This window comes from Aquarana catesbeiana, linkage group LG09, assembly GCF_042186555.1.
Source record: "Aquarana catesbeiana isolate 2022-GZ linkage group LG09, ASM4218655v1, whole genome shotgun sequence".
Classification (NCBI taxonomy): Eukaryota; Metazoa; Chordata; class Amphibia; order Anura; family Ranidae; genus Aquarana; species Aquarana catesbeiana.
Genome location: NC_133332.1, coordinates 207,029,470 through 207,173,648, shown reverse-complemented (window position 1 = coordinate 207,173,648; position 144,179 = coordinate 207,029,470).

The window sequence follows — 144,179 nt, the reverse complement described above, 5'->3', positions numbered from 1 at the left end:
CACTAAATCTTAAACTTTTTAGGCCCCTTCTCTGCATAAATTTATGGGAAAAGTGAACTTAGCTTTTCAATATAATGTTTTATGCAGCAGAATGTCTTCTGATTATCTTTGCATGCCAAGCCTATAAAAAACACAATAGAAGATTACAGTGATGTATATTTATTTTTAAAGGCGCAATAATTTAAAATAATATAATAATAATAAAATAAAAATATGAATTTGCCTCTATCCCCTCACAAGCCAATCATCCTGGGAGCCCATACTTATCTACTATTTGGGAGATACAAAACAAAATCTCAGCAACTAGAGTAGATGAAAACAGCCAACATGAGAGCTTGGGTGACTATAAACCAGAGCCACATGAAATCACAAAACGAAGAAGAGATCATAGTGAAGAGTTCATCAGTGTGTTGCTTGTCCTTCATTGTCCAATAACAGCCTAGGGATGGGCTTGTGACCAAGTTGTATTTTTTTTATCGCAGTAAAGAAAAGCAAGGTCACTCCCTCAGCTGTGCTATCTAGCAGAGTTGTCAGGATCACAAGACTGGCTTAGCAGAATTACTAATCATGGAAAACATAGAATAGCTCACATACAGTATGTGTACTTTTTGTATGTTTAGCTATTTGCCTGGGGTTCAATTTTAAAGTGGAGCAGGCCAGGGGATGCATCATTACATAATCTACAGAAGGTTTTGGGAGGCATTGTCCTACAATTAGTTGTTCCCAGAGCACTGATTTATAGGTCTGGATGCCCTGGTGTATTTAGCATTGTCATGATGGAAAACCTTACACTTTCCAGGAAAGGTAGGCTAAGAGTACATATGTCCAGGCTATAGTTCCAACAGTGAACTTTGTTAACTTTAAGCTTTTAAGTAACCAGATTCATTGTTTTATTTTATGCACAGTCCTTGGTGCATTTGGAAAAAGAAATATAAAATGACATATTATTTGCTTCTGTTACTGTGGTTTGATCTGCTAAAACAGTTTAAGGTTTAGATTCTTCTTTGTCTTAAATGCTCCCTTTCTTCCTCTTCTGCTCAATTTCCTTTGTTGCTTCTGTGGCTTGTGTTGGCTTAATGTTACACTTGCTGTAAGTAAAAGGCAGCAGCAAATCAGTTTATTGTTCTGTGATCAGCATAAGAATAACAGCAGGGAAGAGAACTTGGAGCCTCATTCAGCTTGTGTCTTATTAAAAGAGACAAAGCCTGCCCTGCTGGCAGATCAGCTCAGAGGAGGCTTTGGTGTGCTACTGATGAAGATGTTCCAAAGGTGACACAGAGAACTACCTTTCCAGTTTGGCTGGTGCATCTTGTGGTATCGATGCGCTTTGCTGCAGTTTCAGAAAATGACGTGAGTAGACTGCAGAGTCCATGGCTACGTTGAAATGTGAAGAGTTTAACAATAACTCAAATCAGTTATCAAAACACCATTTCACTATGCATGTCAACGAAAGTCAATGAAATGACTTTTTGGGCAGCTCAGTATTCTGGGAATACCAACAACAAAGCTGTATGGGTATGTAAACTATGTATCCCTGATGGGGGTATTTTGCAGCCCATGCCAGGGAGGTTGTGTAGTACTCATGGGGCAACTGAAATTCTGCAGAACAATATTCTTGGAAAGCACCAATCTAGACTGCATTATCTGTAAAGGAAACACATTCGGCGTTGCGTACTCTGGTCCTTGATCACAAAAGAAAGAATGAAGAGTATGAACACAGTAATATCTGTAAATGTTTCAGAAATAAACACTTTTGCCCCACTTTTTCTTATTTAGACATTAATCTCTGTAAACTTAAATTATTACTGTAAATTTTGAGAAATTTCACCAATAAAAACAAAAACCCGACCTTCTAAGTCTCGGAGAGTGGAGGGATTCCTTCACTTTTTTTCTGGTTAAAAGGTTTCCAATATATAGAGTAGGCACATCACATCCAAATAATTCTTTTGCAATAAGCTGTAATCAACATATACAGAAGCACAATTATCCAAGTAAGTCATATCATATCAAACATAATACAGCAGTATGTTTATTTTATAGCTAGCATTGTTGTTGAACCATCACCATTGACTTTATCAGAGCTTTGATAGACTAGCTAACTATAGGAATAGACAAGTTAATACATATTTATAATAAATAGGGGGATCCAAAACCACCCCATATTTATTTCAGCTGCTATATGAGTAAGTGGTCTTTACTTTACCTACCGTATGTACATGCATGTATTCCTTTGGATATAGATTGGAATTAAAGGCATAGCAAGTTTGCAATATTATGCTTGAAGTGGTTGTAAAGGTGGAAGATTTTTTTTCCTTAAGCATTCTCTGCATTAAGGTAAAAAATCTTCTGTGCACAGGATCCCCCTCAGCTCCCCCTTAGACGTACCAGAGCCTGATCTTGATCCTACACTGTGCCTCAGACGAGTGTCTCTCTCTGCTTTCTCTCGCCTCACTGGACATAAAGGCAGCAGCTGGAGCCATTGGCCCCTGCTGCTGTCAATCACAGTCTGTGAGGGGACAGCGGGGGGAGGGCCAAACACAGCAGGAGGGAGGAGCCTGGACCACCGGCGAGGGACCCCAGAAGAGGAGGATCAGGGCTGCTTTATGCAAAACCACTACATAGATCAGGTAAGTATGACATGTTTGATATTTTTTTTAATGAGGTTTACCATCACTTTGATATGTTATGATATATTTGGATACTTGAACCTATTGTACTATAGTGATTCTATAAGGTCCCTTTCACACTGACAGACCAATCGGGTCTGCCTGTCAGTTTTTCACACCATCCATAGCTAACTATGGATTGGTGGATGTCAGCAGACATGTCCACTGAAAACAGTCAGGCAGATCAGATCAGATGACAGTCAGATAGAAAAAGACAGGCAGTCTGTTTCAATCTGACCGCCCCATAGAGGACAGGCTGTTCTGTGTCCCTTCTGCATAGCGGAGCGGACACGGACCTCTCATCTTCCTGCTCAGCGAGGATCAGTGGAGAGATCCCCCGCTGAGCAGACAGATTCTTTTGATGGAGTCGGCCCCATTCCACTCAGAATGGGCCTTGCCATAGTCAACCACAGAAGTTGAGTGCACGTGCTCAGCGTCATATCCAGAGGTTGTTTTTGAAATTGCTGTATAAGTTCTTCCAGCATTGCTGCAGTGGTTAAAGGGATGGGGGGGGGGTCAGCCTGTCAGTGCTCAGACGATGGTCTGCATGGCTGTCGTCCCAGAAGGAAGCCTCTTCTAAAGATGATGCACAAGAAAGCCTGCAAACAGTTTGCTAAAGACAAGCAGACTAAGGACATGGATTACTGGAACCATGTCCTGTGGTCTGATGAGACCAAGATAAACGTATTTGGTTCAGATGGTGTCAAGCGTCTGTGGTAACCAGGTAAGGAGTACAATCAAGCATAGTGGTGGTAGTGTCATGGTCTGCGGCTGCAAGAGTGCTGCTGGCACTGGGAAGCTACACTTCATTGAGGGAACCATGAATGCCAACATGTACTGTGACATACTGAAGCAGAGCATGATCCCCTCCCTTCTGAGACTGGGTCACAGTGCAGTATTCCAACATGATAATGACCCCAACCACACCTCCAAGATGACCACTGCCTTGCTAAATGAGCTGAGGGTGAAGGTGATGGACTGGCCAAGCATGTCTCCAGACTTAAACCCTATTGAGCATCCGTGGGGCATCCTCAAACGGAAGGTGGAGGAGCGCAAGGTCTCTAAAATCCACCAGCTGCGTGATGTCATCATGGAGGATTGGAAGAGGACTCTAGTGGCAACCTGTGAAGCTCTGGTGAACTCCATGCCCAAGAGGGTTAAGGTAGTGCTGGAAAATAATGGTGGCCACACAAAATATTGACACTGTGGGCCCAATTTAGACATTTTCACTTAGGGGGTGTACTCATTTCTGTTGCCAACGGTTTAGACATTAATGGTTGTGTGTTGAGGTATTTTAAGGGTACAGAAAATTTACACTGTTATACAAGTTGTACACTCACTACTTTACATTGTAGCAAAGTGTCATTTCTTCAGTGTTGTCACATTAAAAGCTATAATAAATGTAGCAATAACCCTCGGTGAAGCTGCTGGTTTAAGCGGGCTGTTACCTTCACTCTCGATACCTCTGTTTCACCGGCACCGGGTCTAGGGTTCCGTTGAGTTTACCTCTGGATGATACAAGCACCAACACTTGAGTGCGTTTTCAATGCTTTATTTGAACAATTAACAAAGGAAGTAGCAGGAAAGAGGCAGAAGGGAAACTGCAGGGAAGCTCAAATACCTCTCTGTAGGATTCTTGACAAATGTCTTTTAGAGTTGAATATTACAGTAGAATGCACTCCCCTTGTGGGACACACTCCTTGCTCGCCTGGATAGGCCTCTCTTACTTGCCTAGCAGCCAGTACGTAGCACGAACAAAAGTCTCTGCCACAGACTTGCTTGGGATAAACCCGTACAATCCTCTGGCACAGGATGTGTTGTTTTTTTGCGGTGAATGTCAGTCACAGTGCTTGAACCTTTAAGCCAACCCGGCAACACTATGCTGTAAAGTTACTTTAGGATACGTCCTCCAACCGAGTCACCAGGCCCCTCTCCAGACCAGCACTCTGCATGATCCTTCCATGACGGGTCCTCCACTGGGATCTCCTCGGTTGTCCAGCTTCTTCACTCTGGATAGACAGCTCAGGACCATTCCTCGGCTGCTGTGGTAGGCCCCAGACATGCTTCTGGGCCCACCCATGCGCCACAGCAACGTGGGCCTCCGGAATGGAGGACCACGAGGTAGCACTCTAACGCATACTTGTCAGCCAGGAGGGCCAGCAGGTGGCTGTGAAAAGCCCTACAACATGGCGTCTGTCCCATAAATACCCTCTCCCAGAATGCAACTCGGAGGACCACCTCCACCGAGTTGTCTCCGGGACAGAAGAGCTTTGACACGTTGCCTTTCCAATACTAGCCGATAGTAACAACGACACCCACCGGCTCAGTATGGAAACACATGCAACGTCAGCCAAGCTGGAACAGAGGCAAATCTAACTTCCCCTAACGAGCAATTTACTAAATTTACCTATCAGATGGTAGATCGCAAATCTACCAGCGCTACATAAAATATTTACAAAAATGGGGGGGTGTACTCATTCTGTGAGATACTGTACAAGGTTTGTTACAAAATTCTCCCCACTGTACCCTGCATGCTGTGCCATACATTTCATACTCTTGGTCACTGCACTCTGTATACTTTACTGGCCCCTAGCTAATTTCCCTGGTCTTCCCCAAGCAACCCCCCCCACCTTCCCTCAAGTATCCCCCCTCAAAGTAACCATCAAATTCTCACCTCTGCACACCTCTTTGCTTACCTCTGTGTCCTCCATCCACAGCTTGCCTCTGCAACCCTTATTCACAGCTCACATTTTTTCCCCTGTCCACAACTCACCTTTGCCCCCTTGTTAAAATCTCACCTCTGCACAATCTGTTCCACCCTCCACAGCTCTCAGTTTTCACAACCTGCCTTCTGCAGCTCTCTCCTCTGCACAAATCTCCCCCTTTCCTCTCTGCTAAAATCCCCCCACCTCTCCTCTCTGCTAAAATTCCCCCCACCTCTCCTCTCTGCTAAAATCCCACCCTGCTCTCTTCTCTGCTAAAGTCCCCCCACCTCTCCTCTCTGCTAAAACCCCCCTCCTCTCTGCTAAAATCCCCCCCAGCTCTCCTCTCTGCTAAATCCCACCCCCCCACGTCTCTCTGCTAAAATCCCCCCACCTCTCCTCTCTGCTAAAATTCCCCCCACCTCTCCTCTCTGCTAAAATCCCACTCTGCTCTCTTCTCTGCTAAAGTCCCCCCACCTCTCCTCTCTGCTAAAACCCCCCTCCTTTCTGCTAAAATACCCCCCAGCTCTCCTCTCTGCTAAATCCCACCCCCCCCACGTCTCTCTGCTAAAATCCCCCCTCCTTACTGCTAAAATCCCACCAAGCTCTCCTCTCTGCTAAAGTCCCCCCCCACCTCTCTGCTAAAATCCCCCCAAATCTCTTCTTTGATAACTTTGCCCCCCCCCGCTAAAATTTTCACCCATGTCTCCTCTTTGCACAAAAATTCTCCCCAAGTTCTCTTTTTTGCACAGATCTCCCCCGCCCCCTTTCCCAGTTCTCCTCTGTACAAATCCCCCCCCCCAGCTCTCTTCATTGCACAGTTCTCTATGCCCAAATAAATTTTTCCAAAAGCTCCTCCCCCCCCCCCTTTCACAGCTCCCTTACCTCTTCTGGAAAGCCGCTACCGATGTACAGTATATGTATGCGTGGCTCTTTTCTTTTAAACTCAGTACAGTACAGTGATGATCGCAGAGCTCCGCCCATCAGAACTGTCGATGTAGCGGCATCAGACGGGGATGCAGGTTGCCTCTCGAGTCACCACAAGCAGCTGCAGTACTAGGACCCGACTCACCCGGGCTCGCTAGTACAGAGAAGCAGGTAGAGGAAGTGGGCTGTGCAGAAGACTTCCTTTACCGGCTAATGTGTTACATCATGACAGGTTGGAGAAGAGAGGGCTGCCGGCATTCCGCCTCGTTCTCGCAGAAAAAAAAGCCCTGCCTTTATTGCTAAATATATGGTAAGAAGGTTGTCCCCAGGACAGGAATTGTAGGGAAATCTCTCAAACAGCCACTCAGACTGAAGTAAAAATATTAATGTAAGTAGAGGATGTAAGAACCTCAGTCAATTTTTATTGTTTTCTGTTTGCCTGTTTCAAATTTTGCCATACTTCCTGTCTGGTAAAAGGTTGTCTCCACAACAAAAAAGTGAGGGGAAAATCCCTCTAACCAAGCCCTGGATAGCAGTAAAACCTGTAAAATAAAGTAAAAATGTAAGCAATTATACTGCAAAGAATTTGCAGCAGATGCTTTGATCTAGGTAAATACAGTATATGCTATAGACAGATATACTCAATAACAGAAGCCAAAGGTAAAGCTCTCTTCCAGGCCTGTAAGTTATTACTCAGACACTGGAAAGTTGCAGAACCACCCTCGCTAAAGGAATGGGTTGCCCAAATGGGAGATATGCTGTGACTGGAGAAATATATTTTCCAGCGCAGAGGATGCCCGGGCAAATTTTATAAATTGTTTGTCCCTGTGGCTTGATACCCCAGGACTCTCTCCTGTAGATTTAATTCTGGACAGCCTACTAATTTGATGTACCATTGGTTGTTGATAGTGCTGGTGTCATGTCTGAATATATGTTCTTAGAATGGAATTAGATAGTGTTGTAGATATTATGGCCTACTGAGTGAGAGACGTAGTATATGTGAAGGTATCTGGAACCATTGTACTCTTTCTATATATTTTTGTTGTATTTTTGTAGGCAACCCCCAGCACTGGTGCTGCAATCGGCACACAAAGTTTCCTTTGCCGGCACTCGACTCCCACCCCATCAGCAGAGCAGTGCAGGGAAATGTCAGTGAGACAAATAATGCATTCCAATTTCAGAATTCCCCACACTGCACCTGCACTGAGGGGGAGGCACTGCGCACCCACACATTGTAAAAGATGGGAAACATTGTTTGGTTCTCTAACTTTGCTATAGCTGCGATGGTCAGCTTTTGTGATGGGGAAGAGATTGGGTACAGTTCTGCTGGGAGGGGTCCCTGTTTCCAGGAGGAGGAGGACTTTCATTGGCCACTGCTAAAGCCAATCACAGTCCTGCTAGCCCCGCCCACCAGCTGGAGGAAGACGACTCGCTTGGTTTCCACTACCGATCTCAGAAAGAAGGAATTTCACTGTGATTGAGAAAACCACAATCAGGTGATAGTTTGTGGAATTACTGTTGAGCTTCTGGGAACTTTGTTGAAATTATTCCTGAACCTTTGCATCACTTGCCACAGCCAGTAATCAGCGCAATGAAAATTACACCCAACCACTTTTTCTCAGCTGCGGGGGCCCAACTTATGATCCTGCACACAGGCCCACTGCTTTCAGAAAATGCTGCTGACCTGAGCTCATCATTGCCCATCCATTCCAGATGCTTGTATGTGACATCACATACTGTACATTACATACATCACATACAAGCATGTGAGCTGGATGCGAGAGGTGGATCAGCAGGGTGATTTTGCCAGGACAGGTAGATGTGTATCATCTCTGCTTCCTTTCACCACTCTGCATATCGTACATATCATAGATGAGAAGAGGGTACATCGGTGGGGAAAATGAGCAGGAGGGGTTCAGAGGTGGGACAGATGAGCAGGAGGGTACAGCGGCGGGGCAGATGTGCAGGGAGGTACAGTGGTGGAAGAGATGAGAAAGTGGTTCAGCAGTGGGACAGAAGAGCAGGGAGATACAGTGTTGGGGCAGATGAGCAGGGGGGTTCAGTGTTGTGCCAGGTGAGCGGGGGGGTTCAGTGTTGGGCCAGGTGAGCGGGGGGGGTTCAGTGTTGGGCCAGGTGAGCGGGGGGGTTCAGTGTTGGGCCAGATGAGCAGGGGGGTTCAGTGGTGGGACAGAAAAGAAGGGGGTAGAGTAGTGGGGCAGATGTGAAAGGAGGTGTATTGGTGGGACAGATGAGCAGGGGGTTACAGTGGTGGGACAGGAGAGCAGGGGGAACAGTGGTGGGGCAGAAGAGCAGGGGGGTAAGGAGGTGAGACAGATGTGCAAGAGGTACATTGGTGGGGCAGATGAGAAAGTGGGTTACAGTGATGGCTGGGGCAGATGAGCAGATGGGTTCAGTGTTAGGACAGATGAGAAGGTGATTCAGTAATGAGAAGAGCATGGAGATACGGCGGTGGAGCAGATGTGCAGGGAGGTACAGTGGTGGGGCAGATGAGAAAAGGGGATACATTGATGGGGTAGGTGAGCAGGGGGGTTACAGTGGTGTGACAGAAGAGCAAAGGGGTACAGTGGTGGGGCAGATGTGAAGGAAGTACAGTGGTGTTAGGGATGAGAATGGGGTTCAGCAATGGGACAGAAACGCAGGGGGATACAGTGATGGGACAGATGTGCAGGGGGTTACGGTGGTGGGACAGATGTATAGGGGGTTCAGTGTTGGGCCACATGAGAAGGGGGTTACAGTGGTGGAAAAGATGAGCGGGGGGTTCAGTGTTGGGGCAGAGGAGAAAGGAGGTATATTGGTGGGCCAGATGAGCAGGGGGTTACAGCGGTGAGGCAGAGGAGCAGGGGGGTGCAGAGGAGAAAGGAGGTACACATGAGCAGGGGGTTACAGTGGTGGGGCAGAAGAGCATGGGGGTACGGCAGTGGAGCAGATGTGCAGGGAAGTACAGTGGTGGGACAGAAGATCAGGGTGATACAGTGGTGGGACAGAAGAGCAGGGGGCACAGAGGTGGGGCAGATGTGGGGGGGGGGGTACAAAGGTGGGGCAGATGTGTAGGGTAGTACAGTGGTGGGGCAGATGAGCAGGGTAGTACAGTGGTGGGTCAGATGTGCAGGAGGTTACAGTGGTGGAACAGATGAGCAGGGGGTACAGTGATGGGACAGAAGAGCAGGGGGTACAATGGTGGGACAGAAGAACAGGGGGTACAGTGGTGGGGCAGATGTGCAGATTAGTACAGTGGTGGGGCAGATGTGCAGGAGGTTACAGTGGTGGGGCAGATGAGCAGGGGGGTACAGTGGTGAAGCAGATTTGCAGGGGGGGGCAGTGATCTGAGGTGTGAAGGTGCAGGAATTGGGGCTGATCTGAGGCGTGAGAATGCGGGATGTTAATTTTTCACTACTAAAGTAGTTTACAGCATTTACTTTATATAAAATCCTTTTCGTGACTGAGAGTGTGAAGTTTACATTTTTTTGTCATAAAATTGGCACGCTCAGTTTCTTTCAAAACATTTTTCGGCACACTGAGCTCAAAAGGTTGCCTACCCCTGGTCTGGAACATTTACTGTTCTGTGATGTTTTGTTTTGTTTTTCCTTAATAAAACGTTATTGGAGATAAAAAAAAAAAAAAATACTCTGATTCCTCCTGTATTAAATTGTATTGTAACCGTACTATCTCCCTTCATATTGTAAAGCACTGTTGGCCCACTGATAGAAAATGGATGGATCTCAAAGGAGTACAAAGTGTCACGGTGGCAACAAGTGTTTGGCACTGGTACACATGCACTTCTTCTAACAAGACCACCTGTCATCTTCACCATCTCCCCACCATGCCTTCTCTGCTCTGCTCTTTCAGGTAACTACCCTGATCTTCCCTGCAACACAAAAAGTTGCTCTACCTGTCTGCGATTTCCCACCTGACTTTTCATACCCTCTGGTAACTGTAAAGACTCCACTCTTCTCTTAAACACTGGACTACATTGCCTAACTGAACTTTAATTCTGCCTTACTAAGAATTTGAAACTACTGTCTATACTTGTTTGTTTTTGAAAGTGTCACTTATTTTGTATTATGCTGCCCTGAACAAGATCAAACAGTTAACCTTATTCTGTTGCCCCCTCTTGCACTGTGTCCAGACCAGTTGAAAAACCCCACCCCCCCACAAGCCTGGTTTTATCAGCTTCTAATTGACTAATTTTGAATCTCCCCCCACCATCCCAGTATAAATGTAGTTCATTTCATGTGACGGCTGGCGATGGTTTAGGCTGGTCACTCCTTGCGCAAAGTGTCACGCTGCCAACAAGTGTTTGGCACTGGTACACGGGCACTTTGACTAAGGCACTGCTATAAAAAAGTAAGTACAAACATTATTGTTCAACAGCTATTTTGCAGGAAGTTCCTCTTCATTCTCTAACTTTCCTCAGCCTTCCTTCTATTCCCCTCTTCCCACCCTCCAACATGATCACACTAATCTTTGTTATAACGTCCTCTCTCCTCAAAATCTCATTTCTTTATCCCCCCCTCTCCAGCCCCCACCCTGTACATATGTCCCTCTCTTCTTCCCACTCAATATTACGCCACTTACCACCTCCTGCTCTTTCTAAGCCCTCACAGTATCACCTCTTCCATTCCACCACAGCATCTGCCCTCTCATAAATCCCACTCCCGCCTTATCACCCTTACCCTCCTACTACTCCTAATGTCTGGGGACATCACACCAAACCCCGGCCATCCCACACCCAATTCCCAACGCCAAAATTGGCCATCTACCTCCTCCAGCAGTAGTCCTAACTTCAACCTTCTCATCCCAATTCCCCTGATTCCACAAGTCGGCCCCCCTCTTTCATGTGCCCTTTGGAATGCCCGCTCGGTCTTCAACAAACTATCTTCTGTTAATGACCTTTTCTTCTCCAAATCCCTTAATCTATTTGCTATAACCGAAACCTGGCTCCAGGAATTTGACACTACCTCTCCAGCTGCCCTGTCCCACAGTGGCCTCCTCTGAACTCACTCCACCAGACCCAGTGGACGAAAAGGAGGTGGTGTTGCACTTCTCCTCTCCCACAATGCACCTTCCAGGTACTTCCCACACCTCCCTCTCTTTCCCCCTGTTCTTTTGAAATTCACTGCATTCGTCTTTTCTCTCCAGCTTGTCTGAGGGTCGCAGTCATTTATCGGCCTCCTGGACCAGTGTCACGCTTTCTGGATGACTTCTCTGCATGGCTACCCTATTTTCTCTCATCTGAACTGCCTGCCATCATCCTAGGTGACTTTAACATTCCAATCAATGTTAATACTGCTACCACTTCTAAACTACTCAACCTAGCCACCTCTTTTAACCTAACACAATGGATACAAACCACCACTCACTCCAATGGCAACACTCTTGACCTTGTATTCTTCCATCACTGCACTCCCTGCAATTTCTCTTAACACCCCCTTTCCTCTCTCCAATCACAACCTTATCCATTTCACACGCTCCTTGTCTCCTACATCCCATGCTGCCAACCCACAAACCACTACCCGCAGACACCTTCGCAACCTCAACCCTTCCCTTCTTCACTCTGCTACTGATGGCCTTTATGACAAAATTGCACCCCTGTCCTGCCCAGACCTAACCACTTCCATCTACAACACCACATTGTCATCTTCCCTAGACATACTTGCTCCTCTTTCTACACTCAGAACCAGGCCCCATCTGCAACAACCCTGGCAAACAGACGACACCAGAAGTCTTAAGAGACACAGTCGTGCCCTTGAGCGAGCATGACGTAAAACTAAATCCCTGCAAGACTTTACCCTCTACAAATCTGCCCTTCTCAAATACAACTCCTGCCTCCACACTGCTAAACAAACCTATTACGATACTCTCATCAAAACCCTCTCATCCAAACCTCGTCAACTCTTTTGTACCCTTAATTCCTTACTTCACCCCCCCACTGCCCCCACCCACCAATTTGCTTACCACTCAACAGATTGCCACCCATTTTAAATGCAAAATCAACACAATTCGCAAGGAGATATCCAGCATTCAAACTCCTCCCCTACCCAACACATTGGGTCCAACACCACACTCAATACTCTCCTCCTTTTGCCCAGTTACCACAGATGAAGTTGATAAACTCCTCTCCATGGCCCACCTCACTACCTGTCCCCTGGACCCTGTCCCCTCTCAATTACTGCGACCACCTTCCCACTCTATCCTCAACTCCCTAACCCACATCTTCAACCTCTCCCTCTGCTCCGGCACCTTTCCTTCCCCGCTCAAACATGCACTGGTTATCCCCATACTCAAAAAACCCTCACTAGACCCCACCTGTTAACTGAATAACTTAAGACCCATCTCCCTGCTCCCGTTTGCCTCCAAGCTCATCGAATGCCTTGTCCATGACCGAATGAGCCGCTACCTCACGGATAACAACCTTCTCGACCCCCTACAGTCTGGCTTCCGCCCACAACATTCTACTGAAACTGTCCTACTAAAACTAACCAATGACCTACTAACTGATAAAATCAATGGGCACTACTCCATACTCATACTTTTAGACCTCTCTGCTGCCTTTGACACAGTTGACCACCTGCTCCTCCTCAGCAAATTACACTCCCTTGGCCTCCGTGATTCTGCTTTATCCTGGTTCGCCTCCTACCTATCTCAGCGCACTTTCAGTGTCACTTACAACTCCATCTCCTCCGCTCCCCTTCTTCTTTCTGTTGGGGTACCCCAAGGCTCCGTCCTTGGGCCTCTCCTATTCTCACTCTATACCTCTTCCCTGGGCCAGTTGATAACCTCCCATGGCTTCCAATACCACCTCTATGCTGACGACACCCAGATCTATCTCTCCACTCCTCAACTCACCCCCTCAATCTCCTCATGGATCTCAAACTTACTAAGTGACATATTGACATGGATGTCACACCACTTCCTCAAATTCAATCTTTCTAAAACTGAGCTTGTTATATTTCCTCCTTCACGGCCCCCCCCCCCCCCCCCGTGACTTCACGATTAATATCAACAACACAACCATTGGTCCCTCCACACATGCCAGGGTGCTGGGTGTAATCCTTGACTCTGACCTCTCATTCAGCCCCCACATCCAATCACTGGCTAAATCCTGCCGCCTTAACTTCCGCAACATCTCCAGAATTCGACCCTTCCTGACTAATGATACCACAAAGCAACTTATGCACTCCTTGATTATTTCCCGCCTTGACTACTGCAACTCTCTCCTTAATGGCCTACCCTTAAGCAGGCTATCCCCCCTTCAGTCTATTATGAATTCTGCTGCTAGACTAATACACCTCACTAACCAATCCATGACTGCTGCTCCTCTCTGCCAATCCCTTCACTGGCTTCCCCTACCCCACCGCGTAAAATTCAAAATGCTAACCATAACCTACAAGGCCATTCACAACATCGCCCCCACCTACATCACCAACCTTATCTGCAGATATCGTCCAAATCCTCCCCTCCACTCCTTCCAGGACCTCCTGCTCTCTAGTTCCCTTGTTACCACCTCCCATGCTCGCCTTAGAAAAATGAGCGTGGTTTACGCAAAATACTGCCCTGTATGTCCGATCAGCCCCTACCCTGTCCACCTTTAGGAGATCCCTGAAAACTCATTTATTCAGGGAAGCCTATCCCACACCCACCTAACAACTATCCCCGAGCCACCCCCATCAAATCATTCTCTGCAGCTATTACCTTTTGTACCATCACCCCCTCCCTTAGAATGTAAGCTCTATGAGCAGGGCCCTCCTGTACCTTTTGTATTGAACTGTACTGTAATTGTGTTGTCCCCCCTATACATTGTAAAGCGCTGTGTAAATTGTTGGCGCTATATAAATCGTGAATAATAATAATAATAATATTGTAAAGCGCTGCGCAAACTGTTGGCCCACTCATAGGAAATGGATGGATCTCAAAAGGAGCGGTGGTGGGTCTATTAACTTAAACTATTTATAAATTGTCCTCTGAATTTTTATCAGAAATAATAAAAAGAATGTGCTAACAGGGTGAGCCATGATATCTATCTAAGTATTATACCTCCAAATAAGATAAGATTTATTTGGCTCCATTCATTAAAGCAGATCAAATACGGTATTTAGGTGATCTGACACATTTTTCCCAAATATCACACGCAATGCTGAGAATGTCAATTCACTTTTCCTTTATGCCATATTTACCTCAAAAGCAAGAATGCTTGGTAAATACTGCATAACACAACGTTAAAGTTAATTATTTAAAATAAATAAATAAATGAATGCATTAAATAGTGGTCCAAACATGCTATGGTTAAGGAATGTGTTTAATTTTAGCTGGTTGCTAAGGAGCCGGCGGCCACTGGCGTTGTTAACAACCAGTAATTAGCTGGTTGGTAAGGAGTGGATGGCCACCACGTCCTTAACCATGACCTGTCTACTGTCAGCGGGGTTCCCTGCTGACAGCAGAATGTAAACAAAAGAAGTGCTGGCATTATATTTCTTTAAAAAAACAGCATGGGGGTATTACAAAATCGTTAGCTATCAATACTAAACCACATCCCTTCATAAGATAGCTCATATGTATTTTAATAGCATTTTTAGTGAAATGCAAAAACATTTTTTTTAAAAAGCTAAGAGGTATTTTACTGCGGATCTTAAAGTGGTAGATACCCCTTTGTGAATGGAGCCCTTTGTCATCAGTCACAGTCATCACTGCAGGTTATTTACCATACTAACATAATGATAAGAAAGGACTAATTCCCTCCACCATGCATAATTAAAACCAACTCTGTCTGCTGTGGACAACACTATCCTGTTATTTTAAGAAAAAACAGTTGCTGCTCATCGGAGGATATGATAGCAAATTCTGCTACAGGCTTTTGTCTAATAATTACCTACATTTTCCTATTCCCTGGAGCCTGAGCGGGATTTATCCATCGCCAGCATCAATGAATATTTAACAAGTCCAGAAAAACTAGTCTGAATTGATGATGGAGAAATATGAGGCAGCCTGGATGCTATTAATATGGCTCGTTAGATGTGGCGGCTTTGATTCGCTCCTATTGTAGAGTTATGTACTGGAAACAGATGTGGGATATCATATCACACAGCTGTCCTGTGCACTTCAAGTTGTTCCTCTTATCACTTTTGTGCTAGCCTCAGACGTATAAACATTTTTATTCAGATTTCTTAGTATGGCTTCAGCCACACGTATGTTTCTGTATTCTTTCATTTTGATCAAAATTCTGATAGAAAAATCAAGACGAAAAATATATTAATACACTTTAATCAAGATTATATAGATTTTTTACTGTATTGGAAATGTTAAGTGAACCTTCAAAGTTGGGACACAGACTCAAGTAATGGCGTCCAGTCTAAAGAGAAAGCTAGTGACTGAGGTGGGAGACAATGGCCCTGCTCAGTGAAAATACGGGTGCACTTTTTGCGCCTTACCTCACTGTGGGGTACTCATATTGGGACCCGCTGTGGCGCAGGGTCAGCTTACGGACCTGGCCTGGGCATTCACGAGAGCAAGGCCTTGCATTAGAGCAAGGCTTTGCATTAATCATAAAGTGGTAGCTTCCTGTGGTGTGAGCTTTTATGGTGAAGAGAATCTATACTGTAGATTAACAATATGGGTCAAGTGTTTGAGTCCTGGGTGGGACACGTGATTGGCGATGTATGGGGCATGTTCTGCAGCCCCATTTTGCAACGGTTATTCATCTTGAGAAGGAGAGAGGAAAATATTGGTGTTTATTGGCTCCAGGTGTGGAGAGGTTAAATGCTTAGGAACCAAAGTGTGGAAAACTACTTTAATGGCTTGCAGTTTCTAACCTGTGCTCTAAGGGGCAAACTCCCTGTTTTGGTGGCCCAGCCCCCAGGTAAGTCTGTGTAAATATCAGGATTGGATGAACTGAAATACAATCCTTTGGTAGATAAAACAGCTCTTATATACTGTACAGTATATGTATTTCATTTGTGCATTTAGCCATTTGCCCAGAGTACAGCTGTTATATGGTGTTTAGCCTGGAGTTTTGCTTTAACAGATTATCATTTCTGACTGAAAATGTGCACTCTTTGCTTTTTCATACATTCTTGATTCGCGTTACTGGAATGTCTGTGCTTATTTTTGAGCTTGGATACTTTTATCCTGTTTACAATTGAATATCTCATTAATACATTCAGAGACAGATCAGAGGCAGAACGATGCTGAGTCGGGACACATCGCTGATGTCAGATGAAACAGCTGTGATGATCTCTTCCTTCTTAACAAATGCATCAGAAATGTGTGTCATCTAACAGATCGGAGTTTACACAAAAGCTTTTTGTGATAGAAAACACCAGAGAAACTTTTCTGTCCTGCTGCTAAATTATAATACATGGGCTCTGGATTTTCACTTGACATCATTATACTGCTAACTTTCTTTACCATTGCTCTGAATAATCATATGACATTACCATATTGCCAGTGTTAATTATGTTGATTTGGGGTAGTTATCACATGACATCACACAGACAGCTTTCACTATAGTGGCCTACATATAACTTCATCTCACTGATGGCTTACACTGCAAATACCCATTGTGGCCCCTACTTCCCAAAACACCAGCCTCACACTGAAGACCATCCGGCTCTCTGACACTTTTAGTGGCTCAAGACAATGGTATCTGTGCTGGGGTCTGAACAGTCTCAAGCCTTTATGCTGCCAGCATCACACTGGCTGTTATTGATCATGTGACATTATACTGCCAGCCTTTACTACATTGGCTCTAGTGGATCTTTTGGCATCATCACCATGTATGCTTTTGTTACCTGGATTCTAGCTGATAACTGCTGTGGAACTTTTTTGTTTGTTGCTGCTGTATTATCCTTCTTCAGTGTGGACAGGGTTTAACTGAATATTTATTAATGCAAAAGTGAAGCAGCCATTTGCTAGTCTATGGATTGTCTCCAGTGATGCAGGGGGCAGCCATCTTGGTTGAGTCTGATTCAGTACTGGAGCTGACTGGTTGATGTGACAAAGCAAGAAGAAATGGGTCAGCAGCCTGTTGTGGAAAAGGCAGAGAACTGTCTTGAAACAAGCAGATGTGTTGGAAAAAGACGGGGCTGCTGCTGCTGGCTGAACAGAACTCTGCCATAGCTGACCACAGTTGAGAGAAACAAAGAATCTATTCACCTTGCCTCAGAGATTGGGAACCTTCTCCCTGAGAGGATGTGAGAGGGTGTGATATGTGATTTGGACACCTTTTGAGATTGCACTGGAGAGCACCTCTACTGCTTGTGAGGAAGGAAAGGAAGGACTGTCTCAGCAAGACTGAAAGAGAGATATGACAGCAATCCCTATTCCTGTATGATGACTTGAACTTAACCGGAACATGTGTCTAGAGACCCAGAGGAAGGCACAATGGGTCTGGTAAGAGACTGACATTGCACACGTTAATCTGTTGTTTGCTGCAAACTGTTGTGCTTTCTTAAAGGGCCCAAACTTTGCCGGACAACAGCGTTTTTTTTGCACCAATCACTGGCCAGTGGGATAAAACTGGGACTGATATAGCAAGCTGGTTCTGTCTTTATATGCTGTTGCTAGGTAAATGCAGTTCAGTTCTGACATACCTGTGTTGGTAAGTGCTGGGTGAGCAAGGTGTGTCCCGTTCAGGTGTACAGAGCAATCACTAAACAATTCAGCAGCTCCTCTGGGAGTAGTGCTACACTTTCATTACATTAACTTTTGTGAAAGAGACCATGGACTAGGATACAGTACCTAGGATGTTACCTTACACTTACTGTTGTTTTTTTATCCTTAGTTGTAGCTTGTGTTTGTGTTTTATACAGTTTTGCTGGTAATCTTTGGTCTCATAAAAGCAGCAACAGTTCAGGTCTATGACTCGAACAGTCAGTCTTTTTTCTTAAACTCCCATGAATATTTCTCTTTCTCAACAGTGTAGAGCATTCACATGTTCCTTAATCTGTAAGTATTGAATCGTTCTTGCCATTCTCGCGGCCTCTTCTACCCAGCTCTCCGTGGGCATTTCCCAGCACAGGAGATTCCTTTCAGGATGGTTCCTCCAGTCAGACATCTTCATGCAAAGTTCCCTCTGGATAACAGGGTAACTGTAATCCAACAGAACTTTTACTCTCTGTTCAGAGGAGAAAAAACACTCTGGAAGGTTTCTCCAAACATGTATCATCTTCCATTAGCTCACAACAGTGAACAAACTCCTCAGTGATTGGCTGAAGGGGATACATTTTCATAACTAAGGTATTGGTTCTTCCCACTCTAACTAGAACCTTCTTAACAATAGCAGGCAGACGCAATCAATAACCTGAGCTTGGGGAAACCCGCAGAGCATAGAAAAGGTAAATAAATCCCAGGCTGGCTACAGCCTAGCTGCTAAATCAAACAGTAAACTGCACCAACTGTACATTAGGAAGGATAATGGCACCATTTAACCAACTTTTCAGATAATTCCTCCTGTATTTCTAATCACAGTATGCATAAAGAATACAGACCTGGCATGCAGCCTGTATATGACATTGGCTGCCCATGCCCTGCCTTGTCTGTTGAGTTCAATAATTACATGTCTCCCTGGTCCCCACTGCCTGAAAGGAGGATGCACATACAGTAGATGAGGTAAAATGTCTGAACTTGGCTTTTGCACTTGGTACAGCCGCCATACATCATAGAGACGCAGTGCTTGGCATGTTTTCTCAGGGTGTAAAAATGGGGCACAGGAATTGGGTTTCTCAGAGTAAATGATGCTTTGGATAATCTCTTTGACTGCTGAGCTTTCTTTCCCAAGAGACTGTATAAAAACAGGATATACTGTAGCTTACTGAACTTTATTACCTATCCTTACTATCCGCTCTGTGATTTCAATTTTGATATCTCAACACTTTCCCCATCGTGGAGCTGAGAACTATAGAAAACAGCAATTCACAGCCTGGCTGTAAATCCCTTTCAGTAAACAGTAGTTAAGAATATGGTAATAATGGCGGGTGCAATCTGAGGAGGGTGTATGTTTCCTGACAAACAGGCATTGACTGGAATATCCATACATATCCATATTTTTTATATTGTAAAGCGCTGCGTAAACTGTTGGCGCTATATAAATCTTGTATAATAATAATAATATTGCACAGCACTGTCCTACAGGATAGAGAATATGCCTTGTCCAATCAAAGATGATCTCAAACTGGGAATGAGGGATCAGAAGCTGGTGGTCTGTGGTATGGCACACTTATGCCCAGTACACACGATCGGATTTTCCGACAATAAAACCATGGATTTTTTTCCGAAGGATGTTGGCTCAAACTTGTCTTGCATACACACGGTCACACAAATGTTGGCCAAAAATTCTGAACGCGAGAGCGCGGTGACGTACAACACGTACGATGAGCCGAGTAAAAGGAAGTTCAAGTTTTGTTGTCGGAAAATTTGAGAACCCGCTCTCAAACATTTGTGTGCAGTAATTCCGACAGCAAATGTTCGATGGAGCACTTTCCGACAACAAGCTCCGTCGGAAAATCCGACCGTGTGTACGCAACTTAAGAAGAAAGGTTATAAGAAAAGCAGGATTACAATGGTTCATTAGTAAATAAAATTGTTGGGACTTTGTATGAGACAACTGCTACACAGTTTGTATGTCTCCATCCCTGAATCATAGAAAAAAGGGAAAAGGGGAATGGTGGGACTTTATATGAAGCACAACACCAAAACCAGATGAATCAATCGGTAGATATTATTAAATATTTAATGGTGCACATGGATGCATGTGGGACCGTAAGTAACATGTAGCAAATAACGTAATACTATAGTAATATAATATATACATAGAAATGTACACACACATATAAGTGTTGGAAATGCATACATATATATATAAACGTTCCTACATAGTAAATAGTAAATATTTTTAAATGTACTAAATGTAGCCCAAACTTGCATATAAACATGATTGATTGCACATATGATAATACAGAATTTATTCAAGGTTCTTCAAGGCAGTCGCATGGTAAACGCATGGTAGCTGTGACGATACATCAGTATATAGCTCTACGCACATTTCATGGATACATTCCACTCATCAGGAGCAAATGTAATCTAGGGATGTCTGTAACAAAATATAAATACCAAATATTATAGTAAACTAAAGTAACAGGAAGAGGGGGAACCACAACTTAATCCCAGCACACAGCGCATAAGTAGGCTACAATATTAAAACATGGGTAGTGTTCGCAGCTGGAGGCACTATAGGAAACATCATCCCTGAAAACTGAGGTGGCAGTGCCTGCGGCAGCGGTGAATGGAAGACAAGCAAAAAAATGCATCAATAGAGATGTCGTCCCCAATAAATGGCCGTGGTTGTAATACAAGTGCTGAATAGGGGCCCATAGGGCTTCTGTGGAAAAATTGTAAATAAAGTGTATCAGCAAGGTAACTACACAATAAATGGTTGGGGAAGATAAAACAACCAACACCAAAGGAAAGAGAAACAGAGACCAGATCGTAAGTGTAAGGTAGAAACAGGTGAGTAGGGATGAGCTTCCAGTTCGAGTCGAACTCGTGTTCGACTCAGACATCGGCTGTTCGCCAGTTCGCTGAACAGCGAACAATTTGAGGTGTTCGCGCCAAATTCGAAAGCCGTGGAACACCCTTTAAAAGTCTATGGGAGAAATCAAAAGTGCCAATTTTAAAGGCTTATATACTAGTTATTGTCATAAAAAGTGTATGGGGACCCGGCTCCTGCCCCAGGGGACATGGATCAATGCAAAAAAAAGTTTTAAAAACTGCCTTTTTTTCAGGAGTAGTGATTTTATTAATGCTTAAAGTGAAACAATAAAAGTGTAATATTCCTTTAAATTTCATACCTGGGGGGTGTCTATAGTATGCCCGTAAAGGGGCACATGTTTCCCATGTTTAGAACAGTCTGACAGCAAAATGACATTTCAAAGGAAAACAAGTCATTTAAAACTACTCACGGCTATTAATGAATTGCCGGTCCGACAATACACATGAAAGTTCATTGATAAAAACGGCATGGGAATTCCCCACAGGGGAACCCCGAACCAAAATTAAAAAAAAAAAAAAAAAAAAAGACGTGGGGGGTCCCCCTAAATTCCATACCAGGACCTTCAGGTCTGGTATGGATATTAAGGGGAACCCTGGCCAAAATGTAAAAAAAGAAAAAAAAAAATGGCGTGGGGTCCCCCTCAAAATCTATACCAGACCCTTCAGGTCTGGTATGGATTTTAAGGGGAACCCCGCGCCAAAATTTTTAAAAAAAATGGCGTGGGGTCTCCCAAAAAATCCATACCAGACCCTTATCTGAGCACGCAACCTGGCAGGCCGCAGGAAAAGAGGGGGGGGCGAGAGAGTGCCCCCCCTGAACCGTACCAGGCCACATGCCCTCAACATTGGGAAGGGTAGCCCCCCAAAACACCTTGTCCCCATGTTGATGGGGACAAGGGCCTCATCCCCACAAGTCTGCAGGCAGGGGGCTTATCAGAATCTGGAAGCCCCCTTTAACAAGGGGACCCCCAGATCCCGGCCCTCCCCCCTGTGTGAAATGGTAAGGGGGTACGAAAGTAGCCCTACCATTTCACAAAAAAAGTGTCAAAAATGTTAAAAATGACAAGAGACAGTTTTTGACAATTCCTTTATTTAAATGCTTGTTCTTCTGGTTCTTCCTCCGGTGTTCTCGTCCGGCATCTTCATCCGCGGCGCCGGCATCTTCTTCCCTTCTTCTCAGGCCGCTCCGCATCCACCATGATGGGAGGCTCCCACTGTGTGACGCTTCTCCTCTTCTGGCGGTTCTTAAATAACGGAGGGCGAGGCCACCCGGTGACCCCGCCCCCTCTGACGTACGGGGACTTGACGGGGACTTCCCTGTGGCATTCCCCGTGACGCCAGAGGGGGGCAGACAGGCAAGCCACTGTGTTCAGAGGGGGGCGGGGTCACCGGGTGGCCCCGCCCTCCGTTATTTAAGAACCGTCAGAAGAGGAGAAGCGTCACACAGCGGGAGCCTTCCATCATGGTGGATGCGGAGCGGCCCGAGAAGAAGGGAAGAAGACGCTGGCACCGCGGAGGAAGATGCCGGACGAGAACACCGGAGGAGGAACCAGAAGAAGAAGAAGATGGAGGAAGAAACCGAAGGAAGATAGAAGATAGAAGATAGAAGAAGTATTTAAATAAAGGAATTGTCAAAAACTGTCTCTTGTCGTTTTTAACATTTTTGACACTTTTTTTGTGAAATGGTAGAGGTACTTTTGTACCCCCTTACCATTTCACACAGGGGGGAGGGCCAGGATCTGGGGGTCCCCTTGTTAAAGGGGGCTTCCAGATTCCGATAAGCCCCCCGCCCGCAGACCCCCACAACCACCAGGCAAGGGTTGTGGGGGATGAGGCCCTTGTCCCCATCAACATGGGGACAAGGTGTTTTGGGGGGATACCCCAAAGCACCCTCCCAATCTTGAGGGCATGTGGCCTGGTACGGTTCGGGGGGGGGGCGCTCTCTCGTCCCCCCCTCTTTTCCTGCGGCCTGCCAGGTTGCGTGCTTGGATAAGCCCATGCCATTTTTTTTTAAATTTTGGCGCGGGGTTTCCCTTAAAATCCATACCAGACCTGAAGGGTCTGGTATAGATTTTGAGGGGACCCCACGCCATTTTTTTTTTTTTTGCTATTTTGGCCGGGGTTCCCCTTAATATCCATACCAGACCTGAAGGGCCTGGTATGGAATTTAGGTGGACCCCCACGTCTTTTTTTTTTTTTAATTTTGGTTCGGGGGTTCCCCTGTGGGGAATTCCCATGCTGTTTTTATTAATGAACTTTTATGTGTATTGTCGGACCGGCAATTCATTAATAGCCGCGAGTAGTTTTAAATGACTTTTTTTCCTTTGAAATGTCATTTTGCTGTCAGACTGTTCTAAACACGGGAAACATGCGCCCCTTTACAGGCATACTATAGACACCCCCCAGGTACGAAATTTAAAGGAATGTTACACTTTTATTGTTTCACTTTAAGCATTATTAAAATCACTGCTTTAAAACTTTTTTTACATTGATCCATGTCCCCTGGGGCAGGACCCAGGTCCCCAAACACTTTTTATGACAATAACTTGCATATAAGCCTTTAAAATTAGCACTTTTGATTATTCATGTTCGTGTCCTATAGACTTTAACGGTGTTCGTGTGTTCGAACAAATTTTTTGCCTGTTCGCATGTTCTGGTGCGAACCGAACAGGGGGGGGTGTTCAGCTCATCCCTACAGGTTAGTAGCTCACTATAGAATGAATGATGGTAAGAAGGATAACACAAAAGACCATAGATAGAAGACCAAATATTACCCTTGGTATGACATATAAAGCATAGTCCAGAGATGTCATCAAGGTGCAAGGAGCAGACTGAGTGTGTACCCACCACATAGCCACAGGACCCCACCCACGTCACGCTGCATACTGATGGGAAGGTGGAGTCAGTATTCGAGCGAACATTATTACAGACATCCCTAGATTGCATATGCTCCCGATGAGTGGAATGTATCCACGAAACGTGCATAGAGCTATATACCGATGTATTGTCACAGCTACCATGCATTTACCATGCTACCAATCATGTTTATATGCAAGTTTGGGCTACATTTAATACATTTAAAAATATTTACTATTTACTATGTAGGAACTTTTATGTATGCATTTCCAACACTTATATGTGTGTGTACATTTCTATGTATATATTATATTACTATATTATGTTATTTGCTACATGTTACTTACGGTCCCATATGCATCCATATGCATCATTAAATATTTAATAATACCTACCGATTAATTTATCTGGTTTTGGTGTTGTGCTTCATATAAAGTCCCACCATTCCCCTTTCCCCTCCTTTTTTTCTTGGATTACAATAATATTGTAAATGTTAGTATCCTGAACCCTGCAGATTAAGGAAAGCCAAGAAAAAAGATGTAAAATTTGGTCAATTTATTATTGCTGTCTACACTATGTTCCTGTAGAGGAGATTTCTTGTCACTTTCTATGTGGTCACAAGGACAGCAAGTGAGCATGACCAGTGTAGTCCAGATTTTCCCCCATTTTAACGTATTAAAAGCCACCTAATACTCCGCCCCTTTCCTTCCTCAATAATGAGACCACACCATATTTCTGGAGTATAAAATGGCCACGACAGCCTCTTTATTAAAACAACCGTATAAAATTACTCCAATATCAAAATTTAAATATATAAATAACATATATATATATATAACCTTAGATAAAGTTCAACATATTTTAAACCAATCTGTTGGTCAGTGACGGAGCTACACCCCTTTTTACCACCCATCAACAAACAGTATACTGCGAGCACCATGATTTAAACTGATAAGGCCTCCAGCTGTACCGTTCGGAGACAACCCCTGCCCGCAGTGCAACATACCGGTATTCCGTTTCTGAATACACAGGAGGGGCCATACTATTGATGACCCCCACCCCTTTTTAACCTTTTATTCACCGCTACCGTCACCGACCAACCTCAAAAACCAGCCATCCAGCTGTCATGACGACGCTCGTCCTCTGATCCTGAAACGAAAAACACACACATTAACCAGAACAAACCAAACGTCACCTAGGGAGGGAGGGTGGGAGATTCTGCCTCCTCTTGTCTATTTTCCTTACACACTGCCCGTTCTGTCACCGCCCCCTCCTTTTATCTGTCCACTCCCCCCAAACTTCCTTCTCTCTCCTCCCCCTCTAACTTTCAAAAACTTTAACCCTATGTGTCCCCTAGACACCCTGTCATGCCCGGCCCTCCACTCATTGCTTTTCTTTTATTGTTCCGGGCCTCACTTGACCAGTGTAGTCCAGATTTTCCCCCATTTTAACTTATTAAAAGCCACCTAATACTCCGCCCCTTTCCTTCCTCAATAATGAGACCACACCATATTTCTGGAGTATAAAATGGCCACGACAGCCTCTTTATTAAAACAACCGTATAAAATTACTCCAATATCAAAATTTAAATATATAAATAACATATATATATATATATATATATATAACCTTAAAGTTCAACATATTTTAAACCAATCTGTTGGTCAGTGACGGAGCTACACCCCTTTTTACCACCCATCAACAAACAGTACACTGCGAGCACCATGATTTAAACTGATAAGGCCTCCAGCTGTACCGCTCGGAGACAACCCCTGCCCGCAGTGCAACATACCGGTATTCCGTTTCTGAATACACAGGAGGGGCCATACTATTGATGACCCCCCACCCCTTTTTAACCTTTTATTCACCGCTACCGTCACCGACCAACCTCAAAAACCAGCCACAGCCCGAAAGGATGAAACCTTATCCTTAAGGGCCCCTCCACACCCGCAAAGCCCTTTGAATTCCTTCCTGTAATCCCATGGTCCACAGATCAGTCCCCACATCCGTGAGGTGAACCCCATCTTTTTTCAAATAGAGGCCTACGTTAATCTCCAACTCTCTATGACGAATCACAATGCCCCCTTGTTGCACTAAAAATCTTCCAACCACCTTATTCACTCTTATACGTGCCTTGTTTATTCGCTCAACCGACCTGGCATTGCGCCACACCGTACGCGCCACAATGTCCGACCACAACAGCAATGTATGCGGAAACCTAGAACGGATGCGTAACAGATCTGCCTTCACATCCGCTATCAGTTCCCTGACTGTACTTACTCCAAAATCGTTACCCCCGGCGTGAATAACCAACACATCCGGAGGCCTATCGAGCAATGCATGTCGCTCCATCTCTGGCACTACACTACCCCACCTCATACCTGGTTTTCCTAGCCACCTGATCAAAGCCACCTTCCTGGATATGCCCAACTGCCTCCCATCGGGTCTCACATCCCCTCTCCTTGCCCCCCAGCAGACATACGAGTGTCCTAGTATCCAGACGAGGCGTGGAGACACTCCATCTGAAACGAAAAATTAACAAGGAAAATTGACGCCCATACCCTAATAATACCACGCCTTCTGCGTGCAACATCAGAACTTTTTTTTTTTTTTTTTTTTTTTTATTCTACCGCCAGTTGAGGACGAATGTAAGAACGGAATCTCTTCGATTCCCATCTCCCTATTCTTTTAACCGCCGCCTCATCCAACCCGCATCTGGCAGCTTCTGTAGCCGCCCCAATGCGGAAGTAGTGTGAGGCATAAGCTTTTTCTTCCAAACCTACCTCATACAAGCATTTTCTAAAAACGGCCACAAATTGAAATCTTGATAAATGCGACCCGTCTTCATGACATAACAATGGCCCCGCACCCAACGGTCTAACTTTTTGAAAAGCACTAACAGTTTTTACAGGGCATACTGCTGAGCCCGGCAGGGCGAACAACCACACATCTATGCCCCTTCCCGATTGATCGGTTTTAGATCTCCTCAGCCGTAAGCCCACCCTATCAGCGAAAATGCTCACATCCTGAACCAACATGCCTCCAGCTTCCCGTCTGGACGGACTAACCAACTCCCCCACCCGAAAAGCCCCAAAAAAGGCTAACGAAAAAGCCGCCGTAAACAGCAAACATTCATAATGTGATTCACACACCAACCTTAGTTGCCCACAGATTGATACCAAGTTTTGATAAGTAACAGGCCTACGGTTATCCCTGCTATTGCGACCCTTTCTGTATCCTTTTAAGGCCTGCCTCACCCAAAAATCTTTTGACCAATCCTCCTGTCCTTGTAGTTTAAATAGAAATGACAGTGCGGCCAACTTTTTTCCAATGGACGATACACCCACCCTATTCTCCATATTCCTTGCAACAAAATATAATACCATGAATCTCACCTCCCCGCCATTCTCACCAACCTCAGTAACCCTGATAAGTTCAGACCATTCTTTCCATACTTTTACATATGCCACCCAAGTGGACTCACTCACAGACCTCTGTATCCATCCCGCGACGACTCCAATGCCAGCTCCCAGATCCATTCCGGGCAAGGAATTCCTTCGAACTCTGCAGTCGGAGCTAAAGCCCTGAACTTGTCCCACTGAAACCGAGACAGTGAATCAGCTAGTGTGTTATCAATCCCCGGTATGTGGACAGCATATATGAAAATATTCAATTGCAAGCATTGCAACACCAACTGCCGTAAAAGCCTTATGACCGGTTGGGAAGACGCTGACATGCGATTGACTACCTGCACCACTCCCATATTATCGCAATTCAATCGCAACTTTCTGACAGTTCTGACAAGACTGTCCCCACAACTCTATGGCCAATACTACCGGAAACAATTCTAGTAATACCAGGTTGCGAATGAATCCTGCTTCCACCCAGGATTTTGGCCAAGGCTCCGCACTCCATTGCCCCTGAAAATATGCCCCATAGCCCGTTGAGCCCGCCGCGTCCGTAACCAACTCCACGTCGAAATTACTTACCGGGCCCTCCATCCACACCGACTTCCCATTGTACTCCATCAGAAAATGGTACCACACCTTTAGGTCCTCACGATGTTCTTTATTAAGCCTGACGAAATAGGTCGGTGCTTTTACCCCCGCCGTGGCAGCTGACAGCCGGCGGCAAAAAACTCTACCCATTGGTATTATCCTACAAGCAAAATTCAATTTTCCTAGCAATGATTGCAGTACCCTGAGCCAAACTTTCCTCATCCCATGTATCTCTCTGATTACTTTTTGCAGATCCTCCAATTTATCCTGCGGTAGCCTGCATTCCATTGCCTCGGAATCAATCACAATCCCCAAGAAGCTAATCTCTGACTTGGGGCCTTCCGTTTTTTCTGCAGACAGGGGCACCCCAAATCGTTCCGCAATGTGTTGCAACGTTGCCAGTAATATCGCACACACATTGGAGGAAGGGGGGCCTATGCATAGGAAGTCATCCAAATAATGGATCACAGATTCCAGCCCCGACACGTCCCTTACCACCCACTCTAAGAAGGAACTGAAAACCTCAAACATGGCGCAGGAAATCGAACAACCCATGGGTAAACACTTGTCCACGTAAAATTGCTCTTGCCAGTGGCAACCCAGCAGCCAAAAACTATCCGGGTGAACCGGAAGTAGCCTAAAAGCCGCCTCTATATCCGATTTTGCCATCAATGCACCTTTTCCATATCGCCGGACCCATCGGACTGCTGCGTCGAACAAAGCGTACGACACCGTACAGGCCTCAGGGTCAATGAAATCGTTAACCGAACCTCCTTTTGGGAATAAGTGGTGAATCAACCGAAACTTATTCGGTTCCTTCTTTGGTACCACGCCCAATGGCGACACCACAAATGCCTTGAATGGCTGTTCCCCAAATGGCCCCCCCATTCGTCCCAAATTTACCTCTTTTTCCAATTTTTTCCCTACCACACCCGGGTGTTGCAATGCGGATCTCAGATTCCGAGCCACCGGAGGCACCACCTCCAATGAACACGGTATCTTAAACCCCTCAGTAAACCCCCTAAACAACAACCGCGCTGCCTCCCCATCTGGATACTTACTTAGGAAAGGCCGCATCCTTTCCACCATCACCGGCGTCGTCCCTCTTGTTAACAACGTCCCAGGTACGCTTTCCTTTTTTGAAACACCGAGCCAAGGTATGGGTTCCCCCACACCCTGAACACTCGTGCTTAAACTTGCAAGATCCTCCGAACCTACATGATCCCTCGTTGTACTGCCAGCACACTCCCCATTTTCTGCCGGCCGGTAGTACTGAGGATTGGTTACCCCCGGCCCCCCCCTGAAATAACTGAGGCGGGGCCCTAGCTGACGCCATCTCATCCATAAGCTGATGTCCTTATGGTCCCAACGCAGCTCAGGGCGCATCGCTCTGCGTTGAGGAAACTGTTCGTCGTACCTCAACCAAGCCGTACCACCATAAACCCTGTGCGCTTCCCCTATAGCATCCATATAACAAAACAACCCGGAACAATGTTCCGGATTCCTTTCGCCAATGACGCTGGCCATGATAGCAAACGCCTGTAACCAATTTACAAACGTCCGCGGTATCAATCTATATCTCCTCTTCTCCTCATCCTCCTTCTTGGAATCGTTGGGCTTAACCCTATCCAGGTTAAACTTTTCCAATGGCAACAGGGAGAATATTTCGACGTATTCCCCTTTATATATTTTTTCCTTCACGTCCCGTTTCAAATGAGCTCCCAGCGGGCCCTCGAAACAGACATATATCTCGCATCTTGCTGCATCGGCTAACCTAACCACATCGGTCCTACCACTGGTTTCTGTGTTCCCCTTCGCACTCGTCGTGTCTTTACCTGTCTCCAACTCCAGCGTCTGTTCTCCGTGGCCCACTGCGGCTATCCGTTCCACAGGTCCAGGCCCACCCCCTGAAATCACATCACCCTCTGCCGGTACCACACCCTGGGCACCCCCTTGCATGGCTCCTTGTGCAGTGCCAAAACGACCCACCAACACCCGCAAACCTTCCAATAACTCTTGTAGCTGTCCTGTGGACCCCGAATTGGCGGATACAGTACCCGCCAGTTGGTGGTCCGGAGCCTGCCTAATCGCCCGTGGCGCCAGTGCCGCTACTCCCGCTGTACCTGTTTCCACCACCCCCAACAAACCCTGCAATGCATTTGTGAATGATAAGTTGTCACTGGACTTACCGGGCTGACCAGGAGACCTCCCAACAGCCGCTGTACCGCCTTCCTTCAACGGTGCTTCCTGCCTTGGCTCCTCAGCGACATCCGACATTTCCTCCTCAGATTGTGCTCTGTGCATTGGAAAGGACGCCACAGACGAGTCCCGTCTTGAGCCCCTGCTGTCTTCCCGCTGTGGAGTTTTTCCCCTGTTGCGATCTGATTGGGAACACTGCCCTGACGTCCCTGCCACCGGGCCAGCCTGTGCACGAATCCATCCACCATCTTGTGACACCTCTGCGCTGCCGAGGGAGCTCCGCCCCCTCGCAGTGTATTTCGACCCTCTGCTCACCGCTCCACCATCTCCATCCGCCGCTATGCTCCCTCCATCATTCCCCCCACTCTCATTCAGAGCTGCTGGGGTGACAGTCTGTCTTCTCCCTCTGATAGCCGAGCGCAGGGAAGCGGCGCCATTGCGGCCCGTGGCCCCGCCCGATGGGCTCCTCACACGCTGTGTACCGCGCCCAGACCTCGCCGCTGCCTCCTGGTATCCCCGTTTTGCCGGCGGGAGCGATCTCTCTTCCCCCGGACTCCTCACGACTCTTTCCATCCTACTAGTAGGCCCTGGTGAGTACCGCGCCGGAGGCCTCGATCTCCGCGCACGCGCCGCCGGCTCCTCCGCTCTCACCGCTCCACCAGGCTCCCCGCCGAGCATCTCCGCCACCTGTCGCTGGAGCCACTCCGACCCCCTATCTTCCGCCGCCTGTTTTAAACGGGCTAACAGGTTCTCTATAGCTGCCATCGCTGAGGAGCAGAGAGATTCTGCCTCCTCTTGTCTATTTTCCTTACACACTGCCCGTTCTGTCACCGCCCCCTCCTTTTATCTGTCCACTCCCCCCAAACTTCCTTCTCTCTCCTCCCCCTCTAACTTTCAAAAACGTTAACCCTATGTGTCCCCTAGACACCCTGTCATGCCCGGCCCTCCACTCATTGCTTTTCTTTTATTGTTCCGGGCCTCACTGTATCTCTCCTGCAGGTTACTTCTACTGCTGTTTATAAAGAAAGCACTGACATTTGGACACGTAGTCAGTGATTAAGGGGATTGGCCACTCTGAACTTTAATCTTTTGCATCACCAGAGATTACATGACTAAATGTTTAGGCTCTGTGTTAAAGTGTACCTATAACTAAAACATTTTTTTTTTAGTTTTGGATGGAGAACTGAAGGATTACAGCCTCTTTCAGGTTTTTATTGCCATCCATTTGTCCTGGTGACCGTTTGTCACTAACACAGAAAGTGATGGCATATCCAAAGTTTTAGTGTCCTGCGAAGGGAGCAGTGCTGGTGCATTGTAATGACCAGGGCAGCTGATAGGGCAGTACAGCCAGCCCTCCTGTACCATAGTTGCCAACATTGCAAAAAAAACATGTGGGACACTTTTTTGGCTGTAGGCGGAGCTGTATAATAATTAGGGGGTGGGACATGCGTTTGTGGGCGTGGCTTAGCAATAGGAAACAAAACGGTGAAAGATAGGCGTGGTTTACGTGAAATAGTGGGCGTGGCTTAAATGGGCGTGTCTCAAAGGGGGTGTGGTTAGAGTCTGAGATGAATAAGGGATGGAGAGGGAAAGGGGGAGAGAGGAATGAAGGAACAGCAGCCCCAGATCCTACACAACAATAGAAATATGTATATTCTAGAAAGTTTAACAATCAGCAGATAAAGATACTCCAAACACCTGGTGTTAGCTCTTCAATCATCCCGGCACCATGACTGTTATGGTGTCAGGATGATTGAAGCGCATTATTTCTATTATTACATTGTAATATAAAAATAAATCATTCAACTCACCATAATGCAGAATCAGTGGGATTCCTGTGCGTGTCACCTGCCACGTCGCCTGCCACCAGCAGAGTCAATCCTTGCATCAGGTGCCACCAGCAGAGTCCGTCCTTGCATTAGGTGTCCCCAGCAGAGTCTGTCCATGTATCAGGTGCCCCGGCAGAGTCCCTCCTTGCATCAGGATTATTAGAAAGTGGTTGGGACTATATATCCCGTGGGACTTTAAATGAAACCATGACCTGATGTGGTCATGCGTTTCCATCCCTGTACTAGTCTAAGAGAAAAGGGTGGGACTTTAAATGAATTAGGTGAATGCTCAGAAACAAAATCGATGAACAACTAGGAAAATTTTATTCAATTCATAAAAATATAACATGCATAAAATATATTATATCAATCATAAATAGAAAGAAATATTGGCAATAATAGCAGCAATTATACATGATTATGTGAATACAGAAATTCTCCATGGTACACCAATTGGAATATTATAACACAACCATATATTAAAGAGTATATACCCAAAGCCTCCAAAGGTTCCAAATAAAAATTAGAAATGCATGACGCTGGTAAAAATTGCGACAATGGTAGCTCTACGCGTTTCGTGGCTGTTGTGCCACTCGTCAGGAGCAAGCGCGTATCTTATCTAGGATAGAAAATATAAAAAATTGGTCTGGTAAGTATATACATGAAACAAAGGTGGGGTGATAAAAAAGCCCCACACAAAGTACATGCTTACGCATTCTGGTTTGTAGGGTGGTGGCAGAGAGCCGTACACCGCCCGACCATCGGAGACACCACCCCCCAGGAGCTGAGGTGGATGGATCGAGACGGGGGCAGCCCACAGGACGCCATCCAGGGCAGGCATGGTCCCCCGAGGCAAAACCTGAAGTGAAAAGTGGAGGTTAAAGAAGAAATTGCAAAACTGCCAAGAAATAGAGAGCAGTGTGAAAGTAAGAATGCAAAAGTGATACAGCTCAAAAAAAAAAAAAAAAAAAAAAAAAAAAAAGTTGAGCCCGTGAGGGGGTTAAAAGGAAATCTAGATTGAAACACCTGAGAAAATGCTGAGACTGGAAAAGGGGAAAAGACCAAGTACCCTGAGGTGAAGATATAGAGAAAGGAGGAATGGACAAAGCATGAGAGGACATGACAGGTTCCCCCAGCAGAGTCAGTATAGACCCCCTCAGTGCAGACCCCCCTCCTTCAGTGCAGACCCCCCTCCTTCAGTGCAGACCCCCCTCATCAGTGCAGACCCCCCTCCATCAGTGCAGACCCCCTCAGAGCAGACCCCCCTCCATCATTGCAGACCCCCTCAGAGCAGACCCCCGTCCATCAGTGCAGACCCCCTCAGCAGACCCCCCCTCCATCAGTGCAGACCCCCCTACATCAGTGCAGACCCCCTCAGAGCAGACCCCCCTCCATCAGTGCAGACCCCCTCAGAGCAGACCCCCCTCCATCAGTGCAGACCCCCTCAGAGCAGACCCCCCTCCATCAGTGCAGACCCCCTCAGCAGACCCCCCTCCATCAGTGCAGATCCCCATCAGTGCAGACCCCCCCTCCATCAGTGCAGAACCCCCTCAGTGCTGACCCCCTCAGCAGACCCCCCTCTATCAGTGCAGACACCCTCAGCAGACCCCCACCATCAGTGCAGACGCCCTCAGAGCAGAACCCCATCAGTGCAGACCCCCTCAGCAGAACCCCATCAGTGCAGACCCTCTCAACAGACCCCCCTCCATCAGTGCAGATGCCCTCAGCAGACCCTCCCCTCCCATAACGCCCCCCAGGCCCCAGCAGTGAGCACATAGATAGAGGTGTAGCGTTCGGCGCCGTGTGTTCAGTGGAGAGGGGAGGGGCCGATCCGTGCGAGAGGAGAAGCCGATTCATTGGCTGCATGGATAAAGCCCCCTTCCCCTCTCTATTGAACACAAGGGGGAGCAATCAAGCAGCGGCGGCGGGACCGGCCGCCATTTTACTGAAGCCCGCTTCCCAAAAATGCAAATTTCAAACATTCCCGATTTTCCCTGGGCAAATCCCGATTCGGGACAGCCTCCGATCGGGACGAGGGTCCCAAAATCGGGATTGTCCCGGGAAATTCAGGACTGTTGGCAACTATGCTGTGCTGGGCCCAGGCCTCATCAGTTCAAAAGGGGGTCCCGGGCAGCTGCCAAGCAGGAGGTCCAGCAGTACTGCCTTATTGCTGACATGTGTGACTCTTGTGCAGTGCTGCTGGCTTCTACTTTTCTTTTCTTCCTCTGGCTGAACTGCTGGAGGATCGGTTCTAGTATCTGTGCCCTCTGCTGTCTGGGACCACTGTGTACCTCTTTCCCCCCGCAGTGCTGCAGTTTCCCCTCCTCTCCCCTCCTGCCAGAAGCTGCTGAGGGCACACAGGTGGGTAAATTCAGGATGGTGAGCGTGGGAGAACACACCACCCAGAATGAACACCGTGGGCGATCAGGTGCAGATATTGCCTTTGTGCCAGTATTCACTTGAATGGGTCTTGTTCAACAGCGGTATAATTTCTACCATGGCTGCAAAGAATAGCATCACGGGCCTTGCATTTTAGCAAAAATATCATTTGATATTTTCGGAGGAGGGGGGCCCAGTCAGGTAGGCTGTACGTGGCCCCCTGATTTCTATCAGCAGCGCTGGTAATGACACATCACATGGTTTACTTTTTTATTTTCAGCTTTATTGAAAAGTCACAAAATAACATTTCATTCATCTTTATGCACCACAGTGTGTTGCAATGCATTGTATATTTGATGTGCATTTTTTAAATACGCGGACATTCTTTAATGCACTGTGAAGCATTTTTGATGTGATGCTATGTGCTGCCTTGTCACCTTTGGGTTCATTGTTTGTTAAGTAAACAGTAAAGGACAGTTTTGGACCTTATATCAAGATCTAAGATGGCACATGGATTTGTTTTTTCACTTGTCTTTTGAAAGATGTTTGTTTTAATGTGTTTACTTGGGTCTATCACCTCACATGTTGCAGACTTGGTACTGTCATACACCATAGGACTTGAACATACAGTAGATGGCTACATTCACTTGTTGTCTCTGCTTCATCAGGGTGTACATGTGCTGTGCCATGCTTAGGTTTGTTAAAGTTGCTATTAGTTCTAGAAAATAACTGTATTTTCTAACGAAAACATCAAAAAGTCTTATGGAGCAGTCAATGCAAATACAATCAACTTACAGGCACTCCAAATAAGGTCTTAAGCCTCGTACACACATGAATGGACTTTCCGCAGACAAAACCTCAGACTTTTGTCCAAAGGCATGTGCCTGGATTTTGTCTTGCATACAAAATGGCAAGGAATTGTCGGCCAACAAACACGAACGTAGTGACGTGGTTTGTCAGATCTTTAGCGCCACCCTTTGGGCTCCTTCTGCTAATTTCATGTTTGGAAGTGTTTGGTGAGTGTTGATTCGCGCTTTTCATTTCACGCTTTTCATTTCATGCTTTTCAGTTCGTTTCTGAATGGCCGTTCGTCAACCAGACATGTTGCGAAATCGGAGGAGATAACGTGTTATTTTTTATTGGCCTTGGAGTTATTGCTTTGACCCAAGTCCAGTTCAGGAACAGGAGGAGGAGGAGTTCTTGGACCAAAAATTGGTTGCTTTATTAATCGTGAGCAATTATGTCATATGCCTTTGCTTTTGTAAAGATTTTATTATATCTTGGGCATGGAGTTCACCAGAGCTTCACGGAGGTGGTGGATGTTAGAGACCTTGCGATCCTCCATCTTCCATTTGAGGATGCCCCACAGATGTTCAATAGGGTTTAGGTCTGGAGTCATGCTTAGCCAGTCCATCACCTTTACCCTCAGCTTCTTTAGCAAGGCAGTGGTCGTCTTGGATGTGTGTTTGGGGTCGTTATGTTGGAATACTGCCCTGCGGCCCAGTCTCCAAACAGAGGGGATCATGCTCTGCTTCAGTATGTCACAGTACATGTTGGCATTCATGGTTCCCTCAATGAACTGTAGCTCCCCAGTGCCAGCAGCACTCATGCAGCCCCAGACCATGACACCACCATGCTTGACTGTAGGCAAGACACACTTGTCTGTGTACTCCTCACCTGGTTGCCGCCACACACACTTGATATCATCTGAACCAAATAAGTTTATCTTGGTCTCATCAGACCACAGGACATGGTTCCAGTAATCCATGTCCTTAGTCTGTTTGTCTTTCGCAAACTGTTTGTGGGCTTTCCTGTAGATCATCTATAGAAAAGGCTTCCTTCTGGGATGACAGCCATGCAGACCAATTTGATGCAGTGTGCGGCGTATGGTCTGAGCACTGATAGGCTGACCCCCTACCTCTTCAACCTCTGCAGGAATGCTGGCAGCACTCATACGTCCCAAAGACAACCCCTGGATATGATGCTGAGCACGTGCACTCAACTTCTTTGGTCGACCATGGCGAGGCCTGTTCTGAGTGGAACCTGACCTGTTAAACCGATCTATGGTCTTGGCCACTGTGCTGCAGCTCAGTTTCAGGGTCTTGGCAAACTTCTTATAGCCTATGCCATCTTTATGTAGAGCAACAATTCTTTTTTTTTCAGATCCTCAGAGAGTTCTTTGCCATGAGGTGCCATGTTGAACTTCCAGTGACCAGTATGAGAGAGTGAGAGCGATAACACCAAGTTTAACACACTTGCTCCCTATTCACACCTGAGACCTTGTAACACTAACGAGTCACATGACACCGGGGAGGGAAATGGCTAATTGGGCCCACTTGGGGTGTACTCACTTTTGTTGCCAGCGGTTTAGACATTAATGGCTGTGTGTTGAGTTATTTTGAGGGGACAGCAAATTTACACTGTTATACAAGCTGTACACTCACTACTTTATATTGTAGCAAAGTGTCATTTCTTCAGTGTTGTCACATGAAAAGATATAAAATATTTACAAAAATGTGAGGGGTATACTCACTTTTGTGAGATACTGTATGTTTTTATGCACACAAAAAATAGGATTTTTTTGTCATTTTTTTTACTTACCTGTAAAATCCTTTTCTTTGAGTACATCATGGGACACAGAGTTAGGCTAATATTCATTTACCTACTGTTATACACCATCTCTAGGTGAATGGACACTGGTAGACAAAGTCCCCTCCCATACAGGAAGTACATCAGTTTTGTAGCAAGCACTGAATCCTCAAAAAAGAGGGGAGGGATCTCTGTGTCCCATGATGTACTCAAAGAAAATAATTTTACAGGTAAGTATGACGAAAAAATCCTATTTTCTTTTTGATACATCATGGGATACAGAGTCAGGCTAATATTCATTACCTACTGGGACAGCCCAGAGCAATAGCCTGAGGGGAGGGAGGCACCCTGTCAAACAATAGCCATCAGACCTTATACGGCCCTCAGTACACTGCAGCCAAAAGCCGAATCCTCGGCTGCTCGAACATCCACCAGATAAAATTTTGTGAACATTTGCACTGAAGACCAGGTAGCACCCTAACAAATCTGAGCCACAGATACCTGATGGTGAAAAGCCCAGGAGGTTCCTACACCCCTGGTAGAATGAGCTCTCGCCCTAAAGGGAGGAGCTTTACGTTTCAGACCATAGGCCTGAATGACCAATTGGCGGACCCAATTGGGAATGGAAGCTTTGGAAGCTGCCTGCCCTTCTTGGGTCCTTTTAGTAAAACAAAAAAGGAGTCTGATCCTTGGATCTCCGCAGATCTAGACAAATAAACCTGCCTGAGTGAAGCAGACTCATCCGCCAGACCCTCCACAGAATCCTTAGCTTTTAGCTCTTCCCCATCCTCAACCCATTCCTGCTCCAAACTAGGAGGCTCAGGGGAGGGGGATCTGTCACGCTTCTTGCCACCCTGCGGGATGGAGGCAATCGTTCCAGTAATCTTGTGCTCTAACCTGGCTAGGGCCAAGGACAGTTCATCCTTGGTGACAAAGGGTGAAGCAGCAGCGTTAACTGTAGGCACAATATAAGATAGGCGCAGTGGCTCAGATTTCCCGGAAGCCTCTGGTCTTCCAGGAGATACATCACTAGGGAGATGACTAGGTTCATCAGGAGCTACATAGGCGTGCCCTTCCCTGTAGTGTAAGTCCCACTCCTCTTTTTTGAAGACATTTACAAGCCACAAAAAGGGGAGTACCTGGGTGTAGAATTAAAGGGGTTGTAAAACCTTGTGTTTTTTCACCTTAATGCATGAAAAAACATCTGACAGTCACCAGCCCCCCAGCCCCCCGTTTTACTTACCTGAGCTCCTTCATCTCTTCGGCAGGGACGTGCTGTCCCTCTCTCCACGGGGTTCCGGCTCTTGACTGGATAGATTGATAGATTGGTTCCCGCTGCTGTCAATCAAATCCAACGACCCGGGGGGCGGGGCCGAGTCTGGCATTCGTGTCTGTGGACGCAAATGCTGGACTCGGGAGCGCGCCCACAAGGTAACCCCCTCGGGAGAGCTCTTCTCCAAGGGGGTTATCTGATGCCGGGAGGAGCCGCGGGACCCCAGAAGAGGATGTTCGGGGCCACTCTGTGCAAAACGAGCTGCACAGTGGAGGTAAGTATGACATGTTTGTTATTTAAAAATAAAAAAAAACGATCCTTTACAATCACTTTAACACACCTCAGAAGGGAGACCCTTTAATAGGGCTCACCAAGCCCCTATGCAACAATCTTGCTAAGCACCTTAGCTTTCCAAGCAACACCTGGTGACTCACGTAACCCGGTTAAGGTGAAATGTACCGCTGAAAATGCCTGGTTCACAGCCTGCTCTGTGTCCCATAGCTGCCTTCTGGAAGCACCGCATGCTTGGCATACACAGCTTAAATAAGCTGACTGTGCACTGGGATGTTCTGTGCATGTGCACGCACACACACGTGTGCAGTCCCGGCAAACAAGCGTGGCTGTATTCGCATATGACGCAAATTTCTGTGCGCCCAGATTAGGCTACAGCGCATGTGCAGCTCCGAGTGCGTACAATGCCTATGGCGAAGCTGCGTGCGCCATGACTTCCAACCAAACAAACTGCTGAGCGTAGCAGGATTGACTTTTGCGAATGCACGTGCGCCATGGGGAACCAAGAGGCGAAATGGCACACCATTGTTCGCCAGCATTTAGGTAAAAAACAGCCAGACACAAGCAAAAAAAAGGTACACTTTACAAACACCCACAGCTAGCCCAAAACTCCCCCATATGGTCACCGCACACAGGTGTCCAGCCTCTAGCTAGCTTGACTGATTGTTACAATCACTGGGACACCCCACAATAAGTAAATAAGGGGGTTTCACTTACCCGTACAGGCGCAGGGCAGCTTAGAAACTAAGAGCCCAATCTTCACCCATTACGACGGGTTCCTGTCACTTGAGGACCTTCAAGGACTGGGTACCCTTTTCATGTTTAGGGTCCACTCCCTTGGACCTGTACAGCACCCCGCAGGAATGCGCTGTGGTGTCCAGGATTCCACTTTGCAGGGTCCAGCGCCCGGAGGTCACATTACAGGCAGAACCTCACAGGATCTTGTGTCTTCTTTGCGAGGCTCGGGTACCATTTTATCTAAGCCTATAGAGCCTGTGTCAAATGGATCCAACTGGTCAATCTCTTGATTCATTTAAGAACCGTTTGTGGGACTAGATACCTGGAGATCAGAGAGCTCAAACAAACATGCCCATCCACCTTGCAGACAAAGGTAAAAAACTGATGTACTTCCTGTATGAGAGGGGTTATATAGGGGATCACTTCCTGTCTAAGACTTTGTCTACCAGTGTCCATTCACCTAGAGATGGCATATAACCCAGTGGGTAATGAATATTAGCCTAACTCTGTGTCCCATGTTGTATGAAAAAGAAAGGATATTTGTATCTTACTGAGCTTACCTTATGGAAGAACTTTATCAAAACCAGCAACTGTTCTATGTACATCATAATAAATAGAGTACAGTGGTCAGAAGTAAGTAACAAACAAAACAACGTATAGAGTGCAGCAGTCAGGATGAGCGCCACATTCACATCAGAGTCCTCCCTTACATCAAACTCCTCAGCATTCCCCCTATTAATCAGCATCCCCCCTTACATCTGTGTCCCCAGAATGCCACCTTACATCAGAGCCCTCAGAGTCCCACCTTACATCAGAGCCACCTTACACCCTTCAGAGTGCCTCCAAAGTGCCCCCTTACATCCTCCAAAGTGCCCTGTTACATGCTCCATAGTACATCCTTAGTACCTCCAGCGTGCCCTCTTAAATCCACTAGAGTGCCCTCTTACATCCTCCAGAGTGCCCCCCTACATTCTTCTCCAGAGCGGCCCCTTACATCCTCCTCCAGAGTGCTCACTTAGTTAGTACCTCCTAAGTGCCCCCTTACATCCTCTAAAGTGCACCTTTACCTGACATGCAACCCCATATCCTCAATGATTGTGGAAATGTTTAGCTTTTGATATACCTAAACATTGTAGATGAGCCTATTTTACTATACCAGTTTAGAAAAGAAGTATTTTATTCTATGTGTATTGGCAGTCTCATTGAAAATGCATCCTACATAAAATGTGAGTGCCATATAAATACGAGAGATATAGAATTGATACAAAAATGCATAAACAGTGCAAGTTGTCATGCTTTACTGTACAATGCATGTGTATTTTTCTGTAGTTCCTGCTTTCTGGTCAGTTGCCCAATGCATGCCCCATGTTCTGTACATCATCTGATCCAGGTATGAGCAGACTAATGTGGAAGTCAGGAACGAGCCAGCTTCATCTAGGAGCCAGCTGATCATTTTCTGGATTACAAGAGAGTGAGAGTGGCGAATACTTGGGACTAATGCCAGCTGTCATATTTTTATGTACATTAGTGTCCTGGCTTTGGGATTTTTCATCCCTGATCTAATCATTTCTGTATTGTAGACACCTGCACAGTATATCTCTTATTGTGTGTGATGTTTGAAAGCTCTCTGTGAATATTTTTTGTCCTATAGACAGCAGCACAGTGGATCTTTTCCCGTTAGTGGATATACATTATCTGATATTTGTTGGCATGGTTTGCTTAGCATGTTCTTGCCTCATTATCTGTTCATTACCTGTATTAGAATTCACAGGCTCTCAGCTAGGGACAGGTACCCGAAAGCTGAATGTCCATCCAGAAGCTACATTTCAGTTAGCAATGGCATCTGGTTGGCTAAGTCATCCACCAGCTTGCGCTTCTGATCTTAGAGTTTTGAGTCTTTCTGCCAACTTTTGGGTATCACTTCAGCTTTAACATTCTCCATAATATTAAATATATATGAAGTATGTTCACCAATGCCAGGAGCCTGGCGGACAAGATGGGTGAACTAAAAAATACTGTTGTACGAGGAGGATTTGGATTTTGTGGGAATTTCAGAGACTTGGTTCAACAGCTCTCATGATTGGCTGGCAACCATTCAAGGGTATACCCTTTATCGCAGGGGTAGAGAGGGTAAAAAAGGGGGAGGGGTATGCCTGTATATCAAGAATAATGTACAAGTGAATGAGAGAGATGACATCACTAAAGCCACGTACATACGAGCGGAATTACTGACAGAGTCCGACGGAAGCTTTTCATCGTGTATTCCGATCGTGTGTATGCCTCGTTGGACTTTTTTTTTCGAAAATTCTGACAGACTTAGAAATGGAACATGTTCTTAATATTTCCGACGGAACCAATTCCTATCGGGAAAACCGCTCGTCTGTATGCTGTCCCGACGAACCAAAAATGACGCATGCCCTGAAGCAAGTACGAGACGGAAGCTATTGGCTACTGGCTATTGAACTTCTTTTCTAGTCCTGTTGTACGTCACCTCGTTCTGGACAGTCGGACTTTGGTGTGACCGTGTGTATGTGACTCGGTTAAATTGATGATAGGCAACTCCTATCCTCATACTGATTAGTGGTTCCAAATTAATAACTACTGCAGTAGGGAACAGACACAAAAGATACGTTCAGCATCTTTCCAAATAACTGTTCTGCTTTATTATGACGCAATTGAAGGTTTTTATGCACATGATTACGTAGGTATCACATTAATATTACAATTGTACGTTTATGCTAACAAGGGGCGTTACATAGGCAGGCTAATTCTAATCAGGACTCGAAAGAATGTAAACATTTACTGAAAACATTATTAGTGCTGTGTGCACAGTGAGGGCAGTGTGCAATACATACAAAATACAATACAATTATATACAGAATGTACAAATTTCCATTATAGTCTCTCCTCTTTTGATCAATATTTTGATCACTAACCATACCTGCTATCACCTTTAACCTGGAACTTTCACACGCTTAGGTGGAGGTAGTCCTGGCCAAAGAGGCAAAAAACTCCATTGTGGAGAAAATAATAGCTGAGCAACTTTTTCATTACAAAATGACTTTTCATTGTGAAAAACAAATGATTGATAAGACATATTTACAGAGTACTGGCTGTACACTCCTGTGGCCAGAATGGCCTTCTATCTGAATTGTGGACATGCTGACTTATCAGCATATGTAAACACAGACAATTCTACATAAAATGGAAGACATACAAAAGACAAATATGACTTCAACATGGCTAAACTAGTTTTCAAATACCGTATTTATCGGCGTATAACACGCACCCAAGTTGAGGAGGGAATTTTAAGGAAAAAAACTTTTAGGAGTAAAGTTTAAGGAAGAAAAACTTACATTAAAATGCCCATCAATGCAGCGTTATCGGTGTCCATCTGCAGCCTTGTCAGTGTCAGTGCAGCCTTGCCCCAGTGTCCATTGCAGCCTTGTCAGTGCAGCCTTGTCAGTGCAGCTTTGTCAGTGCAGCTTTGCCCCAGTGCAGAATTGTCAGTGCAGCCTTGCCCCAGTGTCCATTGCAGCCTTGTCAGTGCAGCTTTGCCCCAGTGCAGCCTTGTCAGTGCAGATATGTCAGTGCAGCCATGTCAGTGCAGCCATGTCAGTGCAGCCATGTCAGTGCAGCCATGTCAGTGCAGCCATGTCAGTGCAGCCATGTCAGTGCAGCCTTGTCAGTGCAGCCTTGTCAGTGCAGCTTTTCTCCAGTGCAGCCTTGCCCCAGTGCAGCCTTGCCCCCCCGTGCAGCCTTGCCCCCCCCGTGCAGCCTTGCCCCCCCCGTGCAGCCTTGCCCCCCCCGTGCAGCCTTGCCCCCCCCGTGCAGCTTTGTGGGATCGCCGCGATCCCTGCCGTCACACACAGCCCTGTGTAAATTTAAATATGGCGCCGAGACTGCAGGGACTCGGCGGAGCGCTGATACACATAGCCGAGAGTCCTCGGGTTTTCTCGGCGCCGCTTACAGTCCCGCCCAGTTCCACCCTATGGGCGGGACTGTAAGCGGCGCCGAGAAAACCCGAGGACTCTCGGCTATGTGTAGCTCCGCTCCGCCGAGTCCCTGCAGTCTCGGCGCCGTATTTGAATTTCCACACGGCTGTGTATGTCGGCGCCGATCGCGGCAATTGCCGCGATCGCTCCGATCACACACAATTGGGGGGGGGGGGGAATCGGCCTATAACACGCACCCACGATTTTCCCCTGATTTTCAGGGGAAAAAAGTATGTGTTATATGCCGATAAATACGGTATATATATATCCCTTACAATTAAAGTAATTTAATCATAAAGTACCCTAGGCTGTGATCACAACAGGGAAACAAATCAAACACAGAGATTTCTTTTTTTTTCTAATTTAGTTATTTTTGCAGTGTCTGGTGTGGATCCAGGTGACTTTTCCTTCAAGTTTTGCAAAAACTGTACATGAAATAGATGCTGTATTGAGTCTCCAAACGTTTCCTTATTTATAAATGTCTCTTAACAATCCACAAGTCACCTGGCTTTAGTTTTAGATCCTTCCAAACTTTTAGGATCTGGAATTGGGGAGAAAACACATAAATGAGTTTGTCAAAAACCTGAAAAGATCAGCAACGTTCTCTGTGAGATCCGAATGAAGGACTTCAGCTGCTGAGACAAAGTATAAGCAAGTGAGTAACACACTCCCAAACCAAATCCCATAGGGAGAGAGTCCAACATCCCCCTTAGGGGCTTCATAAAATATAAGAAAACATTCAGGCAAAAGTTTTCTAGTTTCTTACTCTACTTTGTCCGCTACATTGTAGACAGTAGGGGGTGTAAAAATAAAACCTCAAAACTTCTAGTAAGGACTCTCCTATAAAAATGATTTCTTCTGTTACCCTCTGTATTTTCTGCACCCTATATTTACAAACTACTTCTGATAACACTTTTTACTGTGGCCTTTGCAGTAGCATTTGCCACTGGACATCCAGAAAACATGTCCATACAGACAAAATGCATACTCGTAAGATCCTGACTTGGGCATCTGGATATATGTTTTTTGTAATCTCTGGAAGGGATGTTCAGCTTTTGGTAACACCTTTGGTAACAGGTAAAACAAGAAGTGGTATGTTATAAAAACAACTGTGGAGATCCCTGGCTCTATCCCATGCTCATTTACTAAGGCAGCCATAACTGCTTGTGACTGATGACACGGTCCATGTGTCAGGCTGGAGGGCAAAGAGTGGTTGGCAGACATAAATGATCACCTTTTTCCAAGGTCCTGTTTCATAAGAAGTTGCCCCCTGTGAACCACTTGTTCTTCTCTTTCTGGGGTCCTTAAAGTTGAATTATTAATCCCAGCTATACTGGGCCAGAACTAGGGTGGAATCTGTGAGTTGCACAGACCCATCAAGTGTCCGGGGCTGTAATGCAGCATCCTTAGTCACCTGGTCTGCTTCCATGTGTGAAAGTTAATATGGCTACCTCAGCAAGAACCTGGAAGGCTGAAAACAGCCAATCAAATTAACTTGGCATGCTTGATTGGTTTACCTGCCGAAGTAAAAAAAACTTCTGGCCCTTCAAATGGAACCAAAAGCTCTCTATATCTCGACTATCTATATAAATATACATACTTTTTATAGCTCACAGGCTTTGCTAAAACATGGAGCTCTGTTTCTTTAGCTGGGGAAAAAGGATCCAATGACTTTGAATACAGAGTATCCTTCTGGGTGATAAACTGCATACTCAAATCTACAAAAAAATTAATATCTGGGTCTTCAGGGAGTGTGTCCCGCACTGGGCTCACAGCAGCTGATTCCCACATCAATTAAACACATGTGTCTTCCTTTGTCTCCAGCCTCCTCCAATAGAGGCAATAAGGTGGCTGGATTCAAATGTACACATTTTTCATTGTTAGATTTGTACATAAACAAACTCATATTTTAAAAATTTCATTAGACAAACATTTAGTTAGCTGTATATTTGCTGCGCAGAATGTCGGACCATTAAAAATTAAATATTTGACCAAAACAATATCTAACTTTGTCTAAAAGCACCTTTGCATAAAAGCTACAGCTCTGATATATCGGGGTGAACCCTTCATTACTGGGTCCAGCTACATAAATATATTACAATGGCTTGTTTTCTATCACGCTGTTTGTGTAAGAACTCCAGTCTCATGTTTCAAAAGACAACTTTTTCCTGGCAATATTATAATAAATGATAACAATACCCTGCGGTCATGCAGAGATGCCCATAAATCCAAAATATTCTTCTGCTTATACCACTGTACTTACAAGAAAAAGGGGCACATCATTTCACAATTCACACATTCTGCTTTGGATTTCAAAAATAAAAATAAATAAAACAAAAGGATCAACAATCTGTATGATGGACCAGAAAGCATCAAAAACTATAAAACAACTGGCTACATGTAGCATCTATCCTAACAGGGTGTGTGGACTTGATGTGATGGGTCTGTCACATCCAAATTCCACTTATTATTACTCTCACATCATGGAGCGCACATCAAGTTATTATCAAAAACCTTAAAATTTCATTTTTGTAGAAAAGCTTCTTATGTATTCCATCCATCTTGGCTTTATTAAATATTATGGCAGCTGTATTCCAAATAACAACCTCATCTTATTTTTTTTTTCTCTCAATAAGGGCTTATTGAATAAATGGAAAATTACAAAATTGTTATCTTAATCTAAACTAATCTCATTCATTACAAATTTCCCCATTAACCTGAATTTCATTTCCAACCAAAGGTTGTCTAAACCAGTTTCAATATATCTATATTATTAATAAAATTGTTAAACTCATATTAGAAATGAATACTCATTATTACTTAATTTTACTTTTTTAAATGCACTGTTTCCACTATCAAAGGATATTCAATTTGTGTAATACACAGTTAAATATAACCTTCATTTTACCATGTTTGGATAACAGATTCAAAATAATTGTGATCACATTGTTTACCATTAGATTCGTTAACCCCGCACATTTTGTTATAAATGTTTTGTCTAAAAAACTGGAATTGGCATGGTGTCCTTCCAGCTTCTCACTGACCTCTCATCTCAGCCACATTCGTTTATGAGAGCACAAAGGAGGGGGTCACATCTGCATACATGACACACACAAGCGATAGAACTAAAGGTCCCAGCATTCGCACACACATACACCAATATCTCTCTAAAATCTCTTACATTTTCCCATTTGTACACAACACATGCATATCATTCTCTCACCTTCTTTTAACTCTCATTAATATTTCCCTGCCTAAATTCTGCTTTACTTATTTTGTTCAGATATCCTTTATATCTAGCTTCTATGATCAGACAGGCAGCCAGAGTGCTCATCCCATCTTCCCTCTCTGACAACATATAAAGTATTCTGTTTTAATTCTCATTTCTCTGTTTCTGACTCTAATAGTTGTAGTGCCTGACCCCAAATTCATCCCACAACTTAACATGAAAATGTCCCCTTCTGTCTAGTGTTATTGTCACCCTTGATCCATCCTGATTACATAGATAGCCGTTTCTCTAGCTGTTTACTCTGCATGATTCTTAGTCCCTGTGGACCTTGGTAATCCAGTTACCCATTGTGGATCCCTGTCCACTCTAACCATTAATCTAGGGGCTCAGTATAGGCGGAACCGCACCTTTGGTTCATATATAGCGCTCCTCTTGAGCTGGGCATTTTTGAGGGTCTCTTACCCTTCATTCCCTTACTTAATTCAATGCCCATAATGACTGGCCAGTCTTCTCTCTTCTCTACATGTGCCTATACCCTCTTGCCTCTAAACTACTTTAGCTAGCAGATTTACTACATATACCTGTGAACAGCACTATTCTTCCCTTTCTTATCTATAACACTCCGATGGACAATAGACAGTGACAACATAACATATCACCACCAATCAATACAGTTCGATTAAGGGGAGTAAAATAGGTACCCTTTGTCCCGAAAATGCCTTATCGATCAAGGAAGTCTGATAACTCAAATGTAAGCAAAAGGCTTACCTCAGCCGGCTGATTATCAGAAATTCCCGGATCGTCTCAAGCTCCTCGTTTCGGATACTCAGGGTCACCTGGAATCCCCTCCTAAGGCAAAGCTCGCCATGCTGACTCAGTTAAATTAATGATAGGCAACTCCTATCCTCATACTGATTAGTGGTTTCAAATTAATAACTACTGCAGTAGGGAACAGACACAAAAGATACGTTCAGCATCTTTCCAAATAACTGTTCTGCTTTATTATGACGCAATTGAAGGTTTTTATGCACATGATTACGTAGGTATCACATTAATATTACAATTGTACGTTTATGCTAACAAGGGGCATTACATAGGCAGACTAATTCTAATCAGGACTCGAAAGAATGTAAACATTTACTGAAAACATTATTAGTGCTGTGTGCACAGTGAGGGCAGTGTGCAATACATACAAAATACAATACAATTATATACAGAACGTACAAATTTCCATTACAGTATGCAAGACCGCTTGAGTGGAATTCCGTCGGAGTTCCATCAGAGAAACCTTCGGAGTTTATTCCAACGGCAAAACCGGTCGTTTGTATGCGGCATAAGGGAACTAGGGAGGAGGTGGAATCCTTATGGGTAGAGCTCCAAGGGGATGAAGCTAAGGGGAAAATAATACTGGCAGTATGCTATAGGCCCCCTAACCTGAGGGAGGAGGGGGAGGCAGACATCCTATCACAATTTGGATTAGCAGCAAGGATGGGAAGTGCTATCATAATAGGGGCTTTTAATTATCCAGACATAGACTGGGCGGAGGGAACCACGCATTCGTCTAAGGCTTGCCAGTTCCTAAATGTTTCCTAGGGCAATTTCATGGGTCAGATGGTAGACGCACCAACTAGAAATAAAGCGTTACTAGATCTACTGATTGCCAGCAATACAGGCCTGATTATGGATGTGGAAATACGGGGCAATTTAGGAAACAGCGATCATAGGTCAATTGGCTTCAGTAAAAATCACACAAATATTAAACATAAGGGAAATACAAAGACATTGAATTTCCAAAGAGCCAACTTCCTTAAACTACGAACCTTGCTAGAAGATTTAAATTGGGATAAAATCTTAGGAACAAAGAACACGGAGGAGAAATGGGTTCACTTTAAGAACATATTAAATAAGGGCACGAGCCAGTGCATCCATTTGGGAAATACATTTAAATCGAGTGAACAAAAGTCCTGGGTGGCTTAACGCCAATGTAAAAACGCATATACAAGCAAAAGAGGAGGCCTCCATACTGGCCCCATAAAGAATGAGGAATGACATCTGGTTACAAAGGATGAGGAGATGGCGAAAGTATTGAATATATTCTTCTGCTCAGTCTTCACGAGGGAATCGGGGGGCTTCAGTAACCAAAACTGCAGTGTTTATCCTCGTGACACATCACAGGAAGCACCCTCATGGTTAACAGAGGACAGAATTAGAATTAGACTTGGGAAACTTAACATTAATAAATTACCGGGATCGGATGACTTGCACCCGAGGGTACTTAGGGAACTCATTCAAGTAATTGCCAGACCATTGTTCCTAATTTTTACTGACAGTCTACAGAATGGAATAGTACCACAGGATTGGAGAAAAGCCAATGTAGCACCAATATTAAAAAGGGCCCACAATAAATCCCTGGAAATTACAGACCAGTTGGCCTAACATCAATAGTATGCAAGCTCTTGGAGGGGATGATAAGGGACTATATACAAGATTTTAGTAATGAAAACGGTATCATTAGCAGTAATCAGCAAGGATTCATGAAGAATCGTTCTTGCCAAACTAATCTATTAACCTTCTATGAGGTGAGTTGCCATCTATATAAAGGAAGGCCCGTAGACGTGGTGTATCTGGAATTTGCAAAAGCATTTGACACAGTTGCCCATAAACGTTTACTGTACAAAATAAGGTCCGTTGGCATGGACCAAAGGGTGAGTACATGGATTGAACCTGGCTACAAGGGCAAGTTAAGATGGTGGTGATAAAAAGGGAATACTCAGAATGGTCAGGGGTGGGTAGTGGGGTCTCACAGGATTCTGTGCTGGGACCAATCCTAATTAATTTAGTCATAAATGACCTGGAGGATGGGGTAAATAGTTCAATCTCTGTATTTGCAGATGATACTAAGCTAAGCAGGGCAATAACTTCTCCGCAGGATGTGGAAACTCTACAAGAAGTTCTGAACAAATTAATGGGGGTGGGCAACGACTTGGCAAATGAGGTTTAATGTAGAAAAATGTAAAATAATGCATTTGTGTGGGAAAAATATGAATGCAATCTATACACTAGGGGGAGAACCTCTAGGGGAATCTAGAAAGGAAAAGGACCTGGGAGTCCTAGTAGATGATAGGCTCAGCAATGGCATGCAATGCCAAGCTGCTGCTAACAAAGCAAACAGAATATTGGCATGCATTAAAAAAAAAAAAAAAAATGTAAAAAAGGGATTAACTCCAGGGATAAAGCGATAATTCTCCCACTCTACAAGACTCTGGTCCAGCTACACCTGGAGTATGCTGTCCAGTTCTGGGCACCAGTCCTCAGGAAGGATGTACTGGAAATGGAGCGAGTACAAAGAAGGGCAACAAAGCTAATAAAAGGGTCCGGAGGACATTAGTTATGAAGAAAGGTTGCAAGCACTGAACTTACCCTCTCTGGAGAATAGAGGGGATATGATTTCAATTTATCAATACCGTACTGGTGACCCCACAATAGGAATAAAACTTTTTCACGGAGGGGAATTTAACAAGACACGTGGCCACTCATTGAAATTAGAAGAAAAGAGGTTTAACCTTAAACTACGTAGAGGGTTCTTTACTGTAAGAGCGGCAAAGATGTGGAAATCCCTTCCACAGGCGGTGCGCTCAGCGGGGGGGGGGCAATGATAGTTTCAAAAAACTATTAAATAAGCACCTGAATGACCGCAACACACAGGGATATACAATGTAATACTGACATATAATCACACACATAGGTTGGACTTGTGTCTTTTTTAATTTGCTGAGAGCGCTGATCAGAAACTGGTCGACAGACCTTTTTTCGGTCATGACCCTTCGATGGAAGCCGGCCGAATGACCGGCTTCTGTCGGAACAGCTGCCGTACACACAGGCCAAATGTCAGCTGATTTGTATTAAACCCGCCGATGCTGTCCAACATTCGGCCCGTGTGTACTAGGCTTTAGAATCTCGGCAGGTTCTAGCTGAACAGGCTGGCTGTTAATGGGCAGGCTGAATATACCAAGTTTATTGATCGATAATCTTGGGTACAACCATTCTGCTGGATTCCCTTGCAATTATCACTACCTGATAGCAGGAAGCAGACAATTGCTTGGCAGGAGGGATTTCACTTTCAGCACTGTCTGTTTTGATGGGGGAATCGTGTGAAGTTCTTTCCTGCAACCCATGGCCTGCCTTACATCCAAAAGTTTGAGTGGGGAGCATACCCTTCACTTCCTGCCTATTTGATGGGAATCACACAGAATAAGAAGTGAGGTACCATTTCCTGAATGAGGACACAAAGATCTATAAAACAATTTTGTGGTAAAGTGGGGAAGTTTTAGAATCTTTGCCAGGGTTTTACAGCTGTTCGGTAAAAATGCTTTAAATCAGACTTTTCTAGATAAGCATGCTATCTGAGCTAAATTATTCCCTTTACTTGCTGATCCATCATTGCTTTGATAAGGTGCACACTGACACCACTTATACAGCTTACTCACTTACTGTACATCATGTTTCTACCCCCTATCTCTTGGTAAACTTGTATGGGCAGGGCTCTCTCTTATTGATTTTTGTTCTTAAACGTTGTACAAGTAGGTACTCTTCTTGGGAACATTTTGTTATTTATTACTCTGTATAGCCTCACAAGAGATTTTAGTAATATACAATAAAATAGAGATTGAGAAACCTTTAGGTGGATTTACTCTTCTGCCTCCACACTGAAATACGCATTTTGGGAGAGCTAACCGTCTCTAGATGCACTGATGCCTTATAGCAAATATCCCTAATATCTTCAATGTCTTGAGAACTCCAACAACCATAATCCCTGACTATGTTCCTTAACATCTGATGTTCCAGCTCTCATCCTCCAGAACAAAAAAAAGAATAAAAAGCCAACAGTAATGCCCTGTACACACGGTCGGATTTTCCGATGGACATTGTCCGATCGGAGCGTGTTGTCGGAAATTCCGACCGTGTGTGGGCTCCATTGGACATTTTCCATCGGATTTTCCGACACACAAAGTTGGACAGCAGGAGATAAAATTTTCCGACAACAAAATCCGATCGCGTCAATTCCGACCGTGTGTGGCCTGTTCCGACGCACAAAGTGCCACGCATGCTCAGAAGAAATTCCAACACGGGACAGCTCGTTCTGGTAAACGTAGCGTTCGGAATGGATACAGCACTTTCGTCACGCTGCAATGTTCAAAATGGTTTAATACAGCGCACTCTCTTCTTCTTTATAATGTGACAAGAATTAAGTAGTTTTGCTGCTCATATTCACACACACTTCTCACAAACTTATTTCGTTACTATTTATCGGGATTCCCTCAATATATTTAGATTTCTCACATCTGACAACAAATTTTTTTATTTTTTGTGGACTTTAATGTAGATTCTTTTTTTGTGTTTCTCTTTTTTATTTTTTATTTTTTTTGGTGATTTTGATTTGTACTCCCGAAAATGTTTGTGTGTGTTTTTGGTGACAAGTTCCCACAACACCACTAATATGTTGTTCTATTTAATCTGTAGGAGATTGTTTGGTGTTGTTGTCCCTTGTTAATTTCACATTGTACTTTAGAAATGTACCTGAATCGTCACCAACAAACTGTCCTTTTTGGATGAAAACACACACAGGAGAGTAGAATGTACCCAAAAAAATTTTATTAAGGGGTCACAACTATAAACAAAGAGGGAGGCAACGCTGGAGAAACTGCAAAAGTGGGTGAAGCCTTGGACCCCCAGGGCAGACATCAATTATTTAAAAGCAAAATTGGTGGCCTGAGGAGTCCATATCTAAGGGAGGGCAGTCTGGTCCAGAAGTCCCAGAGATCCGGAAAGCAACAGATGACATCTGTGTCCCCAGGCTGTGGTCATACGAGAGACTGCATCTTCTGTCAGACCAGACTGAACCCAGGGTCATCACTCTTTGGTCTTCTTTCCACGCTTCCTTACAGGCTTTGGCTGTGGTGGTGGAGTTGTGGCAGCAGGAGGAGGAGGAGGAGGAGGATCGTCCCTCTCAATGACATCTGTCTTGTGTGTCAGTTCCCCACTCAACCCCTTATGAAGGACTTTATAAATCAGGTCCTCAGAGATCTTGCGTTGACCCTCCTGCATGCCCTGCAATTTTGTGGCAGCCATGCAGGCAAAGGCCTCTTCAGGACTGGGGAAGGCTCGGAGGGACGCCGAAGCCTCCTGGATCAGCCTGTACGCTGAATCCTGCACGGGACTCGGAGTGGCCTTCCTGGCTCGTTTATATGGCAGGCGGAGGGGAGGGACCTGAGACTCAGTCAGGCTGCGACTTGTCCCAGGCTTCTCTTGGCTGCCACTTAGCCCCGCCTCCTCCTGGCTTCCACTAATCCCCGCCTCCTCCTGGCTGACACTAATAATCCCCGCCTCCTCCTGACTGCCACATTCCACAGCCTCCTCCTGGCTGAGGTCTTCCTGTGTATGAAAAAGGGACATAGTTTTAGTTTTTTATTCATCAATCACACACAATTTTCACCTCCTGACTGCTGCAAATTCAATGTTAACAAATATAACAGACTATCCTTCTGAGCCAAGCAGTTTTCATTCTTTTCCCAATTTTGGGTGCCCACTACTGTCTATTGATATGTAAAGCACTTTTTTTAATCAGCAATTAGTGATCGATAATAACATCTAATAAACATCATTTATTTATTGCCCAGAAATCTGTAGAAGAATGCTATACCTGACTCCAGCTGGGCTCCTCCACTTCTTCCTGGCTGGAAGGCCCAGGTTGGACATCGGAAGCCTCAGCTGGGATGGAAGGAAGCGTGGAAGGAAGAGTGGAGAGGGATTCCCTGAATTCAGTGTGGTCTGACAGAAATCGCAGTCTCTCATAGTATCACAGCCTGGGGACATAAATGTCATCTGCTGCAGCTCCAGATCTCTGGGAATCTGTGACCTTCTTGCGGTCCCTCAGATATGTGCTCCTCAGGCCACCAATTTTTGCTTTTAAATAAGGGATGGTTGCTGTGGGGACCACCGGCTTCACCAACTCCAGCTGTTTCTCCAGCGCTGCCTGCCTCTTTTGTTTATGGTTATAGTGGGGGTGTCTCACTTGCCACAGACAGGGCAGCTCCCTGTACTTGTCAATAAACAGGGGCAGGAAATTGTGGTCGTTGAACCCATCCATTTTCTCTGCAAGACACAACACAAGACAAAGCCTAATGTCAGGCCAAACTCCCCTAATCTTGTTACAATATAGGCTTCCATTTCGAAGCAGTATAGGCCCAAGTTTAGATCCTACCTTCGTTAGCACGATCGGCGTCTCCGATGCTCCTTCCTCCGCTCACAGATCGTACGTAAGACGCGCGCGTTAAGATTTATACACACTGCGCATGCGTATAACTCCGCCCGCCCCTGACGTTCTTTCTAGTCTATTCCCCGCCCCTTTTCGTTCGGCACAGTGGAGGAAGAGCACATGGCGGAGAGACAGCAGGACAGTGCTAAGTACAGCAACGAGGAGGAGGAGGAGGAGGAGGAGGAAAGGCTGGAGCCTGAAACGTCCCGATCCAGAAGGAGATTAAAGGACTCAAATATGTCCTTTGGGGAGATGTTGGAGATGGTGGACATCCTGAAGAAGGCCGACTATGATGGAAAGTATGGGCCTTACCCCAACCCCAATGTCCGAAAGGCCAAGATCATGGCGAAAGTGTTCAGGAGTCTGCACCGGAATTTCGGGGTACGACGATCGAAAGATCAGCTCAGGAAGCGGTGGTCGGACCTGAAATTACGAGAACATGAGCAGTACAGAAAGATCCGGAGAGTGCTGCAAAAAAGTAAGTAGTTGTGCTGTGTTCCTATTCTTTTTGTGTTTATTACGTTTGTGCTGCTCCATGTGCTTTTAGGAACTGTTGTACAGTTTAAAATGGCAATTTTCATGTTCATGGGCACATTATTCGTTCGGATCACACATTGTTATTTCGGACGATAAAATACCATTGTTTAGGCCATATGCATTTGGCCACCATTTTGACGCCCTATACTTGTCTTCAAAGAATTGGGTTGTGTAGATGGCTTTGTTACTAAAATGAAATGCAAACTAGATTGTGTGTAAGGAGAGGACACTGAGCAGCTGTTTTCACATCTGGACACTGGAGCACTAGTGTGGGACACAAGAACACCATTTTTATTAGGGGGGCCACACAGGTGCTCCAGTGTATACTATAGGGGGGGCTACATCTGTGAAGCTTTTACCAAACAGGTAAAGTATTGCAGCTTGACAAAGGGCACTAAATAAGCTACATCTTGGAACTCGGCTAAAATAGACAATTGTACCCCACTTCCAAGCAATGTTTCATCTTTATAGTTCTGACATCAAATATCTGTGTGCTAATTATCCCATTTTTGTTTTACATAGGGGAGAAAAAACTCAGAGGACACCCCTCATCCGAGGAGACCAGAGCCCCCCCCCCCTCTGGAAGAAGGGGAAATCCACCCAACACAAGATGAGCAGGAGGATGAAGACGTGGTGGAAGTAGTTACCACAACAGGTGAGTGTCTGCAACCACAGGCTCAGATAAGAGATGGATGGCGGCATTTTTTTGAAAACTAATTTATTTTGGGTTCCTCTCTTTTTAGGTGATCGTGATGTTGTGGATCCAGATCCTTTCACATCCGAAAGTGCCCAGATCCTGATCGGGGAGATCATGGGGTGTAATTTACAATTGGAAAACATCAAGCAAAACATCAATGATGTTATTCCAAAATATAAAAACATCATTGATGTTTTGGGGCGAGTTTAAAGCCCCTCCAAATCACTTTCTTCTTTTGTGTGCTACAATGTGCGAAATGTTTTTGTGATTTTTCCCAAAGCCAAATTTGGAGGATGCACACAGTGTGTCAACATGTGCTATCTGCCATCACGGGAGATCAATGGACGCGTTTTGGGGGTGCAACCCCTTCCTCAATAATAAAGTAGTGGTGAGGAAGGGCTTTCTCCCCCAAAACACGTCCCTTCATCCCCCGTGATGGCAGATAGCACATGTTGACATTGTGAAATTTGTGTGCATCTTCCAAATTTGGCTTTTCCAGGGGTGATTTCCCCCCATCTGAACGCAATATCAAACACAGTTCATAAATACTCATGTCTGATATTGCCTTCCAGTTCTACCAAATGTGAACTTTGTAAGATCAAGATTTGTGTCTTTCTTGTTGGTTTTACACAGGCCTGTTTTCTATAAAATGCACATTTTGATTTTGGATAATGACACCACAAAAATTGTTATACAACAAACATGTTGGTTTGTCAGAAAAACCTTTGGTAAATGCACATGTGATTGTGCTGGTATTAAAAAGATTGTTCATCAAGAATGTGTGGATTATTGTCTCAACACTACAACACTTTTGGGGTGATGTAATTGTTGTTTTAGGAGAAAGTGGGGGTTATTTCCTAAGGGGAAATCCACTTTGCACTACAAGTGCAGTTTCAGTGCAGTTGCAAGCGCACTTGTAGTGAAAAGTGTCTTTGCATTTAGTAAATAACAGCCAACAGTGCTTTGTATAAGGTTACACAATCACGACATTTTCTGCACTCCACACATTTCTGTCAGGGTCAGCTAAAACAAACACAAGCAGTAAATGTCCACAAAGAAGAGCCTGGGGGGAGATGCCTGTCGAGAACTTCAGGTCCTGCAGACTTCTCCCTGTGGCCAAATACCGCAGGGTAGCGACCAGCCTCTGCTCCAGAGTGATGGCTTGCCTCATGCAGGTATCCTGCCTGCTGATATAGGGGGTCAGTGAAGCCAACAAACGGTGAAACACGGGGTCCGTCATCCTGAGAAAGTTCCTGAAATCATCAGGATTATTCTCACAGATCTCACGGAGCAAAGGCATATGACAGAACTGGTCACGCTGAAGCAACCAATTCTTGGTCCATGAACTCCCCCCCACCCTGTTCATGGACTGGACTTGTGTCAAGGTCAGGACCCCAACACCAAGCCCCCGCACAGCACGAACTGTACGAGGAGTACGCATACGAAACATGGCTAGAAAACGGTCGGCTGCTCAGAACGAAGTAACAGAACGCACTGAAGAACAGCAAGGCCTGTGAAGAGCGACCTGAAAAACAGCAACGAGCAGGCAAGATCACACAGAAAACTCTGATACGAACTGACTGCACGCACTGAAGAGCAGATACAAACCCACAAGCACAAACTGAACGTCAGAAAACGATCTGAAAGCCACGAGTCTGAAAAAGCGCGAATCGTCTCTCACCAAACTTTTACTAACACGAGATTAGCAAAAGGAGCCCAAAGGGTGCCGCGCTTGGTTCTGAACCGGCCTTTTCTAGTCTCGTCGTACATGGTGTACGTCACCGCGTTGTTGTCGATCGGAAATTCCGACAACTTTGTGCGACCGTGTGTAGGCAAAACAAGTTTGAGCCAACATCCGTAGGAAAAAATCCTAGGATTTTGTTGTCGGAATGTCCGAACAAAGTCCGACCGTGTGTACGGGGCATAAGAGTAAAACCTGCCAATAATGGGCACAGCAAGTATGTACACCCAGGAACTTTGAGTGCAGAGATCTCACCAATAGAGTCCCCAAGTCCTCTTGGCGCAGTCCGACACTTTAAAAACCTAAAAATGTTTTTATCTATGGACAGCGGCCATGTAATACTTCAATCCTGATGTCTAATGTATATACTGTATACTTTAGAACCCAAACATATTCTGAATTCTAGACCTTTGCACAATAGCTCTTTCCTCAGTGTTTGTATGTGATGCCTGTATCATATATAACATGATAGAGGGAGCAGTTGGGTTTGTGGGTGGAGCCTAACCTGCCTGATAGGGGTCACTGTGAACAGCGCTCCTAATGCCTGCATGGGCAGATGGGACATCGGTCATGTGAATTCAGCATTAAAGCAGTACTGCTAACTTAGAAGTGAGCAGAACAACTTGTACAACCAACTCTTTGTATACGATACACTTCCCAGTGATTTACATTTCTCTTACCTGTACTCTGACTAGCTCATTCTTATAGAGAAGATGAATTGGTTAAAGCATCTGCATAACCAGGGGCTCAACAGCCTTTCATTTACTCCTTTTGTAGAGGGAGCGCCTTTATTCCAATTCTTACCATTTTGATAAAATCTTTAAGGGGTCTGTGTATAAAGCATTTGCTGTGCAGATGTCTTAAACATTTGCAAAAGCACCACAAAAAAATCACTATTGTTTGTAATATGATACAGCCATACCGTTGTATTTTCCCAAAATACCTCTATAGAAAAAAAAAAAAGCACATTATGGCCACTCAATAGAACATATTACAAAAAATACAGCAATCATTTGTGGACATGCTTAAAGACAAACTCCAAGTATGTATATTTTATACATAATTACATTGGTCCATCTCCACTGGAGTATACACCCCTGCTCCAGTGATCTCCACTTGCTTCTGTGTCCCATGCTGAGCTGTCCTGTTGTATACTGAGCACAGAAGATCAGCTGCTTGACACGAGTACCATTCGGGGAAATGCTTTTCATTTTCTGAATGAATGCAACGCATTGTCTGATTGGTCGAGGTGGGGAGTGTGATAACACCGCCATGCCTCTCCACATCATCCAATCAGAATGCTTGATTAGGGTTTTAAAGATGATTTATCTCAATTCTGTTCAGACCATAACTCCCTTCATTCCTTATAAATAACCACATGACAACAAGTTTGAGTTAAATGGCCATAGCAGCCTTTTATTCACAAACTGTATACATACCAGCTGAATAACACATTAAAACCCAGTTTTGCTGGAGCCTCAAAAGGTCCTGGTAGGCTTCAAAGAAGAAAGTACCTGCATCCAACTTAATTAGGCCTCCAGCCGCCACAGCACCGACTCGGAGACAACCAGTCGCAGATACCAACATACCAAATAGTGAGAGCCATACCTCAGACGGGTCCCTACCAAGTATATGTTTGCCCCATGCTAACCTACCAGGACCATGTACCCCACCACCACTACACAAACATGACACCTTATGTTTGTGCAGTTCACCACACCTGCAGGACCCACAGTAGACTGGCCTGCACATCCAAACACCACAGCTCAATACCCGCAGCATGCAAGTAAAAACCCAACACCACACAAGTACTCCCCACGATTCAATGTGCAACGCCCGATGCTGCACCACCCAAAAACCCCCAGTCCGGACTACAAACCGGGCCACCCCCTATGGACCTGCACATGAGCCCTGTTCAGGCTCGCCGTTGACTACCCAAATGCCATAGAGTACAAACCCCCATAACAAAACAACACCCTTGGATAAAAAGTGCAAAGGTGCAAAATTAAATTTAACATACTGAATAAGATCGTGCAGAGATTTAAAAAAAAAAAAAATTCCACAGCCTTGCCACCGGTGTGTATCAACCACACATATGGGGCCCAAACCAGTCGAGCATAGCAATAAACTTTGGACACACCCTACTACACCTAAGGCAAGTGCCCAAATCAATCGCAATGTATTAGTCTTCCAGGAACGCCCTGTTGCCATCCATTAGGCCGAGGGTCTGAACCTCTCACATCCTACTACATGCAGGAGTAAGGAAAAACCCCCACCAATAACCCTATGGATGCATAAAGAGGAGGAAAAACATATCTACAGTACACTTCAAGCACAGTACAGTGATGAGATGCTCAGCCACAGTATGACATTTGAATAGTGTAAACGTTTCAAAGATGATGGTACGTCCGTCAGTGACTATCCAGGCCGTGGTGGTTTCCAGCCCACAGCAGTCAATCCTGTGAACATTCAGCGTGTGGAATACCTAATTCTGGATAATTGACACATAACCTGTTGCAAAATTGCAAGACAAAGTTCCTTGGAGGTCAGCATTTCAGCACTGATAACAAAGTGAAGCAGGCTGTCCTAGGATGGTTCAGGTGTAATGACAAATTTTTCTATACCAAAGCTTTCCAAGCATTAGTTAAACACTGGCATAAGTGTATATACAGTGGGGACGGAAAGTATTCAGACCCCCTTACATTTTTCACTCTTTGTTATATTGCAGCCATTTGCTAAAATCATTTAAGTTCATTTTTTTTCCTCATTAATGTACACACAGCACCCCATATTGACAGAAAAACACAGAATTGTTGACATTTTTGCAGATTTATTTAAAAAGAAAAACTGAAATATCACATGGTCCTATGTATTCAGACCCTTTGCTCAGTATTTAGTAGAAGCACCCTTTTGATCTAATACAGCCATGAGTCTTTTTGGGAAAGATGCAACAAGTTTTTCACACCTGGATTTGGGGATCCTCTGCCATTCCTCCTTGCAGATCCTTTCCAGTTCTGTCAGGTTGGATGGTAAACGTTGGTGAACAGCCATTTTTAGGTCTCTCCAGAGATTTTCAATTGGGTTTAAGTCAGAGCTCTGGCTGGGCCATTCAAGAACAGTCACAGAGTTGTTTTGAAGCCACTCCTTCGTTATTTTAGCCGTGTGCTTAGGGTTATTGTCTTGTTGGAAGGTAAACCTTCAGCCCAGTCTGAGGTCCTGAGCACTCTGGAGAAGGTTTTCGTCCAGGATACCCCTGTACTTGGCCTCATTCATCTTTCCCTCGATTGCAACCAGTTATCCTGTCCCTGCAGATGAAAAAAAACCCCACAGCATGATGCTGCCACCACCATGCTTCACTGTTGGGATTGTATTGGACAGGTGATGAGCAGTGCCTGGTTTTTGCCACACATACCGCTTAGAATTAAGGCCAAAAAGTTCTATCTTGGTCTCATCAGACCAGAGAATCTTATTTCTCACCATCTTGGAGTCCTTCAGGTGTTTTTTAGCAAACTCCATGCGGGCTTTCATGTGTCTTGCACTGAGGAGAGGCTTCCGTCGGGCCACTCTGCTATAAAGCTCTGACTGGTGGAGTGCTGCAGTGATGGTTGACTTTCTACAACTTTCTCCCATCTCCCGACTGCATCTCTGGAGCTCAGCCACAGTGATCTTTGGGTTCTTCTTTACCTCTCTCACCAAGGCTCTTCTCTCCCGATAGCTCAGTTTGGCCGGACGGCCAGCTCTAGGAAGGGTTCTGGTCATCCCAAATGTCTTCCATTTAAGGATTATGGAGGCCACTGTGCTCTTAGGAACCTTAAGTGCAGCAGAAATGTTTTTGTAACCTTGGCCAGATCTATGCCTTGCCACAATTCTGTCTCTGAGCTCTTCAGGCAGTTCCTTTTGACCTCATGATTCTCATTTGCTCTGACATGCACTGTGAGCTGTAAGGTCTTATATAGACAGGTGTGTGGCTTTCCTAATCAAGTCCAATCAGTATAATCAAACACAGCTGGACTCAAATGAAGGTGTAGAACCATCTCAAAATTCGCCCCTTTTTAACAAATGAAACCACCAAGCTCCTCATTCACTCACTTGTTATCTCTCGCCTTGACTATTGCAACTCCCTTCTCATTGGCTTACCTCTCCATAGGCTATCCCCTCTTCAGTCTATCATGAATGCTGCTGCCAGACTTATCCACCTTACCAACCGCTCAGTGTCTGCCAACCCTCTACTCCAATCCCTACACTGGCTCCCAATCACCCAGCGAATTAATTTCAAAATACTAACCACAACATACAAAGCCATTCACAACTCTGCCCCGAGCTACATCACCAATCTTGTCTCCAAATATCATCCAAATCGACCTCTCCGCTCCTCTCAAGACCTCCTGCTTTCAAGCTCTCTCATCTCCTCCTCCCATGCTCGTCTCCAGGATTTCTCCAGAGCCTCTCCCATCCTCTGGAACTCACTACCTCCATCTATCCGGCTATCCCCTACTCTTGCTACCTTCAGGCGATCCCTGAAAACTCATCTCTTCAGGAAAGCCTATCACGTCTCCAACTAATCTCCTACCACTTCCACCAGCTCATTCCCCACAGTTACAACCTTTTGTACCACCTGCCCCACCCTATTAGATTGTAAGCTCTTCTGAGCAGGGCCCTCTTAATCCTCTTGTATTTTATTGTATTATAACTGTATTGTCTCCCTTTTATATTGTAAAGCGCTGCGTAAACTGTTGGCGCTATATAAATCCTGAATAATAATAATAATAATAATAATAATAATAATAATCTCAAGGATGATCAGAGCAACACCTGAGTTAAATATATGAGTATCACAGCAAAGGGTTTGAATACTTAGGACCATGTGATATTTCAGTTTTTCTTTTTTAATAAATCTGCAAAAATGTCAACAATTCTGTGATTTTCTGTTAATATGGGGTGCTGTGTGTACATTAATGAGGAAAAAAAAATTAAATGATTTTAGCAAATGGCTGCAATATAACAAAGAGTGAAAAATTTAAGGGCGTATGAATACTTTCCGTCCCCACTCTATGTAGCAGGGGAGTATGTCAAAAATTAAATGCATTTTCCACTCTTTGAAATTTGCTCTTTTATTATATATCTGACTTGAATGCTCCTCGTAGTTGATATAGGAACATTTTGATCTGGATCCACTTGCCTTTGTAGGAGTGAATCCTCACCTCCCCACACCATGAGGCAAAATTGGCAAAAGGAGTAGTGTGTGCTTTGTTTTTCATCATTTGATGCAAAATTCCTATGCTTTATAAGGGGATAAAATTGAGGAATATACAATATGTTGTAACATTAGATATTGAAAGCAGGATGATAATATTACAGATAGATTCATAATTTAAGAACCTGAATAGGCCTGGATTCCAGCTCACAGGATAGCTTTGGGAAAGGACGTGGGAGTCACCTAGCTTCTACTCAACTGTTAGAGTGCTCCAGATTGTATGCAAGATTTGCATCTGCCTGTGTACGACCAGTCAGATTTTGGTAGAGTCTCTCTGGCGATACTGCAGGCTCTGCTAACTGTTGTACAGCCTTGTTCTGCCTCCTCAAAGGAAGTTCTCCCCTCAAACAGAAGTTCAACCCGTTTAACAAGACACTGTGGGTGTGATCTCTTGACATCTGGTGGCAACAATGGGATATTCATGTGCGAATGGTGTTTTCAGAGTATAGATTGGGATCTTTGCACTCTTGTAAAATTTTGTCAGCATACAGGTCAACCATTTTAACCCTTGTTCTTCCAGACACATCCACAAGCCTTATCCCTCTGCTGAATGTTTGCACTGTTTATTTAGATGATTAATGCCAGGCACTTATTATCTGCTACATGTGTAAATACCTGGAGACTGGTGAATTCCGTACTGCTGGTCGCCTCTCCGCTCTCTGTTTGGTGATAATGAAATCTGCCTTTCATGGGCTGATCATTCGGCCGGAATCTTTCCGTAATAATAAATGAATAGAAATGAAGGGAAATGCTATTAGGATAATTTGCTGTGGGTTATGAATTATTCATCCTGTGATTTCCTATTCGCACTTCTTGAAGTCTGAATCAATTTTTGAACTTCGTGGTGAAGTTCTCATGATGTGGCTCTTCTCTCCTTGCCTGGGTAATAGATTTCTTCTATTATTTAGTATCAGAGTTTTTTTTTTTTTTTTTTCTTACCCAGTCGTTAAATTCTACATCGACATCCCAGTTTTTTTTTTAAAGCTACAGTGTGCTTCAATCTATCCCGTCATTCCTCTTTGCAGCTCACTGCCAGGATTGTACTTAGGTACCCTAGGCACACTTAAATGATGACACCATTTCATCAAAGCCCCACCCCTTGTGTTATGTGATTATTGAGTCAAATTCTACTACAATGAGCTATTGGAGGCAGCATGTAGTTGGCTTTACATGCAGAACTACCATTTATCTGCGCAGACTATCAAACAAGAAATGAGGGATGCTTTAGTGTTTATTAAACTGTAGTGAGTCTTCTAATTCCTTTCCACATTTCTCAACATTTCATCTCCTTTCCCCTATAGTTCTCTTTAGCCACAGACGTCCAGTGGTGGCCCTGCTCACTGCTAGAATTTATATTTTGGACTGCCTCAAATATCAGGCAAAGTAAGTTGCAGCCTTACCCACACACTGGACATGTGGGATGGAGTCTACACAGAATCATATGACAAGGTGCTGTAGTTCCACACAGACTCTGTTAAAGTAAACCTTTACTAAGCAAAATATGGGACTGCCATTGATTAACCCCGAATTGGTATTTACCTGTCTGTTATGCAGACTTTCTTTAGTAATTCCATAGCCATGAACACAGAAATAAGGAAATCCAAAAAAGAGTCAGACGACCTTATCTTATCTTGGTCAAGGTAAGTGACGCTGTGGAGACAAAGAGGGGCATTGATGCTATTTAAATGGAGAGGGGGTCACTGTTGCTCTGCGAAGAGAAAGGGTCAGTGGTACTTTTTTTTTTAGGGGGGGGGGGAGTCAGAAGTGCTTGGTGAGGTTAGAGTGGGTGTCATTGTTGTTCAGTGAATTGCTTACCTCTCCATGTTCTGCATCCCACTCTGATGCCTTCTTCTGCCAGAACTATAGTGCTCATGTTTGCCAGGAGATCACTCTATGCAACAGAGCTGCAAGGAGCCAAAACTGGAATGTTCATTCATTCATTAGGCAAGCGGTAGGGCATGATTAAAACCCCCAGACTGTCCTGCAAAATCTGGGACTGTTGGGAGATATGCACTGATATCTTATTATGAGGGTTCTGGAGAGGAAAGGGATGCAGGTACAAGGAGGAAGGGGGGTGGGTGTTAGGTTGCCTTGTGTATGAGGGGACAGGAGAGGTGAGGGGTGGAGCACTGAGATGGGTAAGGAGGGTGGAGGCTTGCCCTACCTATGAAGGGACAGATGAGGGGTGGGGTAGGGAGACAAGTTAGGAAGGGGGAGCAAGTTTTCCTTAGCTATGGAGGAATATATGAAGGGTAGAGTACACAGACAAGTTAGCTTTACCTACAGTTACCATGCCGCTCAGCTCAGGGCAGCTTCCACCATGCGTCGGTCGCATAGTCAGTCAGTCTCAGAGTCCACTCCACAGCACAGTGAGCCAGCCAGGTAACAGGAAGTGATGCCATGGTGCCACAAAAAGCATCGCCCAGTCATCCACTGGTTGCCGCCAATAAAAAAAAAAAAAGGGACAGGAGCCAGAGACAAATAATTGAATAGTGGGAGTGTTAGCGTACGCATCGCTTGCATCCCGAACACTTCCTAAAGACGGGCAAATCAGCTTCCCAGTTGCAATCAGCTGATTGCAAGCTGGGGAAGCTTCCCATTGACTGCTGTGTGTCCAGAGCCTGGACACTCTTCATATGCAAAGAATAGGGAGATAGCTTATCTACTCCTGGGAAGACCTCCCTCTTTCACTGCATGTCAGATCTCCAGCAATTGGTGAGTGAGTTTAAGGGGGGAAGGAGCCTGTATTGAAAAGGAGGGGGTCTGTACTGTGGGGTGTACTGGGCTTGGGTTTCGTACTGAGGGGTTGGTCTGTACTGAGAAGGGACTGAGACGGTGTGCTGGAATGGGGGGGGGGTGGTCTGTGCTTGATGGGAATTTAGGGCCACTGGGGAAAATCTATGCTGTGTAGGGAATTGGGGCTAGGGGGCATGATCTGTACTTTGGGGGATATGGGCTTGGGAGGATTTGTACAAGGAGGAGGGGGTAACTTTTGGTTGTACTCTGTACACTAGTCTGTGCTTTATGTACTTCTGACCGCTGCACTCTCTGTTACATACTCCTGGCCCCTGCTGTCTGTGAGTCACACACTTCTGACCCCTGCACTCTGTATTACACACTCCTGAGACCGTCAGTCTGTGCATTATGCAATTCAGACTCCTGGACTCTGTTTTATGCACTTCAGATGCCTAAATGCTGTAATTTATGACCTTAAGTTGGGAGGTATGTATTAGGGTACACTGTGCAACAAAGCAGAGAAAAGTGACCTCAGTGGTGGGTAAGGCTTCTTCTTAGTCCAAATAGCAGGTTGAAGTAAAATAAAGCAAACTGCAATCTCTTATTATTGGTGTCATTCTCTACACAGTGGGAGAGATTCACTAAAACTGGCGAGTGCAAAATCTGGTACAGATGTGCTTAGAAACCAATCAGCTTCCAAGTTTTTTTTATGAAAGCTTAATTGAACAAGGTAAAGTTAGAAGCTGACTGGCTACCATGCACAGCTTCTGAGTGCTACAGTTTTAGTAAATCTCCCCCAGTGTGACAAAGAAGCCAATTATTAGAACAGTAACCTAGAGATTAATTTCAACTGTGTATTTAGCTGTATTGCTGGAGTTGGGCTTCAAAGCCCAACCCCAGCCCAAACGTTTTATTTTGTTTGAGATGATGCAGGGTGTGATCAGAGACCCTGTCGGGTTTTCATTGCCATCTGCGTCACTGAAAATTAGAATTTTTGATGCCTTCCTGTCTACCATGTTTATGGTTGTTAAGTAAGCAACCCTCCTTGATCTCAGCATTTCAAGCAGTTATGCTCAGGTGGAAACACAATGTTTTTTTTTTTTTTTAACATAAAGTTTATTCATTTTTTCAGACAGAGTATAATTCACATTACAATATCAATTTGCATGGTCATTAACCAATGGAACAATCTGTTAGTGCAAACACATAGTCATATCAAGTGCAACTGTTATTGCAAAAGTAATTAACAGGTTAGCATTTACCATATTACCCAAGTGGCAGCTAAGAACTCGAGAGCGAGGGGGGGGGGGGGGGGGGGGGGAGGCCAGGAAGGGACCAGAGGGTAGAGAAGGATAGGTAGAGGAAATGGGGGGGGGGGGCGAGTCGCTTCTAGTTCAGTGTAACACTTGATTCTTAGGATTAAATTGGAGTTTTAAGGTGATCGCACGGGAGAGTGGTGCTAAAGGAGAGATGACATGGTGATAGTATAGCTAACCATAATTATTCTAGGGACAAATGTCTTGACTTAACCTACCGGGGGGGGGAAAGGGCGGGTCTCTCCAAGTCCAGTGTAGCACATAATTCCTATGATTAAATTGGAGTTTTTTAACGTGATCGTACAGGAAAGTGGTTGCCATAGGAGAGGTGGCATGGTGATAGTATAGCTAACCACTATTATTCTAGGGACAGATGTCTCGCCTCAACCCAACAGGCCCAAATCTTATCGAATTTGCGTAGGCAGTTTCTTCCTAGATATGTTAGTTTGAAGAGGGGCAGAGCAGCGTTCACTAGGGACAGCCAGATCTGTTTAGTGGGGGGTTGTGTCTGGTTCCATTGTAGAAGAATAGCTTTTCTCGCATAAAAGGACGTATAGAAGACAAAGGGTTTCTTCCTCTGGGGGGCTTCAAGGAGATCACAAATACCTAACAGGAGCGGAATAGGACTAAATGGGACCATGAGCTCACCTATAGAATTAATCTCAGACAGGACTTCCCGCCAGTATCCCTCTACCACAGGACAGGACCAAACCACATGTATAAAGTCTACATCATCCGAACCACATTTAGGACATATTGCTGATCTACCCGGGTAAATCCTTGCTAGGCGTGCAGAGGAGTAGTAGGCCCGATGAAGAAATTTTAATTGGGTATATCTGTCTCTAGCTGAAATCATTAGGGGTAGGTATTGCTGAATCCCCTCCTCCCAATCCTCATCCGTCAGGCCAGGGATATCGTTCTGCCATGCTGTGTATAATCGTGAGACTTTAGCGGTATCCAGCACTACCAGCTTATTATAAATGTTAGAGAGAATACCACCCCCGTCTAGAGACTGCAGCATGTTTTCTAAATCTGATAGTTGTAGATCTAACCCCGTGGGGAATTGGGACCGGAAAGGGTGGCGTAGTTGAAGGTATCGAAAGAACATGTTGTTCGGCAGGTCTCTACTGTGTTTTAGGGCATCAAAAGTAAGTAACTGTCTTTCGGAAACAATGTCACCCAGGCTTTTAATTCCACACCTGACCCACACACTCGGGTCCGGTATAGAAGCAAAGTGGGACAAACGGGGATTACCCCACAGTGGGGTCAAAGGGGACCACGTATTCGGTTTCCCCATCTTTGAGGCAACTATATCCCACACTTTAACCGTTGTCCTCATGAGTGTAGTCAGCCAGGGGTTAGATTTAGGTCCCTTATGTATTAAGACATTAAGCTCCTCATGCGAGCCCAACAGTGCCGCCTCCAATTTGGACGCGGGGTTCATCGGCGTTTTGGACAGCCACCATTGAACAGTAACCAGGACTGCTGCCCAGTAGTATTTTATGAAGCATGGTAGAGCCAAACCACCCAAGGTAACTGGTAGTTGCAGCGTTGATCTAGCTATCCTAGGCATTGCCCCCCTCCACATGAAAGAAGTAATTATGCTATCTAGTTTGTTAAAGAATGAGCCTGGTATAGGTATGGGAGTGTGCCTAAAAAGATAAGTAAACTTGGGCAGGAAGGTCATCTTAACCAGATTAACCCTGCCCACAGGTGTGAGCGGAAGGTTCTTCCAGATTACACATTTATGGGACAGTTGGGACACCACCGGGGCCAAGTTCAAGGGGATGAACTGCTTTAGGTCCCTGTGTATCTCCACCCCCAGGTACCTAAACTGGGAGACCCTCTGAAGCTGCTCGTCCGGGGGGGGGGGGGGGGATCAGTACCAGAATGAAGTGGGAATAGTATAGATTTACCCCAATTTATGCAGATCCCTGAATACCTCCCGAATTCATTAATCACCGAGAGCGCAGTCCGAAGGGAGATGCCATCATCCTTAAGATATAGGAGAGTGTCGTCGGCATATAGTGATATTTTTTCATGGAGGGGACCTAGAGGAATACCCTGTATCGCAGGGTCGGATCGAAGGAGGATTGCCATGGGCTCTATAGCCAGTGCAAAGAGCCCCGGGGATAAGGGGCACCCCTGTCTCGTACCCCTACTCAAAGAAAAGGGTGTAGACAGGACAGTGCCAGTACGGACCCTTGCCGTCGGCGCCCTATACATGGCCCTGACCCAGGAGATGAAGATCGGACCGAATCCAAACCTGCGGAGGACCTCCCAAAGATACAGCCACTCGACCGAGTCGAAAGCTTTCTCTGCATCCAGGGAGGCCACTACTGCAGGGCAGTCGTCTCCAGCCCCCGAGGCCAAGACCGAGTACAGCCTACGAAGATTGATGTCCGTACCCTTGCCAGGCATGAAGCCTGACTGGTCCTCATGTACCAAGGTGAGAATCAGGCCTATACTGGCCATAGGGACTACCGGGAGATTCCCGGTGGGCTGATGGCTCAGTGGGCCAGTCAGATGCAGTCCTGGAGCCGCTCTTCTCTGACAGTGAGTGATCGCAATTTCACTCCTGTCAGGAGGAGAAGCTTCCTTCCATTAGGCGTTATGCTCCCTCCAGCCTGCAGGGGGAGATAGACCAACGGCAGACTTTCCTTCCTCTCTCCCCTATCATTTGTTATCACATGACTGGAGAGAGGAATGAGAAGCTGCCTTCAAAACTGTGGGTACATGTGGGAGGGGGAGGAGAGGAAGGACACTGATGTGAAGGGCTGCTGTTGGGGACACTCTGATGTAAGGGGGACGCTGTTCGGGACACTCAAAATTAAAGTGGGCCAGTCATGAGGAAGTCCATGGCCAAATTTTTGTCCCAGTCCAGCCCTGGTGAGAATCACCTCATTTAGGCGTCTAGCAAGGATTTTTGTCAGTATTTTAGCGTCCGAGTTAAGGAGGGATATTGGTCGATAGGACGAGCAGATCTGAGGGTCCTTACCCACCTTGGGAATCACTATTATAATAGCTTGAGCCATGGAGGAAGGAAGGGCCCCCTCCTGCAATGTTTTGGTGATCATGTAATGTAGCCTGGGTGCCACTGCCTCTATATTTTGTTTATAGAATTCTGATGGAAATCCAACCAATCCCGGGGTTTTACCCGTCTGCATTGAGGCCAGTGCAATCTGTACCTCCTCCAGGGCGATCGGGGCCTCCAAACTTTCTCTCGCTGAAGAGGAAAGAACCAGAAATGACACCTTATTTATGAACCCAAATAGCTCTTCCATAGTGTAGCTCGCTCTGGAGGAATACAAATTAGAGTAGTATTCTACAAAACTGGCATTGATCTCCACTGGGGCAGCCACCAATGTCCCGTCCTCTCTCCTAAGCCGTGCTATAGTGGAAACTGAGGATTGCTCCTTAGAAATCCATGCCAGCAGTCTTCCCGTTTTATCCCCCTGTTTGAAGATTTTCTGGGTCTGGGCTAGTTGGCGTTTGTTTACCTTGGCCACCCTGAGCAACATCACCTCCCTATATGCCACCTTCATGTCCTGACCTGTAATGGGATTGGCGGTCTGAACATAACGAGCCTCAAGGGCCTGGGCTTTTGCCTCCGCCTGTTCCAGTGTGATCATATCGTTTTTGCGTTCAGTGGCAATTGAGGAGATATAGCAACCCCTAATATAGGCCTTAAATGCCTCCCACTCATTCCCCGGTGAGGTGGTGCCTGCATTAAGAGACCAGAATTGTTTAATTAGGCTATTGATTTCAAACTCAATAGTGGGATGTGTTATCCAAAATTTTGATAGGCGCCAAATCCTATGCGCTGCAGGCGTTGTAGTTTGGATGCAGCAAAGTAACGGTGAGTGGTCTGATACTCCACGCGGGAGCATGGTGATATCCTGTATTTTGGGGAGTATATTAACACTTGCGTTTAGGAGGTCTATACGGGATAGCGAGTTGTATGATGATGAGTGGCAGGAGAACATGCGATCTGAGGGGTGCTTCCAGCGCCAGACATCCACCAACCCGAACACCTGCGCCCATCTGGAGAGGGCAGATTCTGTTTGGGGGTCAGATGATAGCTTATCTAAAGAGGGGTTGGGTGGGATATTAAAATCTCCAACTAGGAGTACGTTATCTGTGGGAAATTGTGACAATAGCGAAGCAATAGATTGGAGGAAGGACACATTAGCAGGGGGTGGCAAATATACCCCCACGATCACCAGTTCAATCATATCGACCAGCACATGGAGCAGCACATATCGTCCCTCCGGGTCCAGCTTTACCCCAAGGATCTCACAACCCAGGGATTTGTGTATCAAGATACTAACCCCACGGGAGTAGCTCGAGTGGGAGGCATGGTAGTGATGTCCTACCCAGGGGCGTTTAAGACTCATAATTTTGCTTCCCACTAGATGGGTTTCTTGACGTATGCAAATGTGGGGGCTATATTTTTTAATATATTCAAAGACTAGGGAGCGTTTAAATTTTATTGTTAAGACCCCTGACATTCCATGATAGGATTTTCAAGGGGGCCATACTATAGAGAAAAGGGGGGGATAAATAACAGGAGATCCTTGTAGCCAGGACCCGGAGAGATTGACACATCCCGCGAGTCTAGAACCATGGAGGGCCTGCTGATCCATAGTATGCAGCTTAGTATCATGGAGCACCACAGGTTATGTTTATTTAAGTGTGTTACACTCTGTCCGATCAAGTCTGAACAAAAATATAAAAGTAAAAAGGAAAAGAACAAAAAGGAAAAAATCAAAAACCAAACCGAAAACATAAAACCCCACCCGACCCACCCCACACCCTGATAAACATATCTCAGGGTGTCTGCGTACCCGAACCAATCCCAACAAACATTTAACTATAGGTTAGGAAAAAATTCCTGTGGGGGAAGTGCGTAAGAAGGAACACACCCAGGACCTCTTCCTAAAGGCGGGAACAGGACGCTGTTATGTCTGGAGGCAACTTGTGATAATAAACCACGTATGTAGGAACATATCTCACTAGAACAGTAATTCACTTAGATAGAAACAAATCTATCCGGAGCACGTATCATATTACACTTAGAGCAAGCTAAGGGCACAAACTTAGTTACTATTTAACCCCGTCATGACAGAGTGAGTACTCTGCAAAAATAACTGACTGAAACTCAGAGTACAGACGGATGATGTTCTCCCCATCTTCTCCACGCACACCCCCAGTCCCCGGAGGAACCACAGCATGTGACAATAAGTCCCGACACAGCCATAAAATCTAAATCTCGATTATAGAATCAGGTATAGTTACATGTGGGTTTCGCAGCTATAGAAACAATAGATCCGGAGTCCGTCCCTCACCCCCCCCGAACGGACATCATGGGGAGGGGAACCTTTGAAAGAAAGTCCCTCCGGGAGACACAGGAGGATCCACATCTTCAGCCCACAGGGGAGATAGGGGACAGAAGGTGTCCAGTATATCCGGTTATGGGTGCCCGCCCACGCCCCCTTTAGACAGTACATGGGAGACAGCTCAGGACGCGGGGGAGACTGTGTCACATCTGCACACCATAAGGTCCCTCTGTCTCTCCGCAAGTGTCGGGGCCATACTCTCCGTTCGCCAGATACACCTAAACCACCGGGCTCCGGGATGGGGGGGGGGGGGGAGGCGAGGGAAAGGTACTTCTTTCGCTGCAGATACTTACCCAACTAGGAGGAATTATAGCCTCAGGAGAACATTAAGACTAGTGGCTGCCATGCGGGCAAAGACAACATGTGACCGGGAACTCAAAGTGAAGGGGAACGTAGGACAGAGAAGTGAATTAGCGAGCCCCCGGGAGGGACTCCAGCCAGCGGGTTGCCTCTTCAGGGGATGTAAAAAACTTAGACGACTCACCATCCACCACCTTCAGTTTGGCTGGGAATAGCATATTATATTTCAGTCCCTTCGCTCTCAGCTGGGCTTTTACATGGTCGAAAGTACACCTCTGTCTCTGCGTTTCTACGGAATAGTCCGGGAACATCATAATTTTCACATTCTCATATCGCAGGTCCTCGAGTTTACGTGCTTCACGGAGCACCAGATCCCGGTCCCTGAAATTCAGAAGCCTAAAAATAAAGGTCCGAGGGGGAGCTCCCGGCGGACCCCTCACGGATGGCATCCTATGCGCCCTCTCCACCGCAAAATAAGGGGGGAAAGGGGCCTGTGGCAGCAATTCACGCAGGAGCTTCTCCGTATATGCCGCCGGGTCACGGCCCTCGGCACCCTCAGGAAGGCCCACCATACGGAGGTTGTTCCTCCGATTCCTATTCTCCTGATCTTCCGCTCGCGTCTCCACAGCTTTCATCTTTAGTTGCAGCGTGCGGAGGGAGGCACCATGCTCCTGGAGTGTGTCTTCAGTGTCCCCGATCCTTCTCTCAGACTCGGATAGCCTGTCACGGAACTTGTCCATGTCTCTCCTCACCAGGCCCATCTCCATCTGAATCTGTTCAATTTTTGCAGTAAGCGTTGTCTGGCAGCCCGTGATGGCTTGCATTAGGGCACTGAACTGCTCAGACCCCAAGGTGGACGGGTCTGCCTGGTCTGTTTGAGACGCCATGTTGCTTTTGGCGAGAGCACGTGTAGCCCAGGGGAGCGGCGGGGAATTAAAGGTAGTATTCCGCTTGCGATTCGAGCCAGAATTGCCTTTTCTCATGCCCGGGGTCTGCCTGTGCCACACAGTCAGGATAACAAACGATATTCCTATTTCAGACGGATATTTTAGCCTCTCAGGTGCGGAGCTCCTGGCAAACACGTCCTCTCAGGTCTCCATCTTAACCACGCCCCCGGAGACACAATGTTTGCTCCTCACTCTAAAGACAATATTATGACTTAGTTACTATGCAGACAAAAGACATTGGTCTTTTGAGATACAGAAAACAGTAACTAGGCCCACCTCTCGTTAATAAACCCAAAATTAAAGAGGGAGTCCCGCGAAAAAAAAAAAAAAAAAAAAATTAAATGTCAGCAGCTACAAATACTGCAGCTGCTGACTTTTAAAATAAAGACACTCACCTGTCTCAGGGTCCAGCGAAGTCGGCACGGCTCTCGGGTGCTCCCGCTGCCATCTTCTGTAAGGGAATCAGGAAATTAAGCCTTGCGGCTTCGCTTCCTGGTTCCCTACTGCGCATGAGCGAGTCGCGCTGTGCAATCAGAACTGTCCCTGCTGTCTCTGGGACCCGTGTGTGTCCCAGCAGAGAGCACGGGGGGACAGAAAGTGGCATAGACTCCCGTGGGAGTCTACGTCCAGAAGTGGGTGCAAATACCTGTATTAGACAGGTATCTGCACCCCCCTCCCCCCTGAAAGGTGCCAAATGTGACACCGGAGGGGGGGGGGTTCCAAAAAGCGGAGGTTCAATTTTTGTGTGAACCTCCGCTTTAAGTACACACGTTCCTGTAACAACATACATAATATATATATATATATATATATATATATATATACACACACACATACACATATACACACACACACACACATATATATACATACATAAAACTGGGCATGGTAATTTCATTGAAAATGTAACACATACATATATATATATATATATATATACACACATACATACACATATACACATACACACACACACACACACACATATATACATATATATACATAAAACTGGGCATGGTAATTTCATTGAAAAGTCCTCACAATGGTTCCCTTGAAGCTCCTTGATATAAATATGAATTTCAATATTTACACATCAACGTTCACATCCATGTGGTTTTCAGCCGGTGCATTTTTGGAAAGGTTCGGGTACATTTTTTCCGCAGCAGATTGCGTTTTGTGTGTAACAGACTTCAATGAAATCATACCAGAAACGATCATTCCAGAAACGCAAGTGTTGTGCTTTGATGCGTTTTGCATTTTTTTCAATGTAAAAACAATGTAAATAGCTGGTTGCTAAGGAACAGGCAGGAAAGCCGACCACCACATTCCTAACAACCGAGTCATCAGCTGCAGAAAAAAAGAGCTCTGCATGCATCGAAGGCTAACTGCTGACTGCCCACTCCTCCGTCTGACAGTTCTTAAATAGGTAAGGGGCGGGGCCACCCAGTGACATCACTAAACGGTGCATTCGTCGTAAGCTAACTGCCGACTGCCTGCTCAGGTGTGAAGCTCTTTTTGCTTTTTTTGGGTTTGATTGTGCAGTGGGCAGCGTGATTGACGTTGGATCAATTTTTAATCAAGGAATTGTCAAAAACTGCGTTTGTGGTTTTTTTCCTATGTGACCTTTTTTTTGTGAATGAGTAGGGGTATCCTAATACAGGCATGAAGGCATGGATCCAATCGTATAGGTATTGTAAGAAACCATGAATCAGATTGAGACAGAAGTACAGTTAAATTATACTTGTTTAATAATAATAAAAAAAGTAAACAGAGTAAACGTAGTCAAAACACAGCCAGAGTTCAGGAACCGGAATGGATAGTCAGACAAGCCAAAATGTCAGGGAGCCAGAGAACAGCGTAGTAGAACAGCAAGCAGGATCTGGAGCCATAAGGAATGTCAACCAAGCAAGTCTTTAACAGGAACACAGGAGAGCGTCTCTAGAGATGTGACCAAGGTGAAGGCAAAGATCATCTGGACTGGACGGCTTAAGTAGGCAGGACTGATGAGAATGATATCATCAACAGGTGAGTCATTGTTGAGAGATAGGAGCTGGAAATTAGCCGACAGCTGTTAATAAATTCCTGGAAAACCGACACCCTCCTTAATCCTCACAATATTATATGCCCCTCTCAAATCAAGCTTCATGAAAACCGTTGCTCCCTTGAGGCGGTCAAATAACTCTGTAATCAAGGTCTCAGTTCAGCACTCCTCTTCTTCACAAAGAAGAAACCAGCACCAGCAGGAGACGAGGATTTGCAGATGAAACCTCGAAAAAGTGCGCCTGCAACATACTCCTCCATGGTCTTATCCTCCAAGACCGACAAAGGGTAAACCCAGCCACGAGGGGTATGGCACCAGGTTGAAGGTCAATTGTGCAATCATACAACCGTTGTGGAGGCAAACTACTGACTTGACCTTTGTCAAAGACATCGCTAAAATCGTGGGCCTCCTCTGGCAGGGAGGAGAGTAAAGAGGTGCACAGGGCCTTGGCTATCTTCTGGAATCATGTCTTACTGCATTGTGGCGACCAGGAGAGAACCTCACTACAGAGCCAATCAAAAGACGGGTTGTGCCTCTGTAACCAAGGATAACCAATAACTAGCGGAAACTTAGGTGAGGAATTAACTTGGAATTGGATTATCTTATGGTGAAGAGCCCCTACGGCCATGGACAACAGAACAGTCTCATGAGTCACATGGGCAGGCAGTAGAGGTCTCCCGTCAAGAGCCTCAATGGCAAGTGGAGTGTCACGCAGCTGCAGCGGAATCGAGTGCTTCGATATAAAGGCAGCATCAATGAACAGGCCTGAAGCCCCAGAGTCGATTAGAGCCTGTATCTCCAGGAACGACTCGAGATACAGCCCAAGAAAGGGTAATCCGAAACCAGGGGCTTATCCTTCAGGATAACTAGGGACGAAACAATATCACCTAAGGTCTGTCCATGACAGGACCTCAAGGTTCGGGCGTTCCCTGGACGAGTAGGACAAGACTTCAAAAAGTGGCCTGCCTGGCCACAATAAAGGCACAATCTCTCCCACCTCCTAAGGGTTCTCTCATCTGCAGAGAGACGTGTGAAGCCCAAGTGCATGGGTTCATCTTCACTGACCGACTCGGTACCAGGAGGCATGGGAGGTGAGGGAGACAAGGGTGGGACTGCAAAGCTCGGAGACAAATGTACAGGAGGCTTCCGCAAGCGCTCCTTAAAAGAGAGTCTTTCTCTGAGTCTGGAGTCAATGAGGATGGCAAACGCGATCAACTTCTCCAGCTCAGTGGATATATCTCGGGCTGCCAGCTCATCCTTTATGGTAACCGAGATGAGAAAAAGCCACGAGGGCCTCATTGTTCCACGCAACCTCTGCTTCCAGAGTAGGAAATTCAATGGCGTAATCAGTAACAGTTCTCGTACTCTGATGGACATGAGGCACTTGGCAGCAGAAGCGGAGCATGCAAGAATGTCAAATACCCTTTTAAAAGAAGCCACAAACTCAGGGTAACTCAAGACAACAGGTTTTTGCGTCTCCCATAGAGGGTTTGCCCAGGCCAAGGCTCTCTCAGAAAGCAAAGATATCACGAAAACTACTTTGCTTCTATCAGTGGGAAACACCTGGGGCAGCATCTCAAAGTATATCTCAATCTGGTTGAGAAACCCTCTGCATTGGACTGGATCACCCCCCAAATCTCTGGGGAAGGGGAGCGGAACCAGACATACCTCTTATAAAGATAATACTCGAGGCGGGTGCCTGCACAAAGACTGGAGCAGCAGCAGGGATGGCCTGCAACACCTGTTGTACTGGAGCAGCCACAGTGGGAGATTCCAGGTGAGCCGTCCGACTCAGGAGTGTTTGTAACGCCATGGCAAACTGATCCATGCGGTGATCCTGCTCATCCAATCTGGAAAAAATATTACCAACAAGTGGATTGACTGCATCTTCTGAATTCATGGCCTTCGCCTACTGTCAGAAACCATGAATCAGACTGAGACAGAAGTACAGTTAAATCACACTTGTTTAATAGTAATAAAAAAAGTAAACAGAGTAAAACGTAGTCAAAACATAGCTAGAGTTCAGGAACTGGAACGAATAGTCAGACAAGCCAAAACGTCAGGGAGCCAGAGAACAGCATAGTAGAACAGCAAGCAGGATCTGGAGCCAGAAGAAATGTCAGCCAAGCAAGTCTTTAACAGGAACACAGGAGAGCGTCCAAGGCGAACCAAGGCGAAGGCAGAGATCATCCGGACTGGACGGCTTAAGTAGGCAGGACTGACGAGCAGGATATCATCAACAGGTCAGTCACTCTGGAGAGATAGGAGCTGGCAATTAGCCGACAGCTGAGCGGCCAGCTCAGAGAAGGAAGGGCTGAGCCCAGCCCTGACAGGTATATAAGGTCCAATGATATTTAAGAAAGATACTGATAATTATCAAAAATTGAGGCGCATAACTCCTCCATTCCTGCTTGTCAATATATACAATGTTTGTAAAAGGGAAAAAATAAAAACTCATAAAAAAACACAACTTTTGTTTCTGTTGCAACTCGATTGAAGTCTATTACACGCAACACGCAATCTGCTGTGGGGAAAAAAAAGTCCCTGAACCTTTCCAAAACCACACCGGCTGAAAAAATGCATAGATCTGACCGTGTACCATAGGAAACCATGTTAAAAGCACTGTGGTGCTTTTCTGCAAGTTGCAAAACGCACCAAAAAGCGCATAGGTGTGAACATAGGGTTAGTAATTACTGCTTCATCTATTGCTTATCATGGTGTCACAGGAACTGAAAGTGAAAGAAAATCAGCTACTGACACTGAGGCGCAGGATGGTAAAAAAAAGTCCTGCAAACAGCATCTTTGCAGCGCTGTAGGAGCAGTGTATACACCGCTCCTAAAGCGCCCCTGCCCATTAAAATTAATGGGGCAGCGCCGCCAAACTGCCGGCAAAGCGCCGCTTGGCGGGCGGTTTTAACCTTTTTTCGGCCGTTAGCAGGGGTTAAAAGCGCCCCGCTAGGGGCCGAAATAGCACCGCTAAAATGACGGTAAAGCTTTACCGCCGACGCCCCCAACGCCCCAGTGTGAAAGTAGCCTAACAGACAGACATAAGACCGTGACAGAAATGTTAACACTCCTCTATTCTATACAAACTAAGATAAATTGGCTGGATTTAAGGTTTAATCATGAAATAAGCACTGGTTTGCATTTCTTCATCTCAGTGATAAATATATATTGGTATTTTTTCTTCTATTTCATCAAGGCTGCAATTCTCATTTTTCCCTTTCTCACAGACTGTATTGTGATTAAACGACCGGAGGACACGTTTCTGCCGGTGTAATAAACTCCAAAATGCAAAGTAACCTGGATAATAACACAGACAACATATTGCAGCTGGATACAAATCGCTGAGGTTTTGCATAAAGATGCAACACAGGAATTAATAACGCATTGAAAACAGTAGGTGCATTCCGAGTAATTACCTTTTCTGAGGTGCTGGGACACATTTTCATCTCACAAAAAACCCAAAAAAACAGCAGGTATGTGTGATTTATTCCTCCTTACTTCAGACCGGGTTCGCAAGTGCTATTTTATTCTATAGACACAAACCTATATATATATATATATATATATATATATATATATATATATATATATATATATTTCTCAGGTCTGTTGAAAAGGTCTAAATTATTCATCGGTAAAAATGCAGAGAGTTCTGCCGAGTTAAAAATCAAATCAAGTAAAATACAGCGCAACAAAAGAGACGGAGGATCCACTCAACGCTGATCATTATGTGTAATACTTTCTTCCATTACACTTTGCTGAGATTTGAAGTGGTAGATGCCTGATTTACTGAATGCTGTGTAATGCTCAGACGAGCAATGCTCCAAAATACTCTTCGTGCAATTGGAAATTGTGCTAAAGAATCAGAATATAGTCAACAGCAACTGAAGGAACTAATGGTAAAGGAAAAGTTCAGCTCCAAACAGAACATTTTTAGCTTTGGGCAGAGTAAGAAAGGATTAGATCCTCTTTCAGGTTTTTTTATTACTGTATAGGTGCCAAAAGCAGAATTTATAATGTCCAGATTTAATTTAATAAGACTCTCATATCATAAACAGCCAACACATTTATGGTTTTCAAACAGTACCTCTTCGTCAAGGCCTGGTATTGTTGAGGAAACTGTATACTGGACTAATGAAATTTGAGGTATCCTAAAGGGTAATTAACACGCTCACTCCAGATGCTGGATAGGCCCCATCTGGAGTAATCATACTAGTTACCCCTCAGGATCCCTCTATTTTTACCAGCCAGCACATACTTTTGTAAGAAATGATAGATAGGCCCAGCTGGTTTGACTGGACGGTCCCCCATAACTTAGGCATCCCATACATGGTGTGAGTTTCTTTCCTGCAGGCATGGATTGCAGGAAAGAATTTGCACGATTACCCCATCAACACAGTCAGTGCTGACATGGGACTCCCTCCTGCCAATCAATTGTCTGCTTCCAGTGGGTGTCGGTTGGGGAAGCCGTCCCTGCCTTGAGAAGGCAGGGTTAATCACAAGAGAATTCTGCAGGCTGGTTGTACCCAAGTTGATTGATCGATCGACTTGGTACAATCAGCCTGCCCATTAACGGTTCGAATCTATGCTGGTTGCTGCTGAACGAGCCGAGATTCAAACCATGTACGGCCGGCCTTAGAGTAGGTGGGGGATTATTCATTTTTGTTATGTTGGCAGTTTTGGTCCCATGTGGAGAAGTCCTGGTTAACGTCACAGATTGAAAAAGTTTCATAATAGTTGGTCAAATGAATAGTATTCCAACCGAAACAAGAGAAGCTTTTTCATTAGGCCCCTTTGGTAGTTGGAAATTAATTGAATCTGTCACAAAGGTAGTCTGTGCAAACCAACAAAGAGAGTGATAGAGGCCATCGGCACAATGGCACGGCTGTGCAAATGGGTGTACCTGTACTTCCCCCTTAAGACGCGACTTAGTGGGCGCGCGCACGCGCTTCGTACTCCGTGAGTGTGTCCGTGGGTCCCGTGGACTCGATGTCCGCCAGGGGCCCGCCATCGTGTCATGGAGCGACAAGGCATTTCCCTGTTCTGCCTAGCAACATGACAGGGATCTACTACTCCCTGTCAGCGGGAGCAGTGATTCATGTTGTAGTGAGCCCATCCCCCCACAGTTAGAATCACTCCCTAGGGAACACAGTTAACCCCTTGATCGCCCCCTAGTGTTTAACCCCTTCCCTGCCAGTGTCATTTACACAGTAATCAGTGCATTTTTATAGCATTGATCGCTGTATAAATGTGACTGGTCCCAGTAGTGTCAAAAGTGTCCGATGTATCCACCGCAATGTCGTAGTCACGATAAAGTTTGCAGATCACCGCCATTACTAATAAAAAAAAATTAATAATAATAATGCCATAAATCTATCCCCTATTTTGTAGACGCTATAACTTTTGCACAAACCAATCAATATACGTTTATTGCGATTTTTTTTTTTTTTTACCAAAAATATATAGAAAAATACATATCGGCCTAAACTGAGAAAGAAATTTGTCTTTTTATATTTTTGGGGGATATTTATTATAGCAAAAAGTAAAAAATATAGCTTTTTCTTCAAAATTGTCGCTCTTTTTTTGTTTATAGCGCAAAAAAATAAAAACCGCCGAGGTGATCAAATACCACCAAAAGAAAGCTCTATTTGTGGGGTAAAAAAGGACGTCAATTTTGTTTGGGTGTAACATTGCACGACCAAGCAATTGTCAGTTAACCGCTTCAGCCCCGGAAAATTTTACCCCCTTCCTGACCAGAGCACTTTTTGCAATTCAGCATTGCGTTTAACTGACGGTTGTGCAACGTTACACAACACGTTGTTTTTTCCTCAGTTTAGGCCGATATGTATTCTTCTACATATGTTTGGTAAACAAAATAGCAATAAGCGTATATTGATTGGTTTGCGCAAAAGTTATAGCGTCTACAAAATCCCAGTTCTCGCTGTGTCACGAGCGATCGCGGGAGCCCGGCAGTCATCGAGACCTCCGGGCACTCGCATCGGCTCCGGGGGTGAGCTGCGCACGCGCCCCTGGTGGCCACCAGAGGGAGCAACATAACGGCGATTCACGCAGCCGAGCCATGTTGCTGCAGTACAACTGTGGCGGCTGGTCGGCAAGGGGTTAAAGCGACGCAGTGCCGTATCGCAAAAAGTGCTCTGGTCAGGAAGGGGGTAAATTCTTCCGGGGCTGAAGTGGTTAAAATCCGTAAACTCAAAATGTTGCCCTTTATTTCACATTTACACTATTATAGCATAGCTCTGCTTAAATAGGTAACTAAACAGTTGAAAAACATATGTCTCACCTCACCCCGTATTACATTACCTAACCTAATACTTATTTTAGATCGCTTTGCCACTATATCAGGTCTTGAAGTCAACCAATCGAAGTCCATAGCGCTCAATATTTCCCTACAGCCGACTGAGGTCTCCCATTTGCAGAAAACATTCTCCTTTAGGTGGGCGACGTTACATCTCCCCTACCTCGGTGTCAAACTCACTGGCGACCCAGCCCTTTTATATCGCACTAATTATCTCCCTATGCTGGCCCATCTGTCAGCCCTTATGGCAGTTTGGCAACCCCTTTATGTTTCTTGGCTGGGTCGTATAACTGCAATTAAGATGTCCCTGTTACCTAAGATACTCTATCTCTTTCGGGTCTTGCCCATAGCAGTGCCCTCCTATTTTTTTCATATAATCCAGAGCCGTATTCATAAATACATATGGGGACCCATTAAACCTAGAGTATCTTCCTCTATACTAATGCGCCACAGATTACACGGTGGACTGGGTGTCCCGTGTTTTTCCAAATATTATCAGGTGGCCCAACTGGCCCAGATTGCCCTTTATCACGCTACTGTGGAGGTCCCGCTGTGGGTAAGCCTTCAGGCAGTGGACCGTGACCCTCTTTTGGTTGATAATTTGCTTTGGCTACAACACCCAGAACGTAAATCCCTACATAACATGGTGACAGCACACTCTCTGCAGCTATGGGATAAGCTCAAGGGTCCCTTTAAACTACACTCCCCACGCCATCCTCTATTATCCTTCCTAGGCCATCCGCTGTTCTTGCCGGCTCACATAGACCCTGATGCTTTTACAATTTGGAAGCGTCTCGGTTTAACTAGGCTAATCAATCTGGTCACTTCCTCTTCCCTGAAAACCTTTTCGAGCCTGCAGGAGCAATTTCAAATCCCAAATAAGGAAATCTTCCGTTACCTACAAATATCCCACATTTTTGCTTCTTACCTGCGCGCTTCTACATGACCGACTAATATGACAATGTACGAAGGTATCTGCAACTCTGATCCCCATGCTCCAGGTATCATTTCTAAATTGTACACCCATCTCACGACTACATCCTCCCATCTCCCCTACTATACTACCCGTTGGATCAATGGTTTGAACGTCTCTCTAGAACAGGAAGATTGGGATGACATTTGGGCTATGACTAATTCCTCATCCCAAAACATAATCGCTGTTGAGACCAACTACAAAGTGCTTTTGCGCTGGTATATGGTCCCAGCAAGAATTGCCAAATACCTTCCAACCTACCCTCCCACGTGCTTCCGAGGTTGCGGAGAGCGGGGTACATATCTGGTGGACATGCCCGGTCGTGCATCGATTTTGGGTTGAAATCTTTAAAATATTGTCCACTCTATTGAAGAGGCCGGCAACCCCTGATCCAGCTTTTGCCTTGCTGAACCACTGTCCACCCAACAAAGGCCCAATCGAAACTAGCAATATACATCATTAAAGCTTCTAAACAGACAATCGCGAGGGCCTGGAAACCCCATTGCTCTGTTCACTAGAGACTAAAAATAGTGTTACCCAGGCCATGATCCATAGTAAGATCGAAGCGACCCTCCTGGATAGGATCCCACGACATCTGAAAATATGGCAACCATGAGTGGACCATTTCCTCCCTCCACAATTTGACCCCAAGCTCCTGGAACCCTAAGATGACGAGCCTAATTTCTCACTTTAGTTGGTCCCTTGTCCCGTAGCGGAACAGCCGCCTCTCTCCCCCTCCCCTTTTGCTATTTTCCCTACACTCTTCTTTCCCTCTTTCTATTCTCTCTCTATTTCTTTTTTTTTTCCTCTCTTTTCCACCTAGATGTCTCTCATCTCTTTTCTTTGATGTTATCTAAGGATATGTGGTCGGGGCCTCCTAGGGTACTCGTCTGAGACCCCTTCCGCGATCATTACTCTTCTTTGTAAATACTTGTGCCATAACTGCCTGTGCCATGCACATCAGATGGGAGTTTATTCTCCCCTACGTTTCCTTTATCAATGTTGTAATGTTATCATCTGGTTAACATGTACGAAGACACCGGCTTATTGTTCTATGTTGTCATTGTCTCTCATGCTATGTTTGTTATTACCTATCTACCTAAAATAAATCAAATATTGAACAAGAAAAACATATATGTCAATTTTCTTACCTGATAAATATTTGTGATTCTGTTTAGACACTATTGTGTTTTACACATCCCAGCCACACTACATATGCAGGAACATGACACCACTTAGTTAGTTCTTGTTTTTACCACCAGAGTGTTTTGTGCCTTTTGCTTTAGGCCTCGTTCCCACCAGCAAGCTGCACTAAATGCATGGCTACTGGTGTGCTCTGGGAGAAACAGTGCCAATGTACCGATCATGGTGCATTGCACTATTCCCTTCTTTTCCTTTTTTGTTAGAATGTTATTGAAATATCACAACTGACATTTCATTCAGTTCTATTCATTGTAGCAGTAGTTGGTGTTAGCAACACGCTGTGCTGCAGTCAATTTTCTCAATGCATTCAACCGCAACATAGAGGTGTGAACTGACTTCTTAAAAAACGAAATTGCCAATTGCTAAATTGCAAATTGCCTTGTTTTGCGTGGGGATTGCACTGGGCATCTCTCAGTGCAGCCCAACACAAATGGTGTGAAAGCGCTCTTACACACTGTTCATCTCATGATATCAAAACTCTTTCAGAGGTAGTGCACAGCAGGAAAACTGTTAAAGTGAATGGGATAGCATGGTCATTGCTATGTTCTGGGTATTGCCAACACAGAAATGTGAAATGAACCCATGTGCTCAGTGTTTTTCTTACCAGGTAGTTGGGCATACTAAGTACCACCTTTTGATGTATGTGTGAACTGGACCTAAAAGTTAAGGAATATATTGCTGCCCAGTGCCGTAGATAATTTTTTTTCCCGGGGGGGGGGGTTCAATTTTGGGTACACAGAAGACAGAAATTAGCGAACCTGCCAAGTACCACCTTTTGATGTATGTGTGAACTGGACCTAAAAGTTAAGGAATATATTGCTGCCCAGTGCCGTAGATAATTTTTTTCAATTTTGGGTACACAGAAGACAGAAATTAGCGAACCTGCCATGCTGTGACAAATTGTGGGTGTTGTGGGAGGCACTTAAAACTTGACTCTAAGCACTGTGTACATAGTAACATACACCACAGCCTTTGTACAAAAAATGATGCTTTATTTACCTGTGCTAGTAAAGTGAGTAAGTGAGAGACTAGCAGACATGTACAAACTTCAGCACATCGATACTGCCGATGTCCTCCTCATGGTGATCAATCTCACATACTCTGTCCTAACCAAGTGGGAGGTAGCCAGCAATGCTCTGGGCCTCCCTCTCAAACCTGGCATCCACATGGTCCTCTGGCTTAGCAGTCTATCCCCTAATGGCTAATCCTGTAGGCTAAATAGAGGTGGATGAGCAGGCCCCCACTGTCCCAATAGCACAGTGGCAAACCTCTCAACTTTTGAACTTCAAAATGAGGGACACTTGAAGGAGGAAGTGACCTGCAGCACGCGTAGCAGGCTGCGGCAAATGTGGGTGTGACCAAACTCTTAGCAGTGGGAGGGGCTTAATATGTTCAGTGCTTATAAATAATTTTACCCCTTTAAGCCCTCTTTCACATGATGAATGATCAGGGGACAGTAAAAACAGGTGGGTGAGCCCAGCTTTACTGCCCTCTGGCCACCCACCCATGTCTAAAATACAGCTAAAGGAGGCTACTCACATGCCATGGCTGTGGCACTTTACGTCATAGCCACAAAATATTTACCATGGCATTTTGAGTGACTATCAACCAAATCAGTCATTAAAGTCAAGGGGGCCGCACCACAGCTGTGAGCCAAACACTTGGCTCGTGTTTTTGCTACATTAGCATCATTATAAACAGCCATTTGGCCACTTAAGTGTAGTCTGAAAAGTGATCCACCGATAGTGTGAATCTAACACTCATTGCAATGCCACCCATATTCCTGTCCTTGAGTCCACGTTTCCATTGGTCTGATTTGACATGCGATTTGACATCCTGTCCTTGAGCCCATGTTCCCATTGGTCCGATTTGGCATGCGATTTGACATGTCAAATCGCATGCCAAAGCAGCTGCTTTTGCAACTTATCATGCGGTATATCCAAAATGCATTTAATAAAAAAAGTAAAAGTTGCTTTTACAAAAAATATATTAAAAACAAGCGATAGAGAGAGGGGTCAGACTGTGGCTTCCACCAGCAAGTACGGAACACATTGACGTCAAAGCTCCTGTCTCCTTCCAACGTGTTTCCCCATAACAGGCAACATCTGGGAATGGAGAGACTCTCCATTCTCAGATGTTGCCTGTTATGGGAAAGCACGATATAATATAGAGTTCATGTTGATCTGGTAAGAGGCTATGTTTTAAAGAGCACTTGTGGAGGATGGAACCACCTCAAATATTGATATACATTGGGAACAGTGCACTTCTAATTATATTTATCTTTGTTTTAACAATTATATGGACACTTTGTAGCAACAATATTTTGTTTCTTTTTGGAAATTATTTTCACTATGGAGGTGTCATTATTATTTTAGTTTCTTTTGAAGCTCATTGCACCGTTATGTTTCAAATAATCCGGACACTTTGTGATATTTTGCTGCATTTTTGTGTTTTTTTTATACTGATTTATTCACTTTATTGATGGTTATAATTTTATTAGAAGATTGGTGTTAAATTCACATTTTTCCCTTGTGGATTCACATATCAGTTGTGGTACATTCATGTGAGAATTTATATATTTTGGGTTACAGTTAGTGCTGTCTTTTTTATCTGTTCTTATTTGCTCTCTTTCCAGTATTCAGGAAGTTCGAAAGTGCAGCAGTCTGTTTTTATTATTATTATTATGCAGGATTTCTATAGCGCCAACAGTTTATGCAGCGCTTTACAATATAAAAGGGAGACAATACAGTTATAATACAATAAAATACAAGAGGATTAAGAGGGCCCTGCTCAGAAGAGCTTACAATCTAATAGGGTGGGGCAGGTGGTACAAAAGGTTGTAACTGTGGGGAATGAGCTGTTGGAAGTGGTGGGAGATTAGTTGGAGACGTGATAGGCTTTCCGGAAGAGATGAGTTTTCAGGGATCGCCTGAAGGTAGCAAGAGTAGGGGATAGCCAGATAGATGGAGGTAGCAAGTTCCAGAGGATGGGAGAGGCTCTGGAGAAATCCTGGAGACGAGCATGGGAGGAGGAGATGAGAGAGCTTGAAAGCAGGAGGTCTTGAGAAGAGTGGAGAGGTCGAATTGGGTGATATTTGGAGACAAGATTGGTGATGTAGCTCGGGACAGAGTTGTGAATGGCTTTGTATGTTGTGGTTAGTATTTTGAATTTAATTCGCTGGGTGATTGGGAGCCAGTGTAGGGATTGGAGTAGAGGGTTGGCAGCCACTGAGTGTTTGGTAAGGTGGATAAGTCTGGCAACAGCATTCATGATAGACTGAAGAGGGGATAGCCTATGGAGAGGTAGGCCAATGAGAAGGGAGTTGCAATAGTCAAGGCGAGAGATAATAAGAGAGACAAAGTAGGCTTGTTTGGCAGCATGGAGGCATGAATTGTATTTTAGAAGGGCAGATTTATATAGGGTGAAGTCTTGCAGGCATTTGGTTTTACGCCACAGTCATTCAAGAGCACGGCAATGTCTCTTGAGATTTCTAGTGTTGTCAGTTTGCCAGGGTTGTAACGGTTGGGGCCTGATTCTGCGTGTGGTTAGAGGAGCAAGTTCATCTAGCGATGATGAGAGTGTACTGTTGTAGACAGAGGTGGCCAGGTCAGGACAGGACAGAGGAGAGATTATGTCATATAGGTGGTCAGTAGCAGAATAGAGAAGAGAAGGGTTTAAGTGGCAAAGGTTTCTACAAGTAATTGTTTGCTGCTTGGAGGGATGGGTGGTTGGAGGCAAGGATACAGTGAAAGTAATGAGGTTGTGATCACAGAGAGGAAAGGGGGTGTTGGTGAGGTTGCCAGGGTTGCAGAGATGGGAGAATACAAGGTCAAGGGTATTACCATTGGAGTGAGTGGAAGTATGTGTCCATTGGGTTAGATCAAAAGATGAGGTTAAGTCGAGAATTTTAGCTGTAGTTGGGCTGTTAACATTGACAGGAATGTTGAAGTCACCAAGAATAATGGTGGGTATTTCAGAGGAGAGAAAGTAGGGTAGCCAGGGAGCAAAGTCATCAAGAAAGCGCGATACCGGTCCTGGAGGCCGATAAATTGCTGCAATCCTCAGAGAAATGGGAGAAAACAGACGAATACAGTGCATCTCGAAAGAAGAGAGGGATAGAGAGGGAGGGACAGGAAGGACTTGGAAGGTGCTTTGTGGGGATAGAAGGAAGCCACCTCCTTTCTGTCTGTTGGGTCTGGGGGAGTGAGTCCAATGGAGACCACCATGGGAGAGGGCAGCAGGAGAAGCTGAGTCAGCATTTTGAAGCTAGGTTTCTGTTATGGCGAGTATGTTAAAGCCATGAGAGATGAAGTGGTCATGTACAGATGTTAGCTTGTTACAGATGGAGCGGGCGTTCCAAAGGGCGCATGAGATTGGTGGGCTGCTTTGAGGAAGCAGGGGGATAGAAATGAAACTGAGTGGATTGTGGTGGTTGCCAGAGGGGGAGGGGTATTGGATATGTGGCTTGCATTTTGAAAATGATGGACCAGGATTAGGAGAAATGTCACCTGAGACTAGGAGAAGGAGGAGGGTGAGGAAGGCAAGGTGGGAGTGGGATGTGCATGAGCGCACGTGTCTAGTGGCCCTGGTGTTTATGTCAGCATGTGGGTGCAGCAAATGCAGGAGATGATGTGTGCCATAGTAGGAACAAATGAGCTCTGACCAGAAGTAGTAAACAAAAAAGGTATGCCACATCCCTTAATAGCAAAAAAAAGGATAATTGGTTCCCCTGGGGTGGGATTTTAGAGGCATTACCACAGAAAGGATATTAATAGTAAGAAAAATATTTTATTACAAAATACAAAAATATAACACACAATGTATCAGAATAAAACATTAGCACACATGAAAAATACATATATATAATTGCATCGAGAATGACATGTAAGTAACAAAAAAAATATATATGTCACACAAGACAATAAATGAAAACAGACCAATGATAAAAGATGGAGTGGGTCTCACTAAACCTTTGAGACCCACTCCATCTTTTATCATTGGTCTGTTTTCATTTATTGTCTTGTGTGACATATATATATTTTTTGTTACTTACATGTCATTCTCGATGCAATTATATATATGTATTTTTCATGTGTGCTAATGTTTTATTCTGATACATTGTGTGTTATATTTTTGTATTTGTAATAAAATATTTTTCTTACTATTAATATCCTTTCTGTGGTAATGCCTCTAAAATCCCACCCCAGGGGAACCAATTGTCCTTTTTTTTGTGCCATAGTAGGGAGAGGGTAGGAGTGAGGGTGATATGTGCATGCTGCAGGGAAGAGAGGATGGGTAAAGTAAAGATAATTTGAGGACAGAAGACACCAATGTGAGAAGGAAGAGAATAAGGAGCATGTTAGTGGATAGAGAGTGGGAAACTAACTTAATGTAAAATAAATGTCAAAAGCTGGTTTGCTTGTCGTCTTGCAGAGTGGAGCAGAGTTCTTGTTGTCCAGCTTTAGTTATCCTGCTTTCGTTAAACTGCGTCGGTGAAACTGCGCATCACTCGTGACAGAGCCACTCAGGACAGAGCCATGATGTCTGTGCCACCCCATAAGCTGCCATAAATTTATAGGGAGACTAAGCAGGGATGCATTTCTCAGTTGGTCATTATTGGGTCTCATGTGAGACACCTGAATATGGGGAGGCGATGTTTTGTATCTTTTTCTTTTTAGCGCAAGGTTTATTTTATTTACAAATAAAATAAAGCAGACTGGAAAGAGGAGCAGGGGAGCAGCAACAGCATGATCCAGACAGCATAAGCGGCTGAAACAAAACTTTTACAGGTGCTTGTTACCATCCATTGACAATTACAGACGATAGCAAAGCTTCCTGTTTTTCCACAAACATAACTGCTCTGGGGGAGATCAGACCCCCCTAACTGCCCCCTTATCTATATCCCTGTTGCTGCCAACTGTTGGGCAATAAAGGAGAAGCAACATACAGGCAAGATCATCCCTGTGCTCTGTTCTCCTGTGAGTATGTTCCCATTGATAGACTGACAGAACTGTGCACTGCAATAGAGCTTTGATTGGCTCAATGTGCTGCCCCTCTTCCCCCTTCCCCAGTCCAGGTGCTGCTGTTCTGAATAAAATCAAGGTTTTCTTTGTGTGTTTGTTGGGTATATATAGGGGAAGTGATTAACTAAAAAGATGTTCCAGTGTGGAGGGTATCATCCCTATAGTAAATATATTACAACAAAAGGTAGGTAGTAGGATTTTACTTACCCCTCCAGTGATCACACAAGTACACTTTTGTAAGAAAAAATATTTTTTCATACAAAAGTGTACTTGTGTGATCACTGGAGGGGTATTTAAAATCCTACTACCTATCTTTTGTTGCAATATATGTTCTGAATAAAGAAGGCTGATATAAAAACATATTCAGGTATTTATATGGGTATTTCTATAATGCTTGTCTTAAATAGTTGATATTGAGAGAAGAGCCTGGAGTCTGCAGCTATTCCTTTTCCTGTGCTTAGCGTGATGGCTGGGATCGCTAGCATAGGGAAAATGCACTAAGAGCCGTACTCTTCCCAGCAATAAAAAAACCAAATGACTGTAAATAAAGTTTAAAATAAAATCCAATATCAGTCTACTGAAAGCCCCGTCCCCGAGCACACATCCTGCACAGTATAATGATATTATGCTGCTGGTTTGTGCTTATGATGCAGTCAGTGCATTAAGACTTATACACTCACAATTCTGAAAGATGGACAACTTGCCCGGGCCGTAAATGCTAATAGAGACTTACAGCAATGCTGATCTTGCAACATTGTGTTCTACTTGCTTCCAGAGTAACATAGCAACTGTCATATCAAGAATTATAGCATCACATTAAATGATAACTTGATGGAGGTGATATCAGGATTATGGGTTTCGCAGTCACTCCGCACTGCCGCAAATCAGCTGCAAGTGTAGCTAAAATGGAGGAAATGTGTCCACTGGGGGGGGGGGATCACGTGACTCGCTGCTTAGAATATTGTCTGCTAGTAAAAGCTTTGTGATTTACTGAATGTCATCTGTATATATGTCTGTAGGGTTAATGTCATGCTGTTAGGAAGTTGTCTAGTGTTAACGTGAAATGTGGCCTTTCGTTTACTCCATAGGCTGCAATCATATTGTGACCTCCAAGGCTTGAACCCTGTGTGGATGCAGATATATAGATTTTTTTATTTTTCATCTTGCAGGTATTTACAAGCAGTTGCATTTTAATATAGTTCCTTTCCAATCGCCTCCTGATTCATATAGGGTTCCAGGGTATATATATGAGGAGGATTTAAAGCAGTAATAAACCCAAAACCAAAAATGTAATACATTGCAGCTTACCAATTATTAGATGTGATGGCGGCATTCGTTTTCATTTGTATGTGTTTTTTTCTTCTGTTTTCACTAGTTGATCTGGCCAGTAACACAACCCCCATGTTAGAGTGCCTCCACTCTGGATGAATGAAGACAGGGGGCACATTTGGACAGTAGTATTGTCACTCTGGCAGAAGGCAGTGTTAGATGTACTATCAGATTTAAATACACTAACAAATTGAAGCCAAACTTAAGCTAACCTTTTATAAGCAGTTACTGAGCAGTTTTTTTCGTTTGGAATAAAGGTTTTACATCATTGAATAGTGTTAAATGGTTTCTCTGATCACTGTAATTGAAACAATCTGCAAGAGAGCTTGTTCCTTTGAAAAATAATAGATTATCTGACTGGATGACCAGATGGAAATAGAAGATAGAAAACTTAAAAAAAAGAATCTTAATCTAAGAACTGGTATGTTTTCTTTTGGGTGTAGGCCTCATGTATAATGCTGCTGGTAAACAGACATTTAGGAGCGGTTGGGCATTTTTTTCAGCTGCCCCTGAACTCTCCTCTATGTTATCTTATCAGTCCATGTATACAGGGTCGTTTATAGTCGTTTCTAGGCAGTTTAGAAGCATTTTTGGAACGCAAAAAAATGTGTTCAGGACAGATGTTCAGAGGCATTTTTAAAAAGCCAAATGCCTGTAACAGCTTGTAAATGCTGCTAAACGCGGTAACTCACGTTTAGCAGCGCTTCATTTACAGGCGTTTTTCATTTCAACAATAAATAAATAATTAAAAAAAAAACGCTCCTAAATGAGGCAAAACGCCACTAGACGCGGAATGTAAAAGCAGCTAAACGGACGTTTTTAAATGTCGGATTCTAGCTGTTAAGTTAAATCATTCAGGAGAGGTTAAACAACGTCCTATGTACATGAAGCCTTATACTGCATAAAAGATCTACATTTCTAAACACAAAAACAAAAATGTCATGTATTGCAGCTTTCCAGTCCTAAGATGTACTTTTTGCATTTTTTTTCTATAATCTATTCCCCTTCTATTTCCCCTGGCAATTAGGTGAACAACACACTTCCTATCCCTGGGTGACTACACTCACTCTTCTCATCTATTTATGTAAGGAGAAATGGCTGTCACCCCAGCTGCCCTTTTTCTCTGCCTTTTACAGATGACTTATTAGTTTACAACTAATAGGTGACTTTACCTAGGTTGACATGATGCCATCAGTCTCCTCTTCCCCAGTGATTAGGCTGTACACTGTGGTGTCCTTTTATGAAGCAGTGAAATCTATTCACTGTTTCGTTCTCCGGCATTCACTGTGGAGATCTTTCTCCTCTGTGTGCCAGTTTATGAAGCGGAGTAGATTGCTTCTTCTTTGCAGGAGTGAAGTGATCTACAAACGCTTCAAACATGCTTCTAACACCCCCTGATACTGGAATCTCGTGAGACTTTATGAGATTACAGTACCAGAAATTCACTGTTACACGGAGATGTCAGTTTATTAAGCAGCGATAAATTATCACCGCTCAATACACTGACAGACAGCGTGGTTAATGGTAATAAAATAAGGAGTCCCCCTACATTTTATATATATATGTATACACACTATATATATATATATATATATATATATATATATATATATATATATATATATATATATATATATATATATATATATATATATATATACACACACACACAGTATATATGTATACACATAAATATGACAGGGAGACATACTTGCAGTGTTGGGGGGTCTGAACTAGGCATAAGGAAGTTAAAAATCTTCCTCCTTCCCCCTCAGATCCCCCGAGATTCCCTCTTCACTCCCCGATTCTCTACCTCTGAGCTGGTGAATCGGGGAGGGTGAATTCTGACACAGATCACCAGTGAAGCGCTGAGATCGCAGCTTCATAAACTGGCCATTACTGTTTCATTCAATGAGGATTCTCGGTGTGTGGAGATCATCGGCGGGAGAACATGTTCAAACACTTCTCCCCCCAATTACCCCGATTATCTCTGGTTCATAAGCTCTTTATGGACTATGATCAGATCACTGCTTTATAAACGGACACCTGTAACTTTGTAGCCAGTCATAGTTTGAGAGAAAAAAGCAGGCTGGTTTATATTTCTAAACACAGCGGGACCAGCTTTCATTCAGATGACCACTGTGATAGTGGTCACATGATTCCACATCCTTATCACCCCCACCCCACCTGTCATATTGTGTAGCCTAGGACCTACAACAGCCACACTGTCAGACTTTGAGCACACCAGCTCCTTTGTTCCCAGAATCCTTTGTGGTATGGATTAGAAAGTAACTACTAAAGAAGAGTCAGGTAGAGTCGTATTGCCTAGATGTGTGTGCACGTTCTCTGCAGTCCCTTTATGATTTAATAGATAACAAGGCCAGGCTGATTGCACACTCCTGTACAAGATGAACATTCTGGCCTCCCTGGATACATAAGTAATGGAAAAAAATGTTTCTTCATTCAGTACAGTTATTCATTGTACTGGCAAATGTATTCTAGCGTTCTTCGGGGATCTCGGAGCATGCATGAGAAAGCGGTTAATGTGGCACGCTCTGTCCCCCTCCTCTCGTCTTTTTGCATAATTCACATTATCAAAGACATAACTGATCAGAGAGCTCAGATACTCTGATTGCAGTGCTTGTGAAGACCTTCTAATGTGCTGCCTATCGGTTGTTCTTCATTACTGGCGGCTGACCGAAACATGACGGATCATTAAATCTCTGACCAGCTTGTGACAAGGGGCACTTACAGGTGTCTCTATGCACTGCTCGGGAATGAAATGCTGAATAGGCTGTTTAAATAGGAAGAAAAATACTTATACATTTTTCTTCTCAGGGAGTTGTAGGCATTTTCTAGGTCAGGATATGTATCATGCATTTTTTATCTGTGTTAAATTTAGACAAAACGCATGGTTCAAAGGGGAAATAAGGATGAATTATGTGTGCCGCGCTAAATGGGCAGTAAATCCAAACTATAATTATTCTAAGAAAGAATGATTGAAAGAAACTTTAAAACATCTACCTGCAAAGGCAAATTGTTACTTACCGTATATCTTGTTAAATTGCAGTTCCAGTTCACTCTGCGTTCAGCTATGATTGCATAATCCTAGGTTCTCTTCTTTGGAACTGTGAAAGCAGTACTTAAGCTGGTCAAACACTATGAAAATTTTGGCTATTCAAAATGAACCGTCCGAAATTCACTCCATGTGTGGCCCCATCACCACCCTCCCAAACAACATCCTTTGATTGTAAAATTGAAGGAGCTGGACAGAAAATTTGGGTGGATTTACTAAAACTGGAGAGTGCAAAATCTGGTGCAACTGTGCACAGTAGCCAATCTGCTCCTAACTTCAGCTTGTTCAATTAACCACTTCAGCCCCGGAAGGTTTTACCCACTTCCTGACCAGGCAATTTTTTGCGATACGGCACTGCATTGCTTTAACTGACAATTGTGCGGTCATGCAACATTGTACCCAAACAAAATTGACATCCTTTTTTTTCCCACAAATAGAGCTTTCTTTTGGTGGTATTTGATCACCTCTGCGGGTTTTATTTTTTGCACTATAAAGAAAAAAAAACGACAACTTTGAAAAAAAAAGCCATATTTTTTATTTTTTGCTATAATAAATATCCCCCCAAAATATATAAAAAAACTAATTTCTTCCTCAGTTTAGGCCGATATGTATTCTTCTACATATTTTTGGTAAAAAAATCACAATAAGCGTATATTGATTGGTTTGCACAAAAGTTATAGCGTCTACAAAATAGGGGATAGATTTATGGCATTTTTATTATTTTTTTTTTCTAGTAATGGTGGCGATCTGCTAATTTTATTGGGACTACAGAAGTTATCTGCAGGGATTTGCTGAGGCATGTGTTCAAAGGTTTGTAAATGCCCGTGATCCTGAAGCATTGTTGCTCCAGAAGGGTGTCCAAGATGGAGGGGCGTAAGCATTGGATTTTATTCTGGCATAAGCTGATAACATGTTGGACAGCCTGATGGACTAGCAAGAAATGGTGTTGCGGCAGATTGAAGAGGGCTAGAATTTGAGAGACCAGTCTGGCCTTGCCTGTGGTCAATTCAAAGAGTTGATCAAAATGTAGTCGTTTCTGGTGAATAGGGATGAGCCGAACACCCCCCTGTTTGGTTCGCACCAGAACATGCGAACAGGAAAAAAGTTCGTTCGAACACGCGAACACCGTTAAAGTCTATGGGACACGAACATGAATAATCAAAAGTGCTAATTTTAAAGGCTAATATGCAAGTTATTGTCATAAAAAGTGTTTGGGGACCTGGGTCCTGCCCCAGGGGACATGGATCAATGCAAAAAAAAAGTTTTAAAAACGGACGTTTTTTCAGGAGCAGTGATTTTAATAATGCTTAAAGTCAAACAATAAAAGTGTAATATTCCTTTAAATTTCGTACCTGGGGGGTGTCTATAGTATGCCTGTAAAGGGGCGCATGTTTCCTGTGTTTAGAACAGTCTGACAGCAAAATTACATTTTGAAGGAAAAAACTCATTTAATACTACCGGCGGCTATTGCATTGCCGACAATACACATAGAAGTTCATTGATAAAAACGGCATGGGAATTCCCCAAAGGGGAACCCCGAACCAAAATTAAAAAAAAAAAATGACGTGGGAGTCCCCCTAAATTCCATACCAGGCCCTTCAGGTCTGGTATGGATATTAAGGGGAACCCCGACCAAAATAATAAAAAAAAAATGACGTGGGGTTCCCCCTAAATTCCATACCAGACCCTTCAGGTCTGGTATGGATTTTAAGGGGAACCCCGCGCCAAAAAAAAAAAAAAAACACGGCGTGGGGTCCCCCCAAAAATCCATACCAGACCCTTATCCGAGCACGCAACCTGGCAGGCCGCAGGAAAAGGGGGGGACGAGAGTGCGGCCCCCCCTCCTGAACCGTACCAGGCCACATGCCCTCAACATTGGGAGGGTGCTTTGGGGTAGCCCCCCAAAACACCTTGTCCCCATGTTGATGAGGACAAGGGCCTCATCCCCACAACCCTGGCCGGTGGTTGTGGGGGTCTGCGGGCGGGGGGCTTATCGAAATCTGGAAGCCCCCTTTAACAAGGGGACCCCCAGATCCCGGCCCCCCCCTGTGTGAAATGGTAAGGGCCTACCATTTCACTAAAAAACTGTCAAAAATGTTAAAAATGACAAGAGACAGTTTTTGACAATTCCTTTATTTAAATACTTCTTCTTTCTTCTATCTTCCTTCATCTTCTGGTTCTTCTGGTTCTTCTGGCTCTTCTGGTTCTTCCTCCGGCGTTCTCGTCCAGCATCTCCTCCGCGGCATCTTCTATCGTCTTCTCCTCGGGCCGCTCCGCACCCATGGCATGGGGGGGAGGCTCCCGCTCTTCTCTTCATCTTCTTCATCTTCTTCTCTTTCTTCTTTTCTTCTCTTCTTCTCTTCTTCATTTTCTTCTCCGGGCCGCTCCGCACCCATGCTGGCATGGAGGGAGGCTCCCGCTGTGTGACGGCGCTCCTCGTCTGACAGTTCTTAAATAATGGGGGTCGGGGCCACCCGGTGACCCCGCCCCCCTCTGACGCACGGGACATGACGGGACTTCCCTGTGGCATTCCCCGTGACGTCACAGGGAAGTCCCGTCAAGTCACCGTGCGTCAGAGGGGGGGCGGGGTCACCTGGTGGCCCCGCCCCCCGTTATTTAAGAACTGTCAGACGAGAAGCGCCGTCACACAGCGGGAGCCTCCCTCCATGCCAGCATGGGTGCGGAGCGGCCCGGAGAAGAAAATGAAGAAGAGAAGAAAAGAAGAAGAGAAGAAGAGAAGAAGATGAAGAAGAGGAGAAGAGCGGGAGCCTCCCCCCATGCCATGGGTGCGGAGCGGCCCGAGGAGAAGAAGATAGAAGACGCCGCGGAGGAGATGCTGGACGAGAACACCGGAGGAAGAACCAGAAGAGCCAGAAGAACCAGAAGAACCAGAAGATGAAGGAAGATAGAAGAAAGAAGAAGTATTTAAATAAAGCAATTGTCAAAAACTGTCTCTTGTCATTTTTAACATTTTTGACAGTTTTTTAGTGAAATGGTAGGGGTACTTTTGTACCCCCTTACCATTTCACACAGGGGGGGGCCGGGATCTGGGGGTCCCCTTGTTAAAGGGGGCTTCCAGATTCCGATAAGCCCCCCCGCCCGCAGACCCCCCACAACCACCGGCCAGGGTTGTGGGGATGAGGCCCTTGTCCTCATCAACATGGGGACAAGGTGTTTTGGGGGGCTACCCCAAAGCACCCTCCCAATGTTGAGGGCATGTGGCCTGGTACGGTTCAGGAGGGGGGGGCCGCACTCTCGTCCCCCCCTCTTTTCCTGCGGCCTGCCAGGTTGCGTGCTCGGATAAGGGTCTGGTATGGATTTTTGGGGGGACCCCACGCCTTTTTTTTTTTTTTTTGGCGCGGGGTTCCCCTTAAAATCCATACCAGACCTGAAGGGCCTGGTATGGAATTTAGGGGGACTCCCATGTCATTTTTTTTTTTTAATTTTGGTTCGGGGTTCCCCTTTGGGGAATTCCCATGCCGTTTTTATCAATGAACTTCTATGTGTATTGTCGGCAATGCAATAGCCGCGGGTAGTTTTAAATGAGTTTTTTCCTTCAAAATTTCATTTTGCTGTCAGACTGTTCTAAACACAGGAAACATGCGCCCCTTTACAGGCATACTATAGACACCCCCAGGTACGAAATTTAAAGGGATATTACACCTTTATTGTTTGACTTTAAGCATTATTAAAATCACTGCTCCTGAAAAAAACGGCCGTTTTTAAAACTTTTTTTTGCATTGATCCATGTCCCCTGGGGCAGGACCTGGGTCCCCAAACACTTTTTATGACAATAACTTGCATATTAGCCTTTAAAATTAGCACTTTTGATTTCTCCCATAGACTTTTAAAGGGTGTTCTGCGGCATTCGAATTTGCCGCGAACACCCCAAATTGTTCGCTATTCGGCGAACTTCCGAACAGCCAATGTTCGAGTCGAACATGAGTTTGACTCAAACTCGAAGCTCATCCCTACTGGTGAATCCTGGTCTTGAAGCCCAAGTGAGGCATAGTTGGGGTAAATGAAGTGTTTACGTGGATTGGGAAGTGTTGAGAGACTCATGAAGATAGGTTCAGTTTCCGTCTGAACTCACGCCATGTGATTAGCATATCTCAAATTAGCGGATTTTGTTGAGATGTGAGGGGATGGAGCGCAGTTTAAAATGTAAAAGGGCCGGTAAGTAGTAGGGGGTTGTCATATGGGTTTCTAGATCAAAGTTGGAGTATCTGGAGGTTTGCGAAATCCAGTCTAGACATATTCATAAGAGGCAAGACAAGTTGTATACTCTTATATTGGGGAGGTTAGCTCCCCCCTTGCTCCTCGGGAGCAAGAGTTTTTGCAGTGAAATGCGGGGGCTTCGTCTCCACCAGAGAAATTTGGATAGGGCTCCGTGTAAGTTTGGTACATCTTTTTTGGTGTAAAAGTAGGGGTATAGTAGGGCGGCACATTGGTGTAGTGGGTAGCACGCTCGCCTAGCAGTAAAAAGAGTCACTGGTTCGAATCCCAACCACGACACTACCTGCCTGGAGTTTGCATGTTCTCCCTGTGCCTGTCTCCCTGTGCCTGCGTGGGTTTCCTCCGGGTACTCTGATTTCCTCCCACATTCCAAAGACATGCTGGTAGGTTAATTGGCTTCTGTCCAAAATTGGCCCTAGTAGATGAATGTGAGTTGGGGACCTTGGATTGAGGGCTCCTTGAGGATAGGGTGTGAGTGTGCGATGTATGTTTGGAGCATTTTGTAAATTGACAGCTCTATATGGGTACCTTAAATAAAAAGGGATAATTGTAGACACGTACCCACACTCACTCAGGTTGGACTGGATGGACTGGTGTCTTTATTCAACCTTACTAACTATGTAACTATGTAACTAGTTTGTAGGGGGTATAAAAGTCTGGCGAAACTGACCATTTTGAATAGATGACATCTCCTGAAGAGCGACATGGGGAGGTCCACTCATGTCTCCAGCTCACTAATAATCCTAGATATTACCGGGGTGAAGTTGAGATTGTATAGGGATGAGGGTGTCTTACCAATTTTTATTCCTAGATAGGAGATGTGGTTTGTTGCTACGGAGAAAACAGAGGAGTTGGCCCAAAGGGGGTTTTATGATGGAATTAAAGTGGGGTTCCACCCAAATTTTGAACAATATCTGTATGTATTCTCTTCCTTGCCTAAATGCTGACATGCCATTTAAAAAAATTTAAATCGCCGTAATTACCTTTTATTTTTCTATTCCTCTTTGCACTTCCTGGTTCTCCTCCCGTGGGAGTAGGCGTGTTTCTAGCCTCTCCCAGAATCCTGGGAGCTAGTCTCAGGCTTCCCAGGATGCCACTGAGCATGTGCAGGAACGAGCGGTGAATGCTGGGAACACAGCATTCACCACATCCAGGAAATAAATGCTTGTGGGCTTCAAATGCCCACAATGAAGATGGAAACCGCCTGCAGTGAATAATATAAGTTATTCTTTCCAACGAAATCTGACACAGGCGGACATATTACACACAATATGTGAGTATGTAATGCTGAGAAGAAAAGTTTGTGAATGAACTCAAAAAAAAAAAAAACGATAGATAGGTGGACCCCCGCTTTAACCACTTGACGACCGCCTCACGCCGATGTACGTCGGCAAGGCGGCACGGACAGGCAAAATCACGTACAGGGTACGTGATTTGCCTTCCGCGGGTGGGGGGTCCGATCGGACCCCCCCCGCCGCCCGAGGCGGTCCCGTTCTGTCCCCCGGCGATCAGAGACGAGGGGGAGGCCATCCGTTCGTGGCCCCCCCTCGCGATCGCCGCCGGCCAATGGGAACACTCCTTTGCTGCTGTATGCTAAACAGCAGCAAAGGAAGTGATGTCATCTCCCCTCGGGTCGGTATTTTCCGTTCCGGCCCGAGGAGAGACGACATGTGAGTGAGTACACTAACACACACACACACAGTAGAACATGCCAGGCACACATTACACCCCGATCCCCCCCCCCGATCGCCCCCCAATCACCCCCCCCTGTCACAAACTGACACCAGCAGTTTTTTTTTTTTTTTTTCTGATTACTGCTGTGTCAGTTTGTGACAGTTACTGTGTTAGCACAGTTACTGTTACCCCCCTGTAGGTCTAGGGTATCCCCCTAACCCCCCCTAATAAAGTTTTAACCCCTTGATCACCCGCTGTCACCAGTGTCGCTAAGCGATCATTTTTCTGATCGCTGTATTAGTGTCGCTGGTGACGCTAGTTAGTGAGGTAAATATTTAGGTTCGCCGTCAGCGTTTTATAGCGACAGGGACCCCCATATACTACCTAATAAATGTTTTAACCCCTTGATTGCCCCCTAGTTAACCCTTTCACCACTGATCACCGTATAACCGTTACGGTTGACGCTGGTTAGTTTGTTTTTTTTTTATAGTGTCAGGGCACCCGCCGTTTATTACCGAATAAAGGTTTAGCCCCCCGATCGCCCGGCGGTGATATGCGTCGCCCCAGGCAGCGTCAGATTAGCGCCAGTACCGCTAACACCCACGCACACAGCATGCGCCTCCCTTAGTGGTATAGTATCTGATCGGATCAATATCTGATCCGATCAGATCTATACTAGCGTCCCCAGCAGTTTAGGGTTCCCAAAAACGCAGTGTTAGCGGGATCAGCCCAGATACCTGCTAGCACCTGCGTTTTGCCCCTCCGCCCAGCCCACCCAAGTGCAGTATCGATCGATCGCTGTCACTTACAAGGCACTAAACGCATAACTGCAACGTTCGCAGAGTCAGGCCTGATCCCTGCGATTGCTAACAGTTTTTTTGGTAGCATTTTGGTGAACTGGCAAGCACCAGCCCCAGGCAGCGTCAGGTTAGCGCCAGTACCGCTAACACCCACGCACGCACCGTACACCTCCCTTAGTGGTATAGTATCTGAACGGATCAATATCTGATCCGATCAGATCTATACTAGCGTCACCAGCAGTTTAGGGTTCCCAAAAACGCAGTGTTAGCGGGATCAGCCCAGATACCTGCTAGCACCTGTGTTTTGCCCCTCCGCCCGGCCCAGCCCAGCCCACCCAAGTGCAGTATCAATCGATCACTGTCACTTACAGAACACTAAACGCATAACTGCAGCGTTCGCAGAGTCAGGCCTGATCCCTGCGATCGCTAACAGTTTTTTTTGTAGCGTTTTGGTGAACTGGCAAGCACCAGCCCCAGGCAGCGTCAGGTTAGCGCCAGTACCGCTAACACCCACGCACGCACAGTACACCTCCCTTAGTGGTATAGTATCTGATCGCATCAAAATCTGATCCGATCAGATCTATACTAGCGTCACCAGCAGTTTAGGGTTCCCAAAAACGCAGTGTTAGCGGGATCAGCCCAGATACCTGCTAGCACCTGCGTTTTGCCCCTCCGCCCGGCCCAGCCCACCCAAGTGCAGTATCGATTGATCACTGTCACTTACAAAACACTAAACGCATAACTGCAGCGTTCGCAGAGTCAGGCCTGATCCCTGCGATCGCTAACAGTTTTTTGGTAGCGTTTTGGGGAACTGGCAAGCGCCAGCGGCCTAGTACACCCCGGTCGTAGTCAAACCAGCACTGCAGTAACACGTGGTGACGTGGCGAGTCCCATAAGTGCAGTTCAAGCTGGTGAGGTGGCAAGCACAAGTAGTGTCCCGCTGCCACCAAAAAGACAAACACAGGCCCGTCGTGCCCATAATGCCCTTCCTGCTGCATTCGCCAATCCTAATTGGGAACCCACCGCTTCTGCAGCGCCCATACTTCCCCCATTCACATCCCCAACCAAATGCAGTCGGCTGCATGAGAGGTATTTTCTTTATGTCCTCCCGAGTACCCCTACCCAGCGAACCCCCCAAAAAAGATGTTGTGTCTGCAGCAAGCGCGGATATAGGCGTGACACCCTCTATTATTGTCCCTCCTGTCCTGACAATCCTGGTCTTTGCATTGGTGAATGTTTTGAACGCTACCATTCACTAGTTGAGTATTAGCGTAGAGTACAGCATTGCACAGACTAGGCACACTTTCACAGGGTCTCCCAAGATGCCATCGCATTTTGAGAGACCCGAACCTGGAACCGGTTACCGTTATAAAAGTTAGTTACAAAAAAAGTGTAAAAAAAAAAAAAATATGAAATAAAAAAAAAATAGTTGTCGTTTTATTGTTCTCTCTCTCTCTATTCTCTCTCTCTATTGTTCTGCTCTTTTTTTACTGTATTCTATTCTGCAATGTTTTATTGTTATTGTTATTGTTATTATGTTTTATCATGTTTGTTTTTCAGGTGTGTAATTATTTATACTTTACTGTTTACTGTGCTTTATTGTTAACCATTGTTAACCATTTTTTTGTCTTCAGGTACGCCATTCACGACTTTGAGTGGTTATACCAGAATGATGCTTGCAGGTTTAGGTATCATCTTGGTATCATTCTTTTCAGCCAGCGGTCGGCTTTCATGTAAAAGCAATCCTAGCGGCTAATTAGCCTCTAGACTGCCTTTACAAGCCGTGGGAGGGAATGCCCCCCCCACCCCCGCCGTCTTCCGTGTTTTTCTCTGGCTCTCCTGTCTCAACAGGGAACCTGAGAATGCAGCCGGTGATTCAGCCAGCTGACCATAGAGCTGATCAGAGACCAGAGTGGCTCCAAACATCTCTATGGCCTAAGAAACCGGAAGCTACGAGTATTTCATGACTTAGATTTCGCCGGATGTAAATAGCGCCATTGGGAAATTGGGGAAGCATTTTATCACACCGATCTTGGTGTGGTCAGATGCTTTGAGGGCAGAGGAGAGATCTAGGGTCTAATAGACCGCAATTTTTTCAAAAAAGAGTACCTGTCACTACCTATTGCTATCATAGGGGATATTTACATTCCCCGAGATAACAATAAAAATGATTAAAAAAAAAAATATGAAAGGAACAGTTTAAAAGTAAGATTAAAAAAGCAAAAAAATAATAAAGAAAAAAAAAAAAAAAAAAAAAAGCACCCCTGTCGCCCCCTGCTCTCGCGCTAAGGCGAACGCAAGCGGCGGTCTGGCGTCATATGTAAACAGCAATTGCACCATGCATGTGAGGTATCACCGCGAAGGCCAGATCGAGTGCAGTAATTTTTCCAGTAGACCTCCTCTGTAAATCTAAAGTGGTAACCTGTAAAGGCTTTTGAAGGCTTTTAAACATGTATTTATTTTGTTGCCACTGCACGTTTGTGCGCAATTTTAAAGCATGTCATGTTTGGTATCCATGTACTCGGCCTAAGATCATCTTTTTTATTTCATCAAACATTTGGGCAATATAGTGTGTTTTAGTGCATTAAAATTTAAAAAAGTGTGTTTTTTCCCCAAAAAATGCGTTTGAAAAATCGCTGCGCAATTACTGTGTGAAAAAAAAAAATGAAACACCCACCATTTTAATCTGTAGGGCATTTGCTTTAAAAAAATATATAATGTTTGGGGTTCAAAGTAATTTTTTTGCAAAAAAAAAAAACTTTTTCATGTAAACAAGTGTCAGAAAGGGCTTTGTCTTCAAGTGGTTAGAAGAGTGGGTGATGTGTGACATAAGCTTCTAAATGTTGTGCATAAAATGCCAGGACAGTTCAAAACCCCCCCAAATGACCCCATTTTGGAAAGTAGACACCCCAAGCTATTTGCTGAGAGGCATGTCGAGTCCATGGAATATTTTATATTGCGACACAAGTTGCGGGAAAGAGACAAATTTTTTTTTTTTTTTTTTTTTTTTTGCACAAAGTTGTCACTAAATGATATATTGCTCAAACATGCCATGGGAATATGTGAAATTACACCCCAAAATACATTCTGCTGCTTCTCCTGAGTACGGGGATACCACATGTGTGAGACTTTTTGGGAGCCTAGCCGCGTACGGGACCCCGAAAACCAAGCACCGCCTTCAGGCTTTCTAAGGGCGTGAATTTTTTATTTCACTCTTCACTGCCTATCACAGTTTCGGAGGCCATGGAATGCCCAGGTGGCACAAAACCCCCCCAAATGACCCCATTTTGGAAAGTAGACACCCCAAGCTATTTGTTGAGAGGTATAGTGAGTATTTTGCAGACCTCACTTTTTGTCACAAAGTTTTGAAAATTGAAAAAAGAAAAAAAAAAATGTTTTTTCTTGTCTTTCTTCATTTTCAAAAACAAATGAGAGCTGCAAAATACTCACCATGCCTCTCAGCAAATAGCTTGGGGTGTCTACTTTCCAAAATGGGGTCATTTGGGGGGGTTTTATGCCACCTGGGCATTCCATGGCCTCCGAAACTGTGATAGGCAGTAAAGAGTGAAATCAAAAATTTTCACCCTTAGAAATCCTGAAGGCAGTGATTGGTTTTCGGGGTCCCGTACGCGGCTAGGCTCCCAAAAAGTCCCACACATGTGGTATCCCCATACTCAGGAGAAGCAGCTAAATGTATTTTGGGGTGCAATTCCACATATGCCCATGGCCTGTGTGAGCAATATATCATTTAGTGACAACTTTATGAAAAAAAAAAAAAAGTGTCACTTTCCCGCAACTTGTGTCAAAATATAAAATATTCCATGGACTCAATATGCCTCTCAGCAAATAGCTTGGGGTGTCTACTTTCCAAAATGGGGTCATTTTGGGGGGTTTTGTGCCACCTGGGCATTCCATGGCCTCCGAAACTGTGATAGGCAGTGAAGAGTGAAAGCAAAAATTTACACCCTTAGAAATCCTGAAGGCGGTGATTGGTTTTCGGGGCCCCGTACGCGGCTAGGCTCCCAAAAAGTCCCACACATGTGGTATCCCCATACTCAGGAGAAGCAGCTGAATGTATTTTGGGGTGCAATTCCACATAGGCCCATGGCCTGTGTGAGCAATATATCATTTAGTGACAACTTTTTGTAAATATTTTTTTTTTTTTTGTCATTTTTCAATCACTTGGGACAAAAAAAATAAATATTCAATGGGTTCAACATGCCTCTCAGCAATTTCCTTGGGGTGTCTACTTTCCAAAGTGGGGTCATTTGTGGGGGTTTTGTACTGCCCTGTCATTTTAGCACCTCAAGAAATGACATAGGCAGTCATAAACTAAAAGCTGTGTAAATTCCAGAAAATGTACCCTAGTTTGTAGACGCTATAACTTTTGCGCAAACCAATAAATATACGCTTATTGACATTTTTTTTACCAAAGACATGTGGCCAAATACATTTTGGCCTAAATGTATGACTAAAATTTAGTTTATTGGATTTTTTTTATAACAAAAAGTAGAAAATATCATTTTTTTTCAAAATTTTCGGTCTTTTTCCGTTTATAGCGCAAAAAATAAAAACCGCAGAGGTGATCAAATACCATCAAAAGAAAGCTCTATTTGTGGGAAGAAAAGGACGCAAATTTTGTTTGGGTACAGCATTGCATGACCGCGCAATTAGCAGTTAAAGCGACGCAGTGCCAAATTGGAAAAAGACCTCTGGTCCTTAGGCAGCATAATGGTCCGGGGCTCAAGTGGTTAAGGAAGGATCTCACTTTTAGCACAATTAGTGCATAGGCCTGAATATCTCCTAAACCTTGTGAAAATGTCTTGGATGAGGGAATATCTCCTAAACCTTGTGAAAATGTCTTGGATGAGGGACATGTCGGATGTGGGGTCAAAGGTGAAAATAAGGATGTCATCCGCGAATAGAGCTAGGCGAAGTTCCTGGTGTCTTATTTGAGCTCTGTGTAGAGAGGGGTGGGAAAGAAGATAGTGAGATAGACGTTCTAGGGCTAGATTGAAGAGAAGTGGGGAGAGGGGACAGCCTTGCCTGGTGCCCTTGTGAAGATTAACAGTTTTGGAAATGAGGCCAGCTGCTACAATGTTAGCTGTAGGTGCGGCATACATGGAGGTAATTAGGTGAAAGAAGGATCCAGAGAAGCCAAAATGTTGTAGTACTGATGACAACCAAGGAAAGCCTACATTGTCAAAGGCTTTCTCTGCATCAAGGAAGATAATGTCATTCTCTGTGTTTGTCCTGGCATGTTCGAGAACTGTAAGAACTTTTCGGATATTGGAAGATGCAGATCGACCTTGGGCGAAGCCTGCTTGAGCTGAGTGAATTAGCGTGGCCATTATTTTGCAATGATCTTTGATAAGATTTTGGAGCCTATGTTGAGGAGGGAAATTGGCCTGTAGGAGCTTGTTTCCGAAGGGTCTTTCCCTTTCTTGGCGATCAAGTTAATGTTAGCTTGGTATCCAAAAGGGATGTAGTCCCCTCCCTGGAGAATCTCCTTATAGACCTTCGCCAGAGTTGGGACTAATGTTTGTGCCGTTAGCTTGTAGAACTCCGGGGTGTAACCGTCTGGACCTGCGGCTTTCCCGTGCGCAAGGGAGGACATCGTCTTGTGGATTTCTAGCTCAGTGATTGGGGAGATTAGTTGAGAGAGGAGAGTGGGGTCAATTTGCGGGAGGTTGATCTTCTTGCTTCATGCATGTCTGTGGGGTCAGGGCTGTACAGGGAGGTGTAATATTGTTCAAGAATGTTGCTAATATCGTTAGGGGCGGAACATGTGTTTCCTTGGGTGTCTTTCAGTGAGGTTATGTGGGTAGGAACATGAGCACCCTTGCACAGCCTCGCTAGCAATTTCCTGGGCTTATTGCCAAATTTGTGGTACTGTAAGTCAGAGTGGGATTTATAGATGCGTTCCTGAGCATCTGCTCGCATATCAAAATTTGTTTTGGCTTCCGGCCAAAAGTTACGGTTTGCGGGGGTGTTGTTTTGCGATAGCTGTGCTTGAGTGAAATGCAAGCGGTCACTGGCATCACAGAATTTTTTAAGGACAATTCGTTTGTGTGCGGTGGTGAAGGCTATGATTCTGCCACGCAGGACAGCTTTGCCCGCGTCCCAGAACAGGTTGGGGTCTGAGCATTGGTTGCTTCGTAAGCTGACCATGTTTCACCTAGTGTTTTCTGGAGGTCAGGGTTTCGGGATAGGAATTGGGAAAAGCGCCACTTTCTTATCAGGGGCAGAGGGCCAAAGTCTCGTATGAGTATTGAGATAGGGGCATGGTATGAAATTTCGTGGTGGAAAGTTTCTGAGGTGTTAGCAGAATAGAGTTGCATAACAGGTAGTCAATCCTGGACAGGTTATGGTGTGGAGGAGAGTAGAAGGAGTATTCCCTGCCTTCGGGGTGAGCTAGCCGCCATGGATCACTAAGCTGAAGGGCCGCAGCAAAGGATCATAGTGAAGTGGCAGTAGTTTGTGGATGTGGTTGGGGATTAGGTTTTTCCCTACATTTATATTTCTGCACATCCATTACTGTGTTAAAATCACTTCCTATCAGGAGGGGAAACTGCAGGTAGGAAGCTAGGTGTGCAGTGACTGCCTGGAAAAAGGATTTGGAAGGAGAATTGGGGGCATAGACATTGGTCACTATGAGGTCTTTGTTAGAGATGTGAAGGTGTAGGGTCGAAAGACACCCTTCCTCATCGTTTGCAGATGACACCACTTCGCAAGGTGGTGTGTATGAGAATCAGGACACCTGCTTTGTCTTTTATCAAGGCTGAGCCATGGTTGTGGCCCACCCAAAGTTTGCACATATGCCAAAAGTTAGCTGAGGGGAGATGGGTCTCCTGGAGGAGTGCGATGTCTGTTTTTAACCTCTTTAAGTAGGGGAGTATTGCCATGTGTTTGTGGGGGGATCAGAGCCCTTTGACATTCCATGAGATGATTTTCATAGTGTTATAAGGGTTGAGATTTGTCGAAGTGAGGGGTGTCTTATTGGTCAATGGACCTGTGGAGTATTTGCTAGGTTCAGTGGTCAGGGAAAGGAGTAAGGGAGAGGATGGAGAGGGGGTGGATGTGAACCTGGGGAGGGGTATAGGATAGAGTATGTGCGAAGAGTCAGCAGTAGGATGGAATAGAAGTAAAGTCAAAATTTAACTCACAGTTAAAGGGAAGTCTTGACTTCACTTTCCTCCACACATAACAATCTCCAAAGGACAGCATTACAGAAGAAGGGGGAATTGGTCAATATGCCAACTTGCGTTCACCAGGTAGCCGTGTCATGTCGGATGGCAAGGTAGAGGGTCACCACACAGTTTGGGTCAGTGCATACTGATACCGGGCCGCACATCTCCGGAAGGCTGTAACAGAGAGCATTAGAACAATGACAGTTAAGCAACAGTGACAAAAAAGAACATATAGCCTGAACAGTCAGATAGAGGTATTAGGCATTAGGTAATGGGCTCCTGGGGCCAGGATAATTGAGGAGCTTGAGCACACGGGTTTCATTAAGCCCTTTTTTCAGCAGTGTTTAGGGGATCCTGGATTATTTGAATAGCGGATCCCTTTTGGAAGGTCCTTGCGAGGACTACGCTGATCCCTGGGATCTTCAGGGCATCAGTTGGTTTCCATGGGGGTGAGATCCTGAGGGATGTGAAAGTATGAGTGTGGGTATGCGGTAGCTTTCTCCGGGTGACTGAAGGAATTTGTCTCCCCTGCCTGGTCGGTGGGACGCAAAATAGCTGGGTATGCCAGCGTGAATTTTATCACCTTAAGTGATAAGGGCTGAGCAGATGGGTTGGAAAGTTTCCTCTTGAGCGATACTTCTTGCGAATAGTTGGCAAAGATGAGAAGCTTGTGCCCTTCCAGCTGAAAGGATTTGGCATTTCGGAATGATTTTAGGATGACAACTCTGTCCGTGTAATTTAGGTATCTTGCTATTATTGGGAGGGGGGAACGTCAGTCATTCGATGGTGCTCCTACTTGGTGGTCTCTCTCCATTACACAGGGGGTGGCGATGCCAAGGGCCTCAGGGATGCGAGTAGTACATAACTCCATCATCGATCCTGAGTTGTAGGTCTCTGGAAGGCCTATAATTCTTAGATTATTGCGATGCAAGCGATTTTCCAGGTCATCTAGCTTCTCCAGTATTTATTGCTGGGTCTGAGAAGCCTGGTGTTCAGCTGCTTGAGAGCTCCGTGCCTCCTCCTCCAGATCAGAGATGCGTTGCTCTGCATCTGTTAATCTGCCTGCACTCTTAGCTCCCTCTGAAGCTGATTAATCCCAGCATAAACAGCCCTGTCCACAGCCGATGTGATCGCGGGGGAGAGCAGGGCTGCCATTCTGCTGTACTACTCATCTGTGGCTGCCAGGGTGAGGTGAGCAGAGTGGGCTACCAGTAATGCTGCGAGCAGTGAGGAGCCGACGGCCCTCTTGGTCTGCTGGGGGCTGAGAGATGGATCGGGCTCCGTGACCTGTGTGAGAACAGGGCTGCCCAATATGAGGTACCTCTCCATCGGGTGATGTTCCGGAGCTGTGTGGGGAGCCGTATGATAATCGTGTGTCGTTCCTGGAGGCTTTGGTGCCAGTTTTATGTGCTGTCTCTGCCGGAGCCGCTGTCACTCGCACCCGCTACACATGGCGCTGGAACCGGAAGTAACAGGGTCCCTTTACAGGAAATGAGAGGGGTAGAGAAGGAAGCGCCACCTGAGTGTAGTATTAACAAATGATGTTTAATGACACCAGGTAAAAACACACTTACAGGATAAAAACATATAAAAGGCTCATCTGTATAGGTATGTGGTCCTCGGTGTTCCCTCTGATCCTATGGTGGTGACGCTGCAGGGATGCTGGGCTGCAGAAGGTGGATTACCAGCCGGGAGCTCCTTCTGTGGCCATCAGGAAGAGACTAGGGGCCGGTGTGGAGCGCACGTGAAGCGTGCATGACGTCACAGGTCATCCGTCTGCTTCCGGGTTCAGTATCCAGGGGAGGGATCGTCCAGGGAGGAGTGCTAGCAGGAGGTTGAGAGAAGGCTACGCGCTCGGAGCCACTGCTCCTTCAATAGGCCTAATAGGGAGGTGTCTGCAATGTGCTTTTATATGGCAGCGCTGTGGGATAACAGGTCCCAGCGTCTATCACAAGAAAGCACAGTGCCACCTGTGGTCGGGAGGGGAACTACAAGGTAACAATATACACAGAAAAAAAAACAAAAAACAGGAGGTTATATAATAGTCAGTGTCATGGAAACATATATATGAAGAAGTGCATGGTAGTAAACATGGAGACAATAATATTTAACAATAGTAAAAATGGGAGTAACAATGGGGGCAAAATATGGAGGTAAATATAAGCCCGGTTTCACACATGTGCGGTGCGAATTGAGCTCAGGTTTCACTGGGGAGATAAAAAACCTGTTCAAAGGAATCATTGCGCTTTAGCTCAGGATCAGTGAGCAGGGAGAGGGGGAGGGAGAGGGGGAGGGAGAGGGGGGGGGAGAGGGGGAGGTGTAGTGGGGAGAAGTAGAAAATCCTTGTTCAGAGCGCAATGCATCTACGAATCAGATGCGTTCCCATAGGAGATAATAGGCTTGTAGTTCGCACCGCAATGCCCAAAAAATGCACACGCCTTTTGTGCAATGTGCAGTGCGAATGCAACGCACATATGTGAACCAGATGCATTCATATGAATGTATTTTAAAATGTCCTGCGAATTAGATGCGGTGTAAGCTGCATCCAATTCGCATAGGTGTGAACCCGGGGTAAACGTATAAAAGTATAAGTATAAAAAAAAAAATATATATATATATACACATATATATACACACATACATATATATATACATACACATATATATATATATATATATATATATATATATATATATATATATACACATACATACACATACATACATACATACATAAAAAAAAATATAAGTAGAGAAAGGCAAAAAAATGATGAAAAAATTATGGTATAAGAAGTGGACATGGATAAAGCATGCGTATTGGGAAAACACAAGAAACAGGGAAGCACGTATCTGTGCAGGGTTCTTAAGGATATATATATATATAGTAGCAAGGTTACATCTGTAGGGGTGGTCTCATGAGGAAACGGGGTAGCTTAAAGTAGTGTGTGCACCTCAATATCCTCGTTCAACCCCCCAGGTGCTAAAGTGCCCAAAGAGTAGATCCAGTAAGTTTCTTGCTGGCAAAAGACGTTTATACCGCTCAGCGGCAGGGTATTTGGCCGGGATAGATTCAATGACCCACACACTAAGGCCAGCTGTAGATCGGCCGTGGTGAGTCAGGAAGTGTTTAGGGACGCTGTGGTGGTCACGGCCTTTTTCGATAAAGCGTCGGTGCTCCCCAAAGCGGGCCCTTAGGGCTCTGATGGTTCTGCCGACATATATTAGGCCACAGGGGCAGGTGAGGCAGTATATAACGAAGTCAGTTGAACAGTTGTAGAATTCTTTTAGGGTATAGTTTTTTCCTTTGACAGTGAAGGTTTTCTGACCGTGTTGTATGAACTGGCAGGTTAGGCAGAGGGGTTTTTTGCATTGATACATCCCTCTGAAGGGTATCAGGGTGAGTGGTGATGAGGTGGGTTGGGTAGGCTTAATTCTATTGGGTGCAATTTTACTCTTAATGTTTTTGGATTTTCTATATGCCACTTTAGGTTTGGTATCGACTATGGTTCTGAGATAAGGGTCTTCCAACAGAATAGGTCAGTGTGAAGCCAGGATCTTCTCCATTTTCTTGTATTTGTCATGAAATTGCGTGATGAAGCGGGTAGGTTGTTTACCAGTGGTAGGAGGACGGTTGGGGCCTGGGGATAGACTACGGTAATGATGGAAGGTCGCGTCTATAAGTGGGGTGGGGTATCCTTTGTCTAGGAATTTTTTTGACAGAAGTTGTCCATGGGTGTCATAGTCTGAGTCTCTGGTACAATTCCTTCGAAGGCGGCAGAATTGGCTGCGGGGGATGTTGTTGACCCATCTCGGATGGTGGCAGCTATCATAGTGTATAAATGAATTACCAGCAGTAGGTTTGGTAAAGTTTCTTGCATATATAGTTTTGTTGTCGTGGCAAAGCTCGAGGTCTAGAAAGGCCAAAGTGTCAGGGTCAGCAACGTGAGTGAAGGATAGGCCCAAGCTGTTATGGTTGCAGTATTGTACAAAGGTCATGATGTCATCAAACGTGCCATCCCAGATGATCACTATATCGTCGATGTATCGACCGTAATATATCACGTGGGTGGCGTGGGGATGGTCAGCTGCAAGGTACATATGTTCCCAATAAACCATGGTGAGATTGGCATAGCTGGGGGCAAAGTTAGCCCCCATGGCTGTTCCATTGATCTGGAGGTAGTGTGTGCCTTCTGATTCGAAGTAGTTGTGTTTGAGGCAAAAGGTTAAGGCTTCAAGAATGAAATTGGCTTGCCGGGGGTTGGTGAGGGGATCATTGGCCAGGAAGTGTTCAACAGCACGGACTCCCACATCGTGGGGGATGGAGGTGTATAATGATGAGACATCAACAGTAGTTCTGTTCCCAAGTGTAAGGCTTTAGCATATCAAGTAGGTGGGGTCCATCACGTATGTAGGAGGGGAGGTTCTGTGCCAGAGGTTGAAGGAATTGGTCAATGTAGATGGAGAAGTCACTAGTGACGCTGTCCATAGTGGCTACTATTGGACGATCAGGGGGATTGGTTAGATCTTTATGGATCTTGGGTAGATGGTAGAAGTAGGGGACTTTATAGAAATTTTTTGTGATAAAAGAGGCTTCGGATTTGGAAATGATTTTTTCTGTCAGGGCTCGGTTGACCAGTGTTGCAACTTCAAGGGCGAACTGGGATGTGGGGTCACTGGAGAGGATGGAGTAAGTATTGGTGTCGGAGAGCAGTCTACGTGATTCACGGACATAATCATCCTTTTCTTGGATCACTATACTACCCCCTTTGTCCGCGGGTTTGATGACAATGGACTGGTTGAGAGTGAGCTGTTCTAGAGCCTGGTGTTCTAAAGGAGAGAGATTGGATTCTCTACCCCTCTCTCATCCATCACAGAGCCAGCTCTCTGAGGAAACAGCAGCCGCCTAGCCTACCAGCCTATTTTAACCATTACATTACCGGTTACCACTTAACCCTTGAACTTCCAGCCTGTCCCCTATGGACTAAGTTGCTCAGCCTTTTATATCTCCTGTTATATATGGACTTGTGTGTTTGCGCTTACAGTTACCAATACTCCCTTTACAGGAAATGTTGCTGTTATCTGGGTTTCAGTAAAATTATACTTTGGTTCACAGCAAAGTTGTTTCCTAATAAGTGTTGTTACCTAAGCGGAATCTGCTGGCTCAGGTCTCAGAATGAACCTAACTGCACTCATCACAATAGCAACCTGTAAGGAAAAATATAATCTAGAATAATTTTACCTACAACCCGGTTAATGACCAAACATTTGCTGGTCTTTCGGGTGTTCTCATTGGCCAGAAAATGGCAGCTTCCTGAGGTCTGGCCTAAGCTCCAAAATCAGGAAAGTTGAGCTTTTGTTAACAAAATGATGGTAGCATTAGGGGCTCACACAGAAGAAGCACATGCCTCCAGTTTCTCTTTAAGGTCTGTGTATTTGGGCCAGTAGCCACAAAATATTTTCTACAGCTGCTGCTAATGAGCACTCAAAAGGGCACTGGACCGCACACTGGGCAGCAGGATTTGGCAGCACCAGAGCTGTAAATGAAATGAACTCTGTTCATCCAGCTTGTCTTCTTCATTTTATATCTCTGCAAACTGTGATCTTCCTGTCTCCAAAGCTGCAGCATGTTTTTCTCTGTTTACTGGAGTGGCATTTGGCTTGATTTGACTATTTTTATACCCGTCATATTTGTTTACATGCTGTACAATGAAGAGGTGCGAGCAGGGTACATCTGGCACATTTGTTTTTGTGTTCCTATTTGTTGTCAACTTCTTACTTTATCTATTTTGTTTTTTGTTTTTTTTTGCTTTCTGCTTATGATCCACTTTGTTGCCTTTTCTAATTAGTATGATTTCAGTATTTGTGAGACATGTGTTTTGCTGTTCACATTGTTTTTCCAATTTGCACACGTGCCTGGAGACATAATGAAATGATAAAAAAAAATGGTGTTTTAGCTGCATGGTTTAATAATGATTTCTATTCAACTTTAGACCTATTACCAATTTGTCAAATGTTCATAAGACTAAAGCCTCGTACACACGGTACGATTGTTGGCCAACCGAACGTCTGATTTTTGTCAAAAGGGCATGTGCCAGGATCTTGTCTTGCATACTAACGGTACACAATTTTCATGCCACAAACACAAACGTAGTGACATACTATAAGGAATTTCAGCTCTTGGGCCCCTTCTGCTAATTTCATGTTTGGTGAGCATTGATTCCGAGCATGCGTGTTTGTACTTTCAACTTTTGTGTGACGGATTTGTGTACTGACCATCCGAAAATCTGACGTCAAACCCTTGTCCGCTGAAAATTTACTAGCCTGTCATCCAACATTTGTTGGCCGAAAGTTGGACAACAATTGTCAAAAGGAGCGTACTAACTGTAAGATTTTAGGACAACAATCTGTCAACAGACAATCCCCTGCCAACAATCGTACCATGTGTACGAGGCTTTAAGATGAGTGGAGCAATTTGGGCAAAATTAATTAAAAAGAGAGATGCAAAATTAAAAAAAAAAAAGCACTCATACTCACCTATGTGGCTGCAGCATCGATCCAATGCTGAGGCTGTTCCCTGCCGGCTCTAAGTCCAAGAACTGAGCGATCACCTGACTACTGAACGCTCAGTTCTGGGTCTTGAATGAGCGGTGACTGTCAGTCAGTGACTCTGTACACTGCCCCTCCAGCAGCATGCCAAGAGGCAGAGCCAGCTGCCAGCCAGGTGTGTGGATGGATCCTGACATTATTGTTGGGATCCATGCAGAGCCTGAACTGGCTCTACGACGTCAGCTGTCAGTGGGCTTTAGCCTGCTGATGGATGAATCTGTGTCACAGGAGTGCAAAAATAAGTGCACTCCTGTGACCCACATGAGAAGTATGGCCAAAAAAAGCTTTGGCCATGCTTCTCCTTTAATCTTTGGTGAGATTTTTCCAAAGCTCTTATGCAGTGTACACACGGTCAGACTTTTCAACCAGACTTGTCCGACGGACGCCGACAGACCAAATCCGGCGGACAATCCGATCGTGTGTGGACTTCACTGGACCTTCAACTGACTTTTTCAGTCGCAAATCTGATGGACTTTAGATTTGGAACATGCTTCAAATCTTTACGTTGTAACTCCGCCGGACACAGAAATCTGCTCGTCTGTATGCTAGTCTGACGGACAAAAACCGACGCTAGGGCAGCTATTGGCTACTGGCTATCAACTTCCTTATTTTAGTCCAGTGTACATCATCACGTACAAATCCGTAGGACTTTGGTGTGATCGTGTGTAGGCAAGTCCGTTCGTTAAAAAGTCCGTCGGAAGTCTGTCAAAAGTCCGTCGAAAGTCCGCTGGAAAGTCTGTCGGACCAGTCCGGTTGAAAAGTCCGCCCGTGTGTACGCGGCCTATGTTTAAATCACTGTTTTCGTTTATTTACAGGAAGCTTTTTTTTTATTTATTTCATTTAATGTTTGTAGTCGTATTCTTTTTTCAGATTTTTGTGTCTGTCCCTTTACATCTTTTACCTTTTCTGCGAGAAAAAAAATCTTTAAAAAATTAGGCAGATGAGGGGCAATTATTTAGCACAAGTACTAGTCCAGAGTAGTTAAAAGGAGCTTTCATAAGCCATTCATGAGCCATTCAAAGCCTATTGCACCATTAAACACCCTTAAAAAAAATACTATTTAATATCAACTTCTCTGTTAACTCCAATAAATTTTGCCAAAATATCAGGAAGATGGAAACTTTCAATTTAACTCATTTGCTAATATTACAAACACAGGATGACAGAATTGTTGAGGTACAAATGCAGCATTCATTGAATTAAATCAATTGTAAAAACAGAAAGTTTTCTACCTTAATGCATTGTCTGCATTAAGGAAAAAACCTTCTGTGTGCAGCTCCCTCATCAGCCCCCCCCTAAATACTTACTTGGACCTGATCTCGATCCATCGCTGTGCCCAAGAGCACTGACTCTCTCCTCCGTCTTTCTCTCTCCTCACTTGCCATTAAGGCAGCCTGTGACGAGGGAGTGGGGGTGGGGCTTAGCTGTGCTGTGTGTATCTGTGGACACATACAGTGTGGCTCGAGACTGAGCCTGCATGAGTGCCCCCATAGCATCCTCCCTTCTAGAAGAGATGAGAAAGGAGCACCAGTGGGAGACCCTGGAAGAGGAGGATCTGGGCTGCTGTGTGCAAAACCATTACAGAGCAGGTAATTATGACCTGTTTGTTATAAAAAAAAAAAGTTTACAATCACTTTAAATAACTTTCAACAAAATTATTAGTTGTAATAACCAAAAACAATAAAATACTGTACCTTACTGTGAAAAAAGTTGCTCCAGAGCTTAGCAAATAGGATGAAGCTTCACTTTGCAAAGAATACCCAAACACAAGCAAGGAAAATTAAAAAAAAAAAATTTTTTGCTTGCACATGATTGGATATCATCTCATTTACTAAAAGCGATTGCATTTGCAAAGTGTACAGTTTATTTGCTTTTATTAACTCTAATGCCGCGTACACACGAGCGGACTTTCTATCCTACTTGGTCCGGCACACTTTCCGACGGACTTTGTCCGCCAGGTGCGCCGGACTTTAAAACAGACGGACTTGCCCACACACGCCGGGACTTTCCGGCGGGCTAAGTCCGCCCGTCTTTCCGACGGACTTTCGCCGGAGTTCCGGCGGACTTTCAGAATGAACGGACTTGCCCACACACGGACAAGTCCGTTCATTTTGAACGTGACTCAGGTGCGACGGGACTAGAAAAGGATGTCAATCTTGCCGCTTTTATCGGCGAGATTGACACCTTACTAGCCCCGTCGCGGGGCATACCAGGCCCTTAGGTCTGGTATGGATTATAAAGGGGAACCCCGCTACGCCGAAAAAACGGCGTGGGGTCCCCCTAAAATCCATACCAGACCCCGATCCGAGCACGCAGCCTGGCCGGTCAGGAAAGGGGGTGGGGACGAGCGAGCGCCCCCCCCCCTCCTGAACCGTACCAGGCCGCATGCCCTCAACATGGGGGTGGGTGCTTTGGGGGAGGGGGGCGCCCTGCGCCCCCCCCCCAAAGCACCTTGTCCCCATGTTGATGAGGACAAGGGCCTCTTCCCGACAACCCTGGCCGTTGGTTGTCGGGGTCTGCGGGCGGGGGCTTATCGGAATCTGGGAGCCCCCTTTAATAAGGGGGCCCCCAGATCCCGGCCCCCCACCCTATGTAAATGAGTATGGGGTACATGGTACCCCTACCCATTTACCTAGGAAAAAAGTGTAAGTAATAAAACACACTACACAGGTTTTTAAAATATTTTATTAAACAGCTCCGGGGGGGGGGGGATCTTCCTCCGGCTTCGGGGGTCTTCTTCCGGCTTCGGGGGTCCCTCCGCTTCATCTTCTCCCGGCGTCCGGTTGGTTCTTCTCCGCTCTCCGGCCTCTTCTCCCGGTGTCGCAGGTCTTCGGCCGGCCCCTCCGCTGTCTTCATGTAGCTCTATTGCGAGCGGAGGTCCGGACTTCTGGGCTTCTTGGCTTCTTGGCTTCTTGGCTTCTCTTCTCTTCTCCCAGATGTTGACACGACGCTCTCTCCGGCTGGACTGGTCTCTGAGGGCTGCGTTGTGACTTATATAGGCGGAGACCCCGCCCCCATATGATGTCACAGTCCCTGGGCATGCTGGGACTGTGACGTTTTAGGGGGCGTGGTCGACCACGCCCCCTAAAACGTCACAGTCCCAGCATGCCCAGGGACTGTGACATCATATTGGGGCGGGGTCTCCGCCTATATAAGTCACAACGCAGCCCTCAGAGACCAGTCCAGCCGGAGAGAGCGTCGTGTCAACATCTGGGAGAAGAGAAGAGAAGCCAAGAAGCCAAGAAGCCAAGAAGCCCAGAAGTCCGGACCTCCGCTCGCAATAGAGCTACATGAAGACAGCGGAGGGGCCGGCCGAAGACCTGCGACACCGGGAGAAGAGGCCGGAGAGCGGAGAAGAACCAACCGGACGCCGGGAGAAGATGAAGCGGAGGGACCCCCGAAGCCGGAAGAAGACCCCCGAAGCCGGAGGAAGATCCCCCCCCCCGGAGCTGTTTAATAAAATATTTTAAAAACCTGTGTAGTGTGTTTTATTACTTACACTTTTTTCCTAGGTAAATGGGTAGGGGTACCATGTACCCCATACTCATTTACATAGGGTGGGGGGCCGGGATCTGGGGGCCCCCTTATTAAAGGGGGCTCCCAGATTCCGATAAGCCCCCGCCCGCAGACCCCGACAACCAACGGCCAGGGTTGTCGGGAAGAGGCCCTTGTCCTCATCAACATGGGGACAAGGTGCTTTGGGGGGGGGGGCGCAGGGCGCCCCCCTCCCCCAAAGCACCCACCCCCATGTTGAGGGCATGCGGCCTGGTACGGTTCAGGAGGGGGGGGGGGCGCTCGCTCGTCCCCACCCCCTTTCCTGACCGGCCAGGCTGCGTGCTCGGATCGGGGTCTGGTATGGATTTTAGGGGGACCCCACGCCGTTTTTTCGGCGTAGCGGGGTTCCCCTTTATAATCCATACCAGACCTAAGGGCCTGGTATGCCCCGCGCTCGCCGCAATAGGAAGATTTGTTTTTCCTATTGCAGCGAGCGCGAGATGCAATACCATCCCCTCGTGTCGTATTTGGTCTGTCGGACCAGCCTACACACGAGCGGGCTTTCCGTCGGACCAGCACACACACGAGCGGACTTTCCGCCCGAAACTGAGTCCGACGGAAAGATTTGAAACTTTCTTCAAATCTAGGTCCGGCGGGCTTTTGGGAAGAAGTCCGCCGGAAAAGTCCGCCGCCGCCCACACACGGGCGGATTGTCCGGCACACTCTGGTCCGCCGGACCAAGTATGCCGGAAAGTCCGACCGTGTGTACGCGGCATTAGCCTATGTATAAAATCAACAACGTGCACTGTTTTTTATAAGGAAAGCGCAACACATAGTAATAGCAATAGCACTGCCTATAATCTTTATATATGCCACCCAATGTCCTCGCACAGATGAAACCAGGTCAAAGGGGAAGTAATACACTGTGATCCAGTTAGGCTTCATTGCTCTACAAATGGCGTCATCCTAACATATATTTCAGGCCCTGGAAGCTTGAGAAGGACAGGAACTTAAAAAAAAAGATGACCCATCCACCTTCATGGCTGGTAATGATAGCAGTGGCGTCTTCAGCTTTCATATTTAGGGGGGGCACATGGGGGGACAGGGACAAAAGTAGGGGGGCCAACTATAAAACGCAATTCTATACCCATACCTATATATTTCAATAATAAAATTAATAAATAAAATTAAAACATGATTTGAAAGTTCAAGTACTGTACTTTCAAATTTCAGTACAAACAAATGGCCACTGCCGTCACCTATAACTAGCCTTTACAGCAAGGAGCACGTGGAAGGGCAACGCATGCAAAACAAAACCAAAGACATTCCCAGATCAACTTACTGACCAGCCTGCTAACCAATTAAATTATTCTATTATTTTTATTTTTATTATTTTTTATTTTTAAAAAACAGGGGTTTAGTCAGCATACATTTGCAAATACATGCATAAGCTACAGAGCCCCATCAAGGCACACCATTTTCTGTAGTCCTAACTCTAAATTTTGAGAGCCTCCACAGAGGCTTCCAACCAGTAATAAGCTTACACCACAGACAATCCACAAGCTCCACCCCACTCTGGATATCACGGTTTCAGCTCTGCCCCTCCGCAAAAACCCGCTGTCGGCTGATGTCACAGAGCTGGTCCAGGCTCTGCAGGGATCATGACTAGGGATGGGCGAAAGGTTCGGGCCGAGCATTAGTTCGGGCCAAACTTTCGCTGTCCGGATGTTTGGAGAACAGGTGCACAAACGGGACGTTCGACCGTTTGTTCGCCCCCCCGAACCGACCACAATGCATTGTGGCGCTGAACAGTGCATTGCAAGCCCTGATTGGCTGAAGCAGTGAAAGAGTTGGATTGGACACTGTCGTCATGACTTTATCCAATCATGGTTCATTCCCGCCCCACAATATAAAAGTATTCTTTCAATGGCAGCTATTTTCAGTGTGATTTTGGTGTAGAGAGAGATAGGGCTCTGGTTAGTGCTATTAGTGTGCTATACTGTGCTATTTTGCTTCAATTGTCAGTGTAGAATATTAGCTTAGTGTCAGTATAGGGATAGTGTGAGTGTAGTGAGGAGGACCATCATTCAGCTTTTCATAGTGTGCAGCTAGAGTAGGGACAGCTCAGATAGTTTCAGTGTAGTGTAGTGAGACCGTGTCAGTAATCTTGACATTAGTATATAGCTAGAGTAGGGACAGTTCAGATATAGTGACGGTGGAACACTGTCTATTTGATTGCGTTACTGCCAGTTTAACACCATACCGTATTGCGTGCGTTACTGCCAGTTTAACGCTATATCGTTTTGCGTGCGTTACTGCCAGTTTAACTCCATATTGTTTTGCGCGCGTTACTACCAGTTTAACGCCATATAGTTCTGTGTGCATTACTACAAGTTTAACGCCATATAGTTTCGTGTGTTACTGCCACTTTAATGCCATATCGTTTTGCATGCATTACTGCCAGTTTAACGCCATATAGTTCTATGCATCACTGTATGTTTGGCGCATTATATTGCAGTATATTATATTGTATCCGTGGAGTGTGTCTGTGTAGTGTGAGTACTCAAATTAAAGGGCACCAAACACCTCTTTACATTGATTAAAGTGCATCTACATACAGATTTCAACTTTTCCTTTACATTTTCTTATAAGCACCGCCCCCTCCCTCCCAATAATGTCTGGGAGAACAACAAGGAGAGGCAGACATTCCCTTGGCACTGTAGGGGGGCCAGCAACAAATGTGTCCACAGGCAAAGGTGGACGTGGTGGTCAGTCCTCAGGCAGGGCATCATTTCCTCTGTTTAGTGAGTTTGCCTGTGCTATCCAGCCACAGCATGCAGAGGAGGTGGTAGACTGGCTTACTAAACCTTCCTCATCCTCCTCATCCTCTGTCGCACAAGCAGAGACAAGTGTGCAGTCCCCTGCAGTTGCCATAGTCGATAAACCTGCTTCATTGTCCACATCTATTCCTGCCATAGCCCTAACATCAGCCATTGAGGAGTCAGCTAAATTATTTGACCACAGCGTTGCTCCTTGATGATGCCCAGCCATTACTGGATTCAGTTGCTGGTTCTGAGGTTGAGGATGACAGGAACATGAACCTAGAGAGAGGGAGGAACACTGGTAGACAAATTGGCATTCATGTTCCCCAAGCCGCAGCGTATTGCCAAGTTGTCTCCAGTGATAATGATGAAGATGGAGGAGATGGAGATGATGATGATGAGGTCACTGATGCGACTTGGGTGCCAGATAAAGCAGGGGAGGAAACTGAAGGTAAGGTGGCACAACCCCAAAGAGGTCGGCATCAAGAAAGAGTAGAGAGCAGCCACCCTATTCCATCACATTCTGAAGCTGCCATCTCCTGGCCCACTCCCCAAAGCTCAGCTGTCTGGGCCTTTTTCAGCACATCTGCAGCAGATCGCACTGTTGCTATCTGCAAACTGTGTCACAGGCACATCAAACGTGGCAAAAACACCAACCATTTGGGTACCCCATGCCTAACAAGGCATTTAACATCCAACCATTCAGCCCGTTGGCAAGAGCACCTAAAAGCCACACAAAAGGGGCACAAATATGTCCCTCCTCCTCCTTACCCTTTTCAGTCTGCCCCTGCGATACCGAGTCATTACCTTTCAGCAGCCTCCACTGACAGGGATGATGGTATAGCACAGGGTGTCCAAGGTCCTAGCAGCTCATCTACCAGCAGCACACCACAAGCTGTAGACTGTAGCTGGCAAATTTCTCTGCCCCATCTTCTGCAGCGGAAAAAAAAATACAGTCCCTGCCACCCACATTCTTCCTTTCATCACGATTATCTCTATAGGGTTACACCCAAAGACCAATTTTAACGCACCCGTTACTTCTATCGAAAGTCAAAGTGACACCAGAATGTATCCAAAAAATCTCTAATCTTGTTCCCAGTGCACTACATTATGGTCTCATCAAAATAAAGCAAAATAAAGGCAGCTTGCAGGAAAAAATTCATTTTTTTGGGCTTTATAAATTCAATCATTGCTGCAGCAGATTCTAGACATGGTACAGATCTGCCACTTTACATTTAGACTAAGGGAACCCCCTGGCACTATATTGGAAGGAATTTTTCATTTTTAGGCTTTCACTTCAAAAATCAAATAATCACTGCTCATTTAAAAATGACGTTTTTCACAAACTTTTTTTTTATTGATCCATGTCCCCCAGGACAGGACCCGGACCCCTATAACCATTGTATGCCTAATTACTTGCATTTAAGCCTTCAAAATGGGCACTTTTGATATTTAACCACTTCCCTACCCATCCATAGTCATATGACGTCCTGGGATGGGATCTCCCATCCTGGGTGGACGTCATATGACGTCCTGGGATTCCCGGCCGTCTAGGGGGCGCGCGCGTGCGCCCGCCGCGTTGCTCGGGACCTGGTGCGTGTGCCCGGCGGCCGCGATGTCCGCCGGGCACACGCGATTGCCCGTTAACCGTGCCGGACCGTGGATCTGTGTGTGTAAACACACAGATCCACAGCCTGTCAGGTGAGAGGAGACCGATCTGTGTTCCCAGAACGGAGAAACACAGATCGGTCTCCTCCCCTTGTACGTCCCCTCCCCCTACAGTTAGAAGCATTCCCTAGGAAACATATTAACCCCTCCCCGCCCCCTAGTGGTTAACCCCTTCACTGCCTGTCACATTTACACAGTAATCTATGCAATTTTATAGCATTGATCGCTGTATAAATGTGAATGGTCCCAAAAATGTGTCAAAAGTGTCCGATGTGTCCGCCATAATGTCGCAGTCACGAAAAAAATCACGATCGCCGCTAAAAAAATAAATACATTTTTTTTTTTTAAAAATGCCATAAATCTATCCCGTATTTTGTAGATGCTATAACTTTTGCGCAAACCAATCAATATACGCTTATTGCGATTTTTTTTACCAAAAATATGTAGAAGAATATGTATCGGCCGAAACTGAGGAAAAAATTAGTTTTTTAAAAAAAAAATTGGGATATTTATTATAGCAAAAAGTAAAAAATATTGTGTTTTTTTTCAAAATTGTCGCTCTTCTTTTGTTTATAGCGCAAAAAATAAAAACCGCAGAGGCGATCAAATACCACCAAAAGAAAGCTCTATTTGTGGGGAAAAAAGGACGTCAATTTTTTTTGGGTACAACGTTGCACGACCGCGCAATTGTTGTTTAAAGTGCGACAGCGCTGAAAACTAAAAATTGGCCAGGGAAGGAAGGGGGTGAAAATGCCCTGTATTGAACCGGTTAAAGTTCGGATCCCATTGACTTTAATGGGGTTCGGTGTTCGGCTCCGAACGTTCGCGGTGTTCGGAAGTTCTGGTCCGAAACAAACAGGGGTCCGTTCGGCCCGTCCCTAATCATGACCAGTGGTTCAGGTGACAATAAAACCATGGCTCAAATTCCTACTTTTTTGCCCCCTTATTGCAAATGTAAATGAGCCCTTACATTGGTGGCATATATATTTATCGGATTAGTAAAAAAAAACCTTTATGGTAAAATGAGGAGGGAGAGGGAATGTTCACTTTACTTATATTGAGATTTATTGTGACACCACACCAGCAATGTTAGGGCTCATTCGCAGTAGTGGTTAGGGGGCTGTAAAATACTTAAATTGAGCCACATTTTTACCACCCCCAACTGCTACCCTTTTAGCTGCATAGGCAGCAGCTGGAGGTGTACACATGCTGTAGTCTTGACGTTTTATTTTTGGCAGGTGCTACAACCACTGAGCACAACCCATTCATGTGAATAGGGCTGCTCTGCAATGCAAAATTGTGGTGTACTCGTGTGGGGTTCAAGGAGATAAAGCAGGCGGGGAGGAGGGGATACCACACCTTCTCACCACCTGCCTAATGTTTTCTAAAGAGCAATCTAAATGTTATGTTGATTGCTCTTCAGAGGGCAAAACTAGTGTGCAGGAGCCAAAAGGTTTACAGATGGAGCTGGCAGAGACAGGAAAAGGGACAGAACACACAGATCTCATGGATTCTTTTCTCCATATCACAAAGGTCACTGTAATAAACATGATTTTTGCTGATATAAATCAATGTATGAGGTCTGTGTGTTCTGTCTTCTGATGCCGAGGATCTAACAGCCTGGTAATTACAACATACATAACTTATAAGAGCATGTTTTCCCCTTGTCCTGTCTCCCTCTGGAGAACACTGCCTGCTCTAAACCACACACCTATCACTCTGCAAGCTGCCTGCTACACAACCTTCTTCCCACCTCCTTAAAGTATACATAAAAAGAGACTCACATGGGAGTTAGAAAGCTGAGGGGTCTGGCTTCTTCTTCCTCTGGAGCTGCCTGAAATCAAAACAAGGCGGCAGGGGAAGTGGGACGGGTTGTAGCACAAGCACAGCATGATTTGATAATACTGAGCAGGTGCTTCCAGTATCCCCCCCTCCTTATGCTGCACAGGGCACATGAATGAGATCCTCTAGCCCTGCAACTGGCATTCTGTTTGTGACACGCAGGGGCGGGCTAAGGGGCGGGAGTGTCACTGGTAGCAGAAGACCCCATTAGTGCCTCCTGTCAGCGCTGAATGCAGTCTGCCTTCCAGCATGGCTCTGAGCTGAGAGCGTCTCTCTCATGGAACAGCTCAGAACTCAAGAGCCAGCATTGATGTCTCTCTCTCCCCTCCTTCCTCTCTCGAACTGAATGATACACAGCCAATCTGCTCCTTCTCCCCCTCCCCTCTCCTGTGTGTGCTCCAGGGAAGTCAAGTGTGAAGCTAAGGAGCTCACACTTCCCGCAGTACACACACAGGAGAGGGGAGGGGGAGAAGGAGCGGATCAGCTGTGTATCATTCAGTGCGAGAGAGGAAAGAGGGGAGAGAGAGACATCAATGCCAGCTCTGATGTCACTGGTTGCTAGACACGAGGCGGTTATAGCAACCAGTGGCTGGGAGTAGACTCAGGAGGTGGAGGCGGAGCTGGAGCCTGCAACACAGTGGCTCAGTCCATACATGTCCCCTGCATTCCCAGTGTCCGTTTTTTTAGTTGGGGGGCACATAGGGGACAGAGTATAAATTTGGGGGGCCATGGCCCCCTCTGCCTCCCCTAGTGACGCCACTGAATGATAGTATCAGGAGATTCTGCAAGTCATCAAGTTTTAATTGTGCATAACAGAATTGCAGGCAGTCATGATTTGGCTCAGATTGGATAAAACCTGCCCTATGAAAATATGCAATTTGTGATTCGCTTGATTTAAGAATTGATTCCCTCACTATCATAACTCCCAACTTACCGAGATTTGAACGAGGGACAAAGTGTAGGCAAAGGTCGCACCCCCTACCACAACCCTAATTATGTGTACCACGAAGAATTTATATGCAAAAAATGATTGGTTAAATGGACTTCACCACCATATTTTCTTTTTACTGGCTTTTCATTATAGGAGGTTGGGTGAAAGGGTTATTGTAATATAATATTTTTAATAAATAGTACATTTTTAATGGTGGTTTCTACATCAGACCAAAAAAGAGGGACAGCTAAGGAGGGAAAAAGGACAGAGGGACTTGATCTCACAAGAGGGAGAGACCCTCCAAATGAGGGCCTGTCACAGCAAAGCATTACAGACATGGTGATCTTCTGAAGGTCTGCTGAAAGGTATCCATTCCTGACAACAATCTCATTTTGTTGCAGCACTTCTGTTCATTTTCCATAGCTGCCGAGTCGCTGACTAAGCTCCAGAGGGGAGTGCTTTCCGAGCCAGCACCGAGATAGCCAAATAAATACATTCATTATGCATTCTGAAAACGTACAAGATTTTAACAGCCTCCAGCACACGCTTCATTGGTCTGCAGATTTAAACATTACACATCACCAGAACGATCTGTGTGCAGGAGCTTGTATAGTAAATGGGGTTACAGCGGGTGTAGACATCTCTATGTTTGATTTTCAGTCTGTCATCCTATGGCAGTCCCTGTCAACAGCTGCTTCTAAATTGTAAAAAGAAAACAATTCAAGCATACCGTGTGGTGTGGTCTGGGGTGAATCATGTATAGAGGCAATACATTACAAAAAAAACAGTTGATTCTTTATTAGCTTTTAGAGAGTCTAATAGAGAGACTAATGGATGTCCTTACAGAAGTCAATCAGCGAGGATGTTGACTGAACTTCTTGATATACAGATAGCTATTAGAGGAAGATAACAAATCTTCGTATCAAATACAAGAGTATGGAATTGTAAGCACTAATGACCTAAAATGCTTACTTACCAAATATACACTGTGATTTCATTTTAAAGAGACCCTGTTGTCAGACCATTCATTTTACCCACAATCTTCTATATGGTTTTTATGTGCATGAAACATATTTTAGGCATGTTATTTACCTTTAATACTCACCTGTGTGTAGACATTCAAAAGGCCTGATACTGTTGCTCAGTGCTGTCATCTTGGATGTGATGTCAATATCTTCAGCAGACTCAAAGCTGACATTCAAGTGGCACATTATAGTATTTCCTTTTGCTCCTCCTCTGGCAGCTACATGCAATGTTATGTAGGGAGGTAAAGGAAGGTGGAGGCACAGAGGAGATGAGCCAGCACAGACATTCACAGAAGAGTAGAGGGCTATAATGGGCAAAGATGGAGGGGATTGTACTAGCATTTTCAGAGGCACATTGCAAGTCAAGAAAAAAATAATTAATGAAAAGATAAAACACTGCAAATAGGCATTGAAAGAACTTGATTTTTCTGATCTTTGATCTGTATCCTTTAAGTAGGTGACAGGGTGTCTCTTATTTAGCACTGTGTGTATAAAAATATTTTTTGCAGCAAGGAAACACTCATAATGTAATATCTGGGGTTATTTTAGATGTGACACTAGCTGTGCTTGGCTTGTAAATGTACCAACTATTGATCACTGCCATCCAACTCATTCCCAAGCTCATCCCTCTCTGTGCTCAATGGCAAAGCAGAGCAGACTGGACATTCAATAGAGTAACAGCAAAAAAGATAAACTGAAAACAATTAACATCTTCCTCATTAAGTGAGCCCCACAATCAACCACAACACTCTCTAAGGGTCATCTCATAATAATGTTCCCACTGCTGTTTCGACCAGCGAAGGAGCAGCACTGTTGGGCAAGTGTACTCTTAGCCATCCTGTCACTGGCCACTGGCGAGTTGCTGTCAACCAAAAGGTCGTTAGTGTGACATGGTCCTAATTCTGTTAAAAATAAGAAAAGATTGTGGGCATAACTCACGTATGTGTCTCTTTTAGCAGGTGGTGTGGAAAGTTTTAGAAACAATCAACTTTTATACCTCCTATCACTTATTTACTTCTTGTTTGATTGGTAATTGCCATGTACAGCTGTATGACAAGGAAAGATAAACTAGTTTTTATCACCCTCCCCAGCCATTCATCAGCTTGCAGGAAATATTGGCGATCGTTGGCTGTAACCTTTTGCCTCTGAACGATTTCCATTTTTCATATTGTAAGTCAGAGCTGTTGACAAGTAGATTACAGATACCACCGGGTTCCCCGACATCCAATACATGATTGATCTGATTTCTTAGTTTCCCAACTTTCCTACTTTGATATAATTGTATAACACAGAACATTCTGTGACAGGAAGATATATGAAGAAGGAATTAAATGGAGCACCACCAGGAGCTCTGCTGGTGATTTGTCATGGCAAGGTATTGTGTCACAGTTGGATATATTCTCTGCAGACTTACTCCTTCTCCAAAGGGCAACTATTTTATTTACTGTTAACTCTTCCAACTCATAGGTAATTAGAAATGGTACCAAGCTGGGTGGCAATTTGAATTCTCACAAAGATTTGGAGGACAGGAACCCAAAAACCTGTATGATAGATTGTTGGAGTTATCAAATAGGAACATGGCAAAGTCCTTCATGCAAAATGTGTAAAACAAATAGGTTATCTTCTCACAGCTTTGAACATGAAATGCGTAAATAATGTAAGAGTCTTGTGATTCTAACCTAAAAAGTGCTTATCATGTTCAAGGGCAATGCGATGCAATGCTACATAGAAAGCATCCGGTTCCACTGTCCTGTGTATGTATGTGGTGGGGCTGAGGATGATATAACACATATGGGCATACAACTGTTCAGTAGTAAGGCTTTTATTATGTCAGTATTTCTAATCCTACACTAAAATAGCATAATCTTTAAACACCAATGTGGTGCATAGGAAGGCAAAGGTAGTAGAGATGGAAAGTGAAAGCCAAATAATGATTGTGCAAATTATGGTGTGCCTTTGATCTTACTGATCAGTCCCTGGACTCCTATCCTGAAAGACAGATGAGCTAAGTATCACATAATAGCCTTATAATTCAGTTCTAATATCGTTAACTGTTTTAGCCGCCATCAGTCGAGTCACAGGGGGCAATACCAGTTATTAAAGCACATTATTATATAGATGCAACAGAGAAATTACAGTACATGTACCCTGTCTATTCCACTTTGGTGGTACTTGTGGTTGTGTTTTTGCAGTTTATTATACGGGAGATAGTGATTGTTGTCCTGTAGAGAAATCAGGAGCTGTTTATGCTACAAGGAATAGAAGGAGGGGGAGCTTGTAGGACATACGGACGGTTCTGCTTAACAGATATTTTATTTTAATGTGTTTGATAGAGGAAGCTGAATTACATTTTGATTGATTATATCTCAGCGATATGATCTCCTCATCAGGATTCCCAGTTCCATTCAACTACCACAGTTATTACAAAACCAAATAATAATATCACTCTCCCTTTTGGATTCCCTGTAGTGTAGAAAAACTAATTCTTGAAGTTCTGCTGTGAGAGAGCAGCACCTTCAATGTGACCTTGTAGGACGGTGAGAGATACAAACTATTGCAGGGAAAGGTTACTATTGTGCATGGGGCAGGGTCCCAGACAGTGGTGGAGAAATCTCACTATTGTGGGTGGAGCAAAGACACAAAACACTGCAGGGAAAATCTCACCATTGTGGGTGAGGCAGAGACACAAACTACTGTGAAGAACTTTCACCAATATGGGAGGGACAGACAAATGATCTACAGTGGGGTATTCATATCCCTTGACATTTTCCACATTTTGTCATGTTACAACCAAAAACGTAAATGTATTTTATTGGGATTTTATGTGATAGACCAACACAAAGTGGCACATACTGATTGTGAAGTGGAAGGAAAATGATACATGGTTTTGTCATTTTTTTACAAATAGATATCTGAAAAGTGTGACATGCATTTGTATTCAGCCCCCTGAGTCAATACTTTGTAGAACCTCCTTTCGCAGCAATTACAGCTACAAGTCTTTGTAGGTATGTCTCTTCCAGCTTTGCACATCTAGAGAGTGAAATTTCTTCCCATTCTTCTTTGAAAAATAGCTCAAGCTCTGTCAGATTGGATGGAGAGCATCTGTGAACAGCAATTTTCAAGTCTTGCCACAGGTTCTCAATTGGATTCAGGTCTAGACTTTGACTGGGCCATTCTAATACATGAATATGTGTTAAACTAAACCATTCCATTGTAGCTCTGGTTGTATGTTTAGGGTCGTTGTCCTGCTGAAAGGTGAACCTCCACCCCAGTCTCAAGTATTTGCAGACTCTAACAGGTTTTCTTCTAAGATTGCCCTATATTAGGCTTCATCCATCTTCCCATCAACTCTAACCAGCTTCCCTGTTCCTGCTGAAGAAAAGCATCCCCACAACATGATGCTGTCACCACCATGTTTCATGGTGGGGATGATGTGTTCAGGGTGAGTGTGCAGTGTGCAGTGTTAGTTTTCCTCCACACACAGCGTTTTGCTATTAGAGACCAAAAAGTTTAATTTTGGTCTCATCTGACCAGAGCACCTTCTTCCACATGTTTGCTGTGTCCCCCACATGGCTTCTCGCAAACTGCAAACGGGACCCCTTATGGCTTTCTTTCAACAATGGCTTTTTTCTTGCCACTCTCCCATAAAGTCCAGATTTGTGGAGTGCACCACTAATAGTTGTCCTGCGGACAGATTCTCCTACCTGAGCTGTGGATCTCTGCAGCTCTTCCAGAGTTACCATGGGCCTCTTGGTTGCTTCTCTGATTAATGCTCTCCTTGCCCGGCCTCTCAGTTTAGGTGGAAGGCCATGTCTTGGTAGGTTTGCAGTTGTGCCATTCTCTTTCCATTTTTGGATGATGGATTGAACAGTGCTCTGTAAGATGTTCAGAGCTTGGGATATTTTTTTAGAACCTAACCCTGCTTTAAACTCCTCCACAACTCCATTCCTAACCTGTCTGGTGTGTTCCTTGGCCTTCATGATGCTGTTTGTTCACTAAGGTTCTGTAACAAACCTCTGAGGGCTTCACAGAACAGCTGTATTTATACTGAAATTAAATTACACACAAGGGGACTCTATGAAATAATTAGGTGACTTCTGAAGGCAATTGGTTCTACTAGAGTTTAGTTAGGGGTATCAGAGTAAAGGGGGCTGAATACAAATGCACGCCACACTTTTCAGATATTTATTTGTAAAAAATTTTGAAAATCATTTATCATTTTTCCTTCCACTTCACTATTATGTGCCACTTTGTTTTGTTCTATCACATAAAATCCTAATAAAATACATTTATGTTTTTGGTTGTAACATGACAAAATGTTGAAAATGTCAAGGGGGTATGAATACTTTTTCAAGGCACTGTACTTTTGAGAAACCTCACTATTGTGAAAGGGGTAGGAAGTTTCATTTGTGTAAACTTTTATTTTACAACCAACGAAATGCATGAAGGTGTGCAGCTTGCCCCCTACATAAAAGCAACAAATGACACTGGATCGCAGGAGTTGCCTATGAACTGTGATATCCTCCTCAGCAGGCATGCCCCAGGCAAGTCATGTGTGTACGATCTGGCCTTGTTTACTGCAGAGAGGGGACTGGCAGAGGACACAAATTGTCTGCTGAATTTCCTGCCCTCCACAGTCCAAACTCCCCCCCCCCCCCCCCCGCCCCGCTCAGTAGACATGGAGAGTGTTGTGAAGTACAGGCCAGTGTGACACTGCCAAACTGGCACCTCCTGAGACTGAGAGCTGTCCTTTTCGTGGAGTAGAAGGAGACACAGTCCAAGACTTCCAGAGATCTCCAGCAAGTGTACTTGGTGTGATCCTGCACCTTGGAAATAAGCACAGGAGCAGATGTGGGCCTGTCAAGGACAGGGTATATGGTGGGAGAAGACATTAGTGGTAGAGCAAAAAGCCCATTAAACGCTGGTATGGCACAGGTGCCCACAATTTTGTGTAGTGATGGTTGAGGGTAGATTGGAGTGATAAGTGATTAGGGTGATAAGCATCAGACTGGTTTACATCTTCAAAAGATGCATTCTGTGGCTAATATGCCCCTTAATCAATTTATCGGCGTTACAAAAAGAGTCTGCAATAGATGCATACCGTAGAATAGGGATGAGCTTCGTGTTCGAGTCGAACCCATGTTCGACTCGAACATCGGCTGTTCGATCGTTCGTCGAATTGCGAACGATATGGGCCGTTCGCGCCAAATTCGTGTGGCGCGTCACGGCCCATAATTCACTGCGGCATCGCAGTGCATTGCTGGCTGATGATTGGCCAAGCATGCACTATGACCCGCATGCTTGGCCAATCACAGCGCCGTCAGTAGAGAGAGCTGTAATTGGCCAAAGCCAGGGTGGCTTTGGCCAATTATGGCTCAGGGGATTTAGTACACACCCCACACTATATAAGGCCGCCTGCACGGCGGCCCTGTGTAGTGTGTGTTCCGGTGTGCTGAGAGATAGAGAGAGAGAGAGACAGTGTCATTTGATTTGAGTTAGATAGATTAGGCAGAACAGTCAGTCAGTTAGCTGCACTTACAGTGTATTGTGTATATATATGCATCCCAGGTGTTGCATATATATATATACACTGTATTCAGTTTAGCTAGATCCGTTCCTGTTATCTTCTATCTAGACTATTTACATTTAATGCAGTGCGTCCTGCTCACAGTGTTCAGCTAGATCCGTTCCTGCTATTTACATTTAGTGCAGTGCGTCCTGCTCACAGTGTTCAGCTAGATCCGTTCCTGTTATCTTCTAGACTATTTACATTTAGTGCAGTGCGTCCTGCTCACAGTGTTCAGCTAGATCCGTTCCTGCAATTTACATTTAGTGCAGTGCGTCCTGCTCACAGTGTTCAGCTAGATCCGTTCCTGCTATTTACATTTAGTGCAGTGCGTCCTGCTCACAGTGTTCAGCTAGATCCGTTCCTGTTATTTACATTTAGTGCAGTGCGTCCTGCTCACAGTGTTCAGCTAGATCCGTTCCTGTTATTTACATTTAGTGCAGTGCGTCCTGCTCACAGTGTTCAGCTAGATCCGTTCCTGCTATTTACATTTAGTGCAGTGCGTCCTGCTCACAGTGTTCAGCTAGATCCGTTCCTGCTATTTACATTTAGTGCAGTGCGTCCTGCTCACAGTGTTCAGCTAGATCCGTTCCTGCTATTTACATTTAGTGCAGTGCGTCCTGCTCACAGTGTTCAGCTAGATCCGTTCCTGTTATCTTCTAGACTATTTACATTTAGTGCAGTGCGTCCTGCTCACAGTGTTCAGCTAGATCCGTTCCTGTTATTTACATTTAGTGCAGTGCGTCCTGCTCACAGTGTTCAACTAGATTCGTTCCTGCTATTTACATTTAGTGCAGTGCGTCCTGCTCACAGTGTTCAGCTAGATCCGTTCCTGCTATTTACATTTAGTGCAGTGCGTCCTGCTCACAGTGTTCAGCTAGATCCGTTCCTGTTATCTTCTAGACTATTTACATTTAGTGCAGTGCATCCTGCTCACAGTGTTCAGCTAGATCCGTTCCTGTTATTTACATTTAGTGCAGTGCGTCCTGCTCACAGTGTTCAGCTAGATCCGTTCCTGCTATTTACATTTAGTGCAGTGCGTCCTGCTCACAGTGTTCAGCTAGAGCCGTTCCTGCTATTTACATTTAGTGCAGTGCGTCCTGCTCACAGTGTTCAGCTAGATCCGTTCCTGTTATCTTCTAGACTATTTACATTTAGTGCAGTGCGTCCTGCTCACAGTGTTCAGCTAGATCCGTTCCTGCTATTTACATTTAGTGCAGTGCGTCCTGCTCACAGTGTTCAGCTAGATCCGTTCCTGCTATTTACATTTAGTGCAGTGCGTCCTGCTCACAGTGTTCAGCTAGATCCGTTCCTGCTATTTACATTTAGTGCAGTGCGTCCTGCTCACAGTGTTCAGCTAGATCCGTTCCTGTTATCTTCTAGACTATTTACATTTAGTGCAGTGCGTCCTGCTCACAGTGTTCAGCTAGATCCGTTCCTGTTATTTACATTTAGTGCAGTGCGTCCTGCTCACAGTGTTCAGCTAGATCCGTTCCTGCTATTTACATTTAGTGCAGTGCGTCCTGCTCACAGTGTTCAGCTAGAGCCGTTCCTGCTATTTACATTTAGCGCAGTGCGTCCTGCTCACAGTGTTCAGCTAGATCCGTTCCTGTTATCTTCTAGACTATTTACATTTAGTGCAGTGCGTCCTGCTCACAGTGTTCAGCTAGATCCGTTCCTGTTATCTTCCTACTGACAGGCAGGCTTGTCTGGTTACAGTCTATAAAGCTACCTGAAGAAAATTACAGGTGTTCTATTTGATCCTATTAGTACCACGGTCAGGCAGCTAGACTATTTACATTTAGTACAGTGCGTCCTGCTCACAGTGTTCAGCTAGATCCGTTCCTGTTATCTTCCTACTGACAGGCAGGCTTGTCTGGTTACAGTATATAAAGCTACCTGAAGAAAATTACAGGTGTTCTATCCCAGCTTAGTGCAGCTACAGGCCATTAGTATGTCTGGAAGGCCAAGAAGGAGAGGCAGACAGTCACAAGCCAATAAGAGAGGGCAAGCAGGCTCTGTGTCTAGTGCTGGTCGTGGAGACGGTGCATCCTCATCAGCACGTGGCCATGGGACACGCTTGGCCTTTTTTTCGGCAGCTGGCCGTGTTGAGCCGCAACATGCGGAAGACTTGGTCGAGTGGATGACCAAGCCGTCCTCATCCTCCTCATCCTCTCTCACCCATGCCCAGGGTGCTTTGTCTGGCAAAGCAGCGGCCTCTTCCCTCAGCTCAATGTCATCAGTGACTCCTTCCCTAGCTCCACCATGTCCTCATGAGGATTCCCTCGAACTGTTTGACCACAGTGTGGGTACATGCTCCAGGAGGATGCCCAGCGTTTGGAAGGCTCTGATGACGATACTGAGCTCGATGAAGGCAGTAACATGAGCACGGACAGAGGGGGTGCCCAAGAAGGACAGCAATCTGGCAGTCATGCTCCCCCTGCTGCAGCATACTGCCAGGTTTGCTCCAGTGATGAGGAGGGAGGGGATGATGAGGTCACTGACTCAACGTGGGTGCCTGATAGGAGAGAGGAGGAGGAGGAGGAGGAGGAGGCGGCGGCACATCACCAACGAGGCAGGATGCCCTCCAGGGGCCAGCCTAAGGGCAGCACATTGACTGCATCACACCCCAAAGCTCCACATGTGCAGGGCGCTGCAGTCTCTGCGCGTTATTCAAAAAGTTCTTTGGTGTGGGCCTTTTTTGAGACGAGTGCATCAGATCGCACCGCTGCTATTTGCAACATATGTCTCAAGCGTATCTCGCGTGGCCAAAACATCTCCCGCTTGGGTACCACATGCTTGACCAGACATATGTTGACCTGCCATGCAGTTCGTTGGCAAGCGTATCTAAAAGACCCACACCAAAGAACAAAGAGGATCTCTCCTTGCTCCTCATCAGCTGAGATTTCCAACCCCACTAGACCTTCAGTCCTCTCTGAGACCTGCAGTGAGAGGAATGAAGGTGTAGAATTAGGTGTGTCACAGCCAAGTACTTGTGGGCAATCTGCTTTTGGTACACCGACGTCAGATTGTACCAGGCAAATTTCCCTGCCCCAGCTGCTGCACCGCCGAAAGAAGTTTGCTCCCAGCCATCCACATGCCCAGCGGTTGAATGCTAGCTTGGCAAAATTGCTAGCACTTCAACTGCTGCCTTTTCAGTTGGTAGACTCTGCCCCTTCCGTGAGTTTGTGGAATGTGCGGTTCCTCAGTGGCAGGTACCCAAAGGCCACTTTTTCTCACGGAAGGCGATTCCGGCTCTCTACCGGCATGTGGAAGGCAATGTCCATGCCTCGCTGGACAGGGCGGTCAGCGGTAAGGTGCATATTACCGCTGACTCATGGTCCAGCAGGCATGGACAGGGACGTTACCTAAGTTTCACGGCGCATTGGGTGACTCTGCTGGCAGCTGGGAAGGATGCAGGACAAGGTGCAGTAGTGTTGGAGGTTGTTCCGCCACCACGCCTCCAAAATGCTGATTGTGACACACCTCTCTCCTCCACCCCCTCCTCTTCTTCTTCCTCCATGGCCTCTTCCTCGGAACCAGCGGTGCTCCGTAGGCGTTCAAGGGGCTACGCAAGTACGCAGGCCAAAAGATGCCATGCGGTGCTTGAGCTGGTGTGCTTGGGGGACAGGAGCCACACTGGGGCAGAGGTTCTGTCAGCTCTGCAGGGGCAGGTTCAGAGGTGGTTGACGCCACGCCAACTTAAGGCAGGAATGGTGGTTTGCGACAATGGCACCAACCTCCTCTCTGCCCTCCGACAGGGACAAATGACCCATATGCCCTGTTTGGCTCACGTCCTTAACTTGGTGGTGCAGCGGTTCTTGGGCAGGTACCCGGGCTTACAGGATGTCCTGAGGCAGGCCAGGAAAGTCTGTGTGCATTTCCGCCGGTCATATAATGCCAGTGCTCGGCTGACGGACCTCCAAAAGGAGTTTAACCTGCCCAAGAACCGCCTAATCTGTGACATGCCCACCAGGTGGAACTCAACGTTGGCCATGCTGCAGCGGCTGCACACGCAGCAGAGGGCCATCAATGAGTACCTGTGCGACTATGGCACCAGGACAGGGTCAGGGGAGCTTGGTTTTTTTTCCCCACGCCAGTGGGCCATGATCAGGGATGCATGCACTGTCCTGTCACCATTCGAGGAGGCCACGAGGATGGTGAGCAGTGACAGTGCATGCATCAGTGACACTGTCCCCCTTGTCCACCTGTTGGAGCACACGCTGCGTGGAATAATGGACAGGGCACTTGAGGCAGAACAGAGGCAGGAAGAGGAGGACTTCCTTAGCTCTCAAGGCCCCCTTTATCCAGACAGTGTTCCTGCGTGCCCGCCGATCACACAGGAAGAGGACGAGGAGGAAGAGGAGGAGGAGGAGGAGGAAGATTGTGTCAGTATGGAGGTGGAGCCTGGCACTCAGCATCAGCAGCAGTCTTTAAGGGATCAGTCCCAAGAAACACATGGACTTGTACGTGGCTGGGAGGAGGTGGCTGCGGACCATGTCGTTCTTAGTGACCCAGAGGACTCCGGACCGAATGCCTCAGCAAACCTACGCTGCATGGCCTCCCTGATCCTGCAAAGCCTGCGTAAGGATCCTCGTATTCGTGGTATCAAGGAGAAGGACCAATACTGGCTGGCAACCCTCCTTGATCCACGTTACAAGGGTAAGGTTGCGGACCTTATCTTGCCATCGCAGAGGGAGCAGAGGATGAAACATCTTCGGGAGGCCTTGCAGAAAGGTCTGTGCAACACGTTCCCAGAGACTGGGAGGTTACAAACTCCTGTTTCTGGACAACGTGTTGCTGAGGCTTCGGTCAGTCAAAGAAGGAGCGGTGGAGAAGGTGGCCGTCTGACCGATGCGTTCAGACAATTTTTTGGTCCGCAGCCCCAAGGTATGATCGGTTCCAGCAACCATCGCCAGCGTCTGTTTTACATGGTGCAGGAATACCTAGGGGCAAGATCAGACTTGGACACCTTTCCCACCGAAAATCCTCTGGGTTACTGGGTCTTGAGGATGGATCACTGGCCAGAGCTTGCACAGTATGCAATTGAGCTACTGGCCTGTCCTGCATCCAGCGTTCTTTCGGAACACACATTCAGTGCTGCTGGAGGCGTGGTAACCGATCACAGGGTGCGTCTGTCCACCGACTCGGTCGATCGGCTGACCTTCATAAAAATGAATGAGTCTTGGATCACCACCAGCTACCAAGCACCTGATGCTGATGTAACCGAATAATTTTTTTTGAAATCTCAGATCCCTTCAAAGACTGCCTATGCTGATGCTGAGTGACTATCCCTGAGTAATTATCCTCTTCCTCCTCAATCATCACGCTGTTAGCTTGTAAGAACATTTTTGGTTCTGGGCGCCACCACCAGTGCCTAAGGCACAATTTTTCAGCCCCTGTTTAACAGGGGCGTGTAATTACAATTTTTGATGTAATACTTTGCAGCAGGGCTCGTTCCTGCATTCCAACTAGAGTGTCTGTGAGGGGTTGCAGTGTTGTGGCACCAGCACCAGTGCCTAAGGCCCAATTTTTCTGCCCCTGTCTAACAGGGGCGTGTAATTACAATTTTTGATGCAATACTTTGCAGCAGGGCTCGTTCCTGCGTTCCAACTAGAGTGTCTGTGAGGGGTTGCAGTGTTGTGGCACCAGCACCAGTGCCTAAGGCCCAATTTTTCTGCCCCTGTCTAACAGGGGCGTGTAATTACAATTTTTGATGCAATACTTTGCAGCAGGGCTCGTTCCTGCGTTCCAACTAGAGTGTCTGTGAGGGGTTGCAGTGTTGCGGCACCAGAACCAGTGCCTAAGGCCCAATTTTTCTGCCCCTGTCTAACAGGGGCGTGTAATTACAATTTTTGAAGCAATACTTTGCAGCAGGGCTCGTTCCTGCGTTCCAACTAGAGTGTCTGTGAGGGGTTGCAGTGTTGTGGCACCAGCACCAGTGCCTAAGGCCTAATTTTTCAGCTCCTGTTCAACAGGGGCATGTAATTACAATTCTTGATCTAATATTTCACAGCAGGGCCCTGTGAGGGCTTACAGTGTTGTGGCCACAGCAACACCTAAGGCCCAAATTTCTGCTGAGTATATAGGGCAGGACCCTACTTTCAAACATCTAACTTACAAACGACTCCTACTTGCAAACGGAAGGAGACAACAGGAAGTGAGATGAAATCTACCCCTAGGAAGGGAAATTCTCTCCTGTAAGAGTTAATATGGGAAAACAATTTCTCCTTTCCACTGATGCTTTCCAATCCTTGTTCCACAAAAAAACCCAAATTTTCAAAAAACATTTTTCATTGGGACAAAAAAGTGAGGTGAAATCTTCTGAAGAGGAGGAAAGACAGCAAAACAAATGTCACAGGGGTGATAACCCTTCCCTATGTTTTCCAAAAAGCTTAGAAAAGATTTTTTGGCTGGAGCTAAACACGTTAAAAATGTTCAAAATTACAAACAGATTCTACTTAACAACAAACCTACAGTCCCTGTCTTGTTTGCACCGCCTGTATACTGCTGTTCAGAGTATATAGGGCCTGGTGGCCCCACACCTTTCCTTATTTTAATTTGGGTGCGGGGTTCCCCTTAATATCCATACAAGACCCAAAGGGCCTGGTAATGGACTGGGGGGTACCCATGCCGTTTGTCTCACTGATTTTCATCCATATTGCCATGACCCGACATGACATTAAACCCGCAAGCAGTTTTAAATGAGATTTTTTCCTTTAAAAATGACATTTGGTGCAGGGACTGTTCTAAACATGGGAAACACGCGTCACTTTACAGGCATACTATAGACACCCCCCAGGTACGATATTTAAAGGAATATTTCACTTTTTTTTTTTTTACTTTAAGCATCATTAAAATCACTGCTCCCGAAAAAACGGCCGTTTTTAAAAGTTTTTTTTGCATTGATACATGTCCCCTGGGGTAGGACCCGGGTCCCCAAACCCTTTTTAGGACAATACCATGCAAATTAGCCTTTAAAATGAGCACTTTTGATTTCGAACGTTCGAGTCCCATAGACGTCAATGGGGTTCTAACGTTCGTGCGAACTTTCGGTCCGTTCGCGGGTTCTGGTGCGAACCGAACCGGGGGGTGTTCGGCTCATCCCTACCGTAGAATATATAGGTAAAAATAAAATCAATAGAGAGGAAAGAAAAGTAATCTCATAGGGTTATATCATAAGTAGTGTATATACAGCATATACTATTAGGAAAATGGATGTGATCTATATTATGCTTATTGGATCTATATGTAGCAAAGTCCCGGGGCCCCTGAAGCCCAATGGTGACCTCCAGAGTTAAGGACAGCTGACATCCTTCAGTGTAGAGTGGGTTACAAGGCATGATGGGTTTAATGCAAGATGAAAAGGTGGGCGCCAGACACTTTTTGAATGCAAGAGATTTATTGTATCTTAAACAGAACTGTGGGAGAGAGGATTAGTGCCAGGACACCCTTAGGCAGATGCAATGTCAATTGGCAAACTCTGAGACTTCTATAGGTAGACAGCTATACAGGTGAAGGCCTCCAGCCGGACACCACTTCTGTATAGGTAGGACCGCTGTCTCCTATGGCAACAATCTTGTAGCTGTTACTAATGGTAAAGATATCCAACTATCTGCAACATGAACAGTTCTCTTTACCCCAAACTCACTCACTGTGGGTCTTCACTTAACAAGCTCCCAGTCTCTCTCACTAGACTTCAGATCCACTAGCCACTGGATCCCCTGAGCTCTTTCACTGTAGCACTTGTTATCTTCCTCAAGCGTCACCCCCGCTTCACTGCTGGGTTCCGTGGCATGGCACTCACAGATACTCCTCAAGCTTCACTCCTGCTGACACGTTAGGTCCCTGGCTTGGCACTCCACAAGCATCACCTCTGCTGTCTCGCTGGGTCCCTGACTTGGCACTTGCTGATGCTTTCCCACTTCTTCACTGTCCCCGGTTGGCGAGAAGCCTGCTCTGGTACTGGCCTCAGTTTACTCATAATGGTCTCCGGTAGCAAGGTGGGTGGTCCCTTTGTGGCGACAGCTTCCCCCCAAGATAGCCTAGCAGCCAGATGTCCCCAGGATAGGCCTTAGGTTTCTGGCCTAACAGCCCAGGACAATACGACACACATCCACCCAGACAGCCATCCAGGTGGCACAGAACCCTAATCACCTGACTCCACCAAAATAAATAGGTTCTCCCAGCACGCCAAGAGACCCAAGAAAATCCCTGCCCATTGGCTAAAATACCCCATTCATTCTTAATCTGTCATTGCAATGCCCTTGTCTTATCTAATGTCACCAGACACCCGGCCATCTAGTGACAGAAGAGAGAAGTGCAGCAATTCCAGAAATAGGGTAAAATCAATTGACCTCCTAACAGTTGGCCAAAGCAACTATCACTTGCCAAATAAATGTAATAGCAACCCTGTCTAAACATCAGGGTGCTAGATATATATCATAACAAGTTTCAAGAAGCATAAGATAAACAACCAAAGCCAGTTATACAGTATGTGTCAAAATATGGTAATACATATATCCCGGAGAGGGGAAAGCATTCTCCTCCAATTGTATGTATATATACAACATAAATATATTAAAAGGTGGACTATTTACACCTTGTTACATCTGCATAAGAAGGTTTATCTATTACCACTAGGGATGAGCTTCGAGTTCGAGTCGAACTCCTGTTCGACTAAAAACATCGGCTGTTCGCCAGTTCGCTGGACAGCGAAAAATTTGGGGTGTTTGCGGCAAATTCGAAAGCTGTGGAACACCCTTTAAAAATCTATGGGAGAAATCAAAAGTGCTAATTTTAAAGGCTTATATGCAAGTTATTGTCATAAAAAGTGTTTGGGGACCTGGATCCTGCCCCAGGGGACATGGATCAATGCAAAAAAAAGTTTTAAAAACGGCCGTTTTTTCGGGAGCAGTGATTTTAATAATGCTTAAAGTGAAACAAAAAAAGTGTAATATTCCTTTAAATTTCATACCTGGGGGGTGTCTATAGTATGCCTGTAAAGGGGCGCATGTTTCCCGTGTTTAGAACAGTCTGACAGCAAAATGACATTTCAAAGGAAAAAAGTCATTTAAACTACTCACGGCTATTAATGAATTGTCGGTCTGACAATACACATAAAAGTTCTTTGATAAAAACGGCATGGGAATACCCCACAGGGGAACCCCGAACCAAAATTTTTAAAAAAATGGCGTGGGGTCCCCCCAAAAATCCATACCAGACCCTTATCTGAGCATGCAACCTGGCAGGCCGCAGGAAAAGAGGGGGGACGAGAGAGCGGCCCCCCTCCTGAACCGTTCCAGGCCACATGCCCTCAACATTGGGAGGGTGCTTTTGGGTAGCCCCCCCAAAGAACCTTGTCCCCATGTTGATGGGGACAAGGGTCTCATCCCCACAACCCTTGCCCGGTGGCTGTGGGGGTCTGCGGGCGGGGGGGCTTTACGGAATCTGGAAGCCCCCTTTAACAAGGGGACCCCCAGATCCCGGCCTCCCCATGTGAAATGATAAGGGGGTACAAAAGTACCCCTACCATTTCACAAAAAAACTGTCAAAAATGTTAAATGTTAAAAATGAAAGGAGACAGTTTTTGACAATTCCTTTATTTAAAGTCTTCTTTTTTCCATCTTCTATCTTCTTTCTTCTATCTTCCATCTTTCTTCGGTTTCTTCCTCCATCTTCTTCTTCTTCTGGGTCTTCTGGTTCTTCCTTCGGTGTTCTCGTCTGGCATCTTCCTCCGTGGCATCTTCTTCCCTTCTTCTTCTCGGGCCGCTCTGCATCTATGATGGGAGGCTCCCGCTGAGTGACGCTTCTCGTCTTCTGACGGTTCTTAAATAACGGAGGGCGGGGCCACTCTGTGACCCCGCCCCCCTCTGACGCATGGGGACTTCCCTGTGGCATTCCCCGTGACGTCAGGGGGGGCGGGGTCACCGGGTGGCCCCACCCTCTGTTATTTAAGAACCGTCAGAAGACGAGAAGCGTCACACAGCGGGAGCCTCCCATCATGGATGCGGAGCGGCCCGAGAAGAAGAAGGGAAGAAGATGCTGAGGAGGAAGATGCCAGACAAGAACACCGGAGGAAGAACCAGAAGAACCAGAAGAAGAAGAGGATGGAGGAAGAAACCGAAGGAAGATAGAAGAAGGAAGATAGAAGAAAGAAGATGGAAAAAAGAAGACTTTAAATAAAGGAATTGTCAAAAACTGTCTCTTGTCACATTCTTGACAGTATCTTTGTGAAATTTTGAGGGCATGAGGCCTGGTACGGTTCAGGGGGTGGTGCTCTCTCATCTCCCCCTCTTTTCCTGCAGCCTGCCAGGTTGCGTGCTCAGATAAGGGTCTGGGGTGGCTTTTTGGGGGGACCCCACGCCATTTTTTTTTCAATTTTGGAACGGGGTTCCCCTTAAAACCCATACCAGACCTAAAGGGTCGGGTATAGATTTTGAGGGGGACCCCCACGCCATTTTTTTAAAAAATTTTGGCCAGGGTTCCCCTTAATATCCATACCAGACCTGAAGGGCCTGGTATGGAATTTAGGGGGACCCCCCACGCCATTTTTTTTTTTACATTTTGGTTCAGGGTTCCCATGCCGTTTTTATCAATGAACTTTTATGTGTATTGTCGGACCGACAATTCATTAATAGCCGCGAGTAGTTTTAAATGACTTTTTTTCCTTTGAACTGTCATTTTGCTGTCAGACTGTTCTAAACACGGGAAACATGCGCCACTTTACAGGCATACTATAGACACCCCCCAGGTACAAAATTTAAAGGAATATTACCCTTTTTTATTGTTTCACTTTAAGCATTATTAAAATCACTGCTCCTGAAAAAACTGACGTTTTTAAAACTTTGTTTTGCATTGATCCATGTCCCCTGGGTCAGGACCCAGGTCCCCAAACACTTTTTATGACAATAACTTGCATATAAGCCTGTAAAATGAGCACTTTTGATTATTCGTGTTCGAGTCCCATAGACTTTAACGGTGTTCGTACAAATTTTTTGCCTGTTCGCATGTTCTAGTGCGAACCGAACAGGGGGGTGTTCGGCTCATCCCTAATTACCACATAGATCTATGTTCTCTTAAAATAAAAAGGAAACATATTAAAAAACTAAAGTACATTACTACATACAGATTCATCCACAAGCACATAAATACATGCTGTCTTGTTGTACAGAGTGATTAACTGGGCAAGAAACGAATCAAATAAAAAGGAAAATTTATTATCAAATACTTACCGTAATTTTCCTTTCCTGATGGACTCCATGGCAGCCTACGTGTGGGTTAACCCCGCCTCCTCTCCAATGCTATAGGACCCCATTCCCATAAAAGAGTACTCACCACTAGCTACTGCGTTCCGTAACTAGCCTACTCTATGACCAATGGGTGGGAACTCCGTCTGCCATGGAGTCCATCAGGAAAGGAAAATTACGGTAAGTATTTGATAATAAATTTTCCTTTTTCCTGACAGACTCCATGGCAGCCTACGTGTGGGAAATAACTAGCCGACCACACGGGTGGGTATGTTGAGTCAAACCCAAAAAATTTTAATTTGCCCTATCAACCGATAGGATTCTCAAAGCAAAGTTTACAGAGGACAATGAAGCAGGCTCAATACAATAGTGAGACATGAAAGTATTGATAGAGGCCCACGAGGCCGCCTTGCATATGGTGTCCGGGGCCACGTGTCGAGCTGCCGCCCATGAAGCCGCCATTCCCCTGGTGGAGTGAGCTGTCACCGCCTGTGGAGGAGCCAAGCCCTTCGCCCTGTATGCTTGTTGAATAGTCTGAACAATCCAAGTAGCGAGTGTCCTAATCGAAGCTTTTTTCCCTTTATTGCTTCCTGAGTGTAAAATAAATAAATGGTCAGAACGTCTGAAGGGAGAAGTTATTCTCAGGTATTCTTTAATTGCTTCCCCTACATCCAGAGGATGAATTTCGGAAGATCCTGGAGACTTAAACGTGGGAAGGACTATTTCTTGATTATCATGGAACACTGAGGACACTTTTGGATTTAAACCCAGCATAGGGACGAGTACTACCCGGTCTGGGAAGAACGTCAGGAAGGGTTCTTCACAACCCAGAGAGCCAATCTCAGAGACCCTTTTTGCCGATGTGACGGCTACTAAAAAGACCACCTTTGCCGAGAAGTCCTTAATAGAGAGCGGGGAAGGCCCGCTAGTACTGAGTCCAGAGATTGAATCCAGAACTAGTGGCAGATCCCATTTGGGGAACGTGGATTTTCTTTGGGGCTTAAGCCTTGAAGCGCCACGAAAGAATTGCCGGATTAACGGATCATTTGCCCAAGAGGACCCTGAGAAGGCAGACAGTGCAGATACCTGGACTCTAAGCGAGCTGATGGATAATGGTAGGTCTAAACCTGTTTGAAGGAAGCTGAGGACGTCTTGCACCTCCGGGTGTCTACAAGACCTGCCGTTAGAAGAGCAGAAATCCACAAACTTGGACCAGATCCTACTGTAGACTTTATTCGTGCTAGGTCTTCTTGAGCTCATAAGAGTTGAGATCACTGAGGGAGCGCAACCAAGCGAGATTAGCCTCTCCCTCTCAAGAACCAGACCATCAGTCTCAGTACTGCCGGACATGGGTGCAGAACTGACCCCTGAGAAAGAAGGTCCGGCCTGAGAGGGAGAGGCACCGGGTCCCTGAAGCTGAGCTGGACAAGGAGAGGGAACCATGGCCTGTTCGGCCAGTATGGAGCTATCATCAACACTTCGGCTGTTTCCGAACTGAGCCTCTGCAGGAACCTCAGGATGACTGGAAGCGGTGGAAAGGCATAGGCCTTGTTGAATCTCCAGAGATCCGTCAGTGCGTCCGACCCGAGAGCCTGGCTGCAATGACCTCTGGCATAATATTTCTTCAACTTGC